The 127,274-nt window shown below is 42.2% G+C and overlaps 2 protein-coding genes and 1 long non-coding RNA gene across 5 annotated transcripts; all 3 read left to right on the top strand.

Annotated features, from left to right (window-relative positions):
• The first annotated feature begins 5,627 nt into the window (after positions 1 to 5,627).
• LOC135508297 (macoilin-like) lies at positions 5,628 to 29,705 on the top strand. Of its 2 annotated transcripts, none has more exons than XM_064928385.1 (11): positions 5,628 to 5,817; positions 9,743 to 9,884; positions 10,399 to 10,525; positions 16,182 to 16,305; positions 18,490 to 18,668; positions 18,777 to 19,284; positions 25,441 to 25,599; positions 26,642 to 26,836; positions 26,915 to 27,035; positions 27,469 to 27,640; positions 27,765 to 29,705. In XM_064928385.1, the coding sequence occupies exons 1-11, from the start codon at positions 5,738 to 5,740 to the stop codon at positions 27,965 to 27,967; spliced, it is 2,010 nt and encodes a 669-aa protein (XP_064784457.1). In that variant the 5' UTR covers positions 5,628 to 5,737; the 3' UTR covers positions 27,968 to 29,705. The 2 variants fall into 2 exon arrangements, with proteins under 2 accessions (XP_064784457.1, XP_064784456.1); XM_064928384.1 differs by having other exon boundaries at positions 27,466 to 27,640.
• Positions 29,706 to 34,843: 5,138 nt separating this feature from the next.
• LOC135508295 (low density lipoprotein receptor adapter protein 1-B-like) lies at positions 34,844 to 116,813 on the top strand. Of its 2 annotated transcripts, none has more exons than XM_064928382.1 (9): positions 34,844 to 35,097; positions 81,529 to 81,671; positions 82,743 to 82,855; positions 84,132 to 84,246; positions 84,604 to 84,676; positions 103,713 to 103,808; positions 108,906 to 109,039; positions 109,612 to 109,646; positions 114,668 to 115,603. In XM_064928382.1, the coding sequence occupies exons 1-9, from the start codon at positions 35,013 to 35,015 to the stop codon at positions 114,834 to 114,836; spliced, it is 963 nt and encodes a 320-aa protein (XP_064784454.1). In that variant the 5' UTR covers positions 34,844 to 35,012; the 3' UTR covers positions 114,837 to 115,603. The 2 variants fall into 2 exon arrangements, with proteins under 2 accessions (XP_064784454.1, XP_064784455.1); XM_064928383.1 differs by lacking the exon at positions 114,668 to 115,603 and adding an exon at positions 115,611 to 116,813 and having other exon boundaries at positions 34,852 to 35,097.
• Positions 46,443 to 53,164, top strand: LOC135508296 (uncharacterized). Its single transcript, XR_010450778.1, has 2 exons — positions 46,443 to 51,457; positions 51,593 to 53,164. It is a non-coding gene; the product is annotated as an uncharacterized LOC135508296 (long non-coding RNA).
• Positions 116,814 to 127,274: the final 10,461 nt, after the last annotated feature.

Raw genomic sequence — 127,274 nt, 5'->3', positions numbered from 1 at the left:
CTGGGCTAATAATGTAAGAAATAACACACAAAAAAACAAAATACTGCAAAGTTGCTTAGGAGCCAGAAACATAGCGGCCATGTCTATCGGCGCCATCTTGTCTCCCAGTTGTCTAGAACGCACTGAAGGTTTCAGAGTCTGAGATCACTGTTCCCAGATGTTTTATATGCGGCACCAGTCATCTTGAAAGCACCAGTAGCCTACTGCTGTTCATTTGAGAAGGGCTCTCCTCCCTGCTTTTTCCATTTCACGTAATGGGCCACGGGCCATAGAACGGTGTGCACCGCAGCTACCAGTGTTTTGTGAACAAAAGAGTAAACAACAATAGTGGAATCGGCAGTTCGCTTAAAAAAAAAAGAAAACCGATACAATTAGTGGAAACATTCCACGATTGGACTAGATCATGCTAAACAAGGGTGGAATGTTGTTATATAAATTCAACAAAAGACAATTATTAGTTCATTTGTCCGAAAACGTACAAATCTGTTGAAATCACACTGGATGTATCTTCAGAATTGCATTGGGAGCATACTTACAGTGCCTTGCGAAAGTATTCGGCCCCCTTGAACTTTGCGACCTTTTGCCACATTTCAGGCTTCAAACATAAAGATATAAAACTGTATTTTTTTTGTGAAGAATCAACAACAAGTGGGACACAACCATGAAGTGGAACGACATTTATTGGATATTTCAAACTTTTTTAACAAATCAAAAACTGAAAAATTGGGCGTGCAAAATTATTCAGCCCCTTTACTTTCAGTGCAGCAAACTCTCTCCAGAAGTTCAGTGAGGATCTCTGAATGATCCAATGTTGACCTAAATGACTAATGATGATAAATACAATCCACCTGTGTGTAATCAAGTCTCCGTATAAATGCACCTGCACTGTGATAGTCTCAGAGGTCCGTTAAAAGCACAGAGAGCATCATGAAGAACAAGGAACACACCAGGCAGGTCCGAGATACAGTTGTGAAGAAGTTTAAAGCCGGATTTGGATACAAAAAGATTTCCCAAGCTTTAAACATCCCAAGGAGCACTGTGCAAGCGATAATATTGAAATGGAAGGAGTATCGGACCACTGCAAATCTACCAAGACCTGGCCGTCCCTCTAAACTTTCAGCTCATACAAGGAGAAGACTGATCAGAGATGCAGCCAAGAGGCCCATGATCACTCTGGATGAACTGCAGAGATCTACAGCTGAGGTGGGAGACTCTGTCCATAGGACAACAATCAGTCGAATATTGCACAAATCTGGCCTTTATGGAAGAGTGGCAAGAAGAAAGCGATTTCTTAAAGATATCCATAAAAAGTGTTGTTTAAAGTTTGCCACAAGCCACCTGGGAGACACACCAAACATGTGGAAGAAGGTTCTCTGGTCAGATGAAACCAAAATTGAACTTTTTGGCAACAATGCAAAACGTTATGTTTGGCGTAAAAGCAACACAGCTCATCACCCTGAACACACCATACCCACTGTCAAACATGGTGGTGGCAGCATCATGGTTTGGGCCTGCTTTTCTTCAGCAGGGACAGGGAAGATGGTTAAAATTGATGGGAAGATGGATGGAGCCAAATACAGGACCATTCTGGAAGAAAACCTGATGGAGTCTGCAAAAGACCTGAGACTGGGACGGAGATTTGTCTTCCAACAAGACAATGATCCAAAACATAAAGCAAAATCTACAATGGAATGGTTCAAAAATAAACATATCCAGGTGTTAGAATGGCCAAGTCAAAGTCCAGACCTGAATCCAATCGAGAATCTGTGGAAAGAACTGACAACTGCTGTTCACAAATGCTCTCCATCCAACCTCACTGAGCTCGAGCTGTTTTGCAAGGAGGAATGGGAAAAAATTTCAGTCTCTCGATGTGCAAAACTGATAGAGACATACCCCAAGCGACTTACAGCTGTAATCACAGCAAAAGGTGGCGCTACAGAGTATTAACTTAAGGGGGCTGAATAATTTTGCACGCCCAATTTTCAGTTTTTGATTTGTTAAAAAAGTTTGAAATATCCAATAAATGTCGTTCCACTTCATGATTGTGTCCCACTTGTTGTTGACTCTTAACAAAAAAATACTGTTTTCTATCTTTATGTTTGAAGCCTGAAAAGTGGCAAAAGGTCGCAAAGTTCAAGGGGGCCGAATACTTTCGCAAGGCACTGTATATGTGGTCTCCTGTTGCGAGGTGGCTTATGGTAGAGAACTGAACAATCAATTATCTGGCAACATGCCAATTGCACACTCCCTCAAAACTTGAGACATCTGTGGCATTGTGTTGTGTGACAAAACTGCAGATTTTACAGTGGCCTTTTATTGTCCCCAGCACAAGGTGTACCTTTGTAATGATAATGCTGTTTAATCCACTTCTTGATATGTCACAACTGTCAGATGGATGGATTATCTTGGCAAAGGAGAAATGCTCATTAACAGGGATGTAACAAATTTGTGCACAAAATTTGAGAGAAATAAGCTTTTTGTGCGTATGGAATATTTCTGGGATCTTTAATTTCAGCTCATGAAACATTGTGTTTATATTTTTCTTCAGCGTATGTATGTTTGTTTTCCAAACCAGTCATTTCAGGGCAAAGCATTAATACATTTTGTGACAAAGGAATGAGAGATTGTTTTCTGTCAACTCGAACAATGTACAGTGCATTCGGAAAGTAATCAGACCCATTGACTTTCTCCACATTCTCTTATGCTACAGCCTTATTCTAAAATAGATTAAATTATTTTCCCCCTCATCAATCTACACACAATACCCCATAATGACAAAGATAAAATAAGTTTTTAGACATTTCTGCAAATGTATTAAAAATACAAAAAAAAAATATATAACATTTACATACAGTGCCAGTCAAAAGTTTGAACACACCTACTTATTCCAGGGTTTTTCTTCAGTTTTACTATTTTATACATTGTACAATAATAATGAAGACATCAAAACTACGAAATAACACATTTGGAATCATGTAGTAACCAAAAAAGTGTTAAACAAATCAAAATATATTTTGTATTTTAGAATCTTCAAAGTAGCCACCCTTTGCCTTGATGACTGCTTTGCACACTCTTGGCATTCTCTCAACCAGCATCACAAGGTACTCACCTGGAATGCATATCAATTAACAGGTGTGCCTTATTAAAAGTTAATTTGTGGAATTTATTATCTTCTTAATGCATTTGAGACAATCCGTTTTGTTGTGACAAGGTATTGGTGGTATACAGAAGATTTGGTAAAAGATCAATCTTCTACAGCTGCACCATTGAGAGCATCTTGACTGGTTGCATTACCGCTTGGTATGGCAGTTGCTTGGCACTACAGAGGGTAATGTGTATGGCCCAGTACATCATTGGGGCCAAGCTCTCTGCCACCCAGGACCTCCAGACACCCAGGTTATGGACTGTTCTCTCTGCTACCGCATGGCAAGCGGTAATAATGCACCAAGTCTGGAACAAACAGCACCCTAAATAGCTTCTACCCCCAAAACATAAGACTGCTAATTAGTTAGTCCAGATAGATATTTGGTTAACTATTTAACTATCTGTAAAGACCCTTTTTTGACTAATCATATACACTGCTGCAACTGTTTACTGTCAGTCACTTTATACATACAGTGCCTTCAGAAAGTAGTCATACCCCTAGACTTATTCCACATTCTGTTGTGTTACAGCCTGAATTCGAAATGGATTAAAGAGATTTTATTTCTCACCCAGCTACACACAATACCCCATAATGACAAAATGAAAACATGTTCTCAGAAATGTTTGCAAATGCATTTAAAATGAAGTACAGAAATATCTAATTTACATAACTATTCACACCCCTGAGTGAATACATGTTCGAATAACATTTGGCAACGATTACAGCTGTGAGTCTTTCTGGGCAAGTCTCTAAGAGCGTTGCACACCTTGTTTGTACAATATTTGCCCATTATTCTTTTCAAAATTATTCAAGCTCTGTCAAATTGGTTGTTGATCATTGCTAGACAGCCGTTTTCAACTCTTGCCATAGATTTTCAAGCAGATTTAAGTTAAACCTGTAACTCGGCCAATTAGAAATATTCACTGTCTTCTTGGTAAGAAACTAGTGTAGATTTGTCCTTGCTTTTTAGGTTACTGTCCTGCTGAAAGGGGAATTAATCTCTCAGTTTCTGTCGGAAAGCAGACTGAACCAGGTTTTCCTCTAGGATTTTGCCTGTGCTTAGCTCCATTCTGTTTCTTTTTTATCCTGAAGAACTCCCCAGTCCTTAACGATTACAAGCATAGCCATAACATGATGCAGCCACCACTATGCTTGAAAATATGGAGAGTGGTACCATCCTCAGTTTTCTCCTATCACAGCCATAAAACTCTAACTGTTTCAAATCACCATTGGCCTCATGGTGAACTCCCCGTTTCCCTACTCTCCGGCAACTGAGTTAGGAAAACGCCTGTATCTTTGTAGTGACTGGATGTATTGTTACACCATCCATCGATTCTGTTTAAAAACGTTTCTTAAATAGAAGCAAACGGAACAGGGATAAACATAACTGAATCTGTCCAATATAAACTCTCTTTTGCCACGGTTGGACTAATGATTACACCCTAGATCAGCTAGATGCAGGCAAGAGTGTGCAAGGTGAAATGTAATGTGCCACTGTCTGTCCATGTGTCAGTCTGTCACCTCAACATTTTCTCTCAACCTGTGTGCACCCACGTTGTAGGCTAGGTTGTAGCAACTTCACGATGGGTATAGTGAAAATGTGAGTATCACGTAGTAGCCTAAACCTATCGCTGTTATACCAAACTGGATGAATGGAATATGAATGACAGTCATCCAATATGCTGTAATAAACGTCTCCGACTGCCACTGATGCACAATGCATTGGTTAGGCTGTACAGTGCACTTTGAATGTCTAATACACACAATAGACTGGGATGGTGATTTCCCAGAGTCAAAATCCTGCAATAAGAACTATGGTGCTAATATGTGTGTAAAGTCCTTAGAATTGTGTTCTGTGGGTGTCACTGAGTAGGCCGATACCCCATCCATAGGTCAGGCTGTACGCATGCCCCCAATGCAATTCTGAATTTAAATACATCCACAATGCGATTTCAACTGATAGGCCTAATTATCTTTTGTTGAATTTATATAATAACATTCCCAACCTGGTTTAGCATTACCTAGTACAATTGTGGCATGTTTTCATGCCAATTCCACTATTGTTGCTCACGCTAAATGTTGTTCACATCACACATGTACAGCTGCTCCGGTTAATAGAACTCCCTGGGCTTGTTCGACGTTGCAGCCGACAATACAGGCGACGGCCGACTGACTGATCTACAAGAAACATTTTATTATAAATAACTACTCATTATCAGTCAGTCACAATTTACCCTTGATACATTACAGTTTTGATCCTCATCGAACACGGCCCCTCCTTGTTCGCTCGTCTTTGGTGGGCACGAGCAATATAAATGGCTCATCTTTGCCTCAATCAAAATAAGAGGCGTTGTCAAATAAAGTGATTTGATAAATCTTCTGTCTCATAACCTGACAGACGTCAATTATAGCGCAAGCTTGCGCTGAGAGAAAAGAGGAGGTTCTTAAAGAGAGTTTTATTTATGTTTCCAGTAGAAAAATAAATTACAGCAATATTTCACAGGGACCTAATTTATTGTATTTGTCTTCTCATGCAAGAAAACTGGATAAGATTACAGTAGGAAATCAAAAACTAAAGCGAAGGAGAGGAGGATGAAGCGGCGCAATGCGGACTGCAGCAAACTCCGACGGCCGTTAAAACGGAACCGAATCACCGAGGGCATATACGGCAGGTATATGAAGCCAAGCGATGGGTTCTCACGTCCGTAAGGTTTTTTTGTAAGACTCCTTCAATGCTTGGCTGGGTTGTGTGCGAGTATCTAGTTAGCTAGCTACTATGTCTCTCCTAAATGTAAAATGTCACTGACACTCGCAGTCAAGTGAAATTGGCTAGATATCAAGTAGGTAACCAGTATATTTGTGGGCAGATTAGCATAGCTAAATGGAGAGGTGTAAATTATATTTGGAGTAACATTAGGCTACGAACCAATTGATAGGCCCTAAGCCATAGCCTGGGGTTGTTTTAAACACCCCTGCTTCAATTAGGCATCTCGATTAACTATGTATCCCATATTGTCTGCAGTAACTAGCTAAATTCGCCCTACTAAGACAGCCCCCTAGCTGGGGTATGGAACAGTTATACCTATTTCAGACAGGAGCTGTTATGTTACGTATAAAAATGTTGATTACCCTTTTCAAACAGCTCCTTATTTGCAGGTATAACCCTTTTATACGTTAGTGGGAAGGGTGGGGGTTGTTAGCGAACTAAACTCCATGGTGAAGGAAGTTTATGATGAACTTCTCCAACTGAGTGGATCAGAGGCCAGGCTTTGGAATCGAGTTCTCTGATTGGATCAATACTTAAATATATATATAATGAAACGCCCACCTATGTTTGTCGTCTTGTTGCGTGCCTTTGTTGAAATCCAAACGTTTTCAGTAGACGTTAATCAAATACAACAAGCGGCGGATTTAGGTAAAGGCTATATGGGCAACCGCACAATTGTTTTCATAATTCGGAATGATGACATTTGCGCGACCGGTTTTCTATCGCTCATTTGCACGTCAATGATATCAGTCACCATGTGGGACAATTAACCTTGTCGGAGTGGGCGCCCTGATGCTAGTTTGTGAGCGAGGCAGACTACTACCTGGGAAGGTCTGTGTGCCACAGAAAGTATTTGACTCTCGTCACAAAATTTAAGGAAATTAGAAGGGGAGAGTATTTCGGCCAGCCATTTTCGTGCCTGCCAACCCCCCCCCCGTTATTTGATTAAAAAGTTTAATCAACTACAACTACCGAAATAATCTGACTCGTGACAAAATTAAGGAAATTAGAAGGGGCGGGGAGGATTTCGGCAGGCAAGAAAATGGCCTTGCCAAATACTCCCACTTAATTTTGTCACGAGTCAAATTCATTTCGGTAGTTGTATTTGAACGTTTTTATAGGAGAAAAAAAGGTACACAAGAGGACAAACATAGGTACAAGGTAGGAGTTTTCATGATTTTTTTTTTTATATATATATTGACCTTGGGCGAATCAATGTAATCGGAGCTAGATTCCACAAAGTCTGGTCTCTGCTCCATTTAGTTGAAGTCCATCAGAAACTTCCTTAACCGTGGAGTTTAGTTCGCGAGGGGGTTGTTTGCAATTCAAATTAGGGAGGTGTCTGGGTTTTCACTCCACCCTTGTACTTGATTGATGAATTAAGGTCAATAATTAGTAAGGAACACCCCTCACCTGGTTGTCTAGGTCTTAATTGAAAGGGAAAAAACAAAAATCTGTTGACACTCCGCCCTCCGTGGAATAAGTTTGACACCCCACCCCACCCCACCCCAATGAATTTACCTGCAAAAAAAGAACCATTCACACTGACCCATTGCCTGTATTTTGGTTACAGGGTCTGTGAAAATGCAGGAATCATGACAAAGACTTTAGGTGGCTTATTTTTCCATGTCCTACCCTGTACTCCTTTCAAATATACAAAAAGCAGGTATAAAAAAAACTAAGTTAGTGGTTTTGGTCTGCATATGAAAAGGATGTTTGTCGCAGTAAACCACCCCTCTTCCAGCTTATTTGCAAACTCAGTTGGTCAAAAGAACTTTGTCTTTATTGCACCCTATCATTCAGAATTGAACACGTGCATCTAAATAAGACTACCTAATTAAAAGCTTCTTACGGTCAATTCCCGTGTCTTAAATTGTAGGCTACAAAAATAATTTAGGCCTACACTAGTTACATAAAAAAGCTTAGAAACAGGGCAGATGCATGCAGACTGTGACAGCAAGCACCTCTCCATGTGACAACTGCAGCTAGTAATCTGTTGAGGTGGAATAGCTCTCAAACCTTTCTCCGTAGGGTAGTCAGCAGTTAGTTTCGCCCACGGTTGGATGCGTGTGAACTGCATAATTCTCTAAAATTACGTTGAACATTCTATTCTCTGACAACAGCTCTGATGGACATTCCTGCAGTCAGTATGCCAATTGCATGCGCCTTCAACTTGAGACATCTGTGGTGTTGTGCGAAAGAACTGCACATTTTAGTGGCCTTTTATTGTCCCCAGCACAAGGTACACTATTGTAACAATATTTCTGTTTAATCAGCTTCTTGATATGCCATCCCTGTCAGGTGGAAATGCTCACTAACAAAGATGTAAACAAATTTGTGCTCAAAATCTAAGAAATACACTTTGTGCATATGGAACATTTCTGGGATCTTTTATATCAGCTCATGAAACATGGGACCAATACTTTACAAGTTGTGTTCTTTTTTTGTTCAGTGTAGTTGCTTGCTTGTCAAGACATGACAATTATTTACACATCATTTGTCATTGTAATAATGCTATTCTGAAGTCTATAATTGTAAAAAAAAAAAACATTAATTCCCAAATCTGTTATTTATCAGCGGAATATGAACTGTCAGCTGGCAAGACTGCAACTCCTGCTCTCCGTGGGAATAAATGTGTTCTAATAAACCCAGTCACTTCACAACATTAATAAATGCAATCTTGGAGAAAAGGCAACCATTTTGATGGCAATTATAGAAAAGTGCGAGATCCCAGCATTCCGGTGCTGTTAGATTTTTTTTCTCAATTTACATTTTTTGGTAAATTGGTGGCATTTTATAATGAGTGTCTGGCATGACAAAAAACGTTACAGTTGAAGCACCTCATGGCCATTGGAGTGTATAAATGGTAGGCCTATATTCACACAATTCAGTTATTTATAAACTGTCAAGAAATCTACAATTTTTATTAGGCTTGTGGGAGTTTTTATTTAGGAGATTAAAAAAGCAACAAGAGAATATTTAGAGTCTGCTCTAGATAATGATTCAACCATTGGGGTAAACAATGCAGATGAGCAACCCCATGCTTCAGCCATGTTTCCAGTCTAGCCACGATGCTGCATCAGGATACAGTTGATGATGCTTAATGCTAAAATAGCACACATGCCTACAATATAAAGCATGTACACTACCTAAACATTTTACTTTTCATGAATGTTATTGGGCTCATTTCTGGAGGGGAATATTACATTTGAAACCGTTTCATATGTTAAGGCTATTGTCATCATTTAGATTGTTTAGAAACATTTTATAAAACCAAAATCAGTTTAAATATCAGATTATATGGTTGGCTATTGATACTTTGCCAGACTGCAAATGAAACCTGAAGTCATCCATGATTGAACTTCTGCGTGCATGACTTGCTTTCCTGTGATCTTGGCCCTGACCAGTAATTTTCTCATTTTGACCAGTAGTTTTCACTTTGTATTGGGCTGGTGTGCCACTGGCAAATTTACCTGAATGTCAAGCCTTGAATACTAACTGCATTAAAAGGTGTGTAGTAATTGCTGATATGAAAGATATGTTCATAATTTTTTCGAAACCATACCACAAGCACTGCATCTTAATGTTCAGAATGTGTGTCGGGGCTCTTAGCAAAACTCCCCCAGCCAGAAAATACTATTGTCAGTAGGCGCTTAAGGTAGTTGACATCTGGGAATAGGTTAGACGTGGAGTAGCTAATCTTTGAGTTTTTGATCAGGTGCTTTTTAAAGCCCACACCTTGACACAATCCAATCTTATTGAAAAATGGTTGTGGTGTTGGACACACAAACTCATAAATGTCTCTCTCTCTCTCATATATATATCTCCAGTACCTTCCTGTACCTGAAGTTCCTTGTGGTGTGGGCTCTGGTGCTGTTGGCAGACTTTGTGCTCGAGTTCAGATTTGAGTACCTGTGGCCTTTCTGGCTCTTCATCAGAAGTGTGTACGACTCCTTCAGATACCAGGGGCTGGTGAGTGTCTGGCTGTCTCCTGGGTGGGCCTGACTGATCTTTATTTGTTTTATTTAGTTAACCTTTTATTTAACTAGATTTGTGGTTTAAAGAGCTATGTTGTTCTCCAGAAGCTCCATCTAGCCTAAGCCCTTCTCTAGCTCTGCCTTGTTTTTCCACCCCCTGCTACCCCAACCAGTGTTTTCCACAAGCACATGGAGTAGCTAGCAAAGTAGAAAAAGCTTGCTGTTTTTTCAATCAAATCACAGTAAGCCTATACGCCAGAACTTCGTGGCTATATATGAAACTGACTTTTTTTTGTACATTATTTTTTAAATTTTTTTAAAGTAGCGTAGTCAATTCAAGTTGAGGCATTGATGTCGGATTTGTTGTATTTAACTTGTGATTTAATCATCAAGCAATAAATGCTGATGTGGATAATATGTGACCCACATCTCTCATTGTTGGTAGCAATGTGTTTTTCTGATTTTTGGCAGATCTCCTACTTACCCCCCTCACATCTCCTCTCTTCTAGGCATTCTCAGTGTTCTTTGTGTGTGTGGCGTTTACCTCTGACACCATATGCCTGCTCTTCATCCCAGTACAATGGCTGTTCTTCGCTGCCAGTACCTATGTGTGGGTGCAGTACGTGTGGCACACAGGTAAGCCTTCTTCTTAGTGAATTAGTGTGTGGGTATAAAGACTATGGTCACTGTATTGAACTATTTAAGCCTAGCTGTAAAGAAATGGGACTAGTGACAGGAGGTTCACAGGATCAAATCTCACAATACTATTTCCTGGAGTGAGGCACCAGCTATAGTATACACAGAGCACATACAGTGTACTTGTAAAGTATTCAGACCCCTTCCCTTTCTACATTTTATTTGCAAATTTAAGTACAGAAATCAATAAAAAATACCATATTTACATAAGTATTCAAACCCTTTGCTATGAGACTCAAAATTGAGCTCAGGTGTATCCTGTTTCCATTGATGTTTCTACAACTTGATTGGAGTTTACCTGCGGTAAATTCAATTGATTGGACATGATTTGGAAAGGCACACACCTGTCAATAGAAGGTCCTACAGTTTACAGTGTATGTCAGAGCAAAAAGGGTACAAACCATTTCTGCAGCATTGAAGGTCCCCAAGAACACCGTGGCCTCCATCATTCTTAAATGGAAGAAGTTTGGAACAACTAAGACTCTACTTAGAGCTGGCTGCTTGGCCAAATTGAGCAATCGGGGGAGAAGGGCCTTGGTCAGGGAGGTGACCCAAAACCCCATGGTCACTCTGACAGAGTTCCTCTGTGGAGATGGGAGAACCTTCCAGAAGGACAACCATCTCTGCAGCACAACATCAATCAGGCCTTTATGGTAGAGTGGCCAGATGAAAGCCACTCCTCAGTAAAAGGCACATGACAGCCTGCTTGGAGTTTGCCAAAAGGCATCTAAAGGTCTCTGACCATGAGAAACAAGATTGGCCTGAATGCCAGGCGTCAGTCTGGAGGAAACCTGGCACCATTCCTACGGTGAAGCATGGTGGTGGCAGTATCATGCTGTGGGGATGATTTTCAGCAGCAGGGACTGGGAGATTAGTCAGGAAAGGGAAAGATGAACGTAGCAAAGTACAGAGAGATCCTTGATGAAAACCTGCTCAGGACATCAGACTGGGGCAAAGTTTCACCTTCCAACAGGACAACAACCTGAAGCACATAGTCAAGACAATGCAGGAGTGGCTTCAGGACCCAGCCAGAGCTCGGACTTGAACCTAATCGAACATCTTTGGAGAGACGTGACCGAGCTTGAGAGGATCTGCAGAGAAGAATGGGAGTAACTCTCCAAATACAGGTGTGCCAAGCTTGTAGTGTCATACCCAAGAAGACTCAAGGCTGTAATTGCTGTCAAAGGTGTTTCAACAAAATACTGTGCAAAGTGTCTGAATACTTATGTAAATGTAATCAGTTTTTTTTTTTTTTAATAAATGTGCAAAAATGTCAACCTGTTTTTGATTTGTCATAATGGGGTATTGTGTGTAGATTGAGGAATAATAACTATTTAATCCATTTTAGAATAAGGCTGTAACGTAACAAAATGTGGAAAAAGTTTAGGGGTCTGAATACTTTCCGAATACACTCAACTTGAGTGACCTACATTGACAAGCTCTCCTAGTATCATCTGAACACACACAGGTGTGTGTTTCTCTGCATTGGGTGTGAAGCATGCATTACCAGATTTCTTCCACGTTCCCAATCTGCGTGTTATGTTTACAACGAGCCGGCTTACTTCTCAGAATTCCCTGCAGCGTCCGTAAGTGATTGTGGATGTCTGTAAAAGTTGTCAGTGCGATTTAGCCGTAGCTCCTGTTGACCAGGACATTTTGGGCTTCGGTGTAAAATTGAACTCCTGACGAGACCAAATGCCACAGTAGAGCAGAGATGCCAAACGCCTGCTGCACACACCACACCATCAGGCTTTGACATTAATGCTTGTCCAGGGCAGGTAAAAAAAATAAAAAGGCGGACAACCAGGATATAGATTAATTGTCTGAATAGGATAAGGTAAAAATCACTATCAAACAATTACTCCAATCAGAATTTGCTCATTCAACGCAGGGCAGTGTGTGGTTGACATTCTGACTAATTGCCTATTCCTATTTGCTTTTGCTCATTTCAATAAATGTTATTTGCACAAAGCAAGAGAACAATGTCGACAGATTAAAGTCTCACCAAAGCAGCGCAAAATGTCTGGTCAGAATAACATTTTAAAAATGTGGATGATCTGGGCCAATAGCTGAAGTCTATAGAGGACACTCTGGTGTCTTATTGTTATAGAAGCCCAAATGTTCTATTGTCTCCATTTTATATGACTTGGCTTATTAACCCTCTTGTTGTGTTTTGTTTCCTGTTAATTCATTCTGTGTTCCCGGTCCAAAATGACCACCCCATTTTATAGCTGGTTATATATCCATAATAATACATTATCACCTAATGCTGCGTTAGATCTTTTTATCAACTTAAGTTCTTGTGAACATTACAAGTTTTAAACTTCTATTTGCTATTCATGGCCTTTAGGCCTCATTGACAATACTGTGCGCAGCCGTATTCATCGACCTGGCCAAGGCTTTTGACTCTGTCAATCACCGCATTCTTATCGGCAGACTCAACAGCCTTGGTTTCTCAAATGACTGCCTGGCCTGGTTCACCAACTACTTCTCAGACAGAGTTCAGTGTGTCAAATTGGAGGGCCTATTGTCTGGACCTCTGGCAGTCTCTATGGGAATGCCACAGGGTTAAGTTCCCGGGCCGGCTATTTTCTCTATATACATCAACATTGTCGCTCTTGCTGCTGGTGATTCTCTGATCCACCTCTACAAAGACGACACCATTCTGTATACTTCTGGCCCTTCATTGGACACTGCTAACTAACCTCCAGACGAGCTTCAATGCCATACAACTCTCCTTCCGTGGCCTCCAACTGCTCTTAAATACAAGTAAAACTAAATGCATGCTCTTCAACCGATCACTGCCCACACCTGCCCGCCCGCCTTGCGTCACTACTCTGAACGGTTCTGACTTAGAATATGTGGACAACTACAAATGCCTAGGTGTCTGGTTAAACTGTAAACTCTCCTTCCAGACTTATATTAAGCATCTCCAATCCAAAATTAAATCGAGAATCGGCTTCCTATTTCCCAACAAAGCATCCTTCACTCATTCTGCCAAACATACCCTCGTAAAACTGACTATCCTACTGATCCTTGACTTCGGCGATGTCATTCACAAAATAGCCTCCAACACTCTACTCAGTAAATTGGATGCAGTCTGTTTTGTCACCAAACCCCATATACTACCCACCACTGCGACCTGTATGCTCTCGTTTGCTGTGCCCTCGCTTTATATTCGTTGCAAAACCCACTGGCTTCAGGTCATCTATAAGTCTTTGCTAGTTTTAAGCCCCACCTTCTCTCAGCTCACAACAGCAGCACCCACCCGTAGCACGCACTCCAGCAGGTATATCTCACTGGTCACCCCCAAAGCCAATTCCTCATTTGGCCGCCTTTCCTTCCAGTTCTCTGCTGCCAATGACTGGAACGAATTGCAAAAACTCACTGAAGTTGGAGACTCATATCTCCCTTACTACCTTTAAGCATCAGCTGTCAGAGCAGCTTACAGATCATTGCACCTATACATAACACATCTGTAAATAGCCCACCCAACTACCTCATCCCCATAATAATAATAATATTATTATTTGCTCCTTTGCACCCCAGTATCTCTACTGGCACATTCATCTTCTGCACATCTATCACTCCAGTGTTTAATTGCTAAGTTGTAATTATTTTGCCACTTTGGCCTATTTATTGCCTTACCTCCCATATCCTACCTCATTTGCACACACTGTATATAGACCTTTCTATTGTGTTATTGACTGTACGTTTGTTCATTCCCTGTTTGTGTTGCACTGCTTTGCTTTATCTTGGGCAGGTTGCGGTTGTAAATTAGAACTTGTTCTAGAACTGGCCTACCTGGTTAAATAAAGGTGAAATTAAAAAAAACATTGACCTGAGCTCATACAACTCGTTTTTGAGTAAAAAAAAGCAATGTATGGATTATGTTGACTATAATAAACTCAAATTAAACATATTGTGCTATTTATCACAGACTACTTTGTGTCAAAGTTTAACAAGGACATTTGTTTTGAAACCATTTCACATTTTTAAATAGTGGCAGGATTTTATGTATTCAACCCGGGATATGGAGTATCTCGTTGGCCCTGGGCTCATCCTGATAACATTTTCAGCCGACCTCTCTTCTCAGGTGGGGATGACGACCAGGACAAATTCCCATTCTTTGACCGGAATGTAACAACCTCAGCAGAGCCCGCTTCCTCATTCCAGGATTGTTCCACATTGGTTGTCTCTTGGTCTGGATCATATTCTGTGTTGTCTTCAACTTCTGACACTTCCTTCTCTAATGCATCTTCACTGTCAGTTTCCTGGCCTGTCTCCTCATCACCAATGTCATGATCAAAGATATGATCAAGAGCCTCACATACAGTATATCGTTTGGTCATTGTGCTGTCACAGAATGAATTGGTGAGCAAGGCCTCAAAAAAGCTTTATATACCAGAGCTGTTAGAAAAGTTCTATATATTATTGAAACAATGTTGCAATTGTTTGTTTGTGAGAATGCCAACAGGTGTGGTTCCCGTGGGGGAAAGATTCTATTGGGGAAAGGTTCCCATGGGGGTTGCCATGGAAGCCAAGAAGGGGAGTGAGGTGTGTGTGTGTGCGCGCTCAAACACACATGCATGTGGGATCTGGGCGAGGAAGTGTTTCCATCTGATGAATGGGCATGTGCCTGAACTCAATTTTATACACTAATTGTACTCTAACCCATTAATTTCTAATGACCGGTCATTTTGACCGGGAACACAACAGGTGTACAAAAGTTAAATAAAAACACCCAAAATGCTATGAAAATTATCTAAATGTATTTTGTGTGGTCATGGAACCTTATGACAATCAGATTAAATTAACTTTCAGAGAGAACTTGTAAATGGGTCCAATTTGACCGGAACCCAGCAGGAGGGTTAAGCCACTCTCAGTTGAATTCATACTAGATTTTTTTTTCTTCCACCATTGTCCAAAAATAATATTGTGATTTGTTACAGACTTTGGTTTTTCCATTTAAATTGAGGTTGCATGTTGGGCGCACCAATTGGTGTCACCTCGTATGTTTTACACCTGTGCTGGCTTGTCATCTCGTTAGTCAGAATGAATTTGGCTGGCCCAGTGTTCCAGTTGTCTTGAGAGATGTGGAGGGTTAACACCTTTTAAGTTGTGTCTAAGTTTGATGTGGGTTTTTATTTTGTTTGCCTCTTCTTGGGCAAATTTAGTGGGAGCTCGTGGTGGGTGTCTTGGGTCCCAGTTGTTGTTGCTAGTCAACATTCAGTGGAGTGTCTTTCAGAACCCCTCCTAAAACCACAACTGTTTTGGTTGATTACAGTTACTCTTTGTTAGTTCCCCCTTCTGTTTGATCGGCAACTTTTGTTTTTCTTGCTGGAGAATGTAACAGCTATCCCCCTCTCCTTATCACTACTGAAAAGCTGCCCTTTTGTGGCTGTGTATCTCATTTCATCACTCAAAAGCTGATCTACTCTGCTGCTGTCGTGATGTTTGTTCTTTGTCTGGTAAGGGAGGCTGCTGTACTGACCACCCTGTAAGTCTCTGGTTTCATGTTCCGAGGAAGTAAATCTGCACATATAATTATTTAAAAAAATGTTTTCTGTTCTAAAACTTATATTTTTCTTCACAGAGAGGGGGGTCTGTCTCCCCACAGTGTCCCTTTGGATACTCTTTGTGTACATAGAGGCAGCCATCAGATTCAAAGACCTGAAGAACTTCCATGTCGACTTGTGTCGCCCATTCGCTTCACATTGGTAAGTTAAGTGTTTTGTCCAAGCCCTGGCAGGATCTTTGTCTAGGCTATATGTGTGGATCTGTGAGGAAGATGGACTAAGATTCTGTCTCAGACCCACAGGCCAAGGAGGGAAGTGTTCTGCCCCATTTGACTCTCGGAAAACAACATTATTTCAGCTTGTTAAGCATAATATACAAGTAATGATATATACAGTGCCTTGCGAAAGTTTCCGGCCCCCTTGAACTTTGCGACCTTTTGCCACATTTCAGGCTTCAAACATAAAGATATAAAACTGTATTTTTTTGTGAAGAATCAACAACAAGTGGGACACAATCATGAAGTGGAACGACATTTATTGGATATTTCAAACTTTTTTAACAAATCAAAAACTGAAAAATTGGGCATGCAAAATTATTCAGCCCCCTTAAGTTAATACTTTGTAGCGCCACCTTTTGCTGCGATTACAGCTGTAAGTCGCTTGGGGTATGTCTCTCAGTTTTGCACATCGAGAGACTGAATTTTTTTCCCATTCCTCCTTGCAAAACAGCTCGAGCTCAGTGAGGTTGGATGGAGAGCATTTGAACAGCAGTTTTCAGTTCTTTCCACAGATTCTCAATTGGATTCAGGTCTGGACTTTGACTTGGCCATTCTAACACCTGGATATGTTTATTTTTGAACCATTCCATTGTAGATTTTGCTTTATGTTTTGGATCATTGTCTTGTTGGAAGACAAATCTCCGTCCCAGTCTCAGGTCTTTTGCAGACTCCATCAGGTTTTCTTCCAGAATGGTCCTGTATTTGGCTCCATCCATCTTCCCATCAATTTTAACCATCTTCCCTGTCCCTGATGAAGAAAAGCAGGCCCAAACCATGATGCTGCCACCACCATGTTTGACAGTGGGGATGTTGTGTTCAGGGTGATGAGCTGTGTTGCTTTTACGCCAAAAAGTTCAATTTTGGTTTCATCTGACCAGAGCACCTTCTTCCACATGTTTGGTGTGTCTCCCAGGTGGCTTGTGGCAAACTTTAAACGACACTTTTTATGGATATCTTTAAGAAATCGCTTTCTTCTTGCCACTCTTCCATAAAGGCCAGATTTGTGCAATATACGACTGATTGTTGTCCTATGGACAGAGTCTCCCACCTCAGCTGTAGATCTCTGCAGTTCATCCAGAGTGATCATGGGCCTCTTGGCTGCATCTCTGATCAGTGTTCTCCTTGTATGAGCTGAAAGTTTAGAGGGACGACCAGGTCTTGGTAGATTTGCAGTGGTCTGATACTCCTTCCATTTCAATATTATCGCTTGCACAGTGCTCCTTGGGATGTTTAAAGCTTGGGAAATCTTTTTGTATCCAAATCCGGCTTTAAACTTCTTCACAACAGTATCTCGGACCTGCCTGGTGTGTTCCTTGTTCTTCATGATGCTTTTAACGGACCTCTGAGACCATCACAGTGCAGGTGCATTTATACGGAGACTTGATTACACACAGGTGGATTGTATTTATCATCATTAGTCATTTAGGTCAACATTGGATCATTCAGAGATCCTCACTGAACTTCTGGAGAGAGTTTGCTGCACTGAAAGTAAAGGGGCTGAATAATTTTGCACGCCCAATTTTTCAGTTTTTGATTTAAAAAAGTTTGAAATATCCAATAAATGTCGTTCCACTTCATGATTGTGTCCCACTTGTTGTTGATTCTTCACAAAAAAATAGTTTTATCTTTATGTTTGTAGCCTGAAATGTGGCAAAAGGTCAAAGTTCAAGGGGGCCAAATACTTTCGCAAGGCACTGTATGTATATCCCCCAAGCTCAGACACCACTTTCCACAAAGAGAGAGAGTGCATGCTGGTTTCAGTCTGTAGCATTATTAAAAAGCATACATATTCTAAGATGGCTTAAGGAATATTTCTACAAGGTCATACACCACTGTTTGGTTGAAAATACCTACATTTATAGTCTAAATACTCTTTAAGACATTTGAGTGGATTTAGATTTGAGCCTGTATAATGTACTGTAATTGAGCTGTTCTATAGTAATGCAGGATATTAGGGCAAGTCATTCCTCCAGCTTTACTTTCCTGGGTGATCTTCATCTCAAGGCTTTTTTCATAGCACCTATGCTTGTCATCTTGTGAATCGTTGTCTTGGTGATGTGTTGTCTGAACTTACTTACCTCCCTGAACTCTATCCATCTCTCTGTAGCATTGGCTACCCAGTGGTGACGCTGGGCTTTGGATTCAACAGCTACGTCAGCTATAAGATGCGCTTAAGAAGGCAGGAGGTAGTGAAGAAGGAGAACGAGTTCTACATGCAGCTCCTGCTGCAGGCCCTGCCACCAGAGCAACATATGCTCCAGAGACAGGAAAGGGAGGCAGAGGAAGGTGAGAGATGCACACAACTGATGCTTCAGACACAGTCCAAGTGATGTTGGTCAAATGTGTTTAATCTCACTTTCATTCTCTTCTTTCTTACTTCCACCTTCCATTCAGCTGCATTAGCTAAAGGGATATCTGAGATGGACTCCATCCCAGTCTCACAGAATGGCGCCCCCGCCAGTAAAAAAATGGCAGCTATACTGCCGGAGCTGGAGTACAGAGATAAAGGGAAAGAGGGCCGCGAGCCCAAAAAGCAACACAACAGCATCCAGCCGTCATCGGTAGACTCTAAACTCCAGGAGATGGAGTACATGGAGAACCATATGAACAATAAGATACTCACCACAGAGCTGGTGGGCAGCACAGAGAACCTGCTGCTGAAGGATGAGAACTCCTCATCCTCGAAAAACTACAAGAACTCCAGCAGAAACGCGGCAGTCAACTCCTTGCCCTGCAGACACTGCGCCACCAACGGCAGCGTCCCATCAGCCCCTTCCTCCTTTTCCTGGGGGAAGAAGCAGAAGTGTGCAGCAGGGAAGGGTCCAGCAGTCGGCTCTCACAGGGATCCAACAGACAACTGCATCCCTAACAATCAGCTAAGCAAGCCTGAGGCGCTTGTACGGTAAGAGGGTCTTTCTATAAACCAGAGTACCATTGAGGATTTCCAATACTGGACAAATTGTTACAGCTGTTAAGTCACTGATCTGCCATTTTTTTTTTACACTACATTAATCTCTCTAGGGTCTATGGGACGCTAGCGTCCCACCTGGCCAACATCCAGTGAGATTAAAAATTTGGAAAAGATACAACTATTTTACATAGGTTTAAAGATTAACTTCTTGTGAATCCAACCATGGTGTCAGATAAATAAATAAAAATGCTTTACGGTGAAAGCATACCTTACAATTATTTGAGAACATAGCCCAGCAGACAAATTATTAAACAGTAACCAGTCAAGTAGAAGAGTTACAAGTCAGAAAGAGAGAAAATGAATCACTTACCTTTGATCTTCATAAGTTTGCACTCAGACATTAATTTATTCAATAAATGTTCCTTCCTTTTGTTCGATAGTCTCTTTATATCCAAAAACCTACGTTTTGTTCATTTTCTTCAGTAATCCCTGTGGATTACTGTGGATCAAACACGGTTACAACAAGCAGACAAAAAAAAATCAAAATTGTGTCCGTAAAGTTCATAGAAACATGTCAAACGATGTTTATATTCAATCCTCAGGTTGTTGTTATCCTAAATAATAAATATTTAAATCGCACAATAATGTTGTCAACATAAAAGGCAAATAAGAAAGGCACTCTCTCGGTCGCGCATGAAAAAGCTCTGACACGGCAGGGTCCACTCATTCAGACTGCTCTTACTCCCTCATTTTTCAGAATACAAGCCTGAAACAATTTAAGACTGTTGACATCTAGTGGAAGGCGTAGGAACTGCAATTTGAGTCCTAAGTCAATGGATACTGTAATGGCATTGAATAGAAAACTACAAACCAAAACAATCCAACTTCCTGAATAGATCTCTGGTTTTCGCCTGCCAACTCCGTTCTGTTATACTCTCAGACATTATTTTAACAGTTTTGGAAACTTGTGTTTTCTATCCAAATCTACTAATTATATGCATATCCTATCTTCTGGGCCTGAGCAGAAGGCTGTTTAATTTGGGCATGCTTTTCATCCAAAATTCCAAATGCTGCCCCCTACCCTAGAGAAGTTAAGATATAATGGGGGATCATAGCTATATTCAATAAAATTCACCAGTTGATTTAAAGCCTATGTTTTTCCCGTTCTCATGGTTGGTGTCTTGACGGATTTGTCCAAAATCGTGACATTTGTCTTTGCATTTATACCAGTTTAAGTTGTCGTTACCATATATTAAGCATTAATCAGTTACAGTGCCTTCAGAAAGTATTCACACCCCTTTCCACATTGGTGTTAGCCTAAATTTAAAATGGATTAAATTGAGATTTTGTCACTGGCCTACACCCAATAATACCCCATAATGTCAAAGTGTAATGATGTTTATTTAAAACAAGTTTTGACCAATGAATTAAAAATAAAAGCAGATGTTTTAACCTCTAGTGACACCCCATCCCGTGAACGGGACCGTTGTCATCATTTGACACTAATTAGCATAACGCAACGGGCATAGATCTTCCTAGAAAATCTTCCTAGTCATGAAAATCACAAGTGAAATATATTGGAACACAGCTTAGCCTTTTGTTAATCACCCTGTCATCTCAGATTTTCAAAATATGCTTTACAGCCAAAGATAGACAAGCATTTGTGTAAGTGTATCGATAGCCTAGCATAGCATTATGCCTTGCAGGCAACCTTGTTATGAAAAGCAGTCAAATTAAATCGTTTACATTTGAACTTCGGATGTTTTCACTCACGAGACTCCCAGGTAGATAGCCAAAGTTCATTTTTTCCCAAAAGATGATTTTTGTAGGCGAAATAGCTCTGTTTTGTTCTTCACATTTGGCTGAGAAATCGACCGGAAATTGCGGTCACGACAATGCCGAATTAGCGCCATAATATCGACAGAAACATGGCAAACGTTGTTTAGAATCAAGCCTCGAGGTGTTTTTCAAATATCTATTCGATAATATATCCACCGGGACAATTGGTTTCTCAGTAGAAGCGATTGGAATAATGGCTATCTCTGTACTTTACGCAAGATTTTCTCTGGGAGCGGGTATTCTTCAACATAAATGCGTAAAACTACGTCAAAATGCTGTAGACACCTTGGGGAATACGTAGAAAGCGTAAGCTGGTTCATAGCACATTCACAGCTCAATGGGGACTCATTTGCACGCAGCGCTTTCAAAATATGGGGCACTTCCGGATTGGATTTTTCTCAGGGTTTCGCCTGCAACATCAGTTCTGTTATACTCACAGACAATATCTTTACAGTTTTGGAAACGTTAGTGTTTTCTATCCAAAGCTGTCAATTGTATGCATATTCTAGCATCTTGTCCTGACAAAATATCCCGTTTTAAAACGGGAACGTTTTTTTTTCCAAAAATGAAAATACTGCCCCTAGAGTAGCAACAGGTTTTAAGACAAAGTATTCAATCCTAAATGGGTTCAGTAGTAAACATTTGCTTAACAGGTCACACAATAAGTTGCACGGACTCTGTGAAATAAGTGTTAACCATGATTTTTGAATGACTACCTAAGTTCTGTACCCCACCAATACAATTGTCTGCCAGGTTCCTCAGTAGAGCAGTAAATTTCAAACAGTGCGATTCAACTACAAAGCTCAGGGAGGTTTTTCAATGCCTCACGAAGAAGGGCATCTATTGGTAGATGGGTAGAAATGCAGACGTTGAATATCCCTTTGGGCATGGTGTAGTTAGTCATTACACTGTGGATGGCGTATCAATACACCCAGTCACTACGAAGATTTCCTAACGCATTTTCCGGAGAGGAAGGAAACAGTTCAGGTATTTCACCATGAAGCCAATGGTGACTTTAAAACAGAGTTTAATGACTGTGATGGGAGGAAACTAAGGACGGCTCAACATTTGAGTTACTCTACAATACTAACCCAATTGACAGTGAAAAGAAGGAAACCTTTACAGATGTTTTTTTTCTTCTCCAAAACATGCATCCTGTTTGCAACAAGGCACTAAAGTAATACTGAAAAAATGTTGCAAGGCAATTAAACCTTTTGTTCTGATTACAACGTGTTATGTTTGGGGCAAATACTAAGTACCACTCTCTATTTTTTCTTAGTTTTTTAGGTTATTGTTGTGCTGAAATGTGAATTTGCCTCCCAGTGTCTGGAAACCTGGTTGTCTGCTTTTCTTTTAGGATTTTGCCTGTGCTTAGCCCTATTCTGTTTCTTTTTTATCTTAAACCCTTGGCAAAAAAGGAAATACGAAGCAGAGTAACTCTCTGGTCCTTCTAAAACTTACTTTTCTAAAATAATGTCAGCTATAGCTTGCAAAATAAACAAATTTGATTCTGGGTGACAATGCTATTTTTCCCCAACATTTTCCTCATGAAATTGCTAAAGGTTTTTGTTTCCTTTGCTTCCTTACTTCCTAGTGTTGTGATACTGGTATTGTGACAACACTAATGTATTAACTGGAGTAATTCCTGCCTGGATGTCACAGTTCTCACATTTTCAGGCCAAAGTATCAGTAACTTGCTGGTGCATGAAGGGTGCCTCCCTTTTATCAGATCCCACAGTCCCTGATCTCAAACGGACCATGCTGCACATAGATAGGCATTAAGTAGACCTGTTTCAGCTGTGATATCATTGGACTGGGGTGTGAGAAAGTTGGACTATTACAATCTATGGTTTGCCACAAAATTATGCTGGCTGAAAATGAGAACATTGAGTTGTATGTCTGAACTTTTTGGCTCTTTAGTTGTACAACTGGTGCTGTACAGACACATTGGTGTGAGTGGGGGTGTAAGGTTGTTGGTGAAATCAGCAGAAAGTCGAATGATGGTGTTTGTGGCAAGTTGTCAAATCAAATTTTATTTGTCACATACACATGGTTAGCAGATGTTTAATGCGAGTGTAGCGAAATGCTTGTGCTTCTAGAATGCAGTAATAACCAACAAGTAATCGAGCTAACAATTCCAAAACTACTACCTTGTGCATCTGTAGAAGTTTGTGCATCTGTAGAAGTTTGTGTGCTTTTGGTGACAAGCCGAATTTCTTCAGCCTCCTGAGGTTGAAGAGGCACTGCTGTGCCTTCTTCACGATGCTGTCTGTGTGGGTGGACCAATTCAGTTTGTCTGTGATGTGTACGCCGAGGAACTTAAAACTTACTACCCTCTCCACTACTGTTCCATCGATGTGGATAGGGGGGTGTTCCCTCTGCTGTTTCCTGAAGTCCACAATCATCTCCTTAGTTTTGTTGACGCTGAGTGTGAGGTTATTTTCCTGACACCACACTCCAAGGGCCCTCACCTCCTCCCTGTAGGCGGTCTCGTCGTTGTTGGTAATCAAGCCTACCACTTGTGTCGTCCGCAAACTTGATGATTGAGTTGGAGGTGTGCGTGGCCACGCAGTCGTGGGTGAACAGGGAGTACAGGAGAGGGCTCAGAACGCACCCTTGTGGGGCCCCAGTGTTGAGGATCAGCGGGGTGGAGATGTTGTTGCCTACCCTCACCACCTGGGGGCGGCCCGTCAGGAAGTCCAGTACCCAGTTGCACAGGGCGGGGTCGAGACCCATGGCGAGCTTTGAGTGCACTATGGTGTTAAATGCCTAGCTGTAGTCGATGAACAGCATTCTCATATAGGTATTCCTCTTGTCCAGATGGGTTAGGGCATTGTGCAGTGTGGTTGAGATTCATCGTCTGTGGACCTATTTGGGCGGTAAGCAAATTGGAGTGGGTCTAGGGTGTCAGGTAGGGTGGAGGTGATATGGTCCTTGACTAGTCTCTCAAAGCACACTATGAGGACGGAAGTGAGTGCTACGGGGCGGTAGTCGTTTAGCTCAGTTACCTTAGCTTTTTTAGGAACAGGAACAATGGTGGCCCTCTTGAAGCATGTGGGAACAACAGACTGGGATAGGGATTGATTGAATATGTCCGTAAACACACCAGCCAGCTGGTCTGCGCATGCTCTGAGGGCGGGGCTGGGGATGCCGTCTGGGCCTGCAGCCTTGCAAGGGTTAACACGTTTAAATGTTTTCCTCACGTCGGCTGCAGTGAAGGAGAGTCCGCATGTTTTGGTTGCGGGCCGTGTCAGTGGCACTGTATTGTCCTCAAAGCGGGCAACAAAAGTTATTTAGTCTGCCTGGGAGCAAGACATCCTGGTCCGTGACGGTGCTGGTTTTCTTTTTGTAATCCGTGATTGGTAACATGTGTGCCCTGCTTTTGCCACACTGACTTGGGGCTTCCCTGCCTACATTATTTGGACAGTAGTAGGGCTGTGACGATACCAGTATTGCAATATTTTTTCCATGGCAAAAATGGAACCGCGAAGCAGACCTAACTCTTCGGTCCTTCAATAACCTGCTGTGTATATCAAATGTTTTCTATAGCTTGTAAAATAAATGTGACTGGATAACATATTTGTTTCCAACATTAGGGCCGTTTTCCTAAAAGTTAAATCAGCTTTGTTTTGTTAGTATCGTGGCAAGGAAACAAGTATCGCCATACTGGTATAGTCCCAGCCCTAGACAGTAGCCTATAGGCTTAGTCAAATTTTTTGCTGTAAACACTTTTGGCTGAAGGGTGTTTTCTTACTGGTTAGTGTTGAATTGATTGTACACTTGTAAAGACAAAAGCTGTGTCTAGTATGAAAGAAAAGTAAGTCATTTTAAAGCGCAAAGAGGAGACATTTCATCAATTCAGAACAACACATAATTAAATGGTTACAGCTTAATCAACAATTTGGAATATCAAAACGCTGACTATATCAATCGGCAATGACCTGATTGGCTAAGGAAAACAACTGACGACAGACAAACACTAAAACAACTGTCAGGGACAGGCCAACAGCCAGAATGGAGGGCTGAAGGCGAATCTGCCATCAGCAGGAGGCTTTGACAGCCGTAATACTTAGGCCACAGCCAAATACAAACCTCTACGCAGCAGCACTCCACAGAAAAGAGTTGAGTACAAAGATGGCCCTACTAAAACAGTCTTATGGGCAGATTAAACTAATATAAACCTTTACCAAAGCCTGGAGAAAGGAATTGTGGATGATCCAAAACCTACAGTTTCTGCATACACCGAATCTTTATCAAATTCTCTCATCCCTTCCTCATTTTCTTTCCTTTCCCTCTCTACCACTGCAGGCTGGAGCAGGATGTGAAGAAGCTGAAGGCAGACCTTCAGGCCAGCAGACAGGTGGAGCAGGACCTGCTCAGTCAGATCGTCTCCCTTGGCAGCGCTGAGCGCTCCATCCGCTCTGAACTGGGCCAGCTGCGCCAGGAGAACGAGCTGCTGCAGAACAAGTGAGTGGGCAGGTTAAAGGTTAGGAATTGACTACTGGATCTGATCACCTGCTGGGACCAGTGGGGCTAGCGTTGCTAATAAAGTTAGGTAGCTTGCTTAATTTTGACAATATGGTCAAACAAACATTCTACATTATCCACATTGATAAGTTTGTAATTGTCAAAAAAGGATGCCATCTTCTGGTTGAAAACGTGAAATGTCGCAACTCGGGTAAAACACAATATTCCAACTTGATCATTGAAGTGAATTTCCTACTCCATACTTACAATAGCACGTGAGGCTTTTCCTAGTCGGGGTAATGCAGTCAGGAAAAACTCAGGGGACCTAGTTCAGACCTAAAGGTTATCACTGCTTGAAAACCGAGGACTGAGCTTGGAATGTCATGTCAAAATGCTAGTCTAAAATACAAATAATTCTGGTGTGAGGACTGGTCATAGTAAAGTTTATAGAGGGGATCCTGTCTGCTTCATATCACAGCAGCAGAAATAGCACTTATGCATCTGGCTGCTATAATTGGCCAATTAAGTCATCACTGACCAGCTGGGGACTCCTGGGTGTCCTTGGTAAGGGGCATTACATAAGACCACCCTAATATGGTAGTTAGCATGTACATACAGACACAAACTCGGTGGTTATGGGTGTTAATTATCTGATGCAATTAAAGGTGACATGTAGGCCCTCCCAGCCTGCCCCTAATGACCAGCTTATTCCTATTGCCGCTCAAGAGTCTGTTTCACTCGTTCGGTCTGTTGGTGGAGACTGGTGCACATAGCTCTGTTGGCTATGCTCAAAGATAGGCAAAGGATGCTAGGCTAAGGGTTACGAAAGTGCAAAGAAATTATTTAAAGTTTACTTGGTTACCAAACTCGGCCATCTTGCTCTCTCACCATCTCCACACACGGTTAACTTATACTCATGATGAAAATGACTACCTTTTAGTACTGTTAAGAGTGAGCATGCACACACTGGGGGTGGAATGGAATCTCACTGGCTGCTGGCTAGCATGGTGCTGCATGGTCTGTGGCTGCTGTGTGTGTGCAGACTCCATAACATCATCCAGGCCAAGCAGAAGGACAAGCAGAAGGACAAGCAGACCATGGGCCAGCTGGAAAAGAGGCTGAAAGTTGAGCAGGAGGCCCACGCCAACGCAGAGAAACAACTTGCAGATGAGAAGAAACGCAAGAAGCTGGAGGATGCCACTGCAGCCAGAGCCGTCGCACTAGCAGCCGCATCCAGGTATAGGCTCCAGAGATATTCACAACTATTTCATAAATATATCTGCGTTTAGTTGAGTTCTCTCTGTCTGCTCCACAGGGGGGAGTGCACAGATACAATGAGGAGGCGGGTCACGGAGCTGGAGACGGAGTGTAAGAAACTAACCATGGACATCAAGCTCAAAGAAGACCAGCTCGGAGAGCTGGAGATGACCGTGCAGGTGAGGTTCAGTTAAGATGGGTATGTTTTTGTTGAAAACAGGATGTCAAGAACATGTTTAGTTAAGGTAGCTAAAATGTTGACTCTAATATTAGACCTAGTCTTCTTAAATAATTAGGGCTAAGGGCATTCCATAGTGACATGTCCTGGTCCAGAAATACTGAGGAGAATTTCTGTCTGCAATAAAGCCCTTTTTATGGTGTAAAAACTCATTCTGATTTGGGTGGACCTGGATCCCAAGTGGGTGAGCCTATGCCCACCCATGGCTGCGTCCCTGCCCAGTCATGTGAAATCCATATATTGTGGCCTAATGAATTTTTCAAATGCCTGATTTCCTTCTATGAACTGTAACTCTGTAAAATGACTCATTCACACCTGCTGTACACTGGCACACAGACAATGTCACTTAGTGATGTGTTCTTCCCCCTCAGGAGCTCCAGAAGTGCAAGGAGAATGAAAAGGACACAGAAGTGCTGATGTCAGCGCTGTCGGCCATGCAGGAAAAGACCCAGCACCTGGAGAACAGCCTGTCTGCAGAGACCCGCATCAAACTGGACCTGTTCTCAGCACTGGGTGATGCCAAGAGACAACTGGAGATTGCACAAGGTCAGTGTCTAGCCCCTCTGCAGTACTGCCTCAGTCACACCTATTTCCTACTGTATGTGATTGATGTAGAATAGGTTGCATGACATGAATGTCTTATCTGACATTTTGTGTGCGTCTGTCTCAGGTCAGATACCGCAGAAGGACCAGGAGATCAAGGACCTGAAGCAGAAAATAGCTGAGGTGATGGCTGTCATGCCCAGCATCTCCTACACAGCTGACAGCAGCAACATGACTCCCATGGCCCCCCACTACTCCTCCAAGTTCATGGACACAAGTCCCTCCGGCCTGGACCCAAATGCCTCCATCTACCAGCCACTCAAAAAGTGAACGCTTCCTACAAACCGTCACTCTTTGTTTCATTTTTTTAAGCCGACCTCCAGAACTCCGACTTGTTTTTCCTTGTCAGATCCGAAGGATGTTGTATTGTGACTATTTATTATAGTATTTTTTTAGAAGACTAAGGGAAATCACATGTAAACCATTTTTTTCTTTTGGTAAATGTCTAGTGAAACCTTACAGAATTGGGCTTATGTAGGATGTTTCAGTTCCCCCTTCTACTCCATCTGTTACTTGGTCTTGGTTAAGTCTGGTGTTGGTTTTTTAAATTTAAAATCTGTGATGTGGATCTCTGCAAGCAGGAGTGCTCACCCTTATTTCCATGTTGGACGTTCTTATTGCGGAGAGTGGATACCCATTTATTTTTATGGTAGGACGTTACAATCTGTACGCTTGTATGGACTCGAGCCCTGTTTTGTCAATGGTATTTTTCAGTCGTGAATATCAGACCAAATTGAACGTTCCATTGGCTGTTCTTGGGGTTTTGTGGTATTGGTTCTATTATGTTTGAAAGTGGATTGTGTGGTCTCCTATTTACTTGTTGATCTTACCACAAAGTTGAATAAAAAAAATCATTGGGATGAGAACAGAGCTGTACCAAGATGTTATGTTAGAATAACAAGGGATAAACTGTCACCGTAAACTATCCTCAACAACTCCAAATGTTGAGTATCATCTACAAAATTACATTTATTTCCCAAAAAGCACCCTAATTTCTACAATACTTTCCAAAAGTGTTAAGCAAAGGCTGTATTAAGAGAATGACATGCCTTCTCTTTAAGCTCAGAATATTCTTTCGCAAATTGTCATGATCACAGTGCCTTGAGACAGGACCTCAGTGGTGGGAGTTAGTAGCCTGCTATGCTAGAAAGGACTGAAGTACAGGGCTTTCCAACCACATACAATTATAACCTGGACCCTAATCATAGGTTCAGAAAAGATAGCCCATCTACTTTCAACAGTTCTGACAATATGGCCACTTGTCTAGCATGGTCTAATATGGTAACGTTACTACGAAGTCTACTCCAAACAGGCTCCCAGCATGAGAGTCTACTGCATCCAACTATAACACATCTCTCTACTGGAAACTCCTGTTCCTTTAACTATTGTCCCTAATTATGTTTTTATTGTTTTGACTTAATTGCACGGTTAAAATTCCACCGTTGATGGATTTTGTGTGTCTCTCTGACCTGTGTGTGTAAGTTATACAAGAAATACGGCTCTGGAAATGAACGTGACTTTTCCACAGAATTCTGCATGATAAATCTCCCTTTATTGCTGAATACTCAACTTCAGCCCATTTGCCAAGAAAGGATTGATTGTTTTCTAGGAATATACTGCAAAGACATTGGTTGACGTGTTTGACATTCATTCTCCTCTGACTTGTCTAAAGTATGTCAAGCAGGTGGGAAAACTGCTCACCTGTTTGTAGTAGACTGTTTACGTAGTTGAAAGCTTTGTAAATGTTACAGTATTGGCTACTGCCTGGGACATAGGTGTTAAGAACAGTCAACAATTTCTTTGGTATTGTTTTTTTTACATATTATTTAACCGTCATTTTCATTCCCTGCAGGGAGGAATAGCTTGAGCCTGATGTGGTTTGCTGTCATCTGAAATGGTCATTTGTGTGGTTATAACCTACTGTATATGGAAACTTTTTCTACAGATTAGTTTAGTCAATTGGTCCTTCAACTGATGTTGAAAGTATAAAAACATGTATTTAAGTATGCCCAGTCATTGCTCTGTTTCTCCAAGTCTGACCTCAGCTAGGCTCGAACACTGAGCTTTACAAGGAATACATGATTTTCTTTCAGTCGGGAGTTCCTTTCCTTGTCCTTTATGACATAATACTTAACTATCCTGCCTGATGATGTTTAAGTCAGAAAGAGCAATTAAATGTTACTGTCATCTCACTTCCACTAGGAGGCAGTGTCCATCTCTTCAGTTCTACAAAGCCTCTGGTCCTCAGCTTTTTTGTTGTTGTGGGGGTTCACTCTAAAATTAAATCCAATCACAGCTAATAAACTAGCTGCCTCTGTGCAATAGGCTGTTCAGCCAAGCCTGGGACACAAGATGGTAAATGGCAGAGGTCGCAGGGCTAATATATTGATTACCTTAATCCCCAGACCAGTCTGAGCACTTAAACCCACTGCCCTGTTTTCTTCTATCACTGGGGCTGCCTGTTTTGTTCACTTAGATTTTTGCATTTCAGGTTCTTCAAGATGTTGCTCTCAATTAACCCTTTTAAGATGAAGTATGGCTTTCCAAATACGCTGACAAACACATGGATCTGGTTTTGGAGATTGTTGCACCCACTCAGCTGAGTTGCATGGGCATTCCACACTGCAAGGCGTAGAGGCCCCCCAAACCACACATATTTGGCCACTTCACATAGAGGCGCCCAATCAGGCTTAAATCTGCAGAAAAAATAAGTAATTGCATACATTTAATCCTGAGTGCTTTGTTCCAAATTAACGTCTCAATTTGGCACATCGACCATTCAGATTTGACAGATTAAAATGGGTCTTTTCAAGCAATCTGAATCTGGCAAAGTATACAGTAAACAAATCATGAAGCCATTATGCAATGCAAATTTTGCTCAGCATTTTGATTTATTTCTATTGTCTGCTATTAAATAGATATCTACTGTGCTGGCAATGAGGATGTAATATAGGAGGCCATTGGTGTGAATTACGTGGGGGACAATCAGTACACCTGTGGATAGACACTTGCTCACCACAACTGATTTTTAAGACTAGCCAAGATTGATATTATCAGACTGTCAAACAAACATGATGTGCATGAATTATAGTTAGGTAGTACATTCATTATACATGAAGAATTATTTTACACATGTTCCCCCTGCCAGCAGAGCAAGAGTTGGCTGCATTTTCATATCAAATATATGCCTTCAGCGACTGCCTACGTCAAATCAAATGTTATTGGTTGCATACACATATTTAGCAGATGTTATTGCCGCTGTAGAGAAATGCTTGTATTTCTAGCTCCAACAGTGCAGTAATATCTAACAATGCACACATCTAAAATTGACCTCACTTGAACCTGTCTTGGATCACTTTCTTTCCTCCAATGCTGAATGAATTGATAATGAAAAATATAAATTCCATTCATCTTTTTGCTTTAAAGTCTAGGATACTGTCATTCATACTATTTCAAACCAAGTTATTCTAATGCACCTGGGAACACTACATTGTAGAACTATTTCTTTATCTGTGGCATGTCATCTCCTTTGAAATCTGGAAGTGCTGGATATTTTGAATTCCAAACCCCTGAGTGCACAATGTGAATAGGTGATGACTGGTGTTAACTGAAGGAAATTAAATGTGGAAAGTGCACCTTTTGCTGGGGTACAACATAAGGATCTTATCTATTCTGAACAAAAATATAAAAACGCAACATGCAGCAATGTCAAATATTTTACTGAGTTACAGGTCATACAGCTCACATCAACAGCATCCTCCCGGACACCCTAGACCCACCCCAATTCGCATACCTCCCCAACAGATCCACAGATGACACAATCTCAATCGCACTCCACAATCTTAAGCTCACCACTAAGCTAAGGACTTTGGGACTAAACACCTCCCTCTGCAACTGGATCCTGGACTTCCTGATGGGCCGCCCCCAGGTGGTAAAAGTAGACAACACGTCTGCCACGCTGATTCTTAACACTGGGGCCCCTCAGGGGTGTGTACTTAGTCCCCTTCTGTATTCCCACGACTGCGTGGCCAAACACGACTCCAACACCATCATTAAGTTTGCTGACGACACAACAGTGGTAGTGATCACCGACAACGATGAGACGGCATAAAGGGAGGAGGTCAGAGAACTGGCAGTGGTGCCAGGACAAAAACCTCTCCCTCAATGTGAGCAAGACAAATGAGCTGATCGTGGACTACAGGAAAAGAAGGGCTGAAAAGGCCCTCGTTAACATCGACGGCACTGTAGTGGAGCGGGTCGAGAGTTTCAAGTTCCTTGGTGTCCATATCACCAACAAACTATCATGGTCCAAACATACCAATACAGTTGTGAAGAGGGCACGACAAAACCTTTTCCCCCTCAGGAGGCTGAAAAGATTTGGCATGGGCCCCCAGATCCTCAAAAGGTTCTACAGCTGCACCATCGAGAGCATCCTGACCGGTTGCATCACCGCCTGGTATGGCAACTGCTCAGTAAGGCGCTACAGAGGGTAGTGCGAATGGCCCATTACATTGCTGGGGCCAAGCTTCCTGCCATCCAGGACCTATATAATAGGCGGAGTCAGAGGAAAGCCCATAAAAATTGTCAGAGACTCCAGTCACCGAAGTTCTAGACTTTTCTCTGCTACTGCATGGCAAGCGGTTCCGGAGCGCCAAGTCTAGGATCAAAAGGCTCCTCAACAGCTTCTACCCCCAAGCCATTAGACTGCTGAACAATTCATAAAAATCGCCACCGGTCAATCTACATTGACACCACCCCTCTTGTACACTGCTGCTACTCGCTGTTTTTTTGTTACCTATGAATAGTCACGTCGCCCCCACCTACATGTACAGATTACCTCAACTGGCCTGTACCCCTGCACACTGACTCAGTACCGGTGTGTCCTGTATATAGCCTTGTTATTGTTATTCTTGTTACTTTTTATTTTAGCCTACTTGGTAAATATTTTCTTCTTCTTAAACTGCACTGTTGGTTAAATGGCTTGTAAGTAAGCATTTCACTGTAAAGTCTAAACTTGTTTTCATGGCATGTGGCAAATAAATAAAGTTTGATTTGATATGAGGATCAGTCAATGAAAACAAATGATCTATGGATTTCACATGACTGGGAATACAGATATGCACATGTTGGTCGCAGGTAGCTTAAAAAAATAGGCCTCAGGATCTCGTCATGGTAATTCTGTGCATTCAAATTGACATTGTTAAAATGCAATTGTGTTCGTTGTCCATAGCTTATGCCTGCCCATACCATAACCCCACCATGGGGAACTCTGTTCACAACGTTTAGATTCAAAACCGCTCTCGCACACGACACTATACACATGATCTGCGGTTGTGAGGCCAGTTGGACACACTGACAAATTCTCTAAAACGAGGGATGCGGTTTAAGGTAATTTAATGTTAATTTCTCTATCTGGCAACAGCTCTGGTGGACAGACACTCCTGCAGTCAGCATGCCAATTGCATGCGCCCTCAAAACTTGAGACATCTGTGAGATTGTGTGACAAAACTGCAGATTTTACAATGGCATTATATTGTCTCCAGCACAAGGTGCACCGGTGTAATGATAATGCTGTTTAATCAGCTTCTTGATATGCCACACCTGTCAGGTAGAGGGATTATCTTGGCAAAGGAGAAATGGTCACTAATAGAGATTTAAAGATATTTGTGCACAAAAGAGAGAAATAAGATATTTGTGCATATGGAACATTTGAGATATTTTATTTCAGCTCATGAAACATGGGACCATGTTGTATTTATTTTTTTGTTCGGTGTATCATGGATGTTGGTTCATGAAAGATATTTGAAAAATGCAAAGTGGAGACGGTCATAACTCATGTGTGGAACACAGTTTTATATTGACAAAAAAAAAACCATCTAGGGGAGAAGAGCTTTTGTTATGGCCCGGGAGGGTGTATGATACCCAAGAGTCCCATAGGGAGTCCTTTCAACACAGTTCTGTCTCCAGACAGGTGATCATGTCACACAGAGTGTGCCAGAAACAGTGTAGTCTGGAGGGACTTGCTGAGAGCTGGGGTCTATGGTGATGGAGCAAAGGCTCACTGGCACTGGAACTGGCTTCGCTTTGTTTTTTTTCACCAGCAGCTGTCTGTCCATTTATATGATGGCCTGGCTGTCATGGCACCAAGGAAGATTGGGGCTTGGGTTACACAGGGGGAGGGGGGTTTAAATGTATATGAAATGTGTAACTTGAGAGAAAATCTAAAATGTTGAAATATTTATCAAATGAATGTGTAACTTGAGAGGAAATCCAACATCTGTGCAGTGCACATCATTATGATGACAAATATTGTAGCCCATGACAGGAGTCCTGTCAGATATCTACATGATATATGGCAACTCAGAATTAATTTATCTGATCTACATATTCACCATGTCCATAATAATTATTTAGCCACATTAGTTTATGAACATCTTATTAACACATCAATCAGTAATTTATGTCTATTTTATTGATATTCTGATAAACTACACTATTCAAAATAATAGGAAAATCAGTCACAGTGAAGGCACCATCTGCTCGAGTAACAAGGGCCCGGGAAGAGCTGCGTTGCGAGCTTGCTCTTGCGATATAGTAGAAAGAGAGCCCAAATCTGTCCACGTTGAATAGGTCCTTAATTATTAAGCAGGTGAGTAGTTTTTGTATGGGGAGGAGGAGGGGGGGGGGGGGGCAATGAGTGTCGGATTTAGTCGAGATAAACATAAATTGGTATATTATAAGATTATTAACGCTTAGGTTGTTATGAGTGTACTGATATAAGTGTAATGCACGTGACATCCGGGCAACTGTGGGGAAAAAAACACTATATCGGAGTTGTCCCCTGTAGGCGTTCGAGACTGTTTATGCATATTCATGAGGCTAGCAAGCGTCTCTCCATTGAATACAGTCGGTTAACGGCACCCCCCATCGAATATTAAAAACGTAGTTTAAATAAGGAGATGTTTCCACCAATCCAAAGAGAGGAATAGGCGGGAGCTTGACAGCCCGCCATTCCGCTCTGTGGACAACGAATTCCATTGTTAGAGTGGAGACATAAGCATCTCGTCATTATATCCAAATCTCTGTTAAATATTCCACAAATATACGTCACGTACATTATGCAGTTAATTTACATAGCTAGCTACATAACACCGCCCAGTGGGACGAATATGATAATGTTTCTATTCTGGGCTGTCTTTGAAACAGTAGTGGGGGGAAACCACTGGAAAAGTTTGGGAGAGTGTGACAAACCAAGCTCTCCGAGAGACAAGAATCGAAACTCGTTGGGCTCTTTGCCCCAATTTTGGATTACGACATGGACGCTTTGAAGTCGGCTGGAAGGGCAATAATTCGGAGCCCCAGTCTCGCTAAACAGTCATGGGGTGTGGGCAGACACAAAAGTAAGTAGTATTGGTAGCAAGCTGACTAGTTAGCATGGATACTAGTAAAAGGTAAACGAAAATGTTTATCTAGTCGTCTTTCCTATGTAGTTATATTTAAACGCTGGGTACGTAATGGAGCTTCCTGCTGTATTCCCCAATGTGTTCCTCTGTAGCTAGAGTAAAGTTGACTTAAAGTAAAGATCATACCTAGACTGAAAGTACTTATGCTCACTCACACGCATACCGACACACATTCACACTCATATGCAGCTGCTACTCTGTTCTTTATTCCGAAGCATATTATCTATCCTGATGCCTAGTCACTTCACCCTGCTTTTATGTACATACCCATGCACATTTATCTGGTACTAGTACTAGTACTCCCTGTATATTCCTACATTCTTGTATCTTGTATCTGAAGTGACTAGGCATCAGGATAGATAATAGATAATATGCGAGTGAGTGAGTGAGCATTGTTACTTTTTGTAATTATTTTAACTGCATCGTTGAAGGGATGTAAGCAAGCATTTCCTGATCAAGTCTACACACCCGTTATATTCGGCGCCTGAGACAAATACTTGTATTTGTAAACATTTTTTTAATGTGATTGCCGATAGCTCATTAAAGCTAAAACGTACTAGGAAGATTGTTTGGCTATCATACCAGGTTTCCCCAGGGAAGCGTCTAGCCAGAATAGATTCTGACCATACTCTTGCTTACGGGGTTCGGACTTGCCCAAATTGGACTAAAGGACTAACTCCTTAGTCCAAGGAACTTGCATGTTCAGTTTAAAGAGAATTGGCCCTGGAAGCCAAAACGGTCAAATAGCCTACTCCATCTAAACGTAAATCGAATCTCAATTCCGGTATAGTTTTAGAAACATAAATCCCTCAATTTAAAAATCACATCAAAATAATTTCACAGATTCCAAATACACTTACTGTACACTTGTCTTAACACCGTTGCAGGTGACAACGTTTTTGGCGTCTGTGTTCAGTTTACACACAGGTGTTCAGAAACACAGATGGCTAATTAGCACACTGTTTTCCATAAACAAATGCTGTAACATGGAAATATGGCCGTGTTGGGAACCTTTACCCTATAAAGGTGTGTATCAGTTTAACCACTTTGTTTTTTGGAAATAATTTCTCTCCGATATGAAAGATAAGGTCCTTATGCTTCCAAAACCGTACCGCATGCGATGCCGGTTAATGTTCAGACGAAGCGTCGCAGCTCCTAACAAAATTCCACGCTACAGAAAACGCCTTCATCCAATGACTTATGTGTATTGTAATGGAACTGAGTCATGATCAAGGACTAGGGTCGGACAGGCTTCCTGTTTAGATTAAGACACTGTGGAGCCGGCACGATATATGGCTCAAAAAACAAATTGTCTACACATTTTGCTTCACAAAAAAATGTAAAGGAGTGTTAGCAGAGAGGTCTTTTAGGGCCGCTCGATTTAGTTTGTTTTGGTTAACATATAGCCTAAAAACCAACAAGCTGTAAACACCTTTCAAACACATACTGTGTGATCAACACTTGGGAAATTGGCTTAAAAACAGATTTCTTTACTTATTTTATTACACTGAACAAAAATGCAACAATTTCATAGATTTTTACAGAGTTACAGTTCATATAAGGAAATCAGTTAATCTAAATAAATTCATTAGGCCCTAATCTATGGATTTCACATGCTGGGAGGGCACAGGCCCCCAGAGGTCCTGGGCTGGAGTGGTTACACGTGGTCTGCGGTTGTGAGGCCAGTTGGACGTACTGCCAAATTCTCTAAAACATTGTTGGAGACAATTTCTCTACCACAAGCTAACATTCAATTCTCTGGCAACAGCTCTGGTGGACATTCCTTCAGTCAGCATGCCAATTGCACACTCCCTCAAAAGTTGAGACGTCTGTATTGTGTGACACAACTGCACATTTTTTAAAGTGACCTTTTATTGTCCCCAGCACAAGGTGCACCTGGGTAATGATCATGCTGTTTAATCAACTTCTTGATTTGCCACACCTGTCAGGTGGATGGATTATCTTGGCAAAAGAGAAATGGTCACAGACAGGGATATAAACAAATGTGTGCCCACAATTGAAACTAAACAAGCAGTTTGTGTATGAATTCTTACTTTTTTGCTGATATTTTTATTTCAGGTCATGGACCATGGGAGCAACACTGTCCATGGTGCGTTTTATATTATTATTCAGTATAGATAAATCATCTTCATAAATTCTCCATGTCGGCAGATAGCCTAGTGGTTAGAGCGTTGGGCGTAACTGAAAGGTTGCTGGATCGAATCCCTGAGCTGACAAGGTAAAAATCAGTCATTCAGGGGCAAAAAGTAATTTTGCCCCTGAACAAGGCACTGTTCCCTGGTAGGCCGTCATTGTAAATAAGAATTTGTTCTTAACCAACTAGCCAAGTTAAATAAAGGTTACATTTTTTAAAATGTATATTCATGCACTACCATTGGCTGTGGAGCTGCATGATTCTCACAATGGCTTTGATCTCTGTCTTCAGTGGTTTGTCACACACATGATGTGCAGACACGTGAGTGGGTGCATATGATCACACTACTGTGTAGTATGGTTTTTCAAAGAGCGGTGTAGCTTCTTGGTAAAACCTTTTTTTGTTTGGTTTCATAGAGGGAACAACACCCCCTCCCCTTGTCTCGCCTTTCTTTTCTTCATAGACTGTGTGGTCGTTGGCAGACTTGGTAGCATGATGCCACACGTGCCATGCTGTGCAATCAATGCTTTGTTTTGGTCCACTTTCTCTGGGTGAATAATGAGGCTTTCTAAAGGTCTACTTCCTGTCCCCAGTCTCTCCCGGCAGGGACGATGTATGGCCAACAGCCAGGGTTGGTGGAAGCTGATAATGGCCATATATAATCATGGTTACAGATTTATCAGGGGAGCGTTACATCTTCATCTTTTATGTTGTTGACCTCCTAATGCAGGTCATGTGGGCCCTGGCCTGTGATAGCCTCTGGTCTAGATCTGCATTTCCTCTCACCCACACGCTGCCTATTCTTAGCAAGGTCAGGTAGTGTTTATGGCCAAAACACTGATTTAACTGCCTCTTGTTTCTATGTGATTACTTCAATACATCATGGCTAATGTAGAGTGCACTGGTAGCTGCTGTTGATAGAAAGTAACATGTTTCATCTTGTCATAACTGGAAGCATACCACTGCTGTAAGAGTCTGTGTTTTGTTGTGGGCAAGTGATGCATGCTGCTTTCAATGCTGAGACCAAAAAACAGAAGTATTCAGGGTCTTGTTATTGAGATGTCTGGAGTCCATGCAAGGCACCTCCCAAGTCCAAACATACCTGGATTCAGTGTTGGTGTCCTCCACCCCTACATGATAGAATGTTTGAGTCCCAAATAAAGTAACTCTTGGTGCTCATGCTTTGGGCTTGGCCTTGTACATGCATGCCTATTTTGTTTTGGCATCTGTGCACAGAGCCCCCTCAAGATCCTAAATGGCCTGGCTCCCCCTCCACCTAGTGCTTTTGTCAAACAGAAACCCAAACCCATGGCAGCAGATTCACAAAGTCTGCCATGAGAGGTGACTGTATAGTTCCCTTAAGGAAAAGCACCTTTTGTCAAACTGCTTTCTCTGTTAGAGCTTCCCATGTCTGGAACACACTGCCATCAGACACACAACTATTGCAACTTCACAAAAAGTAAAGACATGGCTAAAGGAGAGTCAGATTTGTGAACATAATCCTTAGCTGTGTATTGTTGCTTTCCATGTATTCCAATTCAGAGTTTTAATAGTCACATGTGCGATTGCAGTATAAAGTGAAAAACGTAGGCTTTGAGCTTCAACATTCAAATAATGAAAATGGTAATAAAAAAACGGTATACAAATAAATAGCACTATATACATAACTGTGGCAGTGATGAATAAATAAATGTTCATTTGGGTGGAGGGAGAGTAAAGACTGAGAGGGTGGGTTGGAATGGCCATCTGCAGCATGACCATTGAGTGAACTAAAAACCAACGTTTTCATATTTTAAGTAATATACAGTTGAAGTCGGAAGTTTACATACACCTTAGCAAAATACATTTAAATGCAGTTTTTCACAATTCCTGACATTTAATCCAAGTAAAAATTCCCTGTTTTAGGTCAGTTAGGATTACCACTTTATTTTAAGATTGAAATGTCAGAATAATAGTAGAGAGAATTATTTATTTCAGCTTTTATTTCTTTCATCACATTCCCAGTGGGTCAGAAGTTTACATACACTCAATTAGTATTTGGTAGCATTGCCTTTAAATTGTTTAACTTGGGTCAAACATTTCAGGTAGCCTTCCACAAGTTGGGTGAATTTTGACCCATTCCTCCTGACAGAGCTGGTGTAACTGAGTCAGGTGTGTCGGCTTCCTTGCTCACACACACTTTTTCAGTTCTGCCCACAAATTTACTATAGGATTGAGGTCAGGGCTTTGTCATGGCCACTCCAATACCTTGACTTTGTTGTCCTTAAGTGTCTTCTTCCTTGCTGAGCGGCCTTTCAGGTTATGTCAATATAGGACTCGTTTTACTGTGGATATAGATACTTTTGTACCTGTTTCCTCCAGCATCTTCACAAGGTCCTTTGCTTTTCTGGGATTGATTTGCACTTTTCGCACAAAAGTACGTTCATCTCTAGGAGACAGAACGCATCTCCTTCCTGAGTGATATGACAGCTGCATGGTCCCATGGTGTTTATACTTGCTTCCTATTGTTTGTACAGATGAACGTGGTACTTTCAGGTGTTTGGAAATTGCTCCCATGGATGAACCAGACTTGTGGAGGTCTACAGTGTTTTTTTCTGAGGCCTTGGCTTTTTTTTTTGTTGATTTCCCCGTGATGTCAAGCAAAGGCACTGAGTTTGACGGTAGGCCTTGAAATACATCTACAGGTACACCTCCAATTGACTCAAATTATGTCAATTAACCTATTAAAAGCTTCTAAATCCATGATGGAATTTTCCAGGCTGTTTAAAGGCACAGTTAATTTAGTGTATGTAAACGTCTGACCCACTGGAATTGTGATACAGTGAAATAATCTGTCTGTAAACAATTATTGGAAAAATTACTAGTAGATGTCTTAACTGACTTGCCAAAACTATAGTCTGTTAACAAGGAATGTGTGGAGCGATTTAAAAACAAGTTTTAATGACTCCAACCTAAGTGTATTTAAACTTCCGACTTCAACTGTACATATTACATCTGCAACAGTGATGAATGTCGTTGAGTCTTATCTGTTTGTAGCTTGTGAGCTGTGTCACACTGTTTGTTGCTTTTATATATGATATTTTTTTGCAATTTCTCTGTCAGTGTGTGTGTGCTACGTGTTGCTTGTCCTATGTTGCTCTGCATGTGCTCACTGCTCATTGTTTGTCTGTATTGTAATTGTTTTTAATAACCTTCCCAGGGACTGCTGGTTAAACCAGCACTTTTACTGAAACTCAAAGACAAAGAATAACATTGTGGTCTAAAAACAATTCGAATCAAATCAAACTTTATTGGTCGAGTACACAGATTTGCAGATGTCATCACGAGTGGCGAAAGGCTTGTGTTTGTAGCTCAAACAGTGCAGTAATACCTAGGAGGAAAAAAACAACATAAAACCCCCCACAAAATAATCCAGTAAAGAAATTAAGAATTTCAGAACAAGCAATGTCAGAGACTGGAATATGTAGATGTATGTGTGTGTGTGGACAGTATATGAATAGAAAAGGTTTGTGTAGCAGTTTTTCAATAGGATGAGTCATGACGAGTACAGTGCATTCAGAAAGTATTCACACGCCTTGACTTCCACATTTTGTTACATTACAGCCTTATTCTAAAATGTATTAAATAAAAACATTGAAGAAGTCTACACACAATACCTCATAATTTCAAAGTGAAAAAAGTATTATTTTTTTAGCAAATTCATAAACAAACTGATACCTTATTTACATAAGAATTCATACCTTTTGCTATGAGACTCGAACTTGAGCTCAGGTGCATGCTGTTTTCATTGATCGTCCTTGAGCTGTTTCTACAACTTGATTGGAGTCCACCTGTGGTAAATTCAAGTGATTGTACATGATTTGGAAAGGCACACGCCTGTCTATATAAGGTCCCACAGTTGACAGTGCATGTCAGAGCAAAAACCAAACCATGAGGTCAAAGGAGTTGTCCATAGAGCTCCGGGTGGGTGGGTCGGGGCACAGGATGGGTCGGGGCACAGATCTGGTGAAGGGTACCAACAATTGTCTGCAGCATTGAAGGTCCCCAAGAACAGTGGCCTCCATTCTTAAATGGAAGAAGTTTGGACAGCCAGCTCTTCCTAGAGCTGGCAGTCCGGGCAAACTGAGCAATCGGGGGAGAAGGGCCTTGGTCAGGGAGGTGACCAAGAACCCGGTGGTCACTCTGACAGAGCTCCGGAGTTTCTTTGTGGAGATGGGAGAACCTTCCAGAAGTACAACAATCTCTGCAGCACTCCACCAATCAGGCCTTTATGGTAGAGTGGCCAGATGGAAGGAGTGGCCACTCCTCAGGAAAAGGCACATGACAGTGCGCTTGGAGTTTGCCAAAGGCACCTAAAGGACTCTCAGACCATGAGAAACAAGATTCTCTGGCCTGATGAAACCAAGATTGAAGTCTTTGGCCTGAATGCCAAGCGTCACATCTGGAGGCAACCTGGCACCATCCCTACGGTGAAGCATTATGGTGGCATCATCATGCTGTGGGGATGTTTTTTAGATCGAGGGAAAGATGAACGGAGGAAAGTACAGAGATCCTTGATGAAAACCTGCTCCAGAGCGCTCAGAACCTCACTGGGGCGTAGCTTCACCTTCTAACAGGACAAGGATCCTAAGCACATAGCCAAGACAATGTAGGGATGGCTTCAGGACAAGTCTCTGAATGTCCTTGAGTGGCCCAGCCAGAGCCCGGACTTGAACCCAATCAAACAACTCTGGATAGACCTTGAAATGGCAATGCTTCCCATGCAACCTGATGGAGCATGAGAGGATCTGCAGAGAAGAATGGGAGAAACTCTCCAAATACAGGTGTGCCAAACTTGTAGCGTCATACCCAAGAAGACTCGAGGCTGTAATCGCTGCCAAAGGTGCTTCAACAAAGTGCAGATTAAAGGGTCTGAATACTTATGTAAGTGTGATATTTCAGTTTTTTTATTTGTAATACATTTGCAGAAATTTCTATAAACCGGTTTCTGCTTTTTCATGATGTGCTATTGTGTGTAGATTAAGGGGGGAAAACAATTTTAATACATTTTAGAATAAGGCTGTAACGTAACAATGTGGAAAAGGTCAAGGGGTCTGAATACTTTCAGAATGCACTGTACATACACTGAGTTTACAAAACATTAAGGACACCTGCTCTTTCGATTAAATAGACTGCCCAGGTGAATTCCGGGATCTCTTATTGATGCCACTTGGTAAATCCACTTCAATCAGTGTAGCTGAAGGGGAGGAACAAGCATTTTTAAATCTTGAGACATGAATTGTATGTGTGGCTTTCAGAAGGTGAATGGTTGAGACAAAATATTCAAGTTCCTTTGAATGGGGTATGGTAGTAGGTGCCAGGCGGACCGGTTTGTGTCAAGAACTGCAACGCTGCTGGGGTTTTCACGCTTAACGGTTTCCCGTGTGTATTAAGTGGTCCACCACCCAAAGGACATCTAGTCAACTTGACAACTGTAGGAAGCATTGGAGTGAACATGGGCCAGCGTCCCTGTGGAACGCTTTCGACACCTTGTTCAGTCCATGCCCCAATGAATTGAGGCTGGTCTGAGGACAAAAGTGGGGGTGCAACTCAATATTAGGAAGATGTCCTTAATGTTTTGTACACTGTGTATAAAGTTGGTAAAATAGTACGTGACCAGTGTTCAATGACTCTAGGGTAGCAGTCTCAAAGGTGCAGGGTGGAGTACCTGGTGGTAGCCGGCTAGTAACAGTGACTAAGGTTCAGGGCAGAGTACTGGACATAGGCCGGCTAGTGGTGACTGTTTAACAGTCGGATGGCCTGGAGATAGAAGCTGTCTCTCTCGCTCCCAGCTTTGATGCACTTCTACTGTTTCCGCCTTCTAGATGGTAGCGAGGTGAACAGGCCTTGGCTCAGGTGGCTAAGATCCTTGATCATCTTTGCCTTCTTGTGACACTGGGTGCTGTAGATGTCCTGAAAGACAGGCATTGTGCCCCCAGTGATGCGGTGGGCTAACCACACCATCCTCTGAAGAGCCCTGGGGTTGCGGACAGTGAAATTGCCATACGGCGGCGATACAGCCCAACAGGATGATCTCAATGGTACATCTGTAGAAGTTTGTGGGTCTTAAGAGTCACCCCTGTGGGGCTCCTAGGTTGAGGATCAGCGTTGTGGCTGTGTTGTTGCCTATCTTCCCTACCTGGGGTTGACTCGTCAGGAAGTCCAGGATTAAGTTGCACAAGGAGGGGTTCAGACTAGAGGTCGACCGATTACAATTTTTCAACGCGATACCGATTTTATTGGAGGACCAAAAAAAGCCGATGCCGATTTAAAAATATATATATATATATATATGAACACTTATTTTAACTTAACATAATACATCAATAAAATAAATTTAGCCTCAAATAAATAATGAAACATGTTCAATTTGGTTTAAATAATGCAAAAACAAAGTGTTGGAGAAGAAGGTAAAAGTGCAATATGTGCCATGTAAAAAAGCTAACGTTTAAGTTCCTTGCTCAGAACATGAGAACATATGAAAGCTGGTGGTTCCTTTTAACATGAGTCTTCAATATTCTCAGGTAAGAAGTTTTAGGTTGTAGTTAAAATGGGAATTATAGGACTATTTCTCTCTACCATTTGTATTTCATATACCTTTTGACTATTGTATGTTCTTATAGGCACTTTAGTATTGCCAGTGTAACAGTATAGCTTCCATCCCTCTCCTCACCCCTACCTGGGCTCGAACCAGGAACACATCGACAACAGCCATCCTCGAAGCATCGTTACCCATGCAGAGCAAGGGGAATAACTACTCCAAGTCTCAGAGCGAGTGACATTTGAAACGCTATTAGCGCGCACCCCGCTAACTAGCTAGCCATTTCACATTGGCTTCACCAGCCTAATCTTGGGAGTTGATGGGCTTGAAGTAATAAACAGCGCAATGCTTGAAGCACAGCAAAGAGGTGCTGGCAAACGCATGAATGTGCTGTTTGAATGAATGCTTACGAGCCTGCTGGTCCCTACCACCGCTCAGAAGGACTGCTCTATCAAATCATAAACTTAATTATAACATAATAACACACAGAAATACGATCCTTAGTTTCCAGATTTTACCATATGAATGACCTATCATTTCAAAAACAGAACGTTTATTCTTTCAGTGAAATATGGAATCGTTCCGTATTTTATCTAACGGGTGGTATCCATATGTCTAAATATTCCTGTTTACATTGCACAACCTTCAATGTTATGTCATAATTACGTAAAATTCTGGCAAATTAAGTGGCCCAAACTGTTGCATATACCCTGACTCTGCGTGCAATGAACGCAAGAGAAGTGATACAATTTCACCTGGTTAATATTGCCTGCTAACCTGGATTTCTTTTAGCTAAATATGCAGGTTTAAAAATGTGTACTTCTGTGTATTGATTTTAAGAAAGGCATTGATGTTTATGGTTAGGTACACATTGGAGCAAGGACAGTTATTTTTCGCGAATACGCACTGCATCGATTATATGCAATGCAGGACATGCTGGATAAACTAGTAATATCATCAACCATGTGTAGTTAACTAGTGATTATGATTGATTTGTTTTTTATAAGATTAGTTTAATGCTAGCTAGCAACTTACCTTGGCTTACTGCATTTGCGTAACAGGTAGGGTCCTCGTGGAGTGCAATGAGAGGCAGGTGGTTAGAGCGTTGGACTAGTTAACTGTAAGATTGCAAGATTGAATCCTCGAGCTGACAAGGTACAAATCTGTCGTTCTGCCCTTGAACAAGGCAGTTAACCCACCGTTCCTAGGCCATCATTGAAAATAAGTGTTCTTAACTGACTTGTCTAGTTAAATAAAGATTAAATAAAGGTGGGAGGGGAATCGTCCATATCGCTGTCCAAAAATACAGATTTCTGATTGTTATGAAAAACTTGACATTGGCCCTAATTGATCGGCCATTCCAATTTAAATCGGTCGACCTCTAGTTCAGACCCATGGCCCTGAGCTTAGCTATGAGCTTGGAGGGCACTATAATGTTGAAGGCTGAGCTGTAATCGATGAACAGCGTTCTTACACAGGTATTTCTCTTGTCCAGGTGGTATAGCGCAGTGTGCAGTGCAATTACTATTGCGTCGTCCGTGGATCTGTTGGGACGATATGCGAATTGTAGTGGGTCTAGTGTGTTTGGTATGGTGACGTGGTCTTTAACCTCTTACACTTATGGTGACGCTATTTCATTTTTGGAAGAAAAACGTTCCCGTTTTAAACAAGATATTTTGTCACAAAAAGATGCTCGACTATGCATATAATTGCTACTGTTCGAAAGAAAACACTCTGACGTGTCCAGAAATACAAATATCTTCTCTGTCCGTGCCCTTTAACGTGAGCTTCAGGCAAAACCAAGATGACTTGGCATCCAGGAAATGACAAGGATTTTTGAGGCTCTGTCTTTCATGATCTCCTTATATGGCTGTGAAGAAGAGGAATGAGTCTGCCCTTTCTGTTTTCCCCAAGGTGTCTGCAGCATTGTGACGTATTTGTAGGCAGATCGTTGGAAGATTGACCATAAGAGACCACATTTACCACGTGTCCGCCCGGTGTCCTGCGGAAATGGGCGCAAAAGTCACCTGCCAGTATTTTTCCATGGGGCAGAGAGAGAGACGCAAGCTTCCAAGAACTGCATGTCAATGAAGAGATATGTGAAAAAACACCTTGAGGATTGATTCCAAACAACGTTTGCCATGTTTTCGATATTATGTAGTTAATCCGGTAAAAAGTTTCACGTTGTAGGTGACTGCCTTGAACAAGGCAGTTCGTTTCGGTAGCCAGGCGCAATGTAGAAAACGGAACGATTTCTCCATCACACAGACGCTTTCAGGAAACACTGCGCATTTGGTATGTGGCTGGGAGTCTCCTCATTGAAAACATCAGAAGCTCTTCAAAGGTAAATGATTTTATTTATTTGGTTATCTGGCTTTTGTGAAAATGTTGCCATTCTACATGCTACACAAAATGCTATGCTAGCTTTGCATACTCTTACACAAATTAGTCAATTTCTATGGTTCAAAAGCATATTTTGAAAATCTGAGATGACAGTGTTGTTAAGAAAAGGCTAAGCTTGAGAGTAGGCGCATTATTTTAATTTTATTTGCGATTTTCAGAAATCGTTAACGTTGCGTTATGCTAATGAGCCTGAGGCTTAGTCACAATCCCGGATCCGGGATGGGGAGTTTCAAGAGGTTAACTAACTAGCCTCTCAAAGCACTTTATGATGACAAGTGAGTGCTACGTGACGATAGTAATTTAGTTCAGTTACCTTCATTTTCTTGGATACAGGGACAATGGTGGACATCTTCAAGCAAGTGGGGACAACAGACTGGGATATGGAGAGAGTAAATATGTCCGTTAACACTCCAGCCAGCTGGCCTGCACATGCTCTGAGGACGTGGCTTGGAATGACATCTGGGCTGGCAGCCTTGCAAAGGTTAACATGCTTATATTACTTACTCACGTTGGACACAGAGGACACGCGAACACAGTCCTTGTGAGTGTTGGTGGCCTGCGTTAGCTTCTCAATGTTTTCCTTGAAGTGGGCGAAGATGTTTAGCTTGTCCGGGAGAGAGGCGTTGGTGAATGCGACCTGTGATTATCTGGAGTCCTAGTCCCGTACGTCTTGTGTCCGAGCCGTTGAATTGAGACTCCACTTTGTACCTGTAGTATCATTTTTGTCTCTGATTGCTTTACGGAGGTCATGTCCATGTTCCCAGTCCTCTTGTCATGGTTAAATGTGGTGGTTCGCGCTTTCACTTTTGCTCGAATGCGCCCATCTATCTATGGATTTTGGTTTGGATAAGCCATAATCGTTGCAGTCGGAACAACATCCTCTAAGCACTTCCTTATTCCCCGAGTCAGTGTACAAGTCAATACTATTCTCAGAGGCGACCCTAAACATTTTCCAGTCTGCGTGATCAAAACAATCTTGAAGAACAGATTCCGATTGGACAGACCAACGTTGAACAGTCCGTACCACGGTAGCTTCCTGTTTAAGTTTCTGGCTATAGGTAGGGAGGAGAAGAATGGAGGTGTGATCTGATGCCGTCCTGGAAGGGAAAGTAGCAATGATCCAGGGTCTCGGGATGTAAAGGGGTCAACATCTGAAGGAGGTCTTCCAGATCGTAAGAACAAAAAAATCTTCTGGAACAGTGTTGAAGAATGCCTTCTATAATGGATGTCTAAAGCACATTCCGTCATAGACGACTTGGTCAGGAAGGAGGGAAAGGTGGAGGAAGAGGATGCTGAGTTTGAATCAAGCAGCGCGTCATGCAAATTGGTGAAGACGAATATTCTAAATGGACAACAGTAGTATTGAAAACTGGAACAAAGGAAATTTTCTGAAATTGGAGTGGAGGATAAGTTTATGAATGATAATGAATCGCTTCTTTTTGGGATGTGTTTGAGTAAGGATGCATATGTGGGAGACCTGTTTTGAGGTGTGGAAAATGGTGAAGTATGCGCTGTGAAAAGTGGAGCCTGTCAGTTACCAGGACTGCATATTTTGATAATGTATTTCTGAAGAACAGAGGAAGATTGCAGTGAGTTTTGAACTTTGGAGTAGAGCACCTGTCAAAGACGTCATCTCAGGGGTGACGATGGATGTTCAGGTTCAATACCTGAAGAGAATCCCTGATGTGGTTGGTGCCTGGCGTCTGAACTGCTGGGTGAATTGAGAAATAAAGTCGGTCCTGTCTTTTGATAAAGAGCAAATACACAACCAAGCTTCACAAACGTAGGGAAGCGCTTTCGTCCCGTAACCATTGCAGTGTAAGAATTGTAAAGGATTTGGCCATGTTTCAAGTGTGTGCAGGCGGACAGAGTGTACTGAAGAATGGTGTATATAAGGACGACTGTGTTGCAATTTGCGGTGGGGATCATAATCCCGAGTTCCTGGGGTGCCCTTTTAAGAGTGACAGAGATTGAGGTGGCAAAAGTTAGTGGTCAATCGAATCTTCTATGCGAATGCTATTAAAATAATTGAGAAAACAAGTGATGCTAGTGAAGATATGGTGCGGCTTGCTGCCAGTCAAAAGATTCCCTGTGTGTTAAAAAGTTGGATTTTGTCGTGTTCATTGCCACAGTTCTAGACTGTACTGCACTAGTCTCTAAGAATTCTAAGAAACTGGACATTATTGTGGCTGAGGCAGAAATGTTTTTGGGACTTATGGATTTTACATCTGAAGACTTGCAAGTGCTTTCTTGTGCCGGAAGACCCACCCTCCAAGGTTCCCCCTGAGCCTGTGTAGGGAGCAGATCTGTTTTTTTTAACAGAAAAGTTGTTTAATTTATTTATAAATGTTGGTAGTTTGTTCTGATTTTGGGAATCTTGATTCCATCCCGCACAGTAGGTGGCATGATGCATATTAAATTGTGCGATCGCCAATATACCATAGAAGAAGATGGCGCAGTCAAGCTAGCATCCTCTACAACCACAAGTCAATTGACCCTCCCCTAAGCCCCGCCCCCTTGGTTATTCTTGTTGATCTTGGACAACATTTTCCTGGCAAGACCATTTCCCCATACGAACCACTGGCAAAATCGACCATAGTCTCTGTAGGTATGTACGGCAGGACCAAATCGGAAAGATGGTGATTAACATCCGATTTGGATCAAACATTCTTTCTACCAATGAGTTAGTCATTAGTATTTCAAAGAAATGGTCAAAAGCTCATGAAACATGGGACCAACACTTGTTGTGTTTTCTATATTTTTTTTCAGTATCGTAATGTTAAAATGTATCACATTACACATTTAGTAATGATAGAATGCATTTTAAACTTCACGCATAGTAACAATAAAATAATTATATTGAGATAAGTGGGGCGGGGGGGAAATCTGAGCAAATTAGCATTTTCATGATAAAGTATCTAAACTTGCGCTACAAATGCAAAACAATTAGCATTTGAAACAGTGGCCAAGTAAACAAAACCAAAGCATGAGTTGCTGTCATACCTGGACCACAGACTCCCTACAGGGTAAGAACCAATATGTAATTGTGCAATTTGGGTGAACTAAAATTAACAATTTGGGTGCAATCAATTAGCGTAATTTGTCAGAGATAACAACATGTTTCTAACTATAGAAAAATGTTCAGAACAAGAGATGGTGAGTGTTGTGGCTTGCTGAAATGACATGGTGCAACACTTTTTTTAAACAAATGGCTTCCATGTGTTTTTAAACGTAAGCCTGTCCGAGGTGTCGGACTCGAATGGTTGCGATCCATTGGAGTGCTGCGATTGATTGTCCCACATTCTGGGGCGGAGCTTAGTGAAGGATCAATTCTGTCTCTGTTTTCCATCCCCTGCCTGACTTCAGCTTATAATAGAGCGAGACTCCTACACTGTGTGCCATTTCCTGCTGACAAAAAACGTCTCGTGATTTTGGCAGCGCTGCTGATAATAGCTGTGCACAGTAATCCTTTATCTGATTCGCTTTAGTTTGTCTGAAAAATGTTCTCTGACATCAACCTTTAACCTCTTCTCAGGCCATAACATTTGGTTTATTTGCTTTCTACTTCCTTTCCTCTACAATTCCCCATGTTATGTCTGTATGCCTCTGTCTGCGCCTCACAGTGCCTTAGTGTGCTAGCCTAGGAACTGTCACTGTTACCTGCCTGGAGCCCTTTCTACACTGGAAAGACTGGATTTTTAACCACTCAATGTTTTGGTTTATCTACCAATATAATGGCACCGGAGGGGATGGCTGCTGTTTTTACAGACTCCTAAGCAACTGTGCTAATTTGTTTCATTTTTTGCATTGTTTGTAACTCATTCTGTACATAATGCTGCTGCTACCGTCTCTTATGACCGAAAGAGCTTCTGGACATCAGAACAGCGATTACTCACCTTGAACTGGATATAGATATTTTTTTTTTTTTAATGAGTCCGACGTGAAGGATATACTGCTTGTCGAGACAAGGCCCAACTCTGTCTTCAGCGTGAAGAAAAGACTGGGTGCCTTGTAAGAATCGCAGAGGAGAAGGTAAACTGGACGATCTATGATTGAGACTATCCTACCAAAGGGACATTAAAAACTGTAATATCTTATGTTTCACTGAGACGTGGCTGAACGCCGACACCGATCATATAGAGCTGGCTGGCTTCTCCATGCATCGGCAGGACAGAGCAGCTATGTCTGGTAAGAAGGGTGGGGTTGTGTCAATTTGTCAATAACTGCTGGTGCCTGGTGTCTAATATTAAAGAAGTCTCAAGATAATGCACGCCTGAGGTATTCTACCTCATAAGCTGTAGACCACACTATCTACCAAGATCTCTCATCTATATTATTTGTAGCTGTCTATTTACCACCACAAACAGATGCTTGCACTAGGACCGCACTCAACGAGCTCTATAAGGCCATAAGCAAACATGATAATGCTCCTCTTGAAGCGGCCCTCTACTGGCCAGGGACTTTAATGCAGGCAAACTTAAATCCGTTTTACATAATTTCTACCAGCATGTCACGTGTGTGGAAAAAAAACTCTAGACCACCTTTACTCCACACACAGAGATGCATACAAAGCTCCCTCGCCCTCCATTTGGCAAATCTGACCATAATTCTATCCTCCTGATTCCTGCTTGCAAGCAAAAACTAAAGCAGGAAGTATCAGTATATAATATGTTCCGGGGTTCATCCAATGGCATTGAGGAGTATACCAACTCAGTCACCAACTTCATCAATAAGTGCATCGATGACGTCGTCCCCAAGTTGACTGAATGTATTTTTCCCAACCAGAAGCCATGGGTTACAGGCAACATCCTCACTGAGCTAAAGGGTAGAGCTGCCGCTTTCAAGGAGCGGGACACTAATCCGGATGTTTATAAGAAATCACGCTATGCCCTCAAATGAACCATCACAGGCAAAGCCAGGACTAAGATTGAATCCTACTACACCGGCGTTGATACTCGTTGGATGTGGCAGGGCTTGGAAAATACCTTTTTTAAACATGTCAACATTCGCAAAGTGGATTACCAGGGTGTGTACTCAAAGTATGCGCAGACCAACTGGCAAATGTCTTCACTGACATTTTCAACCTCTCCCTGACCGAGTCTGTAATACCTACCTGTTTCAAGCAGACTACCATAGTCCCTGTGCCCAAGAACGTGAAGGTAACCTGCATAAATTATTACTGCCCTGTAGCACTGATGTCGTAGCCATGAAATGCTTTTGAAATGTTGGGGTCCTGTAGTTTCAATGTTGCTTTTCTTGTGGAACTTGTTCATTGTATTCTTCTCATGTTCCAGGATCAAGTTATCAAGGCTTGGAAATGGACCGAAATGGCTCACATCAACACCATCATGCCGGAAACACTAAACCCACTCAAATTCACATACCGCCCCAACAGATCCACAGATGACTCCAATCTCTAATGCACTCCACACTGCCCATTCACACCTGGACAAAAGGAACACCTATATGATAATGCTGTTCATTGACTACAGCTCAGTGTTCAACACCATAGTGCCCTTAAAGCTCATCACTAAGTTAAGGACCCTGTGACTAAACAACTCCATCTGGAACTGGATCCTGAATTTCCTGACGGGCTGCCCCCAGGTGGTAAGGGCAGGCAACAACCCATCTGCCACGCTGATCCTCAACACTGTGGCCCCTCGGGTGCTTGCTTAGTCCCCTCCTGTACTGCCTGTTCACCCATGACTGCGTGGCCAAGCATGACTCTAACACCATCATCTCCAACACCAAGTTAGCTGCTGACAACAGTGGTAGGCCTGACCACCGACAACAATGAGACGGCCTACAGGGAGGTGGTCCCTCAATGTGAGCAAGACAAAGGAGTTGATCGTGTACTATAGAAAAAGGAGGGCTGAACATACCCCCATTGACGTAGCTGTAGTGAAGCGGGTCGAGAGTTTCAAGTTCCTTGACGTCCACATCACCATCATCATCATGGTCCAAACACACGAAGAACGTTGTGAAGAGGGCACGACAACACGTTTTCCCCCTCAGGAGACTGAAAATATTTGGTATGGGTCCCCAGATACTACTAGTTCTAAAGCTGCACCATCAAGAGCATCCTGACTGGTTACATCATCACCAAGTATGGCATCTGCTCGACCTCTGACCATAAGGTACTACAGAGGGTGGTGCAGATGGCCCAGTACATCACTAGGGACTAGCTCCTTGACATCCAGGATCTATATACTATGCAGTGTTGGAGAAAGGCCCAAAAAATTGTCACTCGAGTCACCCACGTCATAGACTGTTCTCTCTGCTACTGCACGGCAAGCGGTACCATAGCGCCAAGTCTAGGAGCAATAGGCTTCTTAACAGCTTCTACCCCCAAGCCATAAGACTGCTGAACAATTAATCAGTTGGCCACCCAGACTATTTACCGCGACTAACCTGTACCCCCACACATTGACTCGGTACTGGTATTCCCTGTATAGCTTCGTTATTGTTATGTAATTTTCTTCTTACATTTTTGGTTTGTTTTTGTTTATTCAGTAACTCTTTCTTGAGCTGCATTGTTGGTTAAGGGCTTGTAAGTAAGCATTTCACGGTAAGGTCTAGAGCAGGTAGCCTAGTGTTTTGGGCATTGGGCCAGTAACCAAAATGTTGTTGGCTTCGGGATTTGATCCAGCGAGATAAAAATCTGTCCTTCTGCCCCTGAGCAAGGCAGTTAACCCAAATGTTCCCCGAGTGCCGAAGATATGGATGTCGATTATAGCAGGCCCCTGCACCTCTGATTCAGAGGGGTTGGATGAAACGCAGAAGACTCATTCAGTTGTACAACTGACTAGGTATTCCCTTTGCCTGCTGTTTTCACATGTGACAAATAAAATGTGATTTGATTATAATAGTGTTTCCCTTGTTGGTTGTTGCGGTAACTTCATGGTGTTATGTTGACTAGTGTGGCAAACTGGTTATTGTGGCCTGTGTAACCATGATCGGGAAAGATCGAGCCAAAGAAGAGTAAAACTCTGTCTAGGCTCTACTTTTCTGGTGCCCTACTACTGGTTCGGGGGCAGTCTTCTAAAACAGACATGCCATACTGGAGCTGTAGTTTACTCTACTCTCTGCTCTGTCCTGGCTAGTTTTTGCCCTCTGCCTCTGGCCCGTGCAGTGGGCCAGAGGCAAAGTCATCCAAAATCCACTGCCAGGTTGTAATGGAGATTGCTTCCTGCATGATTCCTTTATGGAGTTGTAAAGTCCCCAGTGAAGTATTGCCCTGTTACATCTCCAGTATGTGTTTGGAGCCACACATGCGTGTGTCACTGTGTGGATGGAACTGAACAATCATGCTTTGTCACAGTTTTTCTTTTTAGATTGACAATATGTAACCTTTGGGGTGACTTGACTAAATTCACGTAGAAATGTGAGTGATAGATCTATTATTGTACTTGAAAGCAAGTCTGAGGTGGTAGAGCTGTTCTATGTGAGCTATTTCTATGCTTCTCATTCATCATTATTATTATTATTTTTTTGTCTTTTACTTTTGGTTTTAGACACCAGCTTTGGTTATTTTTGGTTATGGGAACTATATTTCACAGTGGTTTAAGATAGTACAATGACACTACACTAGTTTATTTTGTCACCTAAACTGAAATTAGGCTAACTGTTAGTTTTAGCAACCACGAAATGGCGGAGCGATTTCTGCATAGGACAACTTGAAAATAGTAATTCTGCTTTGACTCATTTTAAATGTATGCCAAACAAAAATTGAACAAACCATACAGGACTACTTTTACAAAATTTCACTGGAAAAATATACAAAAAATAAATTTAGTGAAAGAACTGTGCAGATGCAAACGGAATCACTGCAAAATCTCCCTCAGGTTTTTAGCCACCACAGTTTTTGGAAAATGTGTTAAATATCTGCGCCGAATTAAAGATTCAAAGTTGTCTGCAGAAGGAATTGTGTGTCAACTATGGCAATGCACCTTGAGTTTGAACACATCTATTTTGGTTATTGAACTACAGTAAGTGAAGTGGCATTACACCTGGTAATGGAATTACGGTTACTGAGTTACATCATGGGTCCCTGATCTGTACGGCACAGAAATGAGTAATTTATGGGTACGAATGTAATTCTCATGTTTCACAAGTTTGGACAGCAGAGCACATTAGAGTACAAATCAGCAGAGTAGGGTAGAGGTACAGTGCAGTAGAGTTCAGTAAAGTAGAGATTTAGAGAAAGGACAATAAATGACGTGCCAGAGTTCCATGCCTGGGCCAGCTTGTCCAGGTGGCCACATAAATTAACTAATACTTTAATGGGACTTGTAGGCCTTCAATGTGCTGAACGTAGCCTCAAGTAGCATACAATATACTGTACTATACTTCTCTTAACTGTATTGTACTATAATATTGTATTGGTTTGTACTTTTCTGTTTACTTACTGTACTGTGCTCTACTCACTAATGTGCTAGCCAAACTTGTGAAACATACCTCTGATGGGTTCAGATTTGGTCCATTTTGGTCAGTCTGTGGATGTTTTAATTAATTGAGTCCCACCGTAACGCTGGCGTGTTCTGGACTGGCTGGCGCCTTTTCAACGTTGTGCATTTGAGCTACAGACTTCTGGGTTGTACCGTTGGGATTCTATTTCTTCTGCATCCGTATATACCAACCATTAGTCTGTGTGATTTAATGGGGGCTGAACCAGAGCGGTGTTTATGAGACAAAGGCGGATCCCAAAGGGGCCTGGGGCCGGATCTTATATTCAAAATGGTCTGTCGAGTCTGAATGCTTTTAGTAGTTTGTAGCTCAAACCAATCTATGAAAAGCTGAGTCTCTCATGAACAAGCACATGTAACGTTTTGCTCTATGATGCTCACAAGCCACACACGTCGTTAGAAGTGTTCTTCTACATAGATCATAGGAAATGCCAGGGCATAGTGTCTATAATACTGTATTAAGCTCACATAGTTGCTGTCAAACTCCACACAGTTGTCACTGACCAACATATTAATTTCCCAGTGAGCAAACCATTTTTGTGCTTACAGCATTCATATGAATGACTTTTTATCCGATTTTTTTTTTTTTTTTTTTTTTTTTTTTTTTTTTTGCTTTTGCAGATTTTTTTTATTTATTTTTTAGGCGTTTGTCAGTAAAACTCATAAATGCAACTGTTTGTCAAATAGTTTTGTGTTCTACTTGTAGCCCTGGTTGTCCTGAAAAGAAAATGGTGAAACACTTAATTGTGAGGCTAAATATAAGGGCTGGACATGCATATAAATGTAGGGTTAACATCAGGGCCAGGGTGGACTGGCCAACGTTAAACTACTTTTCAACATCCGGTGTCGGCCGTGCTCAGTGGTTGCGAATGCTGGTTACAGTAAATGGAAAGCGAGGGGGCTCATGGCTAGAGCTGGAAGAGGTGACGTTAACTAGAGAGGGAGGGGTTGTCCAGACTCTGATTATTTTAACTCTTGGTTTGACCACCAGACAACCAAAAGACAAAGAAAAGTTATGAGCTGAAGTACACAGTATGCCAGTTGAAGGGAGGACCGTAACAAGTGGCCCAACTGGTTTGTGACTATTATGATTCCCGTTTATAGCCAATCCAGTTTTCCTGTTGTTTTGTTGTTGGAAATTGACTTTTAATCACTTCAATATTAATATCAGTAAAATCACTAACTAATTGGTAGGTCTACCTTTTACTTGTTACTTCTGTGAACTTTCATTATCCTCTCATGAGGGAGACATTTTTAAAAGAAAGATATGTGGGTTTTTGGTAACGGAATTACAAGGCAATGTTTCTTAAACTTACACAAGGTAAACAATTTCTTCAAAACAAAATGTGTTGATACAGTATTTGTTGGCATGGGCCTTTTTGTCAACTTTGTTTTGATGTAGTTCTGATACTTTTTCTGGCAGATGTTTACAAAGACTCATTTTCTATCAGTTTATCCAAAAATAAAAGCCTGTACTTATGCCTTTTTCTTTTCTTTTTTTTAGCAAAATGGTTAAAATGTATCAATGCCTTAATTTCCCAAAATTATAGACTCAGCTTTCATTTGGCACCCAATTTGATATGCTCCTATCAACTTCACATGTTAGTGCTCATGGATCCTTTTAGATGGAAATGCCCTTATTGTCTTTGAAGAGATTAGGCCTACATCTGTTTCAAGGGTCACTCTAATGTTTAGGGAAATGTCAGATCATTCTGTCAGCTTGTTATACCAGTGTGGTTAAGCAAGGTTTTGGCTGTACAGTAGGCATTGTTTTAGAATTCAGAGCTAAAAACCAGTGCATTGTTGGATGGGGTCTGCTGCATAAATACATGCCACCTGAGTCTATTTACAGAAAATTGAAGGCTAACAAATCTGATGATTTTATTGATGTGGCCTCCTGAACAAGCTGTCCCAGCTGTGGAACTCTGGGACATTATTTATTGTCGTTTCTCTGTCTCCTGGGGGATGACAAGGAATCTGAGAACGATGTGTGAAGGGCCATATGCATAATTACTCTAAAGTGAGCCTCTGGACTCACTGGACATTCTCATGGCTGGCCCTTAATGCTATTCATGTTGTCTAACCTGTCAGGAGGGCCATAAAGGCAATCCAGAGATCTCTCAGGGCATTTTGGCAGGCAGGTATGAGACATCGTGCTGCTGATGCTGCACATATTGCCTGTCCCACATATACACTGGGCATGTAATTCAGGTAAGAATGTTTCTGACAGTTTGAGTGAGTCTCTGCTATTGACCTCATTAATACCCCCTAGGCCTCATGACTAGGTCCTGGAGGTATTCATGGTCACTTGATCAGGAAAAACTCCTGGCCCTAACCATGACGACCTATGCCTGGACAGCCCCTGTGATGTCTACTGTATAATAGTCTATTTAACCAGTGGCAAGTTAATTCTTTCAGCACATGTAAACAGCACAGGCCCTAGCTGACCACTGGTTTAATCCCGAACTGACAGGACAGTTCTCATCCTTTGATCAGTTCTGCACAGAAGCACCTGTCTCACTGTTGGGACTTACAGGCCTGCATTAAGATTCGTATCTGATCTGTAAATCCCTTCAGTCAGCTGGAATTGTTTTGGACACACACCAAATCAAACGCTGATAACTACTCTGTTATGCACTCTGTACGTCTGTGACTGCTGCTGTTGTCATAATGATTTTATTGGGCTGACATTAATTGCTGAAAGCATATTGATCAAACCTGACGTAATTAGAACTAAATGAATTAATACATAAATGCACATATAAATAGATTCATAATTAAATGCACTCATCAATAAATAAATAAATGGATGAAGGAATGAATGTACACAAATATATAAATAATGAATCCCACTTTCAATTTGTTTCTGAATTTCCTCACCCCCTCATCATATTGGGAGATCTAACCCACCATAGGTCAATGCCACTGTGCATTGCTCAATTTGCCTATGCTGCGTTCACTATGAAACAATGGTGTTTAAAGGCCATGTTTCACATTAGCATCCCCCAAACAATAATGTGTAGTGCATATAGCTATGTATCAATATGTCACCTTTTTGAGGGAAATCTGAGGTAAAATCTATATGTTGCTGTACCGCATGGTAAAAACACAAAAGTAACAGATGCAACATTGACCTTGCTTGATGTAGAAACAAGTGAACAGTTTAGAAACTTTGAGCCATTGACCAGGTGGCTTTGTTTTGAGTGTGTTGCTTATGACAAGGCACTGGACTACAGTCATATAGTTTTGAACCGAGAAGAAGAAGACTGGAGTAGGCAAGGATTTGACCGGGATGGGCGAGAGGACTGTCCATTTGGCCAGACAAGTATGGTAAGCTAACGTTACAGAGTGAGTATCAAGATAGCTAGCTTGGCTACAACTGATAGTCTGAGGCTAGATAGCTGCGTTTTACAGCCAGACTCTCAGTTTTACAAATAGCTAGCTAGCTAGATAATGAACTAAACTGCAATTATCATAAACCATTATCTATGCTGAACCAAAATATAAACCCAATATGCTACAATTTCAATGATTCTACTGAGTTACAGCTCATATATGGAAATCTGTCAATTGACATCAATTATGTCCTAATCTATGGATTTCACTGGGGAGCCAGGTCCAGCCAATCAGAATAAGTTTTTCCCCACAAAGGCTTTACTACAGACAGAAATACTGCAGTTTCATCAGCTGTCCGGGTGGCTGGTCTCAGCTCTGGGAACATTCCTGCTGTTAGTATGCCAATTACTCAACTTGAGACATCTGAGGCATTGTGTTGTGTGACACAACTGCACATTTTAGTGTCTTTTTATTGTCCCCAGCACAAGGTGCACCTGTGTAATAATTGTGCCGTGTTAATCAGCTTCTTGATATACCACACTGGTCATGGATTATCTTGACAAAGGAGAAATTCTCACTAACAGGGATGTAAACAAATTTGTGCACAATTTGAGTGAAATTTGAGCGAAAAAGTTTTTGTGCTTATGGAACATTTCTGGGATGTTTTATGTCAGCTCTTGAAACATGGAACTAAAACTACATGTTGCATACATTTTTTGTGTTCAGTATATTTTACATTTGAGTTTGTCTTAATACATTTTAGTCTTAGTCACATTTTAGTAATTGCATCCTTCGTTAGTTTTAGTTATCAGTCGACTAAAAAACATTTAGTTTTAGTCAGCCATTTTAGTCACATAGTTAATGCATTTTTTTTCCTAATAAATAATGAATATTTAGGTTTCCTCCTCACCGTCATGTGGACATTCAGATAGCCTGGTCCAGTATAAGCCTACTATCCCTCGTATACATTAGCTGGCAAGATTGATATTGAGGCAGATTGAAACCAATGCCAGCCATAATTAACCATATAGGCTATAACCCCATGGCTACTGGTCAAACATTTTACAGCTCTGATTTTCTCCCCATCATAACAGTCAAGAGGGTATATAACCGTGGTCCCAATAACAGGACCTCCACATCTGGCTTCTTCACCTTTTGGGTTGGATGAAACTGGGTTTACAAAACCAAAGAATTTCTGCACAAACTATCAGAAAATGTCTCCGGGAAGCTCATCTGCGTGCTAGTTGTTCTCTCCAGGGTCTTGACCTGATTGTAGTTTGGCGTCGTAACTGACTTTAGTGGGCAAATGTTCACCTTCGATGGCCAGTGGCATCCTGGAGAAGTGTGCTCTTCACGGATGAATCCCGGTTTCAACTGTACCTGGGCAGATGGCAGTGTGGGCGAGTGGTTTGCTTATGTCATTGTTGTGAACAGTGCCCCTTGGTGGGGTTATGGGCAGGCTTGAGCTACAGTCAAACACAATTGCATTTTATCGATGCAAATTTGAATGCACAGAGATACTGTGATGAGATACTGAAACCCAATGTTTGGGATGCTCTGGATTGACGTGTACGACAGCATGTTTCAGTTCCCTCCAATATCCAGCAACTTTGCACAGCCATTGAAGAGAAGTGGGACAACATCCCACTGGCCACAATCAACAGCATGATCAACTCTTTGTGAAGGAGATGTGTCACGCTGCATGAGGCAAATGGTGGTCACACCAGATACTGATCCACGCCCCTATCTGTGACCAACAGATGCATATCTGTATTCCCAGTCATGTGATTAGGGCCTTGTGAATTTATTTCAATTGACTAATTTCCTTATATGAACTGTAACTCATTAAAATCTTTGAAGTTGTTGCATGTAGACCCGCCCCAATAGGTCCACAGACGATGAATCGCAATCACACGGCACACTGCCCTAACCCATCTGGATAAGAGGAATACCTATGTAAGAATGCTGTTCATCGAATACAGCTCAGCATTTAACACCATAGTACCCTCCAAACTCGCCATTAAACTCGAGACCCTGGGTCTCTCCCCCACCCTGTGCAACTGGGTCTGGACTTACTGACGGGCCGTCCCCAGGTGGTGAGGGTAGGTAACATCTCCACCCCACTGATCCTCAGCACTGGGACCTCACATGGGTGTGTTCTCAGCCCTCTCCTGTACTCCCTGTTCACCTATGACTGCGTGGCCATGCACGCCTCCAACTCAATCATCAAGTTTGCAGATTACACTAGTGGTAGGCTTGATTATCAACAACGATGAGACGGCCTACAGGGAGGAGGTGAGGGCCCTCTGAGTGTGGTGTCGGGAAAATAACCTCACACTCAATGTCAACAAAACTAAGGAGGTGATCGTGGACTTAAGGAAACAGCAGAGGGAGCAGCCCCCTATCCACATCGACGGGACAGTAGTGGAGAAGGTGGAAAGTTTAAGTTCCTTGGCGTACACCACGGACAAACTGAAATGGTCCACCCATACAGACAGTAGAGGTCGATCGATTTAATCGGAATGGCTGATTTAATTCGGGCCGATTTTCAAGTTTTCATAACAATCTGAAATCGGTATTTTTGGACACCGATTTGGCCTTTTTTTAAATATTTTTATTTATTTACAACTTTATTTAACTAGGCAAGTCAGTTAAGAACACGTTCTTATTTTCAATGACGGCCTAGGAACGGCCTAACTGCCTTGTTCAGGGGCAGAATAACAGATTTTTACCTTGTCAACGCGGGGATTCAATCTTGCAACCTTACAGTAAACTAGTCCAACGCTCTAACCACCTGCCTCTCATTGCACTCCATGAGGAGCCTACCTGTTACGCAAATGCAGTAAGGAGCCAAGGTAAGTTGCTAGCCAGCATTAAACTTATCTTATAAAAAAACAATCAATCAATCATAATCACTAGTTAACTACACATGGTTGATGATATTACTAGTTTATCTAGCGTGTCCTGCATTGCATATCTTCGATGCGGTGCACATTCGCGGAAAAAGGACTGTCGTTGCACCAACGTGTACCTAACCATAAACATCAATGCCTTTCTTAAAATCAATACACAACAACCACTCGAGCCACTGCCTGTTCACCCCACTATCATCCAGAAGGGGAGGTCAGTACAGGTGCATCAAAGCGGGGACCGAGAGACTGAAAAACAGCTTCTATCTCAAGTCCATCAGACTGTTAAACAGCCATCACTAACATTGAGTGGCTGCTGCCAACATACTGACTCAACTCTAGCCACTTTAATAATGGAAAAATTGATGTAATAAATGTATCACTAGCCACTTTAAACAATGCCACTTTATATAATGTTTACATACCCTACATTACTCCTCTCATATATACTCTACTCCTATAGCATCTACTGCATCTTGCCTATGCTGTTATGCCATCACTCATTCATATATTTTTATGTACATATTATTATTCATTCCTTTAAACTTGTGTGTATAAGTTAGTAGTTTTGAAATTGTTAGGTTAGATATTCCTGCATGGTCGGAACTGGAAGCACAAGCATTTCGCTACACTTGCATTAACATCTGCTAACCATGTGTATGTGACAAATAAAATTGTATTTTATTTTGATATGTTATATTTCAAATCAAATTTTATTTGTCACATACACATGGTTAGCAGATGTTAATGCGAGTGTAGCGAAATGCTTGTGCTTCTAGTTCCGACAATGCAGTAATAACCAACAAGTAATCTAACTAACAATTCCTAAACTACTGTCTTATACACAGTGTAAGGGGATAAAGAATATGTACATGAGGATATATGAAGTAGTGATGGTACAGAGCGGCATAGGCAAGATACAGTAGATGGTATCGAGTACAGTATATACATATGAGATGAGTATGTAAACAAAGTGGCATAGTTAAAGTGGCTAGTGATACATGTATTACATAAGGTTGCAGTCGATGATATAGAGTACAGTATATACGTATGCATATGAGATGAATAATGCAGGGTAAGTAACATTATATAAGGTAGCATTGTTTAAAGTGGCTAGTGATATATTTACATCATTTCCCATCAATTACCATTATTAAAGTGGCTGGAGTTGAGTCAGTGTCAGTGTGTTGGCAGCAGCCACTCAACGTTAGTGGTGGCTGTTTAACAGTCTGATGGCCTTGAGATAGAAGCTGTTTTTCAGTCTCTCGGTCCCAGCTTTGATGCACCTGTACTGACCTCGCCTTCTGGATGATAGCGGGGTGAACAGGCAGTGGCTCGAGTGGTTGATGTCTTTGATGATCTTTATGGCCTTCCTGTAACATCGGGTGGTGTAGGTGTCCTGGAGGGCAGGTAGTTTGCCCCCGGTGATGCGTTGTGCAGACCTCACTACCCTCTGGAGAGCCTTACGGTTGAGGGCGGAGCAGTTGCCGTACCAGGCGGTGATACAGCCCGCCAGGATGCTCTCGATTGTGCATCTGTAGAAGTTTGTGTGCTTTTGGTGACAAGCCAAATTTCTTCAGCCTCCTGAGGTTGAAGAGGCGCTGCTGCGCCTTCTTCACGATGCTGTCTGTGTGAGTGGACCAATTCAGTTTGTCTGTGATGTGTATGCCGAGGAACTTAAAACTTGCTACTCTCTCCACTACTGTTCCATCGATGTGGATAGGGGAGTGTTCCCTCTGCTGTTTCCTGAAGTCCACAATCATCTCCTTAGTTTTGTTGACGTTGAGTGTGAGGTTATTTTCCTGACACCACACTCCGAGGGCCCTCACCTCCTCCCTGTAGGCCGTCTCGTCGTTGTTGGTAATCAAGCCTACCACTGTTGTGTCGTCCGCAAACTTGATGATTGAGTTGGAGGCGTGCGTGGCCACGCAGTCGTGGGTGAACAGGGAGTACAGGAGAGGGCTCAGAACGCACCCTTGTGGGGCCCCAGTGTTGAGGATCAGCGGGGAGGAGATGTTGTTATCTACCCTCACCACCTGGGGGCGGCCCGTCAGGAAGTCCAGTACCCAGTTGCACAGGGCGGGGTCGAGACCCATGGTCTCGAGCTTGATGACGAGCTTGGAGGGTACTATGGTGTTGAATGCCGAGCTGTAGTCGATGAACAGCATTCTCACATAGGTATTCCTCTTGTCCAGATAATTTAGGGCAGTGTGCAGTGTGGTTGAGATTGCATCGTCTGTGGACCTATTTGGGCGGTAAGCAGGCTGGGGGACAGTATGGAAAGGTTGAGGAGGCCAGTGTAGACTGGAGAGTAAGGAGGTGGGCAGCTATTTTTGTGCAGTGTAAATAAATATATAAATTAATAAAATGAAACGTTTGAATAATTGGATAATACATAAATAAGAAAAAACATGTACAGCATGTATTCATTTTAGTCATTATTTTTGTATTTCTTTGCTCATTTTTTAAATTGTGTGCATTTATTTAATTCTAATTACGGCAGGTCTGGTCCTCCATAGAAGTGCACCTTCCACTTTTCTTAATTGCTTGGACAGACTTGGAGAATGTTCCAGCTGTAAAGTAAACACTTGACATGTACTATAGAGTACGTTGGTTCATGTTTATATGTGAAAGTGTATAATATTGCTCTAAGCCTTTGACGTAATGTAAACATCTCAACTCTCCCCTCAGTAGCTGAGTTGAAGGCAGCAGCAATAGTGTGTACTACTGTGTACCAGGCAGAATAAGTCTGTCACAGCTGCACACCTCCTTACTCTCCAGTCTACACTGGCCTCCTCAACCTTTCCATACTGTCCCCCAGCCTGTCTCACAAAGCCTCCTTTCAGTCCACTGCCTCCACAGCAGCCACTTCTGTCTCTGTGAGGGGCTGGAGTTGGTGCCAGGCACTGCTCTGCACATGGCTAGTAGGCACAAGACAGAGTTGAGTGGGTTTAAATGCATAATGTGACCTACAGGAGTTCTTACTCACTACTGTGCCAAGCAGACTGTATGTGAAGTAAATCATGTATCTCCTGTGGTTTAAATCACTCTTTTTTTTTACCTGTGAAAACAAGTGAAGTGAATCTCACCACGAGTGAATCTCTCCTGCTCCCCAGATCTCTCTCCAGGTCTGAGTCTGCAGGTTACTCAATGAGCACTAAGTACCCTGATTAGAATCAGATGACTCTTCACTAGGAGGTGAGGGGAGATACAGTGCCTTGCGAAAGTATTCGGCCCCCTTGAACTTTGCAACATTTTGTCACATTTCAGGCTTCAAACATAAAGATATACAACTATTTTTTTGTGAAGAATCAACAACAAGTGGGACACAATCATGAAGTGGAATTTATTTATTGGATATTTCAAACTTTTTTAACAAATCAAAAACTGAAAAATTGGGCGTGCAGAATTATTCAGCCCCTTTACTTTCAGTGCAGCAAACTCTCTCCAGAAGTTCAGTGAGGATCTCTGAATGATCCAATGCTGAGCTAAATGACTAATGATGATAAATACAATCCACCTGTGTGTAATCAAGTCTCCGTATAAATGCACCTGCACTGTGATAGTCTCAGAGGTCCGTTAAAAGCGCAGAGAGCATCATGAAGAACAAGGAACACACCAGGCAGGTCCGAGATACTGTTGTGAAGAAGTTTAAAGCCGGATTTGGATACAAAAAGATTTCCCAAGCTTTAAACATCCCAAGGAGCGCTGTGCAAGCGATAATATTGAAATGGAAGGAGTATCAGACCACTGCAAATCTACCAAGACCTGGCCGTCCCTCTAAACTTTCAGCTCATACAAGGAGAAGACTGATCAGAGATGCAGCCAAGAGGCCCATGATCACTCTGGATGAACTGCAGAGATCGACAGCTGAGGTGGGAGACTCTGTCCATAGGACAACAATCAGTCGTATATTGCACAAATCTGGCCTTTATAGAAGAGTGGCAAGAAGAAAGCCATTTCTTAAAGATATCCATAAAAAGTGTAGTTTAAAGTTTGCCACAAGCCACCTGGGAGACACACCAAACATGTGGAAGAAGGTGCTCTGTTCAGATGAAACCAAAATTGAACTTTTTGGCAGCAATGCAAAACGTTATGTTTGGCGTAAAAGCAGCACAGCTCATCACCCTGAACCTACCATACCCACTGTCAAACATGGTGGTGGCAGCATCATGGTTTGGGCCTGCTTTTCTTCAGCAGGGACAGGGAAGATGGATAAAATTGATGGGAAGATGGATGGAGCCAAATACAGGACCATTCTGGAAGAGAACCTGATGGAGTCTGCAAAAGACCTGAGACTGGGACGGAGATTTGTCTTCCAACAAGACAATGATCCAAAACATAAAGCAAAATCTACAATGGAATGGTTCAAAAATAAACATATCCAGGTGTTAGAATGGCCAAGTCAAAGTCCAGACCTGAATCCGATCGAGAATCTGTGGAAAGAACTGACAACTGCTGTTCACAAATGCTCTCCATCCAACCTCACTGAGCTCGAGCTGTTTTGCAAGGAGGAATGGGAAAAAATGTCAGTCTCTCGATGTGCAAAACTGATAGAGACATACCCCAAGCGACTTACAGCTGTAATCGCAGCAAAAGGTGGCGCTACAAAGTATTAACTTAACATTTACATTTACATTTAAGTCATTTAGCAGACGCTCTTATCCAGAGCGACTTACAAATTGGTGAATTCACCTTCTGACATCCAGTGGAACAGCCACTTTACAATAGTGCATCTAAGTCATTAAGGGGGGTGGTGAGAAGGATTACTTATCCTATCCTAGGTATTCCTTGAAGAGGTGGGGTTTCAGGTGTCTCCGGAAGGTGGTGATTGACTCCGCTGTCCTGGCGTCGTGAGGGAGTTTGTTCCACCATTGGGGGGCCAGAGCAGCGAACAGTTTTGACTGGGCTGAGCGGGAACTGTACTTCCTCAATGGTAGGGAGGCGAGCAGGCCAGAGGTGGATGAACGCAGTGCCCTTGCTTGGGTGTAGGGCCTGATCAGAGCCTGGAGGTACTGCGGTGCCGTTCCCCTCACAGCTCCGTAGGCAAGCACCATGGTCTTGTAGCGGATGCGAGCTTCAACTGGAAGCCAGTGGAGAGAGCGGAGGAGCGGGGTGACGTGAGAGAACTTGGGAAGGTTGAACACCAGACGGGCTGCGGCGTTCTGGATGAGTTGTAGGGGTTTAATGGCACAGGCAGGGAGCCCAGCCAACAGCGAGTTGCAGTAATCCAGACGGGAGATGACAAGTGCCTGGATTAGGACCTGCGCCGCTTCCTGTGTGAGGCAGGGTCGTACTCTGCGGATGTTGTAGAGCATGAACCTACAGGAACGGGCCACCGCCATGATGTTGGTTGAGAACGACAGGGTGTTGTCCAGGATCACGCCAAGGTTCTTAGCGCTCTGGGAGGAGGACACAATGGAGTTGTCAACCGTGATGGCGAGATCATGGAACGGGCAGTCCTTCCCCGGGAGGAAGAGCAGCTCCGTCTTGCCGAGGTTCAGCTTGAGGTGGTGATCCGTCATCCACACTGATATGTCTGCCAGACATGCAGAGATGCGATTCGCCACCTGGTCATCAGAAGGGGGAAAGGAGAAGATTAATTGTGTGTCGTCTGCATAGCAATGATAGGAGAGACCATGTGAGGTTATGACAGAGCCAAGTGACTTGGTGTATAGCGAGAATAGGAGAGGGCCTAGAACAGAGCCCTGGGGGACACCAGTGGTGAGAGCGCGTGGCGAGGAGACAGATTCTCGCCACGCCACCTGGTAGGAGCGACCTGTCAGGTAGGACGCAATCCAAGCGTGGGCCGCGCCGGAGATGCCCAACTCGGAGAGGGTGGAGAGGAGGATCTGATGGTTCACAGTATCGAAGGCAGCCGATAGGTCTAGAAGGATGAGAGCAGAGGAGAGAGAGTTAGCTTTAGCAGTGCGGAGCGCCTCCGTGATGCAGAGAAGAGCAGTCTCAGTTGAATGACTAGTCTTGAAACCTGACTGATTTGGATCAAGAAGGTCATTCTGAGAGAGATAGAGGGAGAGCTGGCCAAGGACGGCACGTTCAAGAGTTTTGGAGAGAAAAGAAAGAAGGGATACTGGTCTGTAGTTGTTGACATCGGAGGGATCGAGTGTAGGTTTCTTCAGAAGGGGTGCAACTCTCGCTCTCTTGAAGACGGAAGGGACGTAGCCAGCGGTCAGGGATGAGTTGATGAGCGAGGTGAGGTAAGGGAGAAGGTCCCCGGAAATGGTCTGGAGGAGAGAGGAGGGGATAGGGTCGAGCGGGCAGGTTGTTGGGCGGCCGGCCGTCACAAGAAGCGAGATTTCATCTGGAGAGAGAGGGGAGAAAGAGGTCAGAGCACAGGGTAGGGCAGTGTGAGCAGAACCAGCGGTGTCGTTTGACTTAGCAAACGAGGATCGGATGTCGTCGACCTTCTTTTCAAAATGGTTGACGAAGTCATCTGCAGAGAGGGAGGAGGGGGGGAGGGGGAGGAGGATTCAGGAGGGAGGAGAAGGTGGCAAAGAGCTTCCTAGGGTTAGAGGCAGATGCTTGGAATTTAGAGTGGTAGAAAGTGGCTTTAGCAGCAGAGACAGAGGAGGAAAATGTAGAGAGGAGGGAGTGAAAGGATGCCAGGTCCGCAGGGAGGCGAGTTTTCCTCCATTTCCGCTCGGCTGCCCGGAGCTCTGTTCTGTGAGCTCGCAATGAGTCATCGAGCCACGGAGCGGGAGGGGAGGACCGAGCCGGCCTGGAGGATAGGGGACATAGAGAGTCAAAGGATGCAGAAAGGGAAGAGAGGAGGGTTGAGGAGGCAGAGTCAGGAGAAAGGTTGGAGAAGGTATGAGCAGAGGGAAGAGATGAAAGGATGGAAGAGGAAAGAGTAGCGGGGAAGAGAGAGCGAGGTTGGGACGGCGCGATACCATCCGAGTAGGGGCAGTGTGGGAAGTGTTGGATGAGAGCGAGAGGGAAAAGGATACAAGGTAGTGGTCGGAGACTTGGAGGGGAGTTGCAGTGAGGTTAGTGGAAGAACAGCATCTAGTAAAGATGAGGTCGAGCGTATTGCCTGCCTTGTGAGTAGGGGGGGAAGGTGAGAGGGTGAGGTCAAAAGAGGAGAGGAGTGGAAAGAAGGAGGCAGAGAGGAATGAGTCAAAGGTAGACGTGGGGAGGTTAAAGTCGCCCAGGACTGTGAGAGGTGAGCCGTCCTCAGGAAAGGAGCTTATCAAGGCATCAAGCTCATTGATGAACTCTCCGAGGGAACCTGGAGGGCGATAAATGATAAGAATGTTAAGCTTGAAAGGGCTGGTAACTGTGACAGCATGGAATTCAAAGGAGGCGATAGATAGATGGGTAAGGGGAGAGAGAGAGAATGACCACTTGGGAGAGATGAGGATCCCGGTGCCACCACCCCGCTGACCAGAAGCTCTCGGGGTGTGCGAGAACACGTGGGCGGACGAAGAGAGAGCAGTAGGAGTAGCAGTGTTATCTGTGGTGATCCATGTTTCCGTCAGTGCCAGGAAGTCGAGGGACTGGAGGGAGGCATAGGCTGAGATGAAGTCTGCCTTGTTGGCCGCAGATCGGCAGTTCCAGAGGCTACCGGAGACCAGGAACTCCACGTGGGTCGTGCGCTGGGACCACCAGATTAGGGTGGCCGCGGCCACGCGGTGTGGAGCGTTTGTATGGTCTGTGCAGAGAGGAGAGAACAGGGATAGATAGACACATAGTTAACAGGGTACAGAAGAGGCTACGCTAATGCAAAGGAGATTGGAATGACAAGTGGACTACACGTCTCGAATGTTCAGAAAGTTAAGCTTACGTAGCAAGAATCTTATTGACTAAAATGATTGAAATGAAACAGTACTGCTGGAGTAGGCTAGCTGGTAGTGGCTGCGATGTTGACACTACACTAATCAAGTCGTTCCGTCGAGTGTAATAGTTTCTACAGTGCTGCTATTCGGGGCTAGCTGGCTAGCTAGCAAGGTTGATTGCGTTCCGTTACTTAAAAGAACGACAATAGCTGGCTGGCTAACCTAGAAAATCGCTCTAGGCTACACAATTGTCTTAGATACAAAGACGGCTATGTAGCTAGCTAGCTACGATCAAACAAAACAAACCGTTGTACTGTAATAGTTACTACAGTGCTGCTATTCGGGGGCTAGCTGGCTAGCTACGTTAGAAGAACGACAATAGCTGGCCAGCTAACCTAGAAAATCGCTCTAGACTACACAATTGTCTTAGATACAAAGACGGCTATGTAGCTGGCTAGCTACGATCAAACAAATCAAACCGTTGTACTGTAATGAAGTGAAATGAAAATGTGATACTACCTGTGGAACGACGCGGAATGTTGACCGGGTAGTTGGAGTTCAATTCGGTAGAGGTTGGCTAGCTGTTGGCTAGCTAGCTAGCAGCATTTCCTACGTTAAGGACGACAAATAGCTGGCTAGCTAACCTCGGTAAATTAAGATAATCACTCTAAGTCTACACACTCTAAACTGCACAATTATCTTGGATACGAAGACAACTATGTAGCTAGCTGACACTACGCTAATCGAGTCGTTCAGTTGAGTGTAATAGTTTCTACAGTGCTAGTGGACAGTGGATGTTAGCTAGCTGCTTAGCTGCTTAGCTAGCTGCTTAGCTAGCTGCTGGGCAGATACGTTAGGGACGACGAAATACGATAATTATGCAATTGTCGTTGATACAAAGACGGCTATGTAGCTGGCTAAGAAGAAATTGCTAAGATTAGACAAATCAAACCGTTGTACTATAACGAAATGTAATGAAAAGTTATAAAAAGTTATACTACCTGCGGACCGAAGTGTAGATGCGGCCGCTCGCTCCAACCGGAACCGGTTGGAGCGAGCTGAATAATTTTGCATGCCCAATTTTTCAGTTTTTGATTTGTTAAAAAAGTTTGAAATATCCAATAAATGTCGTTCCACTTCATGATTGTGTCCCACTTGTTGTTGATTCTTCACAAAAAAAATACAGTTTTATATCTTTATGTTTGAAGCCTGAAATGTGGCAAAAGGTCGCAAAGTTCAAGGGGGCCGAATACTTTTGCAAGGCACTGTAGATAGATAGGTCAGATGAGCCCTTAAATCAGACTACTCCGTCCGACAGCACTGCTCTGGAGTTCAGCATAGTGATTGGTGGACATGGAGGTATATCTCTAGCATTGTTGTAACAGACCATGAGATCAATACACATCTCAGTCCTGTTTGTTTTTAGGCTGTGTACTTCCAAACTGAGTTCTGTCCCCAAACAGCATAGTCCATTCTGTCACTCTCTGACGCGAAGGCTGTTCTCCCTGGATCACCTCTTGTTTGTGTTGGCAAATACATGTGCACACACTCATAAAGATAGTCACTGTCAGACCTGGTGTGTGTGTGTGTGTGTGTGTCTGTCTGTCTGTCCCAGATTCCCCACTGTGATCTGTGAGTACAGTAAACAATGGGGCTCACACATACACAGGGTGGCTAGTTGTGTGTTAACTCTGTCCCTGGTTAACAGCCACACTGCTGACTGGGCCACTGCCATCTTCAATATGCACATGTCAGTGCAAGCCATGAAATTTACTCCCCACCAGCCGACAATTGAAGTTCTGTGTGTGGCTATATGACCGAAAGAGAGTTTACATGCATATGAGTGCAAGAATTAGAGGACCGTTGAAAATGAATCCGTACTCTTTTTGTATGTGGTGGGAGTACAGTAGGTCATATGCAGGTGGGCAGAGCGGCGCGTTGGGCCTGCTCTAGTCTAAACAATGCCTCTTTGACAGGCCTGCATTCTGCTGGGGATCAGAGTGCTTAGTTACTTCATGGACCAGGAGCTATTTGCAGGCTCATTCATTTAGCCAGGCTTCAGCCAGGCAGGCAGCATTCAGCTTTGCTCAACACCAACCCTATGCAGGTAGCGCTCAACTGTCGGAAACTTGTTCAGGCTCAACAAAGGCAAAACTTTTGATATAGCAGGCTTGACTTTCTGGAGCTGCGGGGCTTGTTAATTGGCCTGAAAGTCTTGTTTGTGTTTGTATGTAACCTGGAGCAGCACAGCAGAGTAGAGCAACAGACCCCTTCCCTCCCACTGGCTCAGGCACAAGTCATTCAGCCTGCCAGTGGAAGGAGGAAGGCCAAAGGTTGGAGAGCAGGGGTTTTTATATATATAATATAATATAATATAATATAATATAAAAAGCAAGTCAGTAATGACGGCCTACCCTGGCCAAACATCACAGTTTGGGAGTAACATTTGAATCTGATTACAAAAAAAACAGTTGCCAGCAACAATATTGTAATCGGACACCGTTTCAACAACTAGATTACTTTTGAATTCAGAAAGGATGTTTGTGAAAAAATTACATTGACACTTCTGTTTTCTCAATGACATCTAATTCAGAATGTAAAAATGTAAAAGTTTGTTCCACCTCAGCAAGTCTAACCACAAGTCGGAGACTACTATGATGACACAGCAAATGCGTTTTGATGGATCCTTTTTTTCTTCTAATACCTCTTAAGGGGAATGTAATCATAAAGTAACTGAACGGAATCAGATGACATTACTGAGCTTGTGTAATCCAAAATTTACATTACTGATGCCAATTTTGCACAGTGAACTAGTAATTGTAATGGATTACATTTACAAAGTAACCTACCCAACCCTGTGAAGGTCTCTGATGGCAGGTTCTTGTGTAACTGACTGACTTAGTAACTGATTTCTTAATAGTTTTCGTTTCTCATGTCCGTGTGGCTTTACAGTGACTTGATTTGGGCTGCCGTTGCGATGATACTAGACAGGGTTGCGATGATACTAGACAGGGAGTACTTGAGAGACAGTAAGTGCCTTTTCTCTGCCCATGTGTAAGGTGAGTGGGTTAGCCCACGTCAACTAGCACTTTACTTCACTCACTGAAGACCTGGCAACCTGATCTGGCTTGTCACCACATAGCCGACATGGTATTGTGTAAAATAGGTGGACCTCTGTGAGGGGCGGGTTTGTTTGTGTCTTTCCTTTTGTTGATGCTATTAAGGGGCCATCAGCATTCCCTTGTCAACTAGTGAATAGCCTGTCTTGAGATTCTTAACGCCATGGCTAGAAACCATGAACACCCTAGGCTGTTACATCGTGGAAATGCACAGCCATGATTTGTGTTTTCATAGTTTGTATCATTGAATGCCTATCTCCTTCAGTCGCTCTGAGCCTCCCTATCGCTGTCTGCTCGGGCTGCATTCTCTGAGAGTTGCTACCTGTTTCCACGGTGATTAAAGACTGTTGCATGTCCCACATATCTGAATAACGTGTAATGGCCTGTCAGACTGGCTGTAGGATGTCTCCTTCTGGTTGAGAGTGTGTGTGCACCTCTTTTATTTCATCTTGCTCTGTTTGACTCTCATTTGTTCTCTCTCCTTGTCTGTCTTTCCCTCACTGTCTTTCACTCTCCCAGTCCCCCTCTTGTCTTTAGTTCCAGGGCAGAGGGTAGCCTATACTTAGATGAGCGGGCTGGATTCCTGTCCTCTATCTGCCGTATATGCGGTTGTTGATGGTGGAGACATCAGTGATCTGATGTGACCCTCTGTCTCCCCACCTCTTAATCTCCAGCCTCACTTCCTCTTGGCACAGTACCCTGCAGTATCTGCTTACCCCCTGCCTCCTGTCTCTCCTCTCCATGGTGTCAGGCCTGCAGTCCCTTTGATTCCAATCCCCCTGATCAGAAATGTTGGCATCTCCACTGCTCGTTGCACCAGGAGAGGTTGATAGTCTGTCCCATACTAAATAAAATATTTGTTTATTTTTTCATTAGTTAATATAATTGAGGCTTTATGTTCTTAGCTGTGTTTTACCAGATACAATGATATTTTACAGACTTTCAGCACACTTATACAGAAGGATATTCAACAAGTACGGCATTTACACAAATGACTGATTTTCTGAGAGAAATTGATAAAATCATTGTGGGAGCGGTTTTCTTTGACTTCAGTGCGACTTTTGACATTATCGATCATAGTCTGCTGCTGGAAGAACATATGTGTTAAGGCTTTACACCCCCTGCTATATTGTGGATAAAGAGTGTATTCTGTTAGACAGGTAAGAGGGTGTTCTTTAAATAACAGTGGTTTCCTTGAAAAGGGGAGAATTTGAGCTTTACAAAAATGCCAGAAGTATTACTGTACTCCTAATATTCAACAAATAGCATTTCTTTTTCCCATATGATAAAAAGCAGCCACAACTCGCATTTGCGGACCACGTTGCCAGAGCAGCTACACAGCTGAATGAATAACAGTGCACATGGGAAATAGAGATTCTGACGTGATCAAAGAAAAGATAACCTTCTTTACTTTCATCTAGGCTAACATTGTTTCTAGTTGATGTTAGGTACAAGTCAAGTGTCCTGGCTTCGCATCAGTTCAAAAGATTGATGAGTGACGGAAGTGACCGCCTGGGAGCTGTGTGTGAGAGCTGGGCAGTTCAGCTCAATCAACCACATAACTGAACATTTTCAATTCTGACAAAAAGTGGGTGGTATTGATTGATTGGACTAAACTGATGAAAAGGAGCTTCAGTCAAATGTTCTTGTTTTGTAAAAATTTCATAGACTAAAATTAAAAGTAATTTGTAATAGTTATCGTTTTTTTCAAAGGTGTCTCCTTATCGTCATAGTTTTAGTCAGGAAAAATAGGTTGACGAGTGTTTTTATTTTTTTTGTTGCCAAAGTTATTTTTGACCAAATTAACCCTTCTTCCGACTAGTACTGAGAGACCTCAGATGGGCAGAATGTCCATTCACTGTCAATCAATTACCGGTTAACACTCTTGCCTACCGGTAGTCTAGGAGACAGTTTGTAGCCGCTGGCACATCTGTTTGATATTCAGAGCCGATCACTGGTTTTATCTCACTGCTGCCATCTTCCCACGATCCAGCTACCAGACAAGCTCCACTTCACCATAAGACACAATAAGGTCATTTTCACTAGGCACAGTTCCCTGAAACTATTCTGGGTTCAGATGAGGTAGAACACTGACAGATGGAGAGAAAGAAGGGAGGAGGAAGGTAGTAAGGGTTGATTTGTTTCCCTCCTCCCTCCCTTCGTGACTGATGTGTAGTGGAGGAGGAGATGAGAAGCAGAGGACTGGTGGTGGTATGGTGGTGTATCAGCACGGCAGTGTGTCAGTGGGCTCCTCACAGCTTGTTTGATTAGAAGGCTGTGGAGCAGACTGCTCTCTCTGTCTTTCTGCAGGATTAGTCTGACACCTCTCACTGCCACAGCTCTGAGGGAAGCACCATTCTATCTGCTGTGACAGAAGACACTGGAATTGGATCACACTTCTCACAGCTATGACATAGACTGACTGTGGTGTATAGAGTCTACTGTTTGAAGAATGTCTATACATTCAAGGGGATTCTGTATTCCTGTAACTGTCTCATTGTTAATTCATGATGGTGGTGCCTGATAATGGGATTTTTAAAAAGGGCCTTGTCTTTTATTTATAGAGGAGCATATGGTGTATTACCTCAAACAGAAATGTGCCTACAGGAATGTATGTGGGCCACTTTAGGGGAATCTCTTTTCTTTTTCCCTACTTTGGCCTTGATTCAATTTCAGTCCGTGTGTGTGTGTGTGTGTGTGTGTGTGTGTGTGTGTGTGTGTGTGTTTTGCCTGTTCACTGGGTTTTCCTCCATTCTGCCCATTTCCCCATGCGGAGTGAACATGCTTTGGTCAATTAATTTGTGTGCACTGTGCAGAAGCTGGCTTTGGTGTGAGATGGTCTGTTCTTAATGTCGTCCCATGGCAGCAGAAGTAGACACCTGTCCCTCCAGTGCCTCAGTCAGAGTCGCCTCCACACACACACACCTCTACCGTTTCATTATCCAGGCTTGGCTTTGAAGATCACAGGCCGAGTCGACCATACTCACGCCCCCTGTTCTGGGAGCAGCTGTGGTCCTCTGTCGCTGCCAAATGGCCTGGGTGTGCAACAGTGTTCCAGCGTCCAGCACTCCGTTCAGTTACAGGCAGCGCTGTGGTTCAGCCAGCATAGGCAGCCTTTGAAGTGTGAGCTAATAACCTCTCCTGGGCAGCAAGAGGAGAAGAATGAGAATGTGACGCTCTGTTACAATATGGAAATGGATTATTATCCATACGAAGCAGCACTCTTAGAATAGGCTACCCCTCTCTCATAGACATTTGAGTTTGGCTTCAAAGGGTGAATGTACTTTAATGTAGCTATTTCAGGAGTAATTGGCATATGGAGAATTGGCCCTCCCTCCATCACTAAATTGCTTTTGTGCATGAAAATAGCATGAAAATGTTTTCACTTTGTGGTATATAATTTTGCTGGAGTATATTCTCTCTTGCCCTGCTTATCTCAGCCACTCCTATGGTTTTCTTTAAGAAGTAAGGTGAGAGTGCGAGGGGAGGGACGGAAGAAGCAAAAGCACAGCCATGTATATTTATGGTTCTGAGAGAGCGGGAGGGTGGAGGGGACAAGGAGAAAGGATTACACTGAGGCTCTGTATTTAGAGTGAACTGTTGTCAACCCCACAGCCTCTAGTAGGGATTGGTCTCAGTGAACCACACAGTACACGTGTGTTGAGATAAAAGAATGGAGGAAATGCCCCTGGAGGGAAAAGTAAAGTGTCTAATGTATGCAGATGCTTGTAATTTCAGACGTCTTGATGCCCTTTTGGGCACTATAGCTTTTAAGACCTTTGTGGTCCGATCAAGGTACAATGCTATTTTAATGTAAACAAATTGACAAGACTTTCAGCACGCTTCTCGGGAAGGTCATTCAACAAGCACGGCACTTCCACAAAAGATTGATTGGCTGAGAGAAATTGGGGATGAAAAGATTGTGGGAGCTGTTTTGTTAGACTTCAGTGGCTTTTGACGTAGTCTGCTGCTGGAAAAACCTATGTATTATGGCTTTACACCCCCTGCTCTATTGTGGATAAAGAGTTACCTGTCTAACAGAATACAGAGGGCATTATTTTAATGGAAGCCTCTCCAGCATAGTCCAGGTAGAATCAGGAATGCCCCAGGGCAGCTGTCTAGCCCCCTTACTTTTTTTAAATCTTTACTAATGACATGTCACTGGCCTTGAGTAAAGCCAGTGTGTCTATGCATGCGGATGACTCAACACTATAAATGTCAGCTACTACAGCGAGTGAAAGCACTGCAACACTTAACAAAGAAATGCAGTTAGTTTCAGAATGGGTGGCAAGAAATAAGTTCTAGTGCATTCGGAAAGTATTCAGAACCCTTGACTTTTTACACATTTTGTTATGTTACAGCCTTATTCTAAAATTGATTAAATAGTTTTTTCCTCGTCACACAATAACCCATAATGACAAACCAAAAACTGTTTTTTGGGGCGTTTTTGCAATTTTATTAAAAATAAAAAATAATCATAATTACATAAGTATTCAGACCCTTTACTCAGTATTTTGTTGAAGCACCTTTTGGCAGCGTTTACAGCCTTGTCTTGGGTATGATGCTATAAGCTTGGCACATCTGTATTTGGGGAGTTTCTTCCATTCTTCTCAAGCTCTGTCAGGTTGCATGGGGGTGTTGCTGCACAGCTATTTTCCGGTCTCTCCAGAGATGTTCGATCGGGTTCAATTCTGGGCTCTGGCTGGGCCACTCAAGGACATTCAGAGACTTGTCCCGAAGCCACTCCTGTGTTGTCTTGGCTGTGTGCCTAGGGTCGTTGTCCTGTTGGACGGTGAACCTCCCCCCAGTCTAACGTCTTGAGCGCTCTAGAGCAGGTTTTCATCAAGGATCACTCTGTACTTTGTTCCATTCATCTTTCCCCCGATCCTAGTCTCCCAGTCCCTGCCACTGGAAAAACATCCCCACAGCATGATGCTGCCAACACCATGCTTCACCGTAGTGAAGGTGCTAGGTTTCCTCCAGATGTGATGCTTGGCATTCAGGCCAAAGAGTTCAGTCTTGATTTCATCAAACCAGAAAATATTTTTTCTCATGGTCTGAGTCCTTTTAGGTGACTTTGGCAAACTCCAAGCCGGATGTTGTGCATTTGACTGAGGACTGGCTTCCGTCTGGCCACTCTACCATAAAGGCCTGGTTGGTGGAGTGCTGCAGAGCTGGTTGTCCTTCTGGAAGGTTCTCCCATCTCCACAGAGGAGTGCTGTCAGAGTGACCGTCGGGTTCTTGGTCACCTCCCTGATCAAGGCGCTTCTCCCCTGTTTATTCAGTTTGGCTGGGCAGCCAGCTCTAGGAATAGTCTTGGTGGTTCCAAACTTCTTCCATTTAAGAATGATGGAGGCCACTGTGTTCTTGGGGACCGGTAATGCTGCAGAATGTTTTTGGCACCCTACGCCAGATCTGTGTCTTGACAAAATCCTGTGTCAATGGGTGTAGATTGAGGAGGAAACGATGTTCATTTAATACATTTTAGAATAAGGCTGTAACAAAATGTGGAGAAAGGGAAGGGGTCTGAATACTTTCCGAATGTACTGTAAATATTTAATAAAATAGAAGCATTGTATTTGGGACCCTAAACCTCAACTAAATGTGGTAATAAATAATTTGGAAGTTGAGCGGGTTGAGGTTGAACTGCTTGGAGTAACCCTGGATTGTAAACTGTCATGGTCAAAACAAATTGATTCAACAGTAGCTAAGCGCTGATCTGCCTTTTTAACAACACTATCAACAAGGCAGGTCCTACAGGCCCTTGTTTTGTCACACCTGTGCTACTGTTCAGTTGTGTGGTCAGGTGCCACAAAGAGTTCTATGCATAACACTTGTATTTTCATCAACATTTATTATGAGAATTTCTGTAAATTGATGTGGCTCTCTGCAAAATCATCGGATGTTTTTGGAACTACTGAACAACGCGCTAATGTATACTGAGATTTTTTGATATAAATATGAACTTTATTGAACAAAACATAAATGTATTGTGTAACGTGAGCGTCATCTGATGAAGATCATCAAAGGTTAGGGATTAATTATATCGCTATTTCTGATTTTTGTGGCTCTCTTTGGCTGTTTTTCTGTGACTTGACTTTGACCTAACATAATCGTTTGTGGTGCTTTCGCCGTAAAGCCTATTTGAAATCAGACACTGTGGTGGGATTAACAAGAAGTGTATCTTTAAAATGGTGTGAAATACTTCTATGTTTGAGGAATTTTAATTATGGGATTTCTGTTGTTTTTAATTTGGCGCCCTGCACTTTCACTGGCTGTTGTTGTATCGATCCCGTTAGCGGGATCTCAGCCCTAAGAAGCTACTAGCACACAGCTTGGACACCCATGCATACACCACCAGAGCTTTCTTCACAGTCACCAAGTCAAGAAAAGACTATGGGAGGTGCACATTACTACTTAGTACAAAATGGAGAAGGATGGATGGATTGAGGAGGTTGGAATGGACAAAGCCTGTGTTTACTGAAGGGTGGGGAGAGAGATGAAAATGATAGATTCCCTATTTGAAAATGTTTTTCTAGTTTCAACTCCTTGTTAGGTTTTAAAGGGAAATCACGTTGTTGCACTTTTCAAACCAGTGGCCTTCGATGGGTAGATTTTGGTTCTGAAACGCAAGCAAAGTAGCAAGCTAGACCTCAGGCATTTTACATTGGTAGAATATGACTGTGGCTCCATAGGGTGAAAGCATAAGAATCTTAACCTTTTGCAGTGAAGAATAGCCTACATGGAATCCAATCCATGAGTTTACCTTTGATGCTCCGAGCATGATTTTAACCTACAGTAGTAACCTTTATAGTTGGCTGAATGTCTCTAAGACCACGGCTGCTGTGAAGACAGGATCTTCCATCTAGATGACCCTGAGGTCAACATATATCACTGATGACCAGAGACCTCCCAAGAAATGAGCAGTGGCAAGGGGGCAGGTGGTCATGTCTCATGGTGGTCTAACAGAATTGAGCACCCTGATTCTTGTGAATGCTCCTCTTAAGAGCAACGAGTCAATAAAAGGTTTGAGGTGTTGGAGGGTGTGTGGGGGGGAGCATCCAAGTCCTTGGAGATCCTAGCTGTTGTAATCCTAGCTGTGTGTATGTCATCTCTTCCCTTCCAAATTTCTGTGTCACTATCGAGTGTAAGTTTCTACCATTTTCTTTTTTGATACAGACCTTTTTTATGTTTTCTGTTTTCAGGAAGGAAGTGCAGTATGAAGATTAAACATTTTGTTTTTATAATGAAAGCAGTCCAAAATTGGTCTTTCGTCTCTGAAACATGAATTAGGCTATTTCAGTGTACTGGCCAGCCTTTCAGATCTAAGCCTGTAACACAAATCATTAAGTCAGTGTATTTAAACATGGTGCTTAAGGCACTGTGAATAAGAATCCTGATATGTCAATCACAGCTATGTAGAGGATTGTGTGCATGTCTGTGCATATTCGTTTGTGTTCCTCTATTGCAGTGATCCCTGAAATTAAAGGAGAGCCGCACACTCTAGTAGCTCAGATACAAGAATTGAATAACTTAATATATGCAGTGATCCCTCATGGCCTTGGCTGAGACTGAGGTCTCATGGGAGAGGGGTAGTTGGCTATAGGTAATAGTAGTCCTCTGCTTTGCTCAGCTCTAACTGTTGTTCTGTCCTGAGCCTGAGGCATTTAGTCAATCTGGCCTTACACAGAGATCGAGGGAGAGAGCCCTTGAGCTGCTCACAGCGTATTCTGGAGTTAAAAGGCGCAAGAAATGAAATGGCAGGGCTCTTATTCATCTCATAATATTACAATATTTTAATGAATTGAATGTCATTGTTTCATAGACCGGAGGGGAACCAATAACAAGGAACACTAATAGAATTTCAAATGAACTTTTTGAAGGAACGGTTATGTAGGGAGAGCAGCCTTCTGACAAAATGTATCTGATTCTTACTGTTTTGATAACGTTTTTAATAGAGCAGACACAAAAGCTCTTGATGTGCCAATCCCTTCCCTGCATGTACCAACGTTTGTCCTGCTGCATTTGGATAGATGCCTGGTTTGGTAGATTTTCAAATTTTAAGGTGACTGTCCAAAGGCTGAAGCTAGGTTTCCATTGAATTGGCAACAGATTTTCATGCATTCTTGAATATATAAATTACATTTACATTTAAGTAAATATTCAAGAATCTGCATTAAGAAAATATGTGCATTTTCCCAACAGTGGTGATTCCACCAAATTGACTGGTTGCGGATACAGATCAGAGCATGATGCCTAGTGCTAGGTCTGTTAGTATCGTGGCAAGGAAACAAAACACAAAGCAGATTTTATTTATAAAAACAGCCTTAATGTTGAAAATCAACATAGTTTTGTCATCCAGAGTCACATTTATTTATTTCCAATCTATAGCACATAATATTTAACATACAGCAGGTTTTTAAAGGACCAAAGAGTGTGGTCTGCTTCGTGTTTTCATATTTGCCATCAAAAAAATATTGCGATACTGGTATACTGGCCCTAAAATGCGCCTACTCCAGTCTTGGCATGTGCGCTGTAGCCAACAGCTCGCAGATAGTGTGGGTAGGCTAGTTTAAATGATGAGATTATTATGGATAAGAGCGAGAATATTTTTATTCGATTACCATGTCAACAGAATAAGACCCTCTATTTATTGGAAAGGAGCATCAAGCTCATCACAGTGTACTTTCACCACCCTGTGGAGTTCATTTCAGCAATAATGCACGAGAGTGTTTTCACATGGACTCAGGTGTTTTATTGCTTTTATACAACAGGTTACCAGTTAATCCCCTTTTCTGACAGCCATTCCAGAAAAAACTTCACTGCCCTACTGATTTCTGCATGTCTAATGTTAATGTTAGGCTCAGGTTGCTGGTCCACTTGCTCTTCTTCTTGTTTCATTTATTCCTTCTTGTTGGCACCATTCTTCAAAATGTTAGTGGATAAAACAAATCTAAAGTAACTTTAAAATCATCCATGACGAATTACAGGTGCTAAAGCTAGTTGTGGTAGTGCATTGCTAGGTAAGGATAGGCTCTAAAAATGGGAATTCCAAACCACTTGTTGTATAACAACAACTTATTTATTCTGTAGCCTAATAAACTGCATGGTTTCCCGAGTGGGAGGACCGCACACCATATCATTGCGATATGACGGTTATTATATCAATATTTGCACATAAAGGTGTTTTCACTAACATTTATCTCATAATTCATTTTACCGACACTAAAAGATCCCACCATGTCGAACAAACAAATTCTGTCGGCATTTATAAAATTGGTATGACTTTACTCGCATATAAACTGAGGATGGAAACGTGGTTAGTATGATAAACCTTGGTCTGAGAAAGTCTGCTTCTTTCCCCCCCTCCCAATCTAAGGAATGGTCACACACAACCAGAGTACAGTTCAATGGCCTTTGGAGGATGTTACACAGAAACTGGTGAAGCAAATTAAATGACCTAAAACTTTAATCATAAACTAATGCCATAAATATGCCTACCGTCTGCTTCTAGATGGAAGAACGCTGGGCCATCAGTCTGACCTGTCACCTGTATGTCCCCTGTACCTGTCTCTTCTGACCTGTGTCCTCTTTCCTCTCCATAGAGCTGCCAGAGAACTGGACAGACACACGGGAGACCCTGCTGGAGGGCATGGTGTTCCAGCTCAAGTACCTGGGCGTCACGCTGGTGGAACAGCCCAAAGGAGAGGAGCTCTCCGCAGCCGCCGTCAAGAGGATTGTTGCCACGGTCAGCAACACACACCCACACTTGACCTTCTATACTCCCACTCATCCTCTCCCAAGAAGTTGTGCACACCATCCCCCCAAAATGCAAACTCCATTCTATATAGATTCCCTGACCTTTAAAGGCCCTTTTGACAATTTTCCCAAACATACAGTGGATTGTGATCTACTCCTTATATTTTAATAACCGTACCACCACAGTATAAAACAGTCCCATTTATTTTCCCATTAAGTTGTCGCCTTCATTTGAACCAGATGCAATTAGTACTGATGCATCTGTGTGTTGCTTTGGCCAGGGTTATTATACAGTAAGAGAAAGGCTTATTGTTAATAAATCTGTCACCTCCACGCTAATTGAATTAGGGAACGCTGATCAGGCCCAGGGCACACAGGACAGAGTCTCATAGGTGACTCACTCTGCTCCCTGTCGCCACCCTGACCAGACTAACAAGGTCCTGACAGTTAATACACTAGGTAGTGTTGTTTTGGACCCAATACTTATTGTATTGACTGGTTGAAGGCAGGATTTTAGAGAATGGCTTAGATGACTGCCTTGAGTCTTTCTACTGCTGTCCTTCTCCTTTCCGGGTGTAAACAAGCTCTGTTGTTGATTGCTCTGCCCAAGGCTCTCTGTCTACATTAAGCACCTGAGTGGTGTTTGTGTGTTATAGAACTCTAACAAGCTGCTTGTCTTGACTCTGTGTGTTAGGGATATCATTAGCAGCTGAGGGGTCTGGATGCATCCCTTCAGACTATAGTATGAAGTTGTCTAATAGATCAGTATAATGATTCATTGTAGCTAGAAACCTGTTATTGTCCCCCAGGGTTTTCTGAATCATGTGTTTTGTTTCTCTGAGGGAAGTGTGTTTAGGCTAGGGCGTGTAGGGTTGATTAATGCCTGCTGGTGTCAAGGCTGTGTTTTGGACAAGTTCTGTGTCCGCACTGGAGGTAGCAGAAATGTAAATAGACAATCTAGATATGTACCTTTAGCACAGATTTGCACACTGGCAAGTGTCGCAAATGTTTGTGATTGCATGAGTTGATTTTAAATATTTAATATTGTCTGTCTTTCTAGGCCAAAGCCAGTGGCAAGAAACTCCAGAAAGTGACATTAAAGGTGTCCCCTCGAGGAATCATTCTCTACGACTACGCCTCGAACCAGCTGATTGAGAACATCTCCATATACAGGTTAGTGCTCATGTCTCTCTCTTTGTCTCTCTCTTTGTCTCTCTTTGTTTCTCTCTCTCTCTGCCTTTCACTGACGGAGAAGAAGATATACTCATGCTCTGGTTGTGAGCAGCTGAAATGTGAAATTCTATCAGGCCAAGTTCAGAATTTTTTTTACTTGCAAAAAAACTATTTTTTTCCCCCACCAAAATCTCCCTTCCAAGACCATCTCATCTATCACGTTGAGCCTAAAAGTGTTGGGATTTGCGGTGATCTCCTCTCCCTCAAGAGGCCTCTACAACGTCTGTGTGTCTGAGCCCTCACCTGGGGTGTGAATACTGACAAACGGGCACGCACGATAGCACACGTGCACAACACACACCCTCAATTTCATCTTTCAAAAACAGAGTGTGACTTGTAACTGCTTAGGTCAAACTTCAATCACTTGTCTAACATTCCACATTTATGAGAAGTGGAGTTTTAACTGGGTCTCAAGGCCAGAACTTGGATTACTCTCTGTGACAGAGGGGTTGGCAAAATCACAACCACATCGCTCAACTCTCCATCATACTGAAGCACTAACTATCCAACTATCCGGCTTTTATAGGAGAATCCTTTTGCATGTTGCATTTTTATATCACTGAGTTATTAGTAAACTAGACATTTAATCTCTGCAGTGATGTTGACAGTTTGTGCAGCAGTGTACTGGTGTGGAAAGGAACAGGGAGGGCAGATGGTCATTTATTATGTACGTCATCCCTCTTCTCTTGGTCCCCATCCGACTGGCCAAACCACCTGTCAATCAGGTCTTGGGGTGACGATATCACCAATGATGTCATTTCTCTGAACATCTGCAGAACAGAGCATGTTCCAGGGGACAGCGTTAGAGAAAGAGCAGAACTGTAGTTAAGAATCCAGGTCCAATCCAATAATGCTAAAACACCACAGGCCCAGGTGGGCTGGGCGGACACAGCAGGCATCTTTATGGCTGACACGAATGGAGCCATGGTACGCTGTGGATCAACTACAGATAATGTCTTCAAGTTAAAACTCTTCACCTGGATCTTTTGAGTGGCTCTCCACCCGCACGCTATAGTGTGTGGGTGGAATCTGTGTGGAATGTGTTGGGTTTATTTGATGTGGAAATGAAAGATTTAAGGGTCTAAATCTGATTGTTGTGTGCTTAAAGGCTCAGTGAAGATGAAGTTGTGTGATAGCCTTGTCTGATCCGCGGTGACTCTTAGATTTTTAGGTTTTTATTCAAACTAGTTTGTCTCTCTGTGATCCCCCGCCCTAGGATATCCTACTGCACAGCAGACAAGATGCACGACAAAGTGTTTGCCTACATCGCCCAGAGCCAACAGAACGAAACTCTAGAGTGCCACGCCTACCTCTGCACCAAGAGGAAGGTGGTGAGTCCGTGCGTGCCTGTGGGCCCTCTTTCAAATAGTCTCCCTCCAAGGGGGGTTTGTGAATGATTGTGCCACTCCCTCTTTCCTTCCCCTTGTTATTTTAGCTCTGGTCCAAAGGCCACACTTCCTCCCAGCTGCATGAAACAACTTGTAATGAAAAGGAGAAGTTGGACTGCGCAGTAGGGAACGACACCTAGGTTAATGTTCCTTCGTCAAGTAGGCCCTAGTTCTGCTCTCATCCGTCATCAATGGATTTTCTTCCCCCCTCTTAAAAACACTTAGCCAACATCTTGTTTGTCATACTTATTGTGTTTACCTCCCCCTGCCTCTCTCTCTCTCTCCCCCCCCCCCCCCCAGGCCCAGGCAGTGACGTTAACAGTGGCCCAGGCCTTCAGAGTGGCGTTTGAGTTCTGGCAGGCCGCCAAAGAAGGTAGGTATGGTCACCCCGGACGACTAGAGAAGTGTGACGGCTGACTGATATTCTTTGAGTGTAACCGTTCTTATCCTCCTCTCTCCCTTTCCTTCCCCCCTACTCTTTCATTCTTTCACCATGTTGCCCCTTCTCTTTCAGTACACACTTCATTCTCTCCTGTTCACATGCAATGCATGTAGCTATTCTCTGCAACAGCTGCATGAGGGACAATCAAGTGGAGTTTCTCAATCCCACCATGGCTCCTGTACTATGTGGCAACATCAATTGCCACATAGTACTTGGCCCTGACCACTTCACAGAGGCGTGTGAAATAATTATCTCCCCAACAGGAAGGTCCACATTTGATTAAAACATTGCCTCTGTTGGCACAACCAGGCCAGAAATGAGAACCTGGCTTAGTTCAGTAAACCCACTTTATTTAGGGCAGATTACTCTGGTTAAAGGCTGTTATGTTAAATGTTCAACCAGAGGGGAAAAAACTCTCAACCTCCTTTACTCCACACACAGAGATGTGTACAAAGCTCTCCCTCGCCCTCCATTTGGCAAATCTGACCATAATTCTATCCTCCTGATTCCTGCTTACAATAAAATTAAAGCAGGAAGCACCAGTGACTCGGTCATTAAGAAAGTGGTCAGACGAATCAAATCAAATTTGAAGTAGATGCTAAATAACAGGACTGTTTTGCTAGCACAGACTGGAATATGTTCTGGGATTCTTCCGATGGCATTAAAGACCTTTTAAACAGGTCAACATTCACAAGGCAGCAGGGCCAGACGGATAAGGACGTGTACTCCGAGCATGTGCTGACCAACTGGCAAGGGTCTTCACTGACATTTTCAACCTCTCTCTGTCTGAGTCTGTAATATCAACATGGTTCAAGCAGACCACAGTAGTCCCTGTGCCCAAGAACACTAAAGTAACCTGCCTAAATGACTACCGACCCGTAACACTCACATCTGTAGCCATGAAATGCTTTGAAAGGCTGGTCATGGCTCACATCAACACCATTATCCCAGAAACCCACTCCGATTTGCATACCGCCCTAACAGATCCACAGATGATACAATCTCTATTGCACTCCACACTGCCCTTTCACACCTGGACAAAAGGAACATCTATGTGAGAATGCTATTCATAGACTACAGCTCAGCGTTCAACACCATAGTGCCCTCAAAGCTCATCACTAAGCTAAGGACCCTGGGACTAAATACCTCCCTCTACAACTGGATCCTAGACTTCCTGATGGGCCTTCCCCAGGTGGTAAGGGTAGGTAACAACACATCGGCCACACTGATCCTCAACACTGGGGCCCCTCGGGTGCATGCTCAGTCCCCTCTTGTACTCCCAGGTCACTCGTGACTGCACGGCTAGGCACAACTCCAACATCATCATTAAGTTTGCAGATGACACAACAGTGGTAGGCTTGATCAACGACGAGACATCCTATAGGGAGGAGGTCAGAGACCTGACCGTGTGGCGCAATAACAACAACCTCTCCTGATCAAGACAAAGGATATGATTGTGGACTACAGGAAAAGGAGGACCGAGCATACCCCCATTCTCATCGACGGGCTGTAGTGGAGCAGGTTTAGAGCTCCTTGCCATCCACATCATCAACAAACTAAAATGGTTCAAGCACACAAACAGTGGTGAAGTGGGCACGACAAAACCTATTGCCCTTCAGAAGACTGAAAAGATTTGAAAAGGTCCTCAGATCCTCAAAACGTTCTTCAGCTGCACCATCGAGAGCATCCTGATGGGTTGCATCACTGCCTGGTATGGCAACTGCTCAGCCTCCAACCGCAAGGCACTACAGAGGGTAGTGCTACCGCCCATTACATCACTGGGGCCAAGCTTCCTGCCATCCAGGACCTCTATACCGGGGGCTGTCAGAGGAAGGCCCCAAAAAATTATCAAAGGCTCCAGCCACCCTAGTCATAGACTGTTCTCCTTGCTACCGCATGGCAAGCAGTACCGGATCGCCAAGTCTAGATCCAAGAGGCTTCTAAACAGCTTCTACCCCCGAGACATAAGACTCCTGAACATCTAGTCAAATGGCTACCCAAACTATTTGCATTGCCCCCTCCCCCCTTACATGTACATCTTACCTTAACGAACCGGTGCTCCTGGACATTGACTCTGTACCGGTATCCCCTGTATATAGCCTCACTATTGTTATTTTCTGCTGCTCTTTAATTATTTGTTACTTTTATTTCTTATTTTCTTTATCTATTTTTCTTAACTGCGTTGTTGGTTATGGACTTGTAAGGTTGTATTCTGCGTATGTGACATTTGATTTGTTATGTTTATTGACAGGAGTTCAGCGAGTCGTAGCCTAGGTTGGTTTGAGTCAATCTTCCCTGTTTCCTGTGTTTTCACTGTGGGCTGTGAGAACATGAGGCACAAGTGGGAGAGATGGAAGTCACCAATGAGATAGTGAGGCCTACTCCCTCAAATGGAGTGGAAATATTTGTTTCTAGTACATAAATTATTTACTTGGTATGTTGTTTAATTTAAGTATTTTTTTTACTTTGAGCATGTACCAGGCTAAACCTGTGCGTGTTTGTATTGAAAGTGCTGTTTTAGGAAGGTGTCAAACACCCATGCATGGTTTTCACAGATCAGAAGAACATGTATGTAATTTACTGCATGTATGACTTCTATGTAAATGAGAACTCCTGGGGGTATTCTCTACGTGTGTCAGAATTTCTCCCTCTTCACCACTGTATTACCGCCACACCGGCGTGACTTTACTTTCATTCATCTGATGACTGTTATCTAATCAACTAACTACAGTGGCAAGAAAAAGTATGTGAACCCTTTGGAATTACCTGGTTTTCTGCATACATTTATCATAAAATGTAATCTGTTCTTCATCTTAGTCACAACAATAGACAAACAGTGTGCTTAAACTAGTAACACAAAATGTTTGTATTTTTCTTGTCTATATTGAATACAGCATTTAAACATTGACAGTGTAGGTTGGAATAAGTATGTGAACCGCTAGGCTAATGACTTTTCCAAAAGCTAATTGGAGTCTGGAGTCAGCTAACCTGGAGTCTAATCAATGATACGACACTGTAGATGTTGGTTAGAGCTGCCCTGCCCTCCAAAAAACACTCACAAAATTTGAGTTTGCTTTTCACAAGAAGCATTGCCTGATGTGTACCATGCCAAGAACAAAATAGATTTCAGAAGACCTAAGATTAAGAATTGTTGACTTGCATAAAGCTGGAAAGGGTTAGAAATGTATCTCTAAAAGCCATGATGTTCATCAGTCCACAGTAAGACCAATTGTCTGTAAATGGAGAAAGTTCAGCACTATTGCTACTTTCCCTAGGAGTGGCCATCCTGCAAAGATGACTGCAAGAGCACAGTGCAGAGTGCTTTGAGGTTATGAAGAACTAGAGTGAGCTAAAGGTTATCAGGAATCTCTGGAACATGCTAACATATCTGTTGAAGGGTCTACAATACGTAAAGCACTAAACAAGAATGGTGTTCATGGGAGGACACCACGGAAGAAGCCACTGCTGTCCAAAAAAACATTTCTGCACGTCTGAAGTTCGCAAAAGAGCACCTGGAAAAAGAGCACCTGTTCCACAGCGCTTCTGCAAAATATTCTGTGGACTGATGAAGCTACAGTTGAGTTGTTTGGAAGGAACACACAACACTATGTATGGAGAAAAAAGGCACAGCACACCAACATCAACCTCATCCCAACTGTAAAGTATGGTAATGGTAGTAACGTCATGGTTTGGGGCTGCATCAGGGCCTGGAAAGCTTGCTATCATCGACGGAAAAATGAATTAAGGCTATTTGTCCGCCAATTGAAGCTCAACAGAAGTTGGGTGATGCAACAGGACAACGGCCCCAAACACAGAAGTAAATCAACAACAGATTGGCTTCAACAGAAGAAAATATGCCTTCTGGAGTGGCCCAGTCAGGGTCCTGACCTCAACCCAATTTTTAAAATGCTATGGCCTGAACTCGAGAGCGGATCACCCCAGACATCCTAAGAATATTGCTGAACTGAAACAGTTTTGTAAAGATGAATGGTCCATAATTCCTCCTGACGGTTGTGCAGGTCTGATCCGCAACTACAGAAAATGTTTGGTTGAGGTTATTGCTGCCAAAGGAGGATCAAGCAGTTCTTAAATCCAAGGGTTCACATACTTTTTTCCACGTTACACTGTGAATGTTTACACGGTGTGTTCAATAGACATGAAAATGTAGAATTATTTGTGTGGTATTAGTTTAAGCAGACTGTGTTTGTCTATTGTTGTGACTTAGATGAAGATCAGATCAAATTTTATGACCAATTTATGCAGAAATCCAGGTAATTCCAAAGGGTTCACATACTTTCTCTTGCCACTGTCTGTTTAATTGGTACCCTGATTTTCTTTTTTGTCTTTTATCTTTTTAAAATAGTTAATCGGGTAACAATTAACTCATTAGGATTTGGGTCACCAGGAGAGCAGTTCTTTAACCTCTTGAGTGTTTGGGGCAGTATTTTGACGTTTGGATGAAAAACGTACCCAAATGAAACTGCCTATTTCTCAGGCCCAGAATCTAGAATATGCATATAATTGTCAGATTAGGATAGAAAACACTCTAAAGTTTCTAAAACTGTCAAAATATTGTCTGAGTATAACAGAACTGATATTGCAGGCAAAAACCTGTGGAAAATCCAACCAGGAAGTGCTGTTTTTCCTGAAACCTCTGTTTCATTTCATGCCTTCCCTCTATTTAAAAGGATATCAACCAGTTTCCTTTCTCTATGGCTTCCACATGGTGTGAACAGTCTTTAGACATAGTTTCAGGCTTCTATTCTGAAAAGTTTGCGAGAACGATCACATCATGTCAGTGGATGGCTGGATGCCAACAGAGTTTTGCATGCGCAACAGCTTGGAGCAGACATTTTCTCTCTCTCTCTCTCCTATTAAAAAAGCTACGGTCCGGTTGAAATATTATCAATTATTTATTGTAAAAACAACCTGAGGATTGATTTATAAAAAACGTTTGACATGTTTCTACGAACTTTACGGATACTAACTTTCATCTGCCCCGTCGTGACCGCTCGAGCCTGTGGATTTCTGAACAAAACGCGCCAACAAAATGGAGGTATTTTGAATATAAAAATAATCTTTATTGAACAAAAGGAACATTTATTGTGTAACTGGAAGTCTCGTGAGTGCAAACATCCGAAGATCATCAAAGGTAAGCATATCATTTTATTGCTTTTCTGACTTTTGTGACCATCTACTTTGCTGCTAGCTGTTTGTAATATTTTGTCTGCTGAGAGAGATGTCCTAACATAAATGCTTGGATAGCTTTTTCTGTAAAGCTTTTTTGAAATCTGACACGCCAGGTGGATTAACAACAAGCTACGCTTTGTTTTGCTATATTGCACTTGTGATTTCATGAAAATGTTATATTTGTAGTAATTTGAGTTGAATTTGACGAACATGATCCCGCTAAAGGGATGGGTGCGCCAAGAAGTTAGTTACCATCTCCCGAATTAAACTCTAAAGGTCTTACCTATCACATCTATAAACAGTCAACTTATTAATCATAACCTTTCTCATATAATTCTGAACAGTTGTACCCTCCTGCCTCTGCAAAAACCCCAGCCTTACTTATGATTCAGTACTACACAAATTGGTTTAATTATTTTTTTACGAGCTAGATAATGGTAACACAGGATAAACATACTTAATACATTAAAAACAGGTCTCTAGTGGACTGACAATATGATGGCTTGTTACAAAAGACATGGAGAGAGAGGGGAGGGGGGGCCAGAGAGGGACAGAGACATAATACTTTGGTACATTTAGAAACTACTCTCACAGTAATCATTTTCCTTGCACACAAACTGCCACACATTTGGAGTAAGAACGCATGATTGTATTTACATCTAAACGTCTTTGTTTTTCATGTATTTCTGTCAGAACCAGGCCTTCTTGGAGGAAGGTTGTTGGGCCTTTTTGCGGCACGCTTGTAAGGCCCTGATTGTCCAAAAGGGGTCCCCACCCGTCTCTTACTGTTCAGTCCCTCCAGGATGTTGCTACATTTTTTTTGTAATTTCTGGTGCCAAAAATGCTTGATTTTGCGGCAGCTTTTTTCTGAAATTCTGGGATACATTTTGCGATGTTTTTTTCATGTTCATTTCATATAAAGCAATAAAAAGTAATATGTGCTCAGTTTTAGGACGATTTTAAACATAATACATAACACAAAACAATTTAGAAACATTTAAAGAGTTTATTTTCCTGAACAAACAGCTCTTTTTTTGAACAAAAAAGAGGTGGAAGCTAGCTCAGAGTTTCAACATAAAAGTACACACTCTATATGTGCAACTGATATGGAGGAGGATGAAATGGATGATTACATTAAGATATAGGCCTAGATGAGCTAGGCCCTTGGTCACCCCCACCTCTTGTTTTGTTCTGAAAGAGCTGTGTTTATTCAAAAAAAGAAACAGCCCAAAAGAGCACTTTGTCTCTAATTGTTTTCATGGAAGATGAACTTGAGATATAATATGTCTTAATTGCAGATTTTTTAAATTTTTTTATTTTACCTTTATTTAACCAGGCAAGTCAGTTAAAAACAAATTATTATTTTCAATGACGGCCTAGGAACAGTGGGTTAACTGCCTGTTCAGGGGCAGAACGACAGATTTGTACCCTGTCAGCTCGGGGGTTTGAACTTGCAACCTTCCGGTTACTAGTCCAACGCTCTAACCACTAGGCTACCCTGACCAAGGGCCTAGCTCATCTAGGCCTATATCTTAATGTAATTGTCCATTTCATCTTCCTCCATATCAGTTGCTCCACTGCGGAGTCATTGGTTGTGGTACCATAAGTTTTAGAGAGTTTAAAACTGCAAAGCTGACAAATTGCACTCCGTGCTTTGAGCAGCGTCTCCATAGACAGACTGGGGAGAGTAGAGTGCCGACCACCCTACTAAAGCCAAGGTTAGCGGAGTACAAGTTTGAGTAAAATGCTACCCACTCTAGCATAATATACGCTGATTGGTTGGTTTTGCATAGAATTATGCAATCACAGAATCCTGGAGGGGCTGACTGTTGCTCTCCTTTGCCGTCGCCCGCCATCCGGCGACCTGTCGTGTAGTCCTGAACAGAACTACAGAGCTCACTCTACTTCCACTCGCTCTGGAAGATTATTCTTTGAAGATAGGCTAGACAGCCGTGTCGATGGTTCTCTGTGGGGTGATAAGAGTAGCAGTGATTTGAGAAGAGTAGTAGAATGGTCCCATTTTATTTCACTTTTCTTGATACTTTACTTAGGATAGCTAATCAGCCGTACCAGTGATTGTCCGGGAGGTGACTATCGTCTCTACCTCGTGTTGAGATTATGTGAGCTGTAGCTCAATGTCTTTCTGGTCTGATGTTAATTCTTATCCCATCATTTTATACAGTTCATTCAAAAAGAGCGGTTCCACCAGGCTGACACACTATCTGACCTCACTCAGGGGGCTACATACTTGTTCAAAGTTATAGAAACAATTTCCTCTTATAGTTTCTAAAATCACATTCCTCTCTTAACAAAAACACTTTAATCATTTTTCATATTTCATGCACAACGTAGATGATGGGCACTTCACACATATAGTGTGTGTACTTTTCAAGTTACAATATTTCCTTTTAACATTTTTAATGACATCTCAAATTAATAACCAAAGTGACATTCTTTAGATCGCCTCTGACCATTCCCCACATTCTATGTTAGAAATGTTGTTACAGTATTCACTTTAGAATGTGTTAGAGTTTCGGTGGGAACTTTTCTGTGAAACAAAGGTACATTCCTGTGTGAATTTTGAGAGGGAGATGGCTGCATTTTCTTGTCCTTGATTTACTACAGGGTGTGAGCTGTCAACCCCCCACCAGCTCCCTTCTCCCACCTGCAGGTGAAAGGGGGTCTGGCCAAAGTAATTTATTGCGAAGCTGATCTGACCTATATGGATCTTTACTGGACAGTCATGACAGTCCCCTCTGGTGGGTTCAATCTTGGAAGGATTTGGCAAGTTGCAACCTGGTAGGATTTCTGCAAGCAGCAGACCACCACAAGAATGGCCATGGTTGTGGATCTTCTTTCCAGACCCGTCGTCTGGTTGTCCAGGCTGGTGGATCTAGGCAGTAACTTAGACATACGTTAATAACACACAACACTCACAAAATACATCATTACATTTCTTCCCCAAATGAGCGTCGTTGTGGCACTAACTGGAGGTTGTATGGGGAACTTGTTTGTAACGCTATCACTCAAATAAAATGAAATAAAATGTATAAAAACACAAAAAATATAGAAACTATATAGTTACCACACATTAATCATCTAGTTGGACTATATTCTATATACATCCACAGTCTTGGCTAAATGACTCTATCATGGCATTTTTGTCTAATGTCATGTCTAGGGCGATCCTACTTGCCCTAAGCAACACAACACTATCCTTTTTTTGCACAAGCGCACATGCCAAGGGCAAGAAAATCAAGTGTCCTGGTAGGCTGCAACCTGGGCAGAATGAGTCTGACGTCATCAGATCATTTCCATGTCAATAACAGTGTGTCAGTAAGAATCTGTGCCAACCTCAAGCCATATGCCAAGAGGGGGCCTGTTGTTTTGCCACAAGTCAATGTATCTTACACCATTGTAGTGGCGATGGGTATGAAGGAGGTTATTTCATAGCGACATTATCCACAGAGGAACTTACCTCACGATGGAAGTACTCTATAACAACTGAACCAGTCTTACTTGGTGTGATCATGGTTCATGAATTCTAAGAACTTTCCTCCTGAATGGAGGGTTCTATTTATTAGCGGCATGTATGTTAATGATCAGAAGAGTGTTTTGGAGATTCCCTTCCATGTGTTGCAATCTGAGAGACTACTACATCATCTGTTATCAAGGGCAATTCAAATTCTTACTGATTGTGGCTGGACTGACTGTTGCTGGCATTGGTACTGGTACCCAAGAGGACCAGCTACTCTACCAATTGCTTGCGTAATGTTATCCTACAAGCATCGCTCATGCCTTTCCTGCAACTTTTTTCAAATTGTCATTATTGTCGCATCATGCAGACATAGAATGTATTAATAATGCAAATATTGGGCTATATGTTTTGATCATAGCTAAAGTTGCATAAATAACTCTAAATTAAGCATATAGAAAGACCTGTTTCTTTGTTAACCGCTCAACACAGAATAGCCGCATGTGCTCACTTCCTCAAATCTTTTGTAGAAAATATCCTTTATTTTATTCAGCTATTTTCAATTGTATTCTTCATACTATAAAATACGGAATTCTAAGCAAATCTTGACTGCTAAATGTGACCAACCTGCTCGATTTGGTCTTTGGCAAAATTTGAAATTGTTTTTATATTGTATAAAAGTAGAGACTCAGAGCTAGAAAATGTTATATCATATGCTACAGTTGAAGAACAATGGGAAAGTAATTCTGCTTTGAAAGTTGATAAACATGTAACCTCACTTTTGAGAAAATGGCCATTGAATGTTTTGGTACACCTACTGGAGGGCTCTTTGTCTACATCCATTCAGCATCGTTCACACCCTCTAAAGCCTTAGCCTCACCCATCTCTATTAAGGATTCACATGAAGCCATGTATTAAACAACCAAAGATTTCAAGACTAAAGGCTGGTTTATACTACGGGTGTGTACGTACATTTAATCTGGAGTGCCAGAGTGTGCTCTGGGCACTCATAAACTTGACAGATTGTCCGTTGGTAAATTCAGAGCGTTTCGTTTTCGAAGCGTTCAGAGCACACACTGGACGCTCTGGCCGGGGAATAGGGTTGATCCGAGCATTCTGCCCTAGCAGCAGTCAAGCACCCAAGCTAACTGGCTAATGTTGGCTAGCTTACTAGCTACTTACAGAGAACAGCTCACTCTGACCATTTTACTTGCCCTAGCAGAGCTGGTTAGGCTATTTTTATGTTATCCAGAGCATTGGTGACTGCAACTGTGCTGCTGGCAACAATTTAATTACTCTTTTTTGCCAACGTTTACTGACACGGTCATATTCAAGGGGTGTTGAGTGTTTGTAAATTCATCAGTTATTCTGCGCTCCAGCACACTCAAACGAGAGTGCTCTGAAATCGGAGTAGATAGCCAGAGCGAATTTACCAGCTACGTCTGTCGACAGTTGTCGCAGTGACATCTTGAACGTACTATTGAAACGGTTACTTGTTACATGTCTTTTGTTTAGACATGTAGCTAGCTAGCTAAATAGTGATCCATAATTCCAACTCATAATGTTACTACCCTACATGAATCTGCAAGAAGCTAACCAACCAGGTTCAATGTTAGCTAGCAATAACTAGCAATGCAAATGGCTCTGATATATGAATAATATAACTACACAAATCATACACGTAATGTTAGCTAGCGAGCCAGCCAGCTGACGTTAGCTAGCTAACTGTACACTTTTGGGATTCCTTTGTATGCATTTTGAACAAGGGGAACAGGTGGATTACTGAATCAAGCACGGCAAATAAACTGACTTTTTGGAATTTAAGGAAGGATTTTATCGAGCAAAACGACCATTTGTTATGTAGCTGGGACCCTTGGGATTGCAATAAACTTCATCCAAACAAATCAAACAACATTTCTAATCAATCCTCAGGTACCCTAATATGTAAATAAACTATACAATTTAAGATGGAGGACAGTATCTTCATGGAGGACAGTGCCCTCATCCACGCACGCCACAAGACAACAGTCAAAATGAGAACCACCTAGAAAAACTACAAATTCTAGCTAATTTTTCAAAAAACAAGCCTGAAACTCTTTCTAAAGACTGTTGACATCTAGTGGAAGCCCTAGGAACTACAATCTGGGAGGTATTCCTTTTATTTTCCCATAAACAAGCATTTGAATGGGCAGACACCTCAAAAACAAAAAATCTGTATGGATTCTCCTTGGGTTTAACTTCTTGCGTCGAGCAATCCCGTATCCAGGAGCGTAATCATAGCCTCAAGCTCATTACCATAATGCAACGTTAACTATTCATGAAAATTGCAAATTAAATGAAAGAAATATATTCACTCACAAGCTTAGCCTTTTGTTAACAACACTGTCATCTCAGATTTTCAAAATATGCTTTTCAACCATAGCTACACAAGCATTTGTGTAAGAGTATTGATAGCTAGCATAGCATTAAGCCTAGCATTCAGCAGGCAACATTTTCACAAAAACAAGAAAAGCATTCAAATAAAATAATTTACCTTTTGAAGAACTTTGGATGTTTTCAATGAGGAGACTCTCAGTTAGATAGCAAATGTTCATTTTTTTTCCCAAAATATTATTTGTGGAGGAGAAATTGCTCCGTTTTGTTCATCACGTTTGGCTAAGAAAAAAGAAAGAAAATTCAGTCATTACAACGCCGAACGTTTTTCCAAATTAACTACATAATATCGACATAAACATGGCAAACGTTGTTTAGAATCAATCCTCAAGGTGTTTTTCACATATCTATTCGATGATAAATGATTCGTGGCAGTTGGGTTTCTCCTCAGTAGCAAACAGAAAAGTACTGCAGCTGGAGATTACGCAATAATTGCGACGGAGGACACCAAGCGGCCACCTGGTAAATGTAGTGTCTTATGGTCAATCTTCCAATGATATGCCTACAAATACGTCACAATGCTGCAGACACCTTGGGGAAACGACAGAAAGTGTAAGCTCATTCCTGGCGCATTCACAGCCATATAAGGAGACATTGGAACACAGCACCTTCAAAATCTGGGGCACTTCCTGTTTGAAACTTCATCTTGGTTTCGCCTGTAGCATCAGTTCTATGGCACTCACAGACAATATCTTTGCAGTTTTGGAAATGTCAGTGTTTTCTTTCCAAAGCTGTCAATTATATGTATAGTCGAGCATCTTTTCGTGACAAAATATCTTGTTTAAAACATTTTTCATCCAAAAATGAAAATGGCGCCCCCTATATCCAAGAAGTTAAGCCTGCCATATCAGTTCTGTTATACTCGGACATTATTGCAACAGTTTTAGAAACTTCTGAGTGTTTTCTATTCAAAACTACCAATTTATATGCATATCCTAGCATCTGGGCCTGAATAATAGGCCATTTACTTTGGGCACCTCAATCATCCGAACTTCCGAATACTGCCCCCTATCCCGAAGAAGTTATATAACAGCCTTCTGTGTGTTCTCGTTTTGACTCCATCTGCATATTTGCAATCAAACGCCAGACTTTTCTCCATCTCCTTAGCTATCATACTCTAATTCCACTGATTTCAAAACTCGGTCCTCCAGAAAGTGGAGAGCAACACTTATGCAGTTCTACAACATGATATCTTTCAATAAAGCCATGTTAGAAAGGATTACCTACACATACTGACCAGCTCATGTTATAGACAGAAGCGTGCTACATGGCAGACCAATCTGAACTCCTCTCTTGGCATGTCCAGCACACTCATTATCTCAGCTAATCATGGCTAGCGTGAAGGTTGCCTAGTTTCCTGAAACAAGTCACAAAGGAACTAGTGTAGAGGTCGACCGATTAATCGGAGTGGCCAAATTAATTAGGGCCGATTTCAAGTTTTCATAGCAATCGGTAATCAGCATTTTTGGATTATGGCCGATTACATTGCACTCCACGAGGAGACTGCGTGGCAGGCTGACTACCTGTTATGCAACTGCAGCAAAGAGCCAAGGTAAGGTGCTAGCTAGCATTAGACTTATCTTATAAAAAACAATCAATCTTCACATAATCAATAGTTAAATACACATGGTTGATATTACTAGTTTATCTAACTTGACCTGCGTTGCGTATAATTTTGTAAGTCGCTCTGGATAAGAGCGTCTGCTAAATGACTTAAATGTAAATGTATAATCGATGCGGTGCCTGTTAATTTGTCATTGAATCACAGCGTATTTCGCCAAACGGGTGATTTAACAAGCGCATTCACGAAAAAAGCACTGTCGTTGCACCAATGTGTACCTAACCATAAACATCAACGCCTTTCTTAAAATCAATACACAAGTATATATTTTTAAACCTGCATATTTAGTTAATATTGCCTGCTAACATTAATTTATTTTAACTAGGGAAATTGTCACTCTGTGCAAGCAGAGTCAGGGTATATGCAGCAGTTTGGGCCGCCTGACTCATTGCGAAATGTGTGAAGACCATTTCTTCCTAACAAAGACCGTAATTAATTTGCCAGAAATGTACATTATTATCACATAACATTGAAGGTTGTGCAATGTAACATCAATATTTAGACTTATGGATGCCACCTGTTAGGTAAAATACGGAACGGTTCCGTATTTCACTGAAAGAATAAATGTTTTGTTTTCGAAATTATCGTTTCCGGATTTGACCATATTAATGACCTAAGGCTCGTATTTCTGTATGATATTTTATAATTAAGTCTATGAAATTATATATATATATATATAAAAAATCGGCTGATTTTTAATCGGTATCGGCTTTTTTGGGTCCTAATCTGTATCTTATTCATAATAGGTCGACCTCTAAACTAGTGTAGGCCGCAGCCATATGGCATAGCCAGATCAGGGCCTAACATAAGGACACAGAGTATGCTATTCTGTTCTTCTGAAATAGACTGCATTTTCTTCACATCTTGTTTCTTTAGACCTGTCTAAAATACATAATGAATTTATTGTGATGGTGTTTCTACACCTGCATTGCTTGCTGTTTGGGGTTTTAGGCTGGGTTTCTGTACAGCACTTTGAGATTTCAGCTGATGTACCAAGGGCTATATAAATACACTTGATTTGTGTAGGCTATGGATTTATTTTTACTTTTTAAAATGTAGATGTTCCAAAGATCTGCATCAGTGGCTTGTAGGTTATGCGTGGAAGCCAGGCGATGCTAAGTGTATTTATGTTAATTAACGGTCAATTACTGTGAGACTGGCAGATATTTGTGAGACAATCACCAGCTGACAATTTCTTGACCGCCACAGCCCTATTCACACCTCCATATAGCACGCCCTCTCTTACTATGTTGTCTTCTGAACATAGTGCCTTAAAATCAGAGGTCCATTCTTCTTGTTTGATTATAAAATGTCTAATCTTATCAAGATTCAGTTGCAACAAGCATACAGTTATATTTTGTTTCTAGATGTTTCAAAATGTATTTTGTGACTGTCTATCTAGTCTGGCAACTGGATCTAGAGGGCTGCATAGACCTGCGGGTCCCGACAGAGACCATTGCGGGCTCGCTCTGCATTTTCGGGTGGTCAGACAACTTTGGGATTACATTTTATTTTTGTCCCTCATATTATTTGGAAGCGGTCGTTTTAATGCTTTGTATGCGTTAGTAGCCTTTGACGCATTATTCACACACACACTCAGAATTTGCTTCTTCAATTTCAGTAGCCTACCTCTCCTACAGTAGTTTGGCGTGTGAGATCAAGTGTGTCCTACATTAGGCTATATGTGTGGTCTCAATGAAATGGAGTAGGCTGCCTATGCATGGATGAGAATCATGTGGCAGCCATCTTTCCAAGGAAATTAACTTAAATATGATTAGGTTGTAGTTTACTACAGTGTCTGTAAATAAATATTGATAATGCAGAGAAGTAGAAGGCACTCAACCAACGTGAGTTGAGGTGCAATCAAAAAATTGCAACGTGCGGACCATGGTGAGCGAGCGTTGCACATTTTTCCTTTTCAATAAATATTTATTACCCACTTAATTGTCTTTGCCTACAAATAGGCTACGTATTTGCAAACCTTAGTTCAAAAGAAAGTGCAAGCGTCTGTTCTCTCTCCAAATCTGCTCCCTTGAAACTATATCTAGCCTAATAGCTGAAAACCAGCGGGAGTGGGCAGGTGTGGTATGAAAAGCTGCAGGTTTTAGTGGGAGTGGATGTAGAACTCCATCCCGCTCAAACATCTACCTAGATCCTTGTGAAGTTCCTGTTTTTCTTGTCTAAACCCCTCATTCTGTTTGTCACTGTCCGAGATGAGGGGGTGAGGGAGGGGGGAAGTATGTGACAATGGCAGTTCAGTCCTGTCTGTGGCAGCTGGGTGCCTGTGCAGTTGATCCTGTCTCCACAGAGAGTGAAGAAGAGGTTATTTATTCATCCCTTTACACCCCCTAGCCTTTCATTTACTCCCCCTTTTTTAGTGGTTTTGGACAGGAGAAGGTTGTGTTTACCACAGAGCCTTTTGATAGTGTTTTAATTTGGATGCATTTCCATTTTATTTAATTATTTTTCAGAGATCAAGGCAGCAGAGGACTGTTTAGTTTCCCCGCTTCTGTGTTCCACTCTGCATTTCAAAAATGAATATTAAAACTGCAAATTAGGAGTGCTGACTTTTCTCCCCTTGCGCTCTCTCCTCGTCCTCTCAATCTCTCCCCCTTGTCCCTTGTCAGAGTTTGCTCAGACTCCAAGCCATCAGGAGTGCTAACCCCTCTGATGTGCTGGGCTGTGTCGTGTCTTGTTCTACACAATGTGGCTGATGAGGGAGAGGAGTAGAAAGGAGTGGGGCTTTGGGGAGATATCAAAGGAAGTAGTTGTGTTCTCTTGTGGCAGAAGGAGAGAGAACTAAAAAGCTTTGAGACTGCTCCGTGAGTTAAATGGCCCTAGAGGATTGTGGGTAGGAACATCAGGGTGGTTGTCTCTTTGCTGAACATCATTGCACCCCCACCCCACCATATTTCTGTAAACTGCATCCCTGACCCAAATCTGTATAAGCTCTCATCTCTCTGCATGAGAAATAGTGATTTGAAGTGTATTTTACAGTAAACACATCGCTTTGATTTTGCATCTCAATATTATTTTTAATTGTTTCAATGCTTGATGACACTCTCTCTCACACCCTATCTGGGGTCTATCCAGTTCAGTGGAAATAAGGGTGCAGTCGCCCAGGGAATGGTTTAGAACCCAGTCATCACTCAGACACCTTGGCTCTCCTGGAGAATGGGATTCACAGAAGGGGGGCTATGTTTTTTTATGCTTCAGTTGGACGATGGCTAAGGAATCCTAAAAAGGCTTTAATGTAACCAATGCCCTTGAGGGACAGGCTGAGATGTGCTTTTAATCTCCACTGACGGTAATGGAAGCATTAGGTACAGTAGGTCAGCAGCCAGGCCTTTTAAGAATGACCAAGCCTGCTCAGATTCTGTGTTTTTGTTTTCTAGAGTGCATGACAAGTATGTGTTTGTGCGTCAGGAAAATAACTCACCATTTATCATAGGGGAATGGAGACATGCATGCAATGCATACCCATAGTGGATATGTTCGGTGCATTCAGAAAGTATTCAGACCCCTTCCCTTTTTACACATTTGATATGTTACAGCCTTATTCTAAAATGGATTAGATAATCTTTTCCCCTCATCAATCTACACACAATACCCCATAATGACAAAGCGAAAATAGGATTTGGACAATTTTGCACATTTTATTACAAATAAAAAACAGAAGTACATTACTCTGGGAGAACCTTTCAGAAGGACAACCATCTCTGCAGCACTCTACCAATCAGGACTTTATATAAGCCACTCGGTAAAAGGCAAATGACAGCCCACTTGGAATTTGCCAAAAGGCACCTAAAGGACTCTCAGACCATGAGAAACAAGATTCTCTGGTCTGATGAAACCAAGATTGAACTTTTTGGCCTGAATGCCAAACGTCATGTCTGGAGGAAACCTGGCACCATCCTTACAGTGAAGCATGGTGATGGCAGCATCCTGCTGTGGGGATGTTTTTCAGCAGCAGGGACTGCGAGACGAGTCAGGATCGAGGTAAAGATGAACGGAGCAAAGTACAGAGAGTTCCTTGATGAAAACATGCTCCAGAGTGCTCAGGACCTCAGACTGGGGTGAAGGTTCACCTTCCAACAGGACAATGAGCCTGATCACACAGCCAAGACAACCCAGGAGTGGCTTCGAGACAAGTCTCTGAATGTCCTTGAGTGGCCCAGTAGGAGCCCAGACTTGAACCCATCTAACATGTCTGGAGAGACTTGAAAATAGCTGTGCAGCGACCCTTCCCATCCAACCTGACAGAGCTTGAGAGGATCTGCAGAGATGAATGGGAGAAACTCACCAAATACAGGTGTGCCCAACTTGTAGCATCATACCCAAGAAGACTCGTAATCGCTGTAAATGGTCTGAAATACTTATGTGAATGTGATAGTGCCTTGCGAAAGTATTCATCCCCCGTGGCATTTTTCCTATTTTGTTGCCTTACAACCCGGAATTAAAATCTATTTTTGGGGGTTTTGTATCATTTGATTTACTTACCACTTTGAAGATGCAAAATATTTTTTTATTGTGAAAGAAAGAATAACTATTCACCCCCCACTGTGTTTAGCGCCATCCATCATTACTTCAATTCTGACCAGTTTCCCAGTCCCTGCCAATGGAAAACATCCCACAGCATGATGCTGCCACCACCATGCTTCCATGCTGGGGATGGTGTTCTCGGGGTAATGAGAGGTGTTGGGTTTGCACCAGACAGCATTTTCCTTGATGGCCAAAAAGCTAAATTTTTGTCAAATCTGACCAGTGTACCTTCATCCATATGTTTGGGAGATCTCCCACATGCCTTTTGGCAAACACCAAACGTGTTTGTTTGTTTTTTTTCTTTAAGCAATGGCTTTTTTTCTGGCTACTCTTCCATAAATCCCAGCTCTGTGGAGTGTACGGTTTAAAGTGGTCCTATGGACAGATACTCCAATCTCCGCTGTGGAGCGTTGCAGCTCCTTCAGGGTTATCTTTGGTCTCTTCGTTTCCTCTCTGGTTAATGCCCTCCTTGCCTGGTCCGTGAGTTTTGGTGGGCGGTCCTCTCTTGGCAGGTTTGTTGTGGTGCCATATTCTTTCCATTTTTTTAATAATGGAGTTAATGGTGCTCTGTGGAATGTTCTAAGTTTCTGATATTTTTTTATAACCCGACCCTAATCTGTACGTCTCTACAACTTTGTCCATGACCTGTTTGGAGAGCTCCTTGGTCTTCATGGTGCCCCTTGCTTAGTGGTGTTGCAGACTCTGTGGCCTTTCAGAACAGGTGTGTGTGTATATATACTGAGATCATGTGACACTTAGATTGCACACAGGTGGACTTTATTTAACTAATTATGTGACTTCTGAAGGTAATTGGTTGCACCAGATCTTACCACTTTTCAGTTTATTTTTATTTTATTTTCTAAAACAAGTTATTTTTTTCATTTCACTTTACCAATTTGGACAAGTTTGTGTGTCCATTACATGAAATAAAAATAAAAATCCATTTAAATAACAGGTTGTAATGCAACAAAATAGGAAAAATGCCAAGGGGGGTGAATACATTTGCAAACATTTCTAAAAACCTGTTTTTGCTTTGTTATGGGATATTGTGTGTAGATTGATGAGAAAAACAACAATTTAATCCATTTTAAAATGAGGCTGTAACGTATCAAAATTTGGATAAATTCAAGGGGTCTGAATACTTTCCGAATGCACTGTATCCATACATGTTTGTGTGTGCATTTTATAGGACTATACATCCTGTAGAGATGCTTCTCTTGGTATATAAACCATACTGTGTAGACTGAGACTGAAATTCAGAGAAAAACATTCAGATTATCCAGGAAATCCCAGGAAAGCTCTTTGGGTCTATGCTCAACATAAGCCCTGCTCCCAGCAGGTGAGAATGTTAGGAGAGGAGACAGGCCTTATCCATGTGACCCAGATGCTCCTTATTAAGGCAAAGGAGGAACTGCCTGCCTGACTGACTGGGTCCTGAAGCTACAGACATGACCAGTGTTTGGTTCTGCCCTATTTAAAACTCCTTGCCAGTGGCTACTGACTGACATGTGTACGTGTAGCTACTACAGAGCTTGTGGTCTTTGTGCATCTTGTCTAAATACAGTATTAGAGTGTTTGGTCAAGTGCCTGATATCTGCTGAGAATGGTCAACTATGATTTACAGACATCACAAACATGATCAGCTAGATGTAAATGTTCTCCTGTATTTCGCTGACGGTCCCCCCCCCCCTCTCTCTCCCCGACAGAGAAGGAGAAACATGCGAAGTCTGGGTCAGATGGGGAAGGAGCAAGTAGTAGCCAGTCGGAGAGCTCGTCCAGACTGGGCAGTCTGAAGGGAGGAGGTGAGTCACCGGCCTGAAGTCTCAGCCTGAGGGCCTCAGGGATGGGATGATATTTAATGGGCAGGCTATTCATATAGCCCAGGGCAGGTGACTATGTCAATCTGGTGCTTGATAAGTCTCCTCCGTCTACATCTCTATCCACCATCCTTCCCTCACGCTGGTTATAGTCTTTATTGTCCTGAAGATACTCACGTAGACATGATCAACACTTCAGTAGGAAGTAATGGTGATCTGTTTTTCTCTGGATCTTGTCTCTCTTATTTGAGCTATTTGTTTTTCAAATATATTTTGCACCGTGGAATGTTAAGGAGAACAGTGACTTCTGCCATGGACACGTGAGAAGTCCAACAGCAGGAAACACTGTTTGTTTGAAAAGCATGAGGGATCTACATTCTTTGTGGTTATTAGCTTCCTCTTCTGTAGAATTCTGCAAGCAGAGAGATTCTAGTCTCTGTGACCGTTTCCTCAAATCCTTCTGGTGAGGCCTGTGCAGTTTTAGGCCCTGAAGTGATGCATTCCTGATCCAGAGCGTGAGAGAGGATGACGCTCACCCTCCCTCCCCTGTGAGGGGATCACAGGGGCAGTCACTGTGTGAAGCAGCGTGTCACAATCTTTCTTCAGGGAAATGACCGGACCAAGGTGCAGCGTTGTGAGCGTACATTTCTTTTTATTATGAATGTCTCCAACAAAAACAAGACACAACAAAAACGACCATGAAGGTTACTAGGGCTATACAGGCCACTAACAAAGTCAACTACCCACACCTAAGGTGGAAAAACAGGCTGCCTAAGTATGATTCCCAAAGAAAGCCCACCCTAGTCACACCCTGGCATAGAGAATAAAAGCCTCTATGGCCAGGGCGTGACAGTACCCCCCCCCCGAAGATCTGGACTCCGGCCGCAAAACCTGACTCTATAGGGGAGACTGGGGACTCCCGGACTGGGGACCCTCGCTGCAGGTCACGGACTGGGGACCCTCGCTGCAGGCCCCGGACTGGGGGCCGTCGCAGGAGGCTCCGGACCATGGATCCAGTCGCTGGAGGCTCCGTGCCATGGATCCAGTCGCTGGAGGCTCCGTGCCATGGATACAGTCGCTGGAGGCTCCGTGCCATGGATCCTGTCGCTGCCGGCCCCGTGCCATGGATCCTGTCGCTGGAGGCTTCGTGCCAACTCCTCTTATTGTCGCCACTATTTCCTCCCTTGGATGCCGATACTCTCCAGCCTTTCCCCAGGGTCCCTTGCCTTCCAAGCTCTCATCCCATGTCCATTCCTCCAGAAAAGGCTGCTCCTCCCGGCCACACCGCTTGGTCCGTTTGTGGTGGGTAGTTCTGTCGTGATCGTCGTCAGGGAAATGACCGGACCAAGGTGCAGCGTGGTGAGTGTGCATTTCTTTTTATTATGAATGTCACCAACAAAAACAACAAACAACAAACACGACCATGCAGCTTCCTAGGGCTATACAGGCCACTAACAAAGTCAACTACCCACAACTAAGGTGGAAAAACAGGCTGCCTAAGTATGATTCCCAATCAGAGACCACGATAGACAGCGGTCCCTGATTGAGAACCATACCCGGCCAAAACATAGTAACAGAAAACATAGAAATAAAGAAACTAGAATGTCCACCCTAGTCACACCCTGACCTAACCAAAATGGAGAATATAAGCCTCTCTAAGGCCAGGGCGTGACAGAGAGAGCAGACTTAAAACATCAGCTTGGCCATGCGTCCCCTTAGTCTGGCCAGGTGGACCCCAGCCTGCCAGAGTGGGATCCATCTAAATCTCATCTGATACTGTTAACATGGGATGGGACTGGATCAGCTCGCGATTACAATAGGATCAGGCCCGTTTGGGTTCAGTGGTTTATAGATCATCTCTAGAGAGGAGAGCAAATCCCTTGACCCAGAAATTGTATTTTTTGTAACAGAGAGGCTTGGTGTAAGGGGTTTGCAGCCCTGTCCCTTTCATCTTTTGGCTGTCCTTGAGCTATGATTCATAGTCCCATAGAGGGATGTGTGGGTTAGACCCATAAGGAAGTTGTTTTGACTGAGACGCAAAGTGCTTACAGTAAGTATTCACCTCCTCCTATTCACCTCAGGAAGGAGTGTTGCTGGAGACTATTCAGCTTTATTCAGGAGACATGATACTCACCTCCCATCTTCCCTCTCTGTCAGTTTTCTGCTTGCCACACAAACTGGTGTGTGTGCGCGGGTGTGGGCACATGCTCCTGTGTCCTCTACTTGGAGATGTAGTTCCTGAGAGGCTGTAAAATTATATTCCTGACTCAATCTGCCACTCACTCCCTGGGGCCAGACTGCCAGACGGTGCCCAGACCCATTCCAAACCCCCACACCCATCCCACTCTCAACCTAAGCCCTCCGCACACAGCCCCAGACCCAATGTGTTGATGAACAGTGCTGTGGTTCCCCCCTGCATCCTTCGCCATCCCAGACAGACCGATACAATGAATAATCACCTGCTAATAATGGCTTTCTTAGTGATAGGGAAGATGCAGTAAATGTCAGAGGTCATGGATGGAGGGAACCAGTGGAGGGGAACTGCTGCAATGTCTGAGTTGATCATTTTGGGGGCCTCCTCTTGTGCAGAGAAAAGAGGAGGAAGTATATGAGGTTATTAATAGACCCAAGTACAACTTTGAGACAGATTTGGAGAACCTACTGAGATTTGACCTTCTCTTCTCAGGGGACTGACACCCGTCTGTCTGACCAGGGAATCAATAAGCACACATGGTGCAGACACACACACACACACACACACACACACACACACACACACACACACACACACACACACACACACACACACACACACACACACACACACACACACACACACACACACACACACACACACACACACACACACACACACACACACACACACACACACACACACACACACACACACACACACACACACACACACACACACACACACACACACACACACACACACACACACACACACACACACACACACACACACACACACACACACACACACACACACACACACACACACACACACACACACACACACACACACACACACACACACACACACACACACACACACACACACACGATTCCCAACCCTATTAAACAGTTGCGTCCACAGCAGTCATTGGAGACGATCCCATTACAGCACAGTCATCATGGTGAGGTGTGCGTGTGTCGGGGGATTATTCCGTGCCCACTTATCAATAAGACAATAAGTGACAAACAACAGACGGGCATGTTTTTATATTTTTTTTAAATTTAACCTTTATTTAACAAGGCAAGTCAGTTGAGAACAAATTCTTATTAGAGGTCGACTGATTATGATTTTTCAACGCCTACCAAAAAAATGGACCAAAAAAAGCCGATAACCTTCAATGTTATGTCATAATTACGTAAAAGTCTGGCAAATTAGTTCGCAGCGAGCCAGGCGGCCCAAACTGTTGCATATGCCCTGACTCTGCGTGCAATGAACGCAAGAGAAGTAACACAATTTCCCCAGTTTAATATTGCCTGCTAACATGAATATCTTTTAACTAAATATGCTAGTTTAAAAATAAATACTTCTGTGTATTGATTTTAATAATAATGCAACGATTATGCTCTTTTCGCAAATGCGCTTTTGTTAAATCATCCCCCGTTCGGCGAAGTCTTGGCTGTCTTTGTTAGGAAGAAATAGTCTTCACAGTTCGCAACGAGCCAGGTGGCCCAAACGGCTGCATATACCCTGACTCTGTTGCACAGAACGCAAGAGAAGTGACACAATTTCCCTAGTTAAAATAAATTAATGTTAGCAGGCAATATTAACTAAATATGCAGGTTTAAAAATATATACTTATGTATTGATTTTAAGAAAGGCGTTGGTGTTTATGATTAGGTACACATTGGTGCAATGACAGTGCTTTTTTCGTGAATGCGCTTGTTAAATCACCCGTTTGGAGAAGTAGGCTATGATTCAATGATAAATTAACAGGCACCGCATTGAGTATATGCAACGCAGGACAAGCTAGATAAACTAGTAATAACATCAACCATGTGTATTTAACTAGTGATTATGTGAAGAATAATTGTTTTTTATAAGATAAGTTTAATGCTAGCTAGCACCTTACCTTGGCTCCTTGTTGCACTCGCATAACAGGTAGTCAGCCTGCCACTGTAATGGCTTTCTTCTGTTGAAGGAGGAGCGGACCAAAATGCAGCGTGGTATTTTTTAGACGTTTAATGAAGAACGAAAAAACACGAACAATACAAAAAACAACAAACGGAACGTGAAAACCTAAACAGTCCTATCTGGTGAAGACACAGAGACCGGAACAATCATCCACGAAAACACTCAAAGAATATGGCTATCTAAATATGGTTCCCAATCAGAGACAACGATAATCACCTGACTCTGATTGAGAACTGCCTCAGGCAGCCATAGACTATGCTATACACCCCACACAACCCCAAGACGAAACACACCACAAATAAACTCATGTCACACCCTGGCCTGACCCAATAAATGAAGATAAACATAATAAATATAGACCAGGGCGTGACAGCCACACAGTGTCCTCGTGGAGTGCAATGTAATCGGCCATGATCGGTGTCCAAAAATGCCGATTACCGATCGCTATGAAAACTTGAAATCGGCCCTAATTAATCGGCCATTCCGATTAATCGGTCGACCTCTAATTCTTATTTACAGTGAGTTAAACTGCCTTGTTCAGGGGCAGAACGACAGATTTGTACTTTGTCAGCTCAGGGATTCGAGTTAGCAGCCTTTCAGTTACTGGCCCAATGCTCTAACCACTAGGCTACCTGCTGCCCCAAACCTTCCATGTTGATGACACACATTATGAGCGGTAATAAGGAAGGTTTGGTCGTAATGATTCCAATAATGGCCTTTGTCTGCATGATTCATGTTACTGTTATGTTTTCACATGATGGTCATAAGTGTGCGTGGTGTTTTGGTGCCGGTATGTGACAATAAGATGTGTAATAGATGTCTGTACAGAAGTCCTGCAATGCTGTTGATATTGAAAGTACTGTTCTTCCCTCTGAGATGAATCTAGTATGTTTGTTTTCTCTGTGTTACAGAAGTGGCCACAGGGAACCTTCTAGACTTGGCAGAGGGAGCAAACGTGGCGCTGCTGCGCTCGGGGACAAAGGAGAGCGAACCAGACCCATTCATGACGCACAACCACACCACAGAGAACAACAATACTGTATGGGTAAGAGAATGGGGGCTAGAATAGAACTACTGTAGCTACACATGCTTAATAAGAGGGGCGATGCTTTATGGATGAGAGAATGAAGGCTTGGAGAGCTGTATGGTTACATCAAATGGAGATAGAATGACTACCAGTATACTGTAAGGGTAAGATTGAAATAATACAGTATTGACAGTAGCTCCTAGCATACATACTTGATTCAAAGGCAGTGTCTTTATAGTACAGTAAGATTATGGGTTGAGTTTAGCTCAGGACAATGGTGCATTGAATAGAACAAGACTTATCAGATGATCCCCATAGCAGGGGAGGGTGTGGAGCTGTTATTCTGCAATCATATACTTATATAACAGGGAACGTTTGGATAGAGGTGTGTGTTTCCTTTAGCTGCTCAGAATCCAAATGTTCCATTTATAGTTGTAAAGCCAAAAGAGCCATTCATGATGCCATCACTTCCTGTAGTTTACCTACTGTAAACCTTTCTGAAACAAATCTAGTTTTTTAAACAGTATTTCAATTATTTTGATATGGTCTTCTTTCCTTGACCTTGTCTATATGTGTGTTTTGTCTGGCAGGAGCTTGAGGATGGTCTGGATGAAGCTTTCTCAAGGTGTGTGATTTTACTGTGCCCTGTCCAGTCCCTCTGCATTACCACACACACAATAGCCGGTGGTTAACCTTTCTAGCGGGAACCCCCCGACAACATTCTGCTGAAAAGGCAGCACGCGAAATTCAAAAATATTTTTTAGAAATATGTAACTTTCACACATTAACAGGTCCAATACAGCAAATGAAAGATAAACATCTTATTAATCTACCCACCGTGTCCGATTTCAAAAATGCTTTACACCGAAAGCACCACATATGATTATGTTCGGTCATAGCCAAGTCGAAAAACACAGACATTTTTCCAGCCTAAGATAGGAGTCACAAAAAGCAGAAATATAGATAAAATGAATGACTAACCTTTGATGATCTTCATCAGATGACACTCATAGGACATCATGTTACACAATACATGTTTTGTTCGATAATGTGCATATTTATATCCAAAAATCTCAGTTTATATTGGCACCTTACGTGCAGTAATGTTTTGATTCCAAAACATTCCGTGATTTTGCAGAAATAGTGTTATTCACAGAATTAAAGATAGACTTCTCCTTAATGCAACCGCTGTGTCAGATTTTAAAAAAACTTTACGGAAAAAGCATAATCTGAAAACGGCGCTCAGAACCCAAAACAGCCAGAGGAATATCCGCCATTTTGGAGTCAAAAAAGTTATAAACAACACCATAAATATTCACTTACCTTTGATGATCTTCATCAGAAGGCACTCCCAGGAATCCCAGGTTGACAATAATTGACTGATTTGTTCCATAAAGTTCCAAATGGTCCGTCATTTTTGTCGAAATAACCACTTGTTGTTAGCGTGTTCAGCCCAGTAATCCATCTTCATGAGGCGCAGACACTTCATCCAGACAAAAACTCGAAAAGTTCCATTACAGTTCTTTAGAAACATGTCAAACGATGTATGGAATCAATCTTTAGGATGTTTTTAACATAAAACATCAATAATGATCCAACCGGAGAATTCCTATTTCTGAAGAAAAGCACTGGAACGAGAGGTAACTCTGTCGGGAGCGTCTGCTAGACCACTGACTCAGAGGTCTCATGAGCCCCTCCTTTATAGTAGAATCCTCATTCAAGTTTCTAAAGACGGTTGACATCTAGTGGAAGCCGTAGGAAGTGCAAATTTATTCATATCTCAATGTGTATTTGGTAGGCCAAGCTTTGAAAAACTACAAATCTCAGATGTCCCACGTCCTGGTTGGATTTTTCTCAGGTTTTCAGCTGTCATATGAGTTCTGTTATACTCACAGACATCATTCAAACAGTTTTAAAAAACTTCAGAGTGGTTTCTATCCATTACTAATAATAATATGCATATATTCGTATCTGGGACAGAGTAGGAGGCAGTTCACTCTGGGCATGCTATTCATCCAAAAGTGAAAATACTGCCCCCTATCCCAAAAAGGTTAAGGCTTGTCTTATAAACACTGCCATTCCCACCTGCTGGCTCGCCGCTGGGCACTCGCTTCACTTATATCCAAGAAACTGGCTGTGTTAAGTTTACTGGCCGCAACGCCCAACTTCATCTTCTGCTTTCTCAGCCTGCCTTTCTACTGGCCAGGCCCCACAAGCAGTGATTTAACAACAGGCTTTTAAGTGAGGACTTTGGATAGAATGTATTCTGCAAGCTTCAATGGCAGTGGTTGCGGGATAAATACACAGAGCATTGGTTTTTGGTCATAGCAGGTTCAAAGTTAACTGGACACGTCCTTCAGTGTATTCTCTGTGCTCTTGTACAGACTGGAATTCCTCAAAGGCAGTGTTCGGTAGGTTACTTTTTAAGTGTAATCCGTTAGTTACTATTGTAGTTACCTGTCCAAAATTGTAATCAGTAATGTAACTTCTGGATTACCCAAACTCAGTAATGTAATCTGATTAGTTACATTTGGATTACTTTCCCCTTAATTTTTGGGTGGAATTTTATATTATCTTTTGGTATTTGTTTCATTAGTCCATTGTTGATATAGTCCCAAAATAGTTTGCATGTCAGCAATCAAGTTATCAAGATATATTACTTTCGAAATACAGCCAGTATGATGCATTTTGCATCATATGATTGAAAATGCATCATACTGGTGGTATTTCTGTATTTTGAAGGTAATATATCTTAACTTGATTGCTGACATGCAAAACATTTTCCCAAAATATTGTTTTTGGGTGGAATATTCCTTTTAAGAGGCATTAGAAGAACACAAAAAGGATATATCAAATGCATTTGGTGTGTCATCATAGTAGTCTCTGATGTGGTCAGACTCTGAGGTGGAACAAAACTAAAACTTGCACCTTTTTTCAATGATTCATTTCATTGAGATAACAGAAAGATGTCATGTATTTTGTCACAAACATAATTTCTAAATGTAAATGTTATCCAAGAAGTAATCATCTTGTTTTTCAAAAGTATCTTTAATCTGATTACAATATTGTGGCTGGTAACGTAACTGATTACATTTCCAGATTGTTTTGTAATCAGTTACTGCCCAACCCTGCTCAAGGGCTCACTAACCCAACTCCTGCAGAGCTCAAAGGAGTCCATCTTGTTTCAATGACATGTCCTGATGAGGTCTTTAGGGATGCTGAATCACAATTCCCAAGATGTATTTTTTATGTTACCACTAAGTTATAGTCTATCAGTGCTTTCATTTCCCCCTGGGCTCTTTTCATTTAGTTTCATTTGAAACTGACGGTGGCCTCTCCTGTTTTATCAGTCTTTGTCTGGCGGTAGGGACAGTGTGCTTCAGAGGGGCGGTAATCAAGCATTGAGACCATTCTAGTGCTGTTATCAGATAATTATTTGTCTGCACACACAGTAAGTACTCACTAGGCTGTTAATCTATGCTGCTGTGCCCATCACGTCTCCACAGGGGACTCTGTGGAGTAGTGATGGGCAGTCCGACCAGAGATTCCTTTAATTGAGGGAAATGTAGTAGGCAGAGGACCTGGGGCCTTATTTCTCAACCATGTGTACATTTCTTACTAAATTCTGTCGTAAGTGGAGATTCTACCACCCTCATTTGCTGTACTATTTGGACATTTTGGAAATGGGACATGTCTGTTTTGAAAAGAAAGTGCAATGGCAAATTTTATCACATTTCTGTAGAGGTGTGGGTAGAATATTTTTTTATATTTTGCAGTGACTTTTTCAAACTAAAAATAATTTTTTAAATTTAATTTTACCTTTATTTAACCAGGCAAGTCAGTTAAGAACACATTCTTATTTTCAATGACGGCCTGGGAACAGTGGGTTAACTGCCTGTTCAGGGGCATAACGACAGATTTGTACCTTGTCAGCTCGGGGGTTTGAACTCACAACCTTCCGGTTACTAGTCCAACGCTCTAACCACTAGGCTACCCTGCCGCCCATACATGCCTACTATAGCGAGTGCTAACCACTGGCTGCGCATTCTGCAAGTTCGATTGTCTATTCAAACTATTTAAATGTAAATGCTACAGCCCACACTTCTATGTAAAAGTCAAATTGTTGTTCAATATTTTGTTAATCAATAGATGATTGGGTTTCTATCTCCTGCCTTGGTATAGGCTCTAATATTAAATGGGCTATGACGTCGCACTCCTATCAAACATTTTAAATAGGCTACTGGTCTATATACTTCCAAGCTTCCTTGGCTATTGAATTATTCATGGATAAATGGTAGCCTAGTATTTGTTGTCTAGCGGGAATAAACTAGTCATGTCAGAAAATATGAGTATGATTTGGGCCTTAAGTCAAAAACATTATGCTGGGATCTCCTTACCAATGGCAAAGGTATCTGTTTTATTACGTTATTTGCTTGCAATACAATTGATCAACGACTTGAAGTTGTGTGTATGCATGGTGAGAGCTGTTGTTTGATACACACACTTTCCCATGTTCAAAATGGATAAATACCAACCTTTGCAGGAAAACTGGCACACCCAATGTTTAGAGTATTTTTGTTATGCACACACCATTGATAAATGAGTCCCCCCGGTTCAAGCCTTTTGTCTATCAGAGAGCGCTGATTGCAGAGCTGCACTCTTATTATTGAAGTAGTGGGTGTTGAGCTGTGGTGAAGAGTGAGAGGAAGTTCTGTCACTCTGTATCTCCATATGAGCACTGCTGAACTGATTCACTGTCACTTGGACTGACCAAACATGACTGATGTCAGTAACTGACTGATGTCTGGATTGTTTTTAGTTACTTGAGGAAACTTGGAAGTGGCAACTGGAGATTTTCAACAAGCTCCTAAGAGCACTTTGAGTATAGATTTTCTAAAAAGACCAAAACCAGCGATGACAGAAAAGAAGCTTCTGTCTGTGAGACTTTAGTCATTCTCTTGACTGAGTTGTTTATGAACTCCCTACATAATGACAGTCAGGGGTATGTTGTTGTGACTAATGCTTGCTCTTTCCTTTATTTTACCTCTGGGAAGGGGGTGAAATGAGATCAGACCTTTCCTCTGAGTTTCAGGAAATAACTCTCAGTAAAAGGCAGTTTATTGGCAGATGGGCTTTTCTCCCTCAACTTGCTGTGGGTGGTATAATGGGGTAGCAGAACTCTGGAAGTCCAGGGATGCCTGTCATTTTAGACTGAATGGTTTTCCTCCTTCAGTACTTCTTCTGAAGCAAAGAACAGTTTTAGTGACAATCCTCCATCCCTGTTATTTAGTTTTTTTACTAGTGAGTTGTAAAATAAGAGACAGAGTTGACATTTCTTGCCTTCATTCTCTGTGTGAGTGATTTAGTTTAACTGTATGGGCACCTAAACCTTCTCTCCTTGTACATTCCTTTAAACATCGATATGAAGGAAGTTTGTGCCCAGGAGTCGGAACTCTCAACACTGACCTCACATGACCTCACTGAGATCGCTGTAACTCAAGAAGGATTACAGTGCCATCTTCTGGCTGCAGGAAGTTAATGCAACTTTTAAGTTAATTGGGAATGCTCTGGTGTTCTTCATAATACAAATACAGGGGAATAGTAAAACAGCTGTCTGACTATTGACATTTCCTTTGCACCCCTCAGCCGCAGTCTGGATAGCTTTGAATCATACTCAGGTAATGATGTCATCCATTGGATGTGCAGTGTCCCACCCTCACTTCCCCCAGTCACCCCCACTCCATTCACCACCCTCACCACAACTGTGACCCCTTTGTCACTCTCCATCCTCACCGTACCCAGCCCATCTGTCTGAGCATGGATGTGGATCTGTAGCATTCTGCCATTACAAACGCCTGTAGTTGCATATGTCCCCATAGGAGCATCCCATTACCATGGCTCAGAACCCTGTCCTATTGACTTCCCTTATGTTGAGACCACGCTGAGCAAACGTTTGGCTCAAACCAAGACAGAGAAGCTACCCGTCTGATGTAAATTTGGACTACAGGTTCCAACGTTACACCAGCAAATTGCACAGAGTTTGGGAAGGCTGTGCTGTGTATGAACGGCAGGGTTCTCCGCTAACATGTTGATTGTTGTCATTTATTCTCATTTTGTCCATGCCCACATGGTCTTGGATTTGTGTGTTATTCTGCTTCACATCTACAGCCATTTTGCCGTTATTGCAACATCACTGAATGAGAAATGACATGGTGAGTCAAGTGGTGTTGCTGTCGTAGCAGTGAAGTGATGTTGAGAGTCAGGCCTGAGAGTTGTAGCTGTGTGAAGTACTTAGATAACCATACCTCACTGTTTGATCATTTAAAAAGATATGCCTCTACAGTTTAGGCCTGGATACTGTAACTCGAGACCAACACACTGTCTTTATAGTTGCTTACTCAAGTTAGACACATTTTTGTATAGTATCTTTCCTATCATGTCAATACACACATTTGTCATTTAAATGCTTTTAAATGTTAAAGCTACCACGTCTGTTAATTTCAATGTATTGAGTTTTCACATCCCATCTGATATTTGGTATCTTTTGCCTTATGAATGTGATAAGTGAAATGTCTTTCTTCCCCTCCAGACTTGCTGAGTCTCGCAATAACCCCCAGGTCCTGGACATTGGGGTAAACCCTCAGGACTTCAACACTGAAGAGTGCCTGTCCCCAGCTAACTGGGACAAAACGGATGCAGACAACGCCGAAAAAGACTATATGTTAGGGTTCTAAGGGTGGAGCCACTGCGGAAGCAAGGCATCGAGGGGGAGAGCGAAAGATGGAGAAGGAAAGCGATGGGGATGTGGGTGAAAGCAGTAGAGAGGCAGTGACTGTGAGATGTCTGAGAAAGAATAGCAGGCCTAGTGGAGTTTGTACATGATTCGCCCTGAAAGTCCACTCAGTGTTGCCATCTTGAGGGATGTGACTGTTAGTGTGTCTAACTGACCAACCAGGAGGGACCTACCGGAGTCTAGAGCCTCCAGAACTAAGACCAAAGCAATACAACCATTTTGTTTTCATTTCATTTTAAACATCCAGTCATCTGGTGTTTGCTACATTCAATACCCCATTATTCAATTAGCCTCTGTCTCTACTGACTGGTAGGTTTTTACTGTATGTATGTGTTTATATACAGTATACATAATCTGACACAAACTGAGCTATATTTTATCACTTGTTTAGCATTTGGTGAAGGTGCATTTAAGCGTTAGAGGCAGAAAATAATGTGTATACGGGCTTTAACAAAATGTACTTACCACAGGAGGCTGCTGAGGGGAGGATGGTGCATAATGGCTGGAATGGAGTGAATGGAACGGTATCAAACACATGGAAACCGTGTGTTTGACGTGTTTTCAATTCCATTTATTCCCTTCAAGCCATTACTATGAGCCTGTCCTCCCCAATTAAGGTTTCACTGGCCTCCTGCGTTACTTGCATACACAATATGTGGGTTGTGTGTGTATAAAGAATCTTATTTTTATTCTATTGCAAAATCTATTTTTGCAGTCTCCACTCATCCCTCTACAAAGCACATACTTCCGTTGATTGTTATTATAATAACCATCTAGCTCTTACATGTACCACTGTAATATTGTCTAATCTGGTTTGTGCTCATTTTGATAGTTTACTTGACAGTTTGGAGATTTCATTTTGAAGATATTATATGAGGGTTTGAGTTGAGTTCAAGTCTCCGTGTTAATATCGCTGACATTTTTTGATACAGTTTGAAAGGCATTTTTATAATTTCTCGTATTATGTTACCTCTGAATTCAATAAAATGTATGCATCAGTGTGAGGCTATTTTATTTATATACAGTCGGAAGTTTTCATACACTTAGGTTGGAGTCATTAAAACTTGTTTTTCAACCACTCCACAAATAAATAAAAAAAAGTACTATAGTTTTGGCAAGTCGGTTAGGACATCTACTTTGTGCATGACACAAGTCATTTTTCCAACAATTGTTTACAGACAGAATAATTCACTGTATCACAATTCCAGTGGGTCAGAAGTTTACATACACAAAGCTGACTGCCTTTAAACAGCTTGGAAAATTCCAGAAAAGGATGTCATGGCTTTAGAAGCTTCTGATAGGCTAATTGACATCATTTGAGTCAATTGGAGGTGTACCTGTGGATGTATTTCAAGGCCGACCGTCAAACTCAGTGCCTCTGCTTGACATCCTGGGGAAAATCTAAAGAAATCAGTCAAGACCTCAGAAGAAAAATTATAGACCTCCACAAGTCTGGTTCATCCTTGGGAGCAATTTCCAAACACCTGAAGGTGCCACGTTCATCTGTACGAACAATAGTACGCAAATAAAAACACCATGGGACCACACAGCTGTCATAGCGCTCAGGAAGGAGGTGTTTTCGGTCTCCTAGAGATGAACATAATTTGATGTGAAAAGTGCAAATCAATCCCAGAAAAACAGAATTTTTACTAGAATTACATGTCAGGAATTGTGAAAAACGGAGTTCAAATTTATTTGGCTAATGTGTATGTAAACTTCCGACTTATATATATATATATATCACAAAAGTGAGTACACCCCTCACATTTTTGTAAATATTTGAGTATAACTTTTCATGTGACAACACTGAAGAAATGACACTTTGCTACAATGTAAAGTAGTGAGTGTACAGCTTGTATAACAGTGTAAATTTGCTGTCCCCTCAAAATAACTCAACACACAGCCATTAATGTCTAAACCGCTGGCAACAAAAGTGAGTACACCCCTAAGTGAAAATGTCCAAATTGGGCCCATTTAGCCAGTTTCCCACACCGGTGCCAAGTGTCATTTCTTCAGTGTTGTCACATGAAAAGATATACTCAAATATTTACAAAAATGTGAGGGGTGTACTCACTTGTGATATACTGTATATATATATATACACACACGGTACCAGTTAAAAGTTTGGACACCTACTCATTCCAGTGTTTTTCTTTATTTGTACTATTTTCTACATTAGAAGAATAGTAATAGTGAAGAAATCAAAACAAAAATAACACATATGGAATCATGTAGTAACCAAAAAAGTGTTCAACAAATCAAATTATTTTATATTTGAGATTCTTCAAAGTATCCACTCTTTGCCTTGATGACAGCTTTGCACACTCTCTCAACCATCTTCATGAGGTAGTCACCTGGAATGCATTTCAACTAACAGGTGTGCCTTGTTTAAAGTTAATTTGTGGAATTTCTTTCATGAAGGTCAGTCAATGAGGAAAATTTTAAAAGTTCACCTGCAAAAACCATCAAGAGCTATGATAACTGGCTCTCATCAGGACCGCCACAGGAAAGGAATATCCAGAGTTACCTCTGCCTCAGAGGATAAGTTCATTAGAGTTACTAGCTTCAGATTACACCCCAAATAAATGTAACAGACACATCTCAACATCAACTGTTTAGAGGAGACTGCGTGAATCAGGCCTTCATGGTTGAAATGTTGCAAAGAAACCACTAAAGGACACCAATCATAAAAAGAGACTTGCTTGGGCCAAGAAACACGGGCAATGGACGTTAGACCACTGGAGATTTTTGTTTTCAACCGCCTCGTCTATGTAAGACGCAGAGTAGGTGAACGGATAATCTCTGCATGTGTGGTTCCCACCGTGAAGCATGGAGGAGAAGGTGTGGGGGTCCATTGCTGGTGACAATGTCAGTGATTTATTTCAAATTCAAGGAAAACTAAACCAACATGGCTACCACAGCATTCTGCAGCGATAAGCCATCCCATCTGGTTTGCGCTTAGTGGGACTATCATTTATTTTTCAACAGGACAATGACCCAACACACCTCCAGGCTGTGTAAAGGGCTATTTGACCAATAAGGAGAGTGATGGAGTGCTGCATCAAATGACCTGGCCTCCACAATCACCTGACCTCAACCCAATTGAGATGGTTTGGGATGAGTTGGACCGCAGAGTGAAGGAAAAGCAGCCAAAAGTGCTCAGCATATGTGGGTACTCCTTCAAGACTGTTGGAAAATAATTCCAGGTGAAGCTGGGTGAGAGAATGCCAAGTGTTGAAAGCTGTCATCAAGTGGATACTTTGAAGAATCTCAAATGTAAAATATATTTTTGGTTACTACATGATTCCAAATGTGTTATTTTATAGTTTTTATGTCTTCACTACTATTTTACAATGTAGAAAATAGTAAAAATAAAGAAAAGTCCTTGAAGGAGTTGGTGTGTCCAAACTTTTGACTGGTCCAGTATATAATACACACTGCTCTGCTCCGTCATCAAATAATAGCTATCTCTGTGGTTATTTTCAAGTAATTAATGCCATTGATGTTAAACATTAATATAAATTCATGTTATATGAGGATAATAATGTTAGGTCTTGTTTGTTTAGGTCACTGTAGGCAGAGATGGGCAGTATTTCTGTTACATGTATTTAAAATGTGTATTTCAATTACTTTTGAGGACTTACATTAGTCATTTGTATTTCAAAGGCCTGGAATAATCACAATTTAATTTGTAACAAGATACTTCAGAGAATGGTATTTTGTATTTTCAAAATACTTTTTTAATAATTTTGTGGCCCTCTATCACCCCAATGTTGCTCCACTGTAGTGTGAGGCCTTGAGAGGTATTGGTAGTTGAAGCACATTGAATGCACTTCAAGACTGAGGATAATGCAGTGAATTTGCTCAAAAAGGTGGAATTGAATGTCAACTTTGAAAGTGAACACACTATGTTATAGCCACACTATCATTATACTTACTCTCATTCAGGAAGCGAGTCCCCTGCCTCAACTTCAAACCCTTTTGTGCCTCCACATGCACCTCTGATTATGTCACTCTCATGGAAACTCATTTCTGACACCAACACATTGAATTTTTTTTTTAGTAATATGTATTCACTAAATAGGGACCACAAAGCTCTGAAGACTTACACTATGAACTGTGCTAATTATCTGGGATATTGGTCATAGATGGTACCTATTAGTATTGTTCATTGCATTGTTGGTCATAGGGTCACATTGTTTGGCACCAGTATTTTATATTTGATTGGTCTTTATGATATTTTGGATTTTGTAGCAAGATATATTTGAATGTATCTTTGCCTATTTCTGATTGTAGATCTTCGGAGATCTGGCTAAATCCATAATGTGAAGACGTCATATGAACTCACTGACCTCTAGTTTCATGCGTGCAAATGTAAAATGAAGGTGCCAAGCTTTTGCCGTGCCATTGGTGATTTATCCAAAATAGAAATGGCTTATGAACATAAGCTAAATTTGACACTTCACTCACACAGTCCAACAAGTCAGAAGGTGAATTCACCAATTTGTAAGTCGCTCTGGATAAGAGCGTCTGCTAAATGACTTAAATGTAAAAAAAATGTAAAAAAAGTTGTACAAACCCATACAGGCCAGTGCTTCTTTGTAATGGTAAATACTATAAATATGATATGGGGGAGGGAAGCAAATAAGTGCTAGCTAGCTAGCTAACAATAGCTAGTAACATCAGACGAGCCGCTTTATGCTAGCCCACAAATGTTAGCATTTCTCTCATTTTCCCATCAACTTTGTAAAAAACTAAAACCCTGTTAGTTAAGACATCTTAGATGTAAGGGGACCTGTGTGGTTCTGGTACCGGTTCCGACCGACATTTTCATTTATAAATTGATCTGTGGATACCGTAGATCGAAATGGCTTGCATTGGGCGATAGCCCTGGTTCCCACGGACACAATAGTACATTTTTCTGATGTGAAATCTGAAACCACTTGAAGCTGAGATGTTCCTCCTACCATTTCATTCGCTCTTCTGACTGTCCATCAACTCCTGGCTGAACCCAACATCACAGCCACTGACAAAGCAGATGCCTGCCATACTTACATAATAGCGCAGCAGGAGAAATTGACTTAATCATGGTTCAGAGATCGATTCATAGCCATTAATCTAAAATAATTCATAGACTTTAAACAGAAAACACTTTGTTTGTCAAATATGGACAATATTAATATGAGATGAACGGTGAGTTCCTAATGAGTTCAGGAAGCCAAGCTAGAGCTCTGTGACATACACATCTAAGAGGGCAGACAATTTGATCAAGAGAGAACTTTAGAATATATGCAAATGTTCTCTAACATTAAACATACACAGATGTATACAGTTATAAGGAAGGTGAAATCTTATAGTTAGAACAGTCTTTGACTAGGGTGGGTGGAGTCTTTGACCATTTTTAGGGCCTTCCTCCGACACCGCCTGGTATAGAGGTCCTGCATGGCAGAAAGCTTGGCCCCGGTGATGTGCTGGTCCGTACGCACTACCCTCTGTAGTGCTTTGTGGTCGAGCAGTTGCCATACCAGGCATTGATGCAACCCATCAGGATGCTCTCGATGATGCAGCTGTAAAACCGTTTGAGGATCTGAAGACCCATGCCCAATCTTTTCAGTGTCCTGAGGGGGAATAGGTTTTGTCGTGCCCTCTTCACGACTGTCTTGGTGTGCTTCGACCATGTTAGTTTGTTGGGGATGTGGACACCAAGGAACTTGAAGATCTCAACCTGCTCCACTACAGCCCCGTCGATGAGAATGGGGGCGTGCTCGGTCCTCCTTTTCCCGTAGTCCACAACCATCACATTTGTCTTGATCACATTGAGGGAGAGGTTCTTGTCCTTGCACCACAAGGTCAGGTCTCTGACCTACTCCCTATAGGCTGTCTCATCATTGTCGGTGATCAGGCCTACCACTGTTGTGTCATCAGCAAACTTAATGATGGTGTTGGAGTCGTGCCTGGCCGAGGTCCTGGAACCACCAAGCTCTAGGAAGAGTCTTGGTGGTTCCAAACGAATTCCATTTAAGAATGATAAAGGTCACTGTGTTCTTGGAGACCTTCAATGCTGTAGACATTTTTTGGTACCCTTACCTAGATCTGTGCATTCGACACAATCCTGTCTCGGAGCTCTACAGACAATTCCTTCGACCTCATGGCTTGTTTTTTTTTCTGACATGCACTGTCAACTGTGGGACCTTATATAGACAGGTGTGTGCCTTTTCAAATCATGTCCAATCAATTGAGGATACAGGATGCGCTGGGCTCAATTTCAAGTCTCATAGCAAAGGGTCTGAATACTTATGTTTTTTTATTTTTATGAATTTGCAAAGAATTCAAAAAACCTGTTTTCAATTTCTCATCTTGGGGTATTGTGTGTAGATTGATGAGGTAAAAATGTATTTAATCCAGTTTAGAATAAGGCTGTAAAGTAGTAAAATGTGGAAAAGGGGAAGGGGTCGGTCTGAATACTTTCCCAATGCATTGTATATACAGCCTGAGACATTTGTGTGCGAACCCATGTAAATGTTCCTTACAAGTCAGAGTGTTGAACAAAATTACATGCAAACTCTACCGGTTGCTGTACTGTTTGTCCTGCTCTAAATTTGAGACAAAAATATCAACAAGAAAGTATTGTTTACCCAACTTTTTAAAGAGCTGGTAGGTATATGGCTTGGTTCGGCACAGAGTAAAGCTAGTTTCATGTTAGATTTTCTTATTTCAATATTTAGAAAAATAACATTAAAATGTGGATTGTTCTCCATCCTCCCGTGATTCTGGATCATTTTCATTGTCATGGTATGCTTGGTTTCATAGGCTTAGTAGGGAGAAACCATGAATAAAGTTGATGATAATTGTACTTTTGGCCACTTGAGACCACTCTGTGTATTCCAGAATGATAACTCGCAAAAGTGGTAGGGTTAGTCCTAGCAGCACTAACCAGTCACACAATTCAGACATTCTGCAACTTGAAAATAGAGATTGTGAACAACAATGCCCCTAGAAATCACAAGAGGCAATTGGATGGCTCCTGAATTGATGACAGGAACAAGACTCCTTACAAAAAGCCCTGTAGTCAGTTTCCCCAGACCTGGCTTGTGTTGTAGATGCATACAACCCCCTTCCAGATAAAGTCACTGTCTCCCCTGCTACTGACACCCAAGAAGTTCCATCTAGTGTGGAAAATACAGTGAAAGATAAAGTTAAAGGTACACCAGAATCTGTATGTGTCAAACTTTGATCATGGGCAAGAAGGAGAAGCAGGCACGAGACAGGGTGGTGTTGCAGCTCCAAGCAGCCCAGCATCTTATGACACTGAGGCCTGTTTTTGACTTTGACGTGGTTGACGTGTGCCTGAGCCACATTGACAGCGACAGGGGGATTTAATGAGGGCATTGAAGCCTTCGTCGAAAGCTGTAACAGCTTTTACGACAAGGACAGTGTCCGTAACCCCAGTGACAGAGACAACCAGCAAACTAAGCCTCTTGGCTCAGTCCAACACAGGGTAGGGAAATGATGAGGTGGGAGAGGGGGAGGATGGAAAAGGAGACAAGATGGTGGGAGAAGGAGAAAGAAAAAGAGGGAAAGGAAAAGATAAACCAACAGGAGGAAGAGGAGAGAGTAAGCGAGGACGTGTCGCAAACTGTGACGCCCCTGCAGCCCCACATCTCGTCCAGCCCTTTAGTCAAGGGAAGGATTGCAGAGGCCGCAGGTGGCTGCGTCAGAGGAGGGGAGCCACCGTATCCCCCAGGTTTCCCTGAGCCTAATGAGTGCCAGGCTGTGGTTTGCCAGCCGATCGACTCATTCACTCTGGAGGTTGTTTCTTATGGGTTATATGGGGCACCTCTAGTCCCAGTGGAGGGTGCAGATGAGGGCTTGGAGGTGGAGGAGGAAGGGGGGCTTCATTCATTCCATAGCCTCTCCAAGTCCAGGTAAGAGGTCCTTAAGCTGACCAGAGATGTGACAAATGGACAATTATGCTTAACGTTAAAACAGCCATTTTTAAATTGGTTTTCCGTTAAAACGATAGAAACAATGATCCTATTACGTATATATGACCGCTAGGCCCGGGCAACAAAGTTATATCTACCGCAGTCGTATACCCTTGAAAGTGTCTCTGAATGCCGCTTCTGAAGCAGGACTAACGTCCATTACTAGGCTACCAGAACTGTCAATCAAACAGGACACAGACCACTCTCTCTTAAAAGAAAGTTCTTGAAAGTTTGTTAGTAGAAAGAAAATACATCTTCTGCTAGGAATCGACTCCTAAGAGGCAGTATTTTGGAACGAAGGAGACTGATTAGTTGCCATACTTCCAAGAACACTTGCGTCTTTCATAGAGAGCTAGCGAGGGACTGAGAGAAGAGGAGGGGCACAGTATAGGCAGTTGGCAACCAGGCCGAATCGTGCACTAGGCCTAACTATCCGCAATGGAATGCTGTATAGTATTTCCTTTAGGGATTTTTCTTAATGTTAAGGATTCCAATTTGGTTTAAATGTTCACACCCCTAAAGCTGACACATTGTAATATGCAAATATATTGTTTCTCTTAATGTAGCTGTGAGATATAACTAACAATATTTCATCATTAACAAACAAGTTTCCTGTATTTTGTGTCCATATGCATATTTATTTATTTTGCCTGTATCAACTGTTAAGATTTGGTTGTGACTGTATAGCTGTTGTGTGGATTTCTCTGTTCATATTGCTCTAAGACCTTCTGCCGTGTCCAGGTGAGGTCAGTACTGGTGGTTCCCAGCGTGCAACAGAGCAACAGCAACATACCCTCAACGCCGCCTGAGCAGAAAGGATCCGAGACCAGGTCTGTGCAGGAATCTTCTCCAGAGAAGAATCTTCAGGAGGGTACATTTTGAAGAGTCCTTGTGAAGTTCTCTATTTCCTCTAGAGGGAGCAATTTGATCATTTCTTACCTGACAAGTATTATTTCCAGAGACTGGTTTATTTCTCTGAAATTCTACTCTGAATGTAGACAGCCAGTCTGGTTATTTTCCCACTCAACCACTTCACAAATGCATCATTATTTAATCAATGCTTTCACATGACTAGAAGGGTGAAAGCATCAATATAGCATAACTTGTTCAACTCTGTCAGGTTATATCTGAGGTCTTATAAGGAAGCAGGATATACTCTATTTCTTGATTGTTGCCTTGCCTCTCATTCTCCTCTTGAAGTCTGTATTTATCCCACCCCCCCCCCCCAAAAAAAAACTTCCCTGTCCACACACACAAAATCCTTGTAGCGTTTATCCATTTACCAAGTCCTTATCTTATGTTGTCGTGAATCCTCCGTGGTTGGCTGTAATTACCTGCAGGGTTGTGTGTGAACTCCCAGTCTGGAGTGAGACTTAAAGATGCGTTATAAAGGTTTTGTATAACTTCAGGCAGTAATTCTGAAAGTAGGGCTCATAAGCCAACCACGGAGGATTGGTGTACAGCATCATCCATTTCATATGTTATGTCCTGCAAAAAAAATCTCTTGCACTTTGTACATGTCACAAATTCCAATTCATACAATATATAAAAAATGTGTAAGTGCTTAAGATCCTGTTCAATCTCTTTAATTCATACCAGTATTAATAAACTTGAATCCTAACCTACCTAGGGATCTTAAAGCTGCTTTCAAATCTGTGTAGTCGCCATATACCAGTACATGCACACATCAGTGGAGGCTGCTGAGGGGAGGACGGCTCATAATAATGGCTGGAACGGCGCAAATGGAATGGTATAAAACACATGTGTTTGATGTGTTTGATACCATTCCACTAATTCCGCTCCAGCCATTACCACAAGCCCTTCCTCCTCAGGTGGCACACATGTAACAATAGGAAGCTCTCTTGGATTTCCATTTCTCAGCGAGCTATGACATCACATGGTTTTTGGCGAGTTTCCCACGTGTTAGAGCAGACTTGTTTCAGATGTGATTTTTCTAGATTGATAATTTCCTTTTTTATCTCGAATACAATTATTGCATCCTTTTTGATAATGGACAAGAGCTTAATATAATATATAATCATAACAATAATAGTTTGATAAGTATTAGTATTATTAAGTAATGGTATATAAGCCACGTAGCATACGGTTTTATCCAAAGCCACTTATTTAAGCTTTCTGAATGACACATAATGAAACTCAAATGGAATGATAATTCCCAGGTTTTTCATGCCATTGATATTGTATATTCTTTCTTTCTGTCCTGCATCTTATTCTTATTCATTTTATTTGAACTTGTTCAGCCTGTAATGTGTGTGTAGGTAGGTAGGTTAGGTTTGTCTCCAGGGGTGATGACCGAGCTGCTGAACCTGATGAACCATGTGGCTGACCAGGCACCAAGCCTCAACGGCAGGCAGAGGCAGGTCCCCCTCAGATCAGAACTACATGAACTCCCGGTGCTTTGCCAAGGTCCCACAGATGTTCAAGAGAAGTCCGGTTCTGTAAATCCAAGCAACAAAGGATCTTTTATCTGAAATGTATTCATTTGCATCAAGATTTAATATGTTAATTGCTAAAGTGGCTTGAAGCCCAAAGATTGCAGTCATTGTTCTTTTATTTTCAGTAATATTAGAGTGTGATGATTCTCTTTTTTTGTTATAATTTAATTTAAAATTGTTCCTCTCAGCTTACCCTCCAGTATAGGATAACATTAACAACAACAAAAAAGAAAATTACATAACGTAAAAGCAGACTAATAGTCTAGTCATTTTGCCTGCACCTTAGTATGTTGCATATGTGGAGGGCTCTGGTCATCATTCCCTCATTTCATGGGTTCATTGCTGCACGTTGTTTATAACTTCATTCCTCGTCTTGATTAGCTTCTTGAATGCTTTGCGTATTTCCCTGTCTAAGTACTTATTTGTGCAGTTTTAATTTATTACCCAATACATTTTGTGTTCATACTGTTGAAGTTTTTTTAGTACTTCTGATTAACCCTGGTTCAGCTAGAACAGTTTGATCCATCACTTTTTTGATCCATCGCATTTCTGGTGTGATATGATATGTACATGTCCAGACATGCTCTTCACTTGCTGCCTTAGATGGTTTGTCATTTGTTTATTAGCATTAGTCAGAATTTAAGGTAATTTTGTCTGAGGCTATGTTATGCTTAATTTTCATGAGTCTCTAGCCTTTCTAGGCTTTACATGACAGTTTTCATAACATGCTTTTTTCTACTGGTTCAGTGACCTTTGATACCTCTTATCTGACTCCTTCCCAGGCATTTTAATGACACTCCTCACTCTGGTTCCCAGCACCATTCACAGGAGGTGAGCAGTTCTACTTGACATACTTATTGATAGTATTTTCAGGGAAAGGGTAGTAATTTCACCTGAATTATGTATGCCAACCTTGCCTAACCTTGCCTATGCCAACCTTGCCTGATGATTGAATCAGTGACTTGTGAGCACCTGCCTTTGGCCTTACAGGTGACATTGTACTGCTTCCCAGAACTTCC

This window comes from Oncorhynchus masou, chromosome 21, assembly GCF_036934945.1.
Source record: "Oncorhynchus masou masou isolate Uvic2021 chromosome 21, UVic_Omas_1.1, whole genome shotgun sequence".
NCBI lineage: Eukaryota > Metazoa > Chordata > Actinopteri > Salmoniformes > Salmonidae > Oncorhynchus > Oncorhynchus masou.
Note: the sequence above shows the minus strand (reverse complement) of the source record. Positions and strands in the feature narration are given on the sequence as shown.

Coding starts and splice junctions, on each gene's coding strand:
- LOC135508297 (XM_064928384.1), top strand. CDS start 5,738: ATGAAGCGGCGCAATGCGGACTGCAGCAAACTCCGACGGCCGTTAAAA. Junction 16,306..18,489: donor CGCCCATTCGCTTCACATTG/GTAAGTTAAGTG, acceptor ATCTCTCTGTAG/CATTGGCTACCCAGTGGTGA. Junction 27,641..27,764: donor ACAACTGGAGATTGCACAAG/GTCAGTGTCTAG, acceptor CGTCTGTCTCAG/GTCAGATACCGCAGAAGGAC.
- LOC135508295 (XM_064928382.1), top strand. CDS start 35,013: ATGGACGCTTTGAAGTCGGCTGGAAGGGCAATAATTCGGAGCCCCAGT. Junction 84,677..103,712: donor CTGGCAGGCCGCCAAAGAAG/GTAGGTATGGTC, acceptor TCTCCCCGACAG/AGAAGGAGAAACATGCGAAG. Junction 103,809..108,905: donor GGGCAGTCTGAAGGGAGGAG/GTGAGTCACCGG, acceptor TCTGTGTTACAG/AAGTGGCCACAGGGAACCTT.